Source organism: Telmatherina bonti (genome assembly GCF_933228915.1).
Source record: "Telmatherina bonti genome assembly, chromosome: 13".
Classification (NCBI taxonomy): Eukaryota; Metazoa; Chordata; class Actinopteri; order Atheriniformes; family Telmatherinidae; genus Telmatherina; species Telmatherina bonti.
Window position 1 is genome coordinate 27,743,846 of NC_136611.1, and position 142,611 is coordinate 27,886,456.

At 40.2% G+C, this 142,611-nt stretch overlaps 11 protein-coding genes across 12 annotated transcripts; 3 read left to right on the forward strand and 8 right to left on the reverse strand.

Annotated features, from left to right (window-relative positions):
• Nucleotides 1-4,679: 4,679 nt before the first annotated feature.
• Nucleotides 4,680-6,406, forward strand: c8h22orf15 (chromosome 8 C22orf15 homolog; the record flags this gene model as incomplete). Its single annotated transcript, XM_079251710.1, has 6 exons — nt 4,680-4,704; nt 4,775-4,861; nt 4,967-5,089; nt 5,710-5,784; nt 5,899-5,985; nt 6,399-6,406. The coding sequence occupies 6 exons, from the start codon at nt 4,680-4,682 to the stop codon at nt 6,404-6,406; spliced, it is 405 nt and encodes a 134-aa protein (XP_079107836.1).
• A 981-nt stretch (nt 6,407-7,387) lies between these two features.
• Nucleotides 7,388-14,258, forward strand: upb1 (ureidopropionase, beta). Its single transcript, XM_079251129.1, has 10 exons — nt 7,388-7,501; nt 10,106-10,277; nt 10,917-11,004; nt 11,101-11,195; nt 11,276-11,434; nt 11,521-11,690; nt 12,569-12,650; nt 12,736-12,778; nt 12,978-13,132; nt 13,399-14,258. The coding sequence occupies exons 1-10, from the start codon at nt 7,398-7,400 to the stop codon at nt 13,480-13,482; spliced, it is 1,152 nt and encodes a 383-aa protein (XP_079107255.1). The 5' UTR covers nt 7,388-7,397; the 3' UTR covers nt 13,483-14,258.
• A 2,223-nt stretch (nt 14,259-16,481) lies between these two features.
• gucd1 (guanylyl cyclase domain containing 1) lies at nt 16,482-21,767 on the reverse strand. The gene is made up of 6 exons (XM_079251391.1): nt 21,494-21,767; nt 21,263-21,347; nt 20,937-21,102; nt 20,747-20,838; nt 20,405-20,646; nt 16,482-17,507 (listed from the first exon to the last, which is right to left on the reverse strand). The coding sequence occupies exons 1-6, from the start codon at nt 21,498-21,500 to the stop codon at nt 17,416-17,418; spliced, it is 684 nt and encodes a 227-aa protein (XP_079107517.1). The 5' UTR covers nt 21,501-21,767; the 3' UTR covers nt 16,482-17,415.
• Nucleotides 21,768-22,867: 1,100 nt separating this feature from the next.
• On the reverse strand, nt 22,868-28,028 carry p2rx4b (purinergic receptor P2X, ligand-gated ion channel, 4b; the record flags this gene model as incomplete). Its single annotated transcript, XM_079251404.1, has 12 exons — nt 22,868-22,900; nt 23,060-23,164; nt 23,537-23,602; nt 23,683-23,776; nt 23,853-23,989; nt 24,067-24,208; nt 24,286-24,366; nt 24,461-24,557; nt 24,640-24,712; nt 27,462-27,533; nt 27,619-27,766; nt 27,886-28,028. The coding sequence occupies 12 exons, from the start codon at nt 28,026-28,028 to the stop codon at nt 22,868-22,870; spliced, it is 1,191 nt and encodes a 396-aa protein (XP_079107530.1).
• A 2,881-nt stretch (nt 28,029-30,909) lies between these two features.
• On the reverse strand, nt 30,910-34,403 carry zbtb26 (zinc finger and BTB domain containing 26; the record flags this gene model as incomplete). Its single annotated transcript, XM_079251711.1, has 2 exons — nt 34,322-34,403; nt 30,910-32,269 (listed from the first exon to the last, which is right to left on the reverse strand). Exon 2 carries the CDS (start codon nt 32,236-32,238, stop codon nt 30,910-30,912), a length of 1,329 nt encoding a protein of 442 aa, XP_079107837.1. The 5' UTR covers nt 32,239-32,269; nt 34,322-34,403.
• Nucleotides 34,404-35,669: 1,266 nt separating this feature from the next.
• On the reverse strand, nt 35,670-47,638 carry susd1 (sushi domain containing 1). Its single transcript, XM_079250987.1, has 18 exons — nt 47,561-47,638; nt 47,280-47,420; nt 46,668-46,823; nt 46,240-46,392; nt 45,880-46,059; nt 43,844-44,023; nt 41,958-42,137; nt 41,681-41,860; nt 41,304-41,483; nt 40,943-41,122; nt 40,380-40,544; nt 40,139-40,233; nt 39,869-40,055; nt 39,635-39,728; nt 36,384-36,639; nt 36,261-36,300; nt 36,028-36,121; nt 35,670-35,791 (listed from the first exon to the last, which is right to left on the reverse strand). The coding sequence occupies exons 1-18, from the start codon at nt 47,619-47,621 to the stop codon at nt 35,773-35,775; spliced, it is 2,541 nt and encodes an 846-aa protein (XP_079107113.1). The 5' UTR covers nt 47,622-47,638; the 3' UTR covers nt 35,670-35,772.
• Nucleotides 47,639-57,268: 9,630 nt separating this feature from the next.
• LOC306764200 (uncharacterized protein) lies at nt 57,269-59,850 on the reverse strand. Of its 2 annotated transcripts, none has more exons than XM_079251250.1 (5): nt 59,582-59,850; nt 59,331-59,494; nt 58,392-58,640; nt 58,080-58,289; nt 57,269-57,966 (listed from the first exon to the last, which is right to left on the reverse strand). In XM_079251250.1, exons 1-5 carry the CDS (start codon nt 59,824-59,826, stop codon nt 57,770-57,772), a joined length of 1,065 nt encoding a protein of 354 aa, XP_079107376.1. In that variant the 5' UTR covers nt 59,827-59,850; the 3' UTR covers nt 57,269-57,769. The 2 variants fall into 2 exon arrangements, with proteins under 2 accessions (XP_079107376.1, XP_079107375.1); XM_079251249.1 differs by having other exon boundaries at nt 58,080-58,292.
• Nucleotides 59,851-60,023: 173 nt separating this feature from the next.
• LOC306764788 (immediate early response 3-interacting protein 1) lies at nt 60,024-61,522 on the reverse strand. The gene is made up of 3 exons (XM_079252032.1): nt 61,387-61,522; nt 60,919-61,020; nt 60,024-60,601 (listed from the first exon to the last, which is right to left on the reverse strand). The coding sequence occupies exons 1-3, from the start codon at nt 61,475-61,477 to the stop codon at nt 60,546-60,548; spliced, it is 249 nt and encodes an 82-aa protein (XP_079108158.1). The 5' UTR covers nt 61,478-61,522; the 3' UTR covers nt 60,024-60,545.
• A 426-nt stretch (nt 61,523-61,948) lies between these two features.
• On the reverse strand, nt 61,949-73,723 carry LOC306764000 (mothers against decapentaplegic homolog 2). The gene is made up of 10 exons (XM_079250983.1): nt 73,414-73,723; nt 71,854-71,943; nt 71,431-71,624; nt 69,968-70,102; nt 69,729-69,803; nt 67,942-67,995; nt 65,699-65,911; nt 65,444-65,581; nt 64,537-64,681; nt 61,949-64,183 (listed from the first exon to the last, which is right to left on the reverse strand). The coding sequence occupies exons 1-10, from the start codon at nt 73,647-73,649 to the stop codon at nt 64,060-64,062; spliced, it is 1,404 nt and encodes a 467-aa protein (XP_079107109.1). The 5' UTR covers nt 73,650-73,723; the 3' UTR covers nt 61,949-64,059.
• Nucleotides 73,724-86,196: 12,473 nt separating this feature from the next.
• On the reverse strand, nt 86,197-91,588 carry rchy1 (ring finger and CHY zinc finger domain containing 1). The gene is made up of 9 exons (XM_079251960.1): nt 91,455-91,588; nt 90,874-90,993; nt 89,958-90,073; nt 89,611-89,689; nt 89,464-89,508; nt 89,313-89,371; nt 88,568-88,597; nt 87,610-87,730; nt 86,197-87,456 (listed from the first exon to the last, which is right to left on the reverse strand). Exons 1-9 carry the CDS (start codon nt 91,503-91,505, stop codon nt 87,259-87,261), a joined length of 819 nt encoding a protein of 272 aa, XP_079108086.1. The 5' UTR covers nt 91,506-91,588; the 3' UTR covers nt 86,197-87,258.
• A 2,113-nt stretch (nt 91,589-93,701) lies between these two features.
• LOC306764700 (cytotoxic granule associated RNA binding protein TIA1-like) lies at nt 93,702-103,536 on the forward strand. The gene is made up of 12 exons (XM_079251910.1): nt 93,702-93,893; nt 94,620-94,716; nt 94,933-95,031; nt 95,873-95,927; nt 96,071-96,158; nt 97,052-97,127; nt 97,350-97,458; nt 97,552-97,647; nt 99,516-99,600; nt 100,023-100,161; nt 100,614-100,765; nt 102,235-103,536. Exons 1-12 carry the CDS (start codon nt 93,868-93,870, stop codon nt 102,371-102,373), a joined length of 1,161 nt encoding a protein of 386 aa, XP_079108036.1. The 5' UTR covers nt 93,702-93,867; the 3' UTR covers nt 102,374-103,536.
• Nucleotides 103,537-142,611: the final 39,075 nt, after the last annotated feature.

Sequence of the window (142,611 nt, forward strand, 5' to 3'; positions counted from 1 at the left end):
TGCCTTCCAGATTAATTACATAGCTGGATAATTTTGTCCTAAGTTTTTTAGACCTGAAGACAACGACCTCTTGTCTGAGTTTAAAAGTAGAAAATTTACCCATCGAACCATCCATCATAACACCCCCCACACAAACTAACATATTGAAATATAATTTATTTGGAAGCAGTAGTGTGTGTGTGTGTGTGTGTGTGTGTCTTGCTTTTCCTCTGAGAGTGAGATGAACCTGCTCACAACCTCTGCAGTTGTGAGTTGATCCCCCTCCCGTCTCCCCCCTGCCTTTTCTTCTGATACACCCACAACCTGTATAGGCTTACATGACTCTGAGCACCAAGTTGACACGTCCAGCGCCCAGCGCTTATTAACTTGATGTGGAAATACGCGGTATTAGTCTGGAAAACTAACTTTATTTTTTTAGGGCACGTGTGCACCCCCAAATAGGTTGCACCTTGGGGGGGGGTCGCCCACATTGCCCATAGCAGAGGCTGTCCCTGCATTCAGGTCTTGATGTCTGTAAAACATCTTTGGATTCTAAGAAACTGATTGGTTCACTCTATAAGTGTTTAAGAACTGAGGACTGAGGATTGTTGAAGCTTTGTAGTTGGAATTCTTTCCCATTCATGCTTGATGTACAAATTCAATTGTTTACCAGTCTGAGATCTACATTGTTGTTGTTTGGGCTTCATAATGTGCCACACTTCAGTGAGAGACTGGTCTGGACTGCAGGCTAGCTGGTTTGGTACCTGCACTGTTTTACTTTGAAGCCACACTGTTTTGAACACATGTGGCCCTGGTTTTTAGAGCATGGTGATACTGCAAATGCTGGTATTGATCCCATACCAAGTACATCCAGGCCAAGTATGGCTGATACTGATACTGATAACACAGTGCAAGGTTTTTTGTCAAATAAAATGTTTTTTTAAATTAACAGAATGAATGACAGAACTGAGTGTATAACAACATAAAATGACAAAGAAACAATACAATAACTATTATTCCATTTTATGTATTGTTTCATGGAAAAAAAATAAACAGTGCATATTAGCTACACAAAAGCAAAACCTGCTATTGGTTGGATCTCACTGACACCCTCTGGTATTAATATCAATCTTATAATGCTGGTATCGATTTATAGCAATACTACCCTTGGTGTTATTATTATTATCAATATTAGATCAATCCTCCCAGCTCTACCGGCATTGTCTTGCTAAAATAAGCAGAAACGTTTCTGAAAAGAAGTTGATTTAATGCATCATTTGCATCTGCATAACTTGTATGTACCTTCATCTTCATCTTCATTTTCAGCCGCTTATCCGGCAGCAGCCTATGCAGGGAAGCCCAGACTTCCCTCTCCTCAGCCACATTTTCCAACTCTGCGGGGGGATCCCGAGGCGTTCCCAGGCCAGCCAAGAGATGTAATCCCTCCAGCGTGTCCTGGGTCTTCCCCGGGGTCTCCTCCCAGAGGGACGTGCCTGGAACACCTCACCAGGGAGGCGTCCAGGAGGCATCCTGACCAGATGCCCGAGCCACCTCAACTGGTTCCTCTCGATGCAGAGGAGCAGCGGCTCTACTCTGAGCCCCTCCCGGATGACCGAGCTCCTCACCCTATCTCTAAGGGAGAGCCCGGCCACCCTGCGGAGGAAACTCATTTCAGCCACCTGTATACGAGATCTCATTCTTTCGGTCACGACCCACAGCTCATGACCATAGGTGAGGGTAGGAACGTAGATCGACTGGTAAATCAAGAGCGTCGCCTTCTGGCTCAGCTCCTTCTTCACCACGACAGACCGGCGCAGAGCCCGTCTTTACTGCAGACGCCGCACCGATCCGTCTGTTGATCGTGCGCTCCATCCTTACCTTACTCGTGAACAAGACCCCGAGATATTTAAACTCCTCCACTTGAGGCAGGACCTGACTCCCGACCCGGAGAGGGCAATCCACCCTATTCCGGCTGAGGACCCTGGTCTCAGATTTGGAGGTGCTGATTTTCATCCCAGCCGCTTCACACTCGGCTGCGAATCGCTCAAGTGAAAGCTGAAGATCACGACCAGATGAAGCCAACAGGACCACGTCATCTGCAAAAAGCAGGGACCCAATCCTGAGGCCACCAAGTCGGATCCCCTCAACCCCTCGGCTGCGCCTAGAAATTCTGTCCATATAAGTTATGAACAGAATCTGTGATAAAGGGCAGCCTTGGCGGAGTCCAACCCTCACCGGAAACGGATACGACTTACTACCGGCAATGCGCACCAAGCTCTGACACCTGTCGTACAGGGACCGGACAGTTCGTACAAGGGGGTCTGCCAGATCTGACCGGCATCCTCCCCCACCATCTGACCTACCTCACCACCAGGTGGTGATCAGTTGACAGCTCCGCCCCCCTCCTCACCCGAGTGTCCAAGGCATGTGGCCGCAGGTCCGACGATACGACTATGAAATCGATCATCGAACTGCGGCCCAGGGAATCCTGATGCCAGGTGTACATATGGACACTCTTATGCTGGAACATGGTGTTCATTATGGACAATTCATGACGAGCACGGAAGTCCAATAACAAAACACCATTTGGGTTCAGAGGGGGGAGGACCATGCCTCCCAATCACTCCTCTCCAGGTCTTACTGTCATTGCCCATGTGAGCATTGAAGTCCCCCAGCAGAACAATGGAGTCCCCAGAAGGAGCACCCTCCAGCCCTCCCTCCAAGGACTCCAGAAAGGGTGGGTACTCTGAACTGCCGTTCGGTGCATAAGCACAGACAACAGTCAGGACCCGTTCCCCCCCCTACCCGAAGGCGGAGGGAAACTACCATTTCTCCACCGGGGTAAACCCCAACGTGCAGGCACCAAGCTGGGGCTGATGATGAGAATGCCCACACCTGCTCGGCGCCTCTCACCATGAGCAACTCCCGAGTGGAAGAAAGTCCAGCCCCTCTCGAGGGTACTGGTTCCAGAGCCCAACCCATGCGTCGAGGTGAGTACAACTATATCTAGTCGGAACCGCTCAACCTCGCGCACAAGCTCAGGCGCCTTCCCCGCCAGAGAGGTGACATTCCACGTCCCTAGAGCCAGCTTCTGCAGCCGGGGATCGGACCGCCAGGGTCCCCACCTCTTGCTGCCGCCCAGCTCACATTGTACCCGACCCCTACGGCTCCTCCCGCAGAAGGTGAGCCCATGGGAGGAGGGGCCCATGTAACCCTTTCGGGCTCAGCCCGACCGGGTCCCATGGGCAAAGGCCCGGCCACCAGACGCTCGCTCTCGTACCCCACCTCCAGGCCTGGCTCCAAAGGGGGGGTCCCGGTAACCCGCGTCTGGGCAAGGGAACATTTATGCCCAGGTTTGTCGTCATCATAGGGGTCCATGTAACTTTCAGCATTAATGGTGCCTCTGCAGTATAACTTACCCATGACATGGGCGCTGACACTTAGCAAACATAAAACAAAAAAACAAAAACAAAAATTAGGTGAGAGTTAATAAATACTTTATTACTGCAGCTGCAGGTTTCTTCAGTTTTATTATTCAAAAGTCTTACGTCAAGAAATATTTCTTCAGTCTTTTGACTTTCAAGATTGGTCATGCTGCCACTCCAGAAATAGAAATACCAGTTTTTCACTAATAAATGCCCCCTTTCCAAGATCCAGGTTGGATTTGAATCTAATGAGTTAATAGGTGACTTGCATGTTTGCATTTGAACTATTAAAGCAGAATAATATGTGCAAGCTTTGGTATCTTTTTGGTTCTTGATTGATTCAATAATAAACAGAAAAGCTTAATTCCCTCTCTGTAGTAAAATGACTGAAGTAAAAGTGGTTGACCTTTTTGCAGCATTTGAGGTATTTGCATGATTTGTAGTTCAGGATTAAAATGATTTTAACCCATTTTTTATACATTGCTAAGTTTTATATCCATACAGTACCTTTCTAATAGCGTAAATAGGAAGCAGCTAAACCTACTGTTACTAGCTCTCATCTGAAAGGACCTTCAGTTTTAACTATCTGGCAGGAGTTTCAGGCTTAATTAAAATGTCATTCATGCAGTAGACAAGCAGTTTTTGCAAATAGATCTGTGATAGACCTGTTTACTTGCTATATGTGTGATGGGTAACATCCATCCATCCATCCATCCATCCATCCATCCATCTATTTTCTTAACTGCTTGTTAACATTAAGGGTCCCGGGGAAGCTGGAGCCTATCCCAGCCCTAGGGTAGAGGCAGGGTACACCCTGGACAGGTTGCCAGTCCATCACACGGCGCGAAGGGTAACAATAAGAGCATTTTTATTTCAGTCTACTCTTGACATGACTGTTCAACAAGCATCTCTAAAGTGCAGTATGCCAGACTTTGTGTGTTTGTGTGTATGTGTGTGTGTGTATGTGTGTGTGTGTGTGTGTGTGTGTGTGTGTGTAGGTACTCCATGGATACAAACATCAGCAGGAATTTGTTCCCTCATTTACAAGACTTTAACATTGTGAAGGAGAAGAAAAGGGTGAATTCAAAGAGGTGTGTTTATGTGTATTCATGAAGGCCTGTTCACTGATCCCCACCACAACACTGAGCACTTTTATTTTTTCACTTAATCTCGAGTCCGAACTTCTACCAGCTCTCCCTGGACTCTTGGGGAATATAAAAGCGTTTTAAGTTGTTGTTCGTCAGACAAGCGAAAGAACTGGAACTGGAGCAGAAAATGTTTGTTACTATCCTGTTTGGAGGTGAGCGCGCTTTCAGGATATAATGTATTTATGCAAGATATTATTGGTAAGACAAGTGTTTTCCTGATAGACAGCCACATGGAAATGTTCAACCTCAACTGTAAGCTGATCAACTTCGTTCATCACTTAAAGGAAAGATGTGGCCTGGACTTCAAAGGTACTGAGCTGAAATGCCTCAAACAACCTAAACTCATTTTAAAAGCTCATTTCAGTCCTTTACAGACTGAAACTATGATTCCTAACAGAAGCTTTCGTCCTGCAGATCTTGTAGACCTGATGGACAGCAGAGGACAAGTGATGAACCTTGAGGCGAAGCAGCACAGCATGGCTCTGGCCAGCAGAGTGCTGGCTGAGAGGCAGTACTACGTTGCTCTACGAGTCCATCGTGAGTCTGCTTGCTCCATCAGCTCATCTTCACAGGAACAAATGTTCAGATCAGTGAAGTGATTTAAAGCTGAATCAGGTTATCAACATTATGCCAGAATGATCTGATTCCAAAGTAGATTAAGGTTCCACATATACTGCAAAGTAAACACATGCTGCAGTTTCACATCATTTCATTTAATTTCATTTATTTGTTAATTTACATGCTCATTAGTTTGGACATACAGCTTTGTCCACGCATATGTAAGATCAAATGTGAGTTGTACACATGTGTGAATCCGGTCTCCCAAAGAAGCTATTTAAAGCTTATGGAGGGAACCTGGTACATACAAAACAAAACAATCAACCACATTAAACATGTATAGTTCAGGTAATAGTTGTTAAAACTAAACATTGCAATGATGATATAAGAACATATTCCTATTGTAAAGCTTTGTGTGTCAGGATGCAAGAAAATGTATCCTCTGGTCCTTAGAGCTCTTAAAATTAGTTTTTTTTATTTCCAATTTAGTTCAGATAAAACCTGTTGCTACATATGTTTAAAAATGACCCTTTCAAGTTTTATGGAAAAAAAGATGATGTACTTTCTTTTATGGGTATTCATGACTTCATTTTTCTCAGGAGATGACACGTCTGGAGGCCGGAAATATGTCTCGCTCCTCAACAACTACAGCCAGAGTCACCCTGAGTTAACAGGTACACTGTGGTTCTCTGAGGCCTCCTGCTGGGTGAAACAAGCCTACCATTTTATTTTCCTTTTAAAAATCTAAACAAGAAAATTACATCAGCTTATCGCGTTTTTTGTTACAGAACTGCTGAAGAAACTGTCAAACCATGACAAGGAACCAGAAAAAAGGACCAAAGTACAGACGCAGAGGAGCAAAAACATCTCCTTAAGTAACATGAAAAAGCAAACTAAAATATTTCTTTAATAAAAAAACAACAACATATTTTTATAGTAGGCTACAGCTTATGCCTTCACAACAAAACAGATCATTTAACCATATTATTCAGTATAATCTAAATCAGAATTTGTACTCTAATGAACAAATGTTTGCTTTTTAAAAAAAATGGTTTTAGTCTCTTATTAAACATAAGAAATTGTGTTAATATTCTTCATTTCTGCATGTATAAACATAAACAAAATATTATCTTGTCTGATGTGGAATCATAAATGACATAAGTCCAACAATCTTAGAGAATTATATTAAACAATTAATGCCTTCTTCAGAAATCTTTATTATTTATTATTTGAAGCACAAGTTGCAAGTTTGAACTTTCACCCATCTGATCTTTTCTGTTCTTTTTAGAGGCATAAACAAAATTAATCAGGTTTCTGGCTGATTAAAACTGTATTAACTCTTTAGGTCCTACATCACTCAAGCAAATATATATTCTATAACAGGCCTGTCCATAGTCAGTCCTCGGGGGCCTCTATCCTGCAGGTTTTTTATGCATCTTCAACACATCTGACTCAAATTAAATCAATCTAACAGCCAATGAACGATGGTATCGATACCAAGTACATCAAGTATGGATGATACTGATATGATACCGATACTGAAATTTTAAGTAATTTCACAATAAATTATTTTATCTTTAATTTTTCAAAATGCAATACAAAATTTTTGTCAAAAGGTTTTTTTGATTAACAGACTAAGCAGTAGAACTGTATAACAACATAAAATGACAAAGAAACAATAAAAGGACTATTATTCCATTTTATTTCAGAAAGAAAAAACGTCAACAGTATAAATTAGCTAGGAAAAAAAAAAAAAGAAAAGCAAAACCTACAAGTCTAGGCTCTCATTCAGATTCTTTTATAAACCACAGGATTGTGGCCGCGTGGCCATGTTATAAAAGATGGAGACGTAGTCACAATGGAGCAAACATCTGAACTGGACCATTTAGGTCCATCATTACAGTCTGAGTTCAGTTTAAAGCTGACAACAGTGGTCAGCTGATTATACAAATAAATGACAAAAGTTCTGAACCTTAACATCAGTTTTAAAAAAAAAAAAAAAAAAGTTCTATGAGATTTTCCACATTTCTCCTACTTTGCTGTGTCGTTAAGCCTGAACTAACATTGTTTCGGTAAAAATGTAACATTTAGTGTATGTAGTGAACTGGATGGGCGGTGGGATTCTCCAGCCAATAACTAACTTCCGCAACCTGCAGCTGGGGCTCCTCTTTCGACCGGTCTGCACATTATATAACGCGTTAAACAGATAAAAGCTGCAGACCCTGAAAAGGACTGTCTGAGCTGTGTTGCCACTGCTGGAAGCTCCGAATCCGAGGAAGACGCAAACATGTCCGCATGTGAGTTTGAATCGTTGGAGAAAAGTCTGGAGTCGCACCTGCCAGAAGCCGAGCTGGCAGAGGTCAAACGCATCTTATTTGGGAGGGAAACGCAGTAAGTTGTTGGCATTAATTTATGCAAAATGCAATGAACCAGAGCACTGAAACTCTGTTTTATGTTGGTCTTCTGTGTCGTTTGTACCTGGTAAATTATTATTAAGCTGAATGGACTTCAGTCAGGCGCACCAGAGCTGCAAGGTGACAGGGTTCAGAGAAAGGATGAATGATTAATCCCTTAATCCAGTCTGAGTTCAAAAGAGACAGAACATTTTCTGACTCTTATTTAAGACACAATCAGATTTTATTCAAAGTTAAAATGCATTTAAATTTAAAATGTATTCAAATGTAACATTTTTTTCAGTCAAAGTGAAAATATTTCCAGAATTATTTGCAATTAATCAAACATTGAAACAATTAATGTACAGTGAGTTCTGCTGTGAGCTTTTCCTTCAGCACCAAATATGAAAGATAAATAAACACATACCAGGTCTTCAAATTATCACGTGTTATTTTTCCAATTATTCACACTGTGTCAACATTTGTGAGGAGAATTAATAGCCAGTTTTTTTTTAATTAAATGTACTTCATCATCAATAAGCATGAGTACCTCAATAAAAAATATCCATCAAATCTGCTGATCAATACTGGAAAGAAATTCACTTCAAAATTAGATTATACAGAAAATGCCAAAAAGACTACATCTCAGACTCTACTGGCACCACTGAACATGTTAAATGTTAAAGTTTAACATTCGTTCTAGCTTGTTGAAAGGGAACAAATGGAGGATATTTGGTTATAATGCACAAGGCCATGACACATGAAAACCAAAAAACCTATCAGCATAAACATCTCATTCCAAGTGTCAAGCACGGCTGTGGTGGGTTGATGATCTGTGTGTGTTACTGAAGCTGCAGGACCTCAACACTTTGCATCATTGGAACAACCACGAACATCAGCTGTTAAATCACAATCACTGACATAGTAGATTGTCTGCATGTATGATGAATTGAGTTAACTAGTGATGACTCAGTCAAGTTGTGATTTCTGGAAGTCAAAAAGGTCTTTAGTAAGAACTGGGGTTTACACCCTCTTGTGGTAAAAGGTGGCAACTACAACAACAATCAAATTAGTGACGATTAGAATAAAGCTACATTCAAAATATGTCATGTCAGAGAAGCAGTCTGGAGTCTTTCATTTACTGGCTTTCTACTTAAGTTAAAACCATATCTATGGCATCAATGGTCCAAAGTATTGCTTCCTCTTCTGTATTGTGAGGCTTTTTACATGGGGAAACTGTGCTTTCTAAGAAGAGAGTTGGACAAAACGCTTTTAGTAAAATAACTCTGCTATTTAAGTTGAGTTGTTTATTTTTTACCTTTATTTGAACAAAATCCTTGACAAAGTCTCACACAGTATAATACAATTATACATCTTTACATACATTTTGCATCTTTAAAAGAAGAGTAAGACACATGCTTTCATACCTGTCTCCAACAACACCAGAGAAAGTTGACAGATTTTCTCCACATAAGGAAGCCAACAGGCATTTTTTCAGTCACTGAAAAGAAAGCAAATTACCAAGTACAAGAACATGCAAACTCCACACAGAAATATGCCCAGGGATTTACTTGTGCTAACCATCACACCACTGTGCAGCCACACAATCTACACTATACCACATCACATAAACTATTCACAGATGCAAAGGAGCATAATGTGCCTGAAAGTATTTTGTCCGAAAAGCAGATAGTTAATTTACAGACACACAGCTGGATCTCAGTAAGTATCTGGTTTCAGAGAAAGAGGTTTGGACAGAGATGCATGGGGAATCAGCAGTGTTTGTAGAGTTTGGCAAATGTCACAACTAAAACTTAGACCATTAAACTTTAAGGCTAAAATATGTAGCATATCTAGCTAAAAAAATCCACACAAAATTATTTTATCCAAAATTATTATTTATTTATTTGAATGTTGAACTCTGCATACCAACGTTTAATAGAGTCACCTCTCTGACAACTAAAGCTTGGCGAAAGCAACATTGTTATTAGAGTGAGCCAAAACTCATTAAAGCTGAGCTAAAAGCACATCAGAAAACGACAAAGTCAAGTTACAGCAGCTAAAGGTGGTTCTTGATGTGTGGCTGTATGTAACACATGTTAAAAACAAAAAACAACGATATCGATGGAATTGATGGGGATGAATCTCTGTCTGGCTTTGCAGAATATGACGTCTGTGGAAGCCCAAGAGTGGAACTACTGGATTTTGATTTTACCTCTGGAATCGTGGAATGTTTACTAGAAACCAATGAACTGGAGCCATCAAAAAAGTTTACTGCTGTTGAGCGGGAACCTACCTGGTTTTCACATATTGCTTCCATGTTTTATTTAAATAAATGATTAAATGGTGTAATACAGTTACTATTAAACCACATATAAACATCAAAGATGTCTTTCCTTAATCACTAAACCTTGAAATTGCAAAAGGGTGTTATTCTATTTTCATGACTTAAAGTTGTGTAGTTTCAGCACAGCTTGACCCTTTATGTTCCGGTGGCTTTCTAAGGGCTGAAATACAGCGGGAGATAGTTTTGGAGTTAGTTAAGTTTAACTAAATTAGCTAATTTGATGTTATTGCTGATGAAGAATCATCTTGATTACAGGAAGTTGGACCTCCCAGTCTCAGCTGTGCAAGCTGCTTCTGAGCGTGACTTTGAACTAAAAGGATATAAGTTTGATGCTGTCCAGGAGCAACTGAGACCACCCCGAAGGATCCGAGTGGGGCTCATTCAGCACCGCATTGTTCTGCCTACTGATGCACCAATCCTGGAGCAGGTCAGGACCTGCACATACTATCACAGTCCATTCATTCATTATTCATTTAACATATAAAAAGAGAGTGATACGGGCAATGTGGAGTTCAGGGTTTTAAACAAACAGCTTTCAGTGTAAGAATTCGAGAAATTGTTGATCAGCCTGGTAACATTTTAAGTAAAAGGTGATCACTCTGCATGCTGAGCTACAGTCTCTTCACAACAGAATGTATTTATTTGTTTAACCCCTTAAGCAGGGGAGCTCTGCCCCAAGCTGTGTAATTTAAAATATAAAATCTTGTACAATCTGTTTAACTTTTCATATTTCAACACTACTGCATGTGACGGACACGATGGTCTATCAGTAGTTTTGAAATATGGTTTCAATGCAATGCTGTGGTATCAAGGAAGGTATCGATGCTTTTCTGATAAAATAATAATATGCATTAACTGTATCTGTTTAATATGCACCAGGGCTGCGAGAGACCTCTTTTATGGGACTTTAAAGCACAAACAAAAAACAAACATTTTTTTGCACAAGACTATGTCATCACCTTCAAAATGGCCTAGGAGTGTTCCCCGATGGTTAAGGGGTTAACTACAAATGTCACGATCAAAAAGACAAGAAAAGTCTTGCATGTGTAATTCCCTTTCTTCCCAGGTCAGCGCCATGCACAGCCGCATTGGTGAAATAGTTGAAGTCGCTGCCATGTGTGGCGTTAACGTCATCTGCTTTCAGGAGACCTGGAGTGAGTGCACCAACATGTCAGAGCCACAGACAGACACATTTATCGCACATTAGAGGTGAGCTTGTAGAAGAGTCATGTAGGTTTTTGTGTTCGCAGCCATGCCTTTTGCATTTTGTACCCGTGAGAAAGAACCGTGGACAGAGTTTGCCGAGTCTGCTGAGGAAGGAAACACCACACGTTTCTGCCAGGAGGTGAGATCCCACAGGTTCGCTGCTGTAAAAGTTATGTATTACAAAACACAAGCCTCATTAGTTTCTAATTCTACCATTAGCTTGCCAAAAAGTACAACATGGTCATTGTTTCCCCAATTCTGGAGAGAGACGAGCTGCACAGCACTCTGTGGAACACAGCTGTGGTGATCTCCAACTCTGGATATGTGCTGGGAAAAAGCAAGAAGAACCATATTCCCAGGGTCGGAGACTTTAATGAGGTTAGCTGGTCATCTAGAATATACACAGTAGCTGTCTGGAGTTAGGAAAACTGCTATGATTGTAACGTTTTCCTCTTTACCATCAGTCCACATATTATATGGAGGGCGACACAGGTCACACAGTATTCCAGACACAGTTTGGAAAGATTGCTGTGAATATCTGCTACGGTCGTCATCATCCTCTAAACTGGTTCATGTACAGTATGAATGGTGCTGAGATCATCTTCAACCCCTCGGCCACCGTGGGAGCTCTCAGGTAGGAGAAGGATGGAGAACATCTAGTTTAGATGATGATCCACATCCTTAGAAAACTAAGCTTCAAATAACTAAATGATAACAAATGAAAAAAATTCAGCTTTAATGGGAAAATATTTACAATCAGAGACCTTGTTAGTGCTGTTATAGACTCTAAGTTATTAATGATAATTCATCATTATAATAATAAAGAAAGAATAAAGATAGAAACTATGCAGAATGAATGAATGAATGAATATTTCCCTCTGGGATTAATAACATGTTTAAAGGCTAAAAAGTAAAACGATGACCATCAGATTTTTTGGAAACAAGAAAGAGGAAGAGCTGGAAAATGTAACAGGAGTGAATTATGTGGAAAATGGGCAGCGGCCTTCGACAGTCAGAAATCCAAATCAGCAGGAAAGGCTGGCAACCATCTGGCACTGAATGACTGAGACACGAGTCCTTAAATACAGAAGGTGATGATGATGATGATGATGATGATGATGATGATGATAACATAGTGCAAGTAGCTGACAAGCCTCAAGGCTGCTGGTCTGCTTCTGCCTGGGGGAAAGGACGGAGAGAAATTAAAACCACCACAACTAGAACAAACAAATAAATTAAACTGAAAAATTCAAATCCTGACATGGAAACCTGTATCATAACTTATTACATCATATCATTAAAAAAACTGATTCAAAAGGCAGAAGCTGCCGCGTAGTTCTGTACTTGCCAACACATTTAATGGCAATTTCCTAAAATAATGGTTTACAATAGAAAATACACACAGATACAAATATATATATATATATATATATATATATATATATATATATATATATATATATATATATATATATATATATATATATATAAATGAATTGTCTTTGTTTACAGTGAGCCCATGTGGCCGATAGAAGCTAGGAATGCAGCAATAGCTAACCACTGTTTCACTTGTGCCATCAACCGTGTTGGGACGGTGAGTACGCAGCAAATACACACATTTAATGTCTTGCTGATGAACGACAACATGACTTAACGGAGGGAAAACATGTTTTAAACAGGAACATTTCAAAAGCGAATTTACTTCAGGAGATGGAAAGAAAGGTAAGAGATGTTTTCCTGCAGTTCATAATCTGATCATTAATGTGGCTTTCATGGTAGTTTAACAGTAAAGTGGATGGAAGTGAATCTAATCTGTGTTTAGATCTACAACTAAAGATGGCCTACAGACCCTGTAAATAAGACGGTGTGTACTATAGTGTATATAATAGTACCAGCTACTGACAGCTCCTGACATTTGCAGCTCACCACGACTTCGGACATTTCTACGGCTCCAGTTATGTGGCTGCTCCAGACGGCAGCCGGACCCCGGGGCTCTCCAGGACACGGGATGGACTGCTGGTCGTAGAAATGGATCTCAACCTGAATAGACAAGTCAGCGACAAATGGAGTTTTAAGGTCATTTTATCAAATTTCTGATGCTGAAACTATGAAATGTTCAACACTTTGAAAATCCTAATAAATGCTTAATTGTGTGTGTGTGTTCAAATCAAACAGGAATATCTGATAAATGCTTTTACATTTTACCTCAGCAGCCACTGAGAAATTTATGTGACACAAGTTGAATAGTATGTTTAGTTCTTGCTCTGATTAGTTTTTCAGTATTTTAAATATAATTACTCTGAATATTAACTTAACGTGATCGCCATTCCTTTTTTCCACAGATGACTGGGAGATATGCAGAGTATGGAGAGAAGCTCACCAAGGCTGCTAGACATGACTTCAAACCCAAAATAGTGAAGGAGTAGAACCCATTCTGCAAACATAGTATTCTGGACATTCATTTAAATCCATTTCAGCAAAACAAACATTCAGTATCATACGACTCAATCCAAAACTCTGCCAGTCATTCATCTCTTAAGCCTGTAAGGCCCGACTCGTCAAAAAATGGAAAGAAAGGTCCATTTTGTTTTAATATGAGCTCTTTATTTGGTCCTTTAACAAAATGTAACAAAAATAAACTGTGGAGGGATATTTACCATTTATTACCATGTGACATGTCAACATTATTACAGCATAATCTTCTACTTCCTGGTATCTGATAGGGGGCAGAAGATAAGTATCAGATTGTGTTCCATGGGATTTTGAGCAAAATCATAAAAATGATGTAAAATATCTCAAAATTGTATGTATCATATATGTTTCGTTTGACTTCAAAGTGTTAAAGTAAATAGGTCAAACTAAGATGTTAGTGGTTTTGAATAGTATTCTTGCATCACAACAAGGGGATGCCTGTGATAAAAAAAAAAATCCTACATATTATTTATGAAACAGAGCGGACTCCTCTCAGCACATCGCTACAGCAGTTTTCTGTTTGCATGGACACATAAAGAAATGCTGATTCAAAATGAATGAATGCAAAAAGTACAATAAAGGTTTCACAGAGACGTCCATGGTAAATGTACAATGTTATGCATAAAAATAAACTGAATAAAGTATGTGCCTTTTACTAATATGTCCACCTCTCCCCTCCTCAAAGAGAAATGGCTAATCTTTTTAAGTGGGGAGTGATCATCAGCTGTGAAATCCGTAAGTGTCTCAACACGTGTAAATAAGTGTTGAGACTGTGGTTACTTCCTGTATCTCTGGAAGAAAAAGCTGGCAACCTGCAGTGTTACTAAGTTAATTTGGCCAAGTCAGAAGTTCATACATCCATTTTCTTAACCACTTAGTCCAAGTGGGGAGGCTGGTATGTTAAAATTCCTAAAAAAAAAAAAAAAAAAACTGCACAAAAAAACCATGTATGTGCAGAAACCACATTTTGTTTTTGCACTGATTGGCGAATTAGCAACTTAAATGAGTTTAAGTGCAACTAAGAATTAAATGGCACATATTTAACGATGAAGTATAAAGAACCAAGACACTGATAGTAAAACAACAAATGACAGATTCTGCTATTGTATTCTACAGTCATTTAGCAGATGCTTTTATCTAAAGCGACTCACGTATGAGAGTGAAAACAACACAAGCACGAAATCAAAGAAATATGTACGCTTAACCTTCACATCTTCCAGTTTGTGAGATTTTACTGCAGCAAAAACAGAATTACGTCACCTCAGAAGCAGTTTGGAACATAAACACTAAACAGAAAAAAGTCAAGATCAACCCTGATTTGAATGCAGTTGAAATATGAAAGACATTAAATCAGGCGGATTTACACAAAATGAGCTTCATAAGCTTTTTCTTTCCCCCAAATGTACTCCAGAGGCGGTGCATGCTGATCCGTCTCTGCAGTACATGTTGATCTCTTTCCTCTCCACCCCAACCGGTCGAGGTTGATGGCTTCTCTTCCTGAGCCGGGTTCTGCTTGAGATTTTCCTTCCCACTGTCGCTTCATGCATGCTCAGGATTGGGGATTGGATCAAAGTCAAGATTTGATGCAGTCTGTTGGTTTCTCTTAGCTAGGCTAGTTATTATAAACTGGCTTGAATTGATGTCTGTAAAATGCCTTGAGATGACATTGTTATGAAGTGGCTCCTTACAAATAAAGCTGAATTGAATTAAACTGAACTGAATTCAAACATAAAAACAAGATTATCAGGCACAATTTGCATCCATAGTGAAACTGTTATAAGAGAAACAACGCTTTAACTTGAAATAGAGGATCTCCAGCTCTGGTCCTCGCGAGCTTCTGTCCTGCAGTTTATATGTCTCCATGATGCCTAACTGGACTCTAATGAAACTGGTCTCCAGCAGCTTCTTGTCAGGTTCCGCACAAGTCTGGTAATGAGCCACTAATTTGCTCGACAGTGTTTGCTTGCAGACTTCCCGCTTGCACAATGGTGAGTTTTTAGATGATTTCCAGAAAACATCAATTTGACGTTCATCAACTGGTTGAAATTGGGAGCTCCCTCCCCCAGAAATGAAACGCACATTTCCTCTGATATCCACAACTACAAAGGTACATTATAACTTAAAGGTGCAGCACTAAGGTAGCTAATGTAGCCTGTTTTGCAGGATTATCTGTCAAGAGTTTGGAACATATGCAATTACTGCTTTTATACTATAACATGCATTATTTGAAACCTTCTTATATTAGCTAATAAAGATGCAAATATCGATAGTAGCCATACCAAGGCGAGTATCGGCATCTGAAGTAAAAGCATAAATATTTTATTTGAAGGCAAAAAGAAATGTGAATGAGAGTTGACTAATAGCAGGTTTAAGTTCTTTTTTGTTTTGTTTTTTTAAACTAATTTGCATTAATGTCTTTATTTTCCTCCCACATTTGTTTGTGATAAAAGTCATTAATAGTCATTTTATTTGGCCACTTGTTAGTTCTGACATCCATGTTGTTAAAAATCTTTTTTTTTTAAAAACCCCAAAAAAACCAAAAATAAATTTGCACAACAATTCATTATGCTTATAATAATGATCAATAATTGGAGGCAAAAAAATCATTAAATTTCATGCTTGATAAACTGATAATGGCAATACTTGGTATCATATCAATACCACAAAATTACATCATTACTTTTTTTGGACACGCTTTCCCATTAAATCCAGCAGGTAGGCGTGTCCAAACTTTTACTGGTAATGTGTGTGTTTTAGGCACAACCATGTAGAAACATTCATGTCATGAAAAATGTTTATTTATAATAAATGCTTCATTACTCATGTAGGAAAGGACAAAAATAAAGATTCAGCGTATGTTCAATTAATTTAATTACAAGTAATAAATGCTGTTCTATATTTATTAAAAAAAATAAGGATGGTGTTTTAAAATGTGCCGTTTCTGTCATCAGAAATCACAACCAGAGGGCGGCGACTGCTCGATGATGTAGACAAGCATCTTAATTTAAATATAATACAAGTCTGTCTGGTATGAAGAGTGTAGTGCAAAAACAAATTGAAAATAGCACATTTAAAAACAAAAAAAACAGAGACGAGGAGGAAACTACCTAGTGTTCATGATACAAACCATCCGACCAACACGTCCATCTGTCCAGCATGTTGCCATGGCAGCGGAACATAAGATGACAGAGATGGAGTTGTTTTTCCAGTGAGGCGAACGACACTGAACAACTGTTTGTTGTGACGTTGTTCGTGTTCTCCTGCCAGCAAACTGAGTTTCACAAACTACCACACTGAATTAGATGCATGTCACACTTGTGAGCTTTGATTACCTGAGACTCCCATCACCCCACTGCTTCCATGTTCACCGACTCCTCTGAATCGAGTGAGTTAGAAGGACTTCTAAAAGGCAAGTAGATGCGAGGCTGAAGGTGAGTGCCTTCACATCAACACTCAACACAACAAAGACACTGGAACCACCATGCATGAAGCTCCGCCCCGAATATGTGCACATTACTTCCTGATAATTCATACTCCGGGTCATTTGCAGCCTGAAGTCTCTCCAAAGTTGCACATGATCTTCAGTTCAGTTTAACCATCTGTGGACAAACAGTCATTTAAAAGACGATAAAACTCATTTGATCTGCTCATCTCAAAAAAAAAAAAAAAAGTCAGAAAAATATTGTGGATTTCTGAATCTTCCTGCCATCAAACGTTGAGTTACATCAGCATATGCTTGTTTATGCAGGTGGATGTGCTGCTGAACCCTGAAGAAAATACCCTGGGGTACAAGGGACAGCAGACCAGAGGAGGCGGCACGAGACCGAGGACCTGCAGCTGCACGAAGTTACTGTCATGATTAAATCCCAACTCATCTTCACCGTGCATCAACTCTCTCTGAAGATGAAGAGGATATCCTCATCCGTCCCGTAGCTTCGTCGAGCCTCTTCAAAGTTACTGATACTCGTGGAGCAAACTCCTGGAAAGCACACATACAGATGTAAGTTTCCCATGTGAGACACCGAAGCAAACAGGAGAAGCTGCTGCAGCAGGCTTCTACACCTGCATAATATGGTAAAGCACAATGATTTTCACAAGATGACTCAAAATGTTTTTTCTTTTTTGGTGAAATGGATGCTTTATAGCAGTTTTCTCAGGGCAGAAGCCATCCTGTGTGTCCGGGTAAATGTCATCGCTCTACCTATGTCACAAGTGAAGCGATTTCTTCCTGCAAAGCTGCTTCTCTGTTCAGCATGAATGAATTTTATTTTGAAAAATTTTTGGATATAAAGGGTCATAAATCTGTGGGAATGATGGCCAATCAGACTTCTTTTGGAAATTTACACTGAAAACAAGTTTCTGTAAGTATTATGCAGAAAAATATTGTACTTTACTTCAGTTCTGTGATGCATTATACTTTATTGTCCCCTTAGGGAAATTTTTCTTTGGCTCACTACTGTCTGTATTAATGCATTCACCACAGTACAATAACACAGTATCACTCAGTCAACACAACAACAACAGTAATTGAACAGAACTGATGTGTCTGACTCTGTAAAGGCCATGACATGACATTGTTGTGAAGTGATGCAATATACAAATAAAGCTGAACTAAATTTAATTGAACTAAAGCACAGAGAGTGAACACGGCTTTGTCTGGACACAGTTCACACACATAATCCCCAATACCTTGGCCTTTTACTAACCTATTACATACACCCCAAAGTAATAGAAATACATAAATACGTAACAATTTTTTAAAGTATCAACACCATGAATCTATTGAAAACTCTTCAGCACACAAAAGGGATTTAATAGTGGTTCACTTTCCAGCGCAGGACTGTATCGTCTGTCAGACAGTAAAAGTTTGTATTCTTGGAGGACATGCTATAGGTCAGTCATCATCCTCTGTTTCTCCTTTCTGGTCCTCCTTCTTCCCCATTTCTTTCATAGCAGTGTGACCCAGACTACTGAGCTCAGTTTTCAGCTGTAAAGTCAGGTTGCCATGACCATGCTGACATCCCATATCTCACTATGCTCTGCAATGCTGCCTGATTAAAACAGAAACAATCTTCTGGCTTGTACTGAACAAGCTCAGTCTATGAGTTTACAAGAAGTTGGTGAAGCTGTCAATGTGAATACCGAGGCACTCGTACAAACTGACCTGGCTAAAGTTTACATGGTGTAAAACCACAGGACGATTATCTCCCACTACTCTGAGATCCAGAGTAGTGGGAACTCCTTGGTTTCAGCCACCTTAAAATCAGAATCATCACATTGCTGCACAGTTTCTTTTTGTCTGAGAAACTTGTATCTTTGTGAGTAGGCTGAAATAGTCGCGTCATCAGAAGATTAATAGAAATTAGGTGGCTGCAAGAGCAGTTTTAGCCTCACTAATAAGGCAAAAATCATTAAGTGTAGAGCCATAGTTACAAGAAAGTATTTCGAGTGAAAAGACCATTTATGGTTGCCTGGATGGGAAAATATTCCTTTGCACAGTAGTATTACTGGTATGTTGAAATGCGGCCATTCCGTTCCAAAAGTCCCAGTACAGTAATGTTTTACTGAAATATCTCAATTGCTGTGAAAATAGCTTCACATTTCTCTCATGATTATTTTTCATTTTTTATCCAATTAAATCTCATCAAGTTCTGAATACATACAGTATTTGAAAATAAGTGACTGAAATATTTTTTAAATCAGGGTACAAGCCTGTAGATACAGATTACTTTAGTACTTTATTTAAATTAGTTGGCACTGGAGACTCTATCAGATGTCTGAAAGCCAGCTGGAAATGGACAGAACACGGGAGTGTAAATATGCAGCTTCAACATTTTGGTCCCAAAAAAAAAGACCATTCACACATCCTATAGAAATGTCTCAGATTTCTAGTTACTTTTATTATGATCAGAGAAGTTGACTGATTTTTAATGGTTTAAAATGAAAACTGCAGAGTTGAAACTTAACCCAGTAAGGATCTGACATTTCTGATCATCAATAAAATACGACATCAAACTAATGACATAAAAGCTTAACAGATGTGGCCACAATATGATTATTTCAGACATTAAACCATTATTAAATCTCCTGTTTACCGCTGACAACATTTTCGTTGGCACAAGCGGACAAGTCTAAATGTTTAAAAAGGAGCTGATTTCACACCCACATAACCGTCTGAAGCAACAAAGAGGATTTCAGGAACAGATCTAATGACGTTTTGGCAAAGCCCTAAATCACATTCAGTAAGCTGATAATTATCATCATATATAAACGAGACACAAATTTACATTTTCATATTTATATAAGTAATTTGATGATAAATTCAGCCGTTAATGAACCATGTTAATGATGATGCAATAGAAATAAAAGCAGCATTAAATAACAGATTCATGATGCTGTAAAGCTCAGAATCCACATTCCTGATTAAAGGCAGGAAAACTGAAGCGCTGCAGTTTTCAATATAAACCAATCAGCAAAACAAAAACAAAACAAACAGAAAAACCCTGAAAAATCAGTCAATTCTTCTACTCATAAGGCAACAAAGTGTTAATGTTTTACTGTATTCCACCTTTCACAAAAAAGTTCAAACTGAAGTCACACCTTTTTTTGTTTTTGCTTTAAAACACTAGCATGTAAAACATAAATAAATAAAAAGACAAACCCTATTTCTTGTGTCCATGTGTAAAGACAAGTCTGGTTAGTAGGTGGTCCTTCAATGTGTCACAGAAGAGATTTGTGTTTACACAAAACAAAGAATGTGACTGTGTCTGTCCCACACTCCCAAATCTGGTTTGACCAATCCACGATGGTTTAGTGTTAGAATCTGTATTTCCCTCAAACCGCGTTCAAACAAGCTGCTATTTTAAGATTACTTACGGTCTGAATAGGCGGGATTGTTGTAAAAGATGCAGCCCGTGGTCCTGTTGAAGCCACATACAACAACAAAGTGACCCTGGTACTCTGGCTTCCTGCAGAAACACTTCTGGCCTACGGGCAGGAAGCAGCAGTATTTGACAGGTGAGGAGCACAGTTCACATGTCAGGACAACAGCGTTGACGAGCACGATGGCAACATGTCCTTGCTCCAGATGAGAGTGGATTTCCTGAACTGTCACTGAACTGTGAACACAAAACACACACACACATTTTACATCTAAGAATGTATTCAGTATGTTCGGAAAAGCTTGCAAACATGAATGTTAGACGTAAAAAAACTCACCATTTCTTCACCGTAACACCTTTGCTTTCTGCCTTAAGGAAGAGTTCATTCACCCTGTCTTCTTCAGTGTCAAAATGCTTCTTATAAAAGGACTGTGAAACATATGAAAACACTGTAAACAAGATATCATGCAGAGTTACAGCAATCCAAGTCGAGCCAGGATATGGTTCTCTTGGACTCAACCAAGTACCTGATTTTTAAAGCCTTTATCTACTCCTAATGTCTGTGTGCAAAAGCAGTGTTTGACTCCTAGATGGCACATGAGGTAGGCCAGGTCAATGGTCCACACACTCTCTGTCAGCTTCAGCTCCCAGCATGCTCTTTGAAACTCTTCATCGCTCACCGGATGGAGGTACCTGAGAATTTAGACAGACCTTGGTTTATGAGCACTTTATTACACTGCGAGACAGTGTTAAAGTAACTATTATTCGTATGGTAATGTATATCTAAGAGTATTTAGGTCCTGGACGTGAATTGGATAAATTTAAGAGGTTATTCATCTTAATGTATACTTACTTTAGAACCATCCTGGAGCATGCCAACCCACAGTCCCAGTGGTACAATTGCCGAATGACAGGTACATTCAGCAGGACGGCATCCTCTGAGAAACCCAAAGTGTAACATTGTCATATTATAATCTAGAAGCACCATTAAAACATGAACTTCTGATGCGCCTGAACGCATCTCACACTGCGAGCCAATTTACATCGACTAGTTAGTAAGTTAACATCAGGCCGTGACACTTACCTGTCATTCTGCTTTATTCTTTTCTTGACGAGGGTCTGACTAACTCAAGACGAGTTGGGCAACCTTGTTTACCACTCTAAGGGAGAGGCTGGATTTCCTCATAGATGCTAAAGAGTTAGAAGAATTTAGCTGCCCAAATGTTAGCTTAGCTTCCAGGCTAACAGTAAACAATACTGTTTAGGTCCGCTGTTGTAAAGCGACGCCAGCTCTTTGTTGCACACCCCCACGAAGCATGCGGTTATTAATTCACTAAACAAATTAATTATAGAAAAAGACAATGAAAAACTCGCTTTTAGCAAGTTTAAATGATGGTACATCTGTCTTTTCCTTTACCTCTCAGTTGTTTTGTTAGCATTCGTGTGGTTAATTATAATGTTGATTGAAGCTGTGCTGCCCCCGTGCGGCGTGGCGACGCTCTTATTCACGGCGCAACAGCATGATGGATGTATTTCCACAATGCTCACAGACATCCTCTAAATCACTGTTTTTCAACTGTTTTTGAGCCAAGGCACACTTTTTTTCACTGAAAAATCACAGGGCACACAACAAACCATTTTTAAAAAAAAGTCCATTTAATTAATATAAAGTCCATCTAATCAAAACCCCTTCAAAAGAAACACAAGAAGGAATACAGTATTATTGTCTTTGACTGGGACCTGTTTGGATTAAGACAGAGCGGCTTTTTAGAACAATTTGGTTAAATTGGGTAATTTTTCAGGGCACATCTGATAATCTCTCACAGCACGCTAGTGATCCACAGCACAGTGGCTGAAAAACAGTGCTCTAAATCACTGTTTTTCAACTGTTTTTGAGCCAAAGTATGTTCTTTTATTGCAAAAATGACGAGGCACATCACAAACCGAAAATGTAATTTAAAAAAAAATTTGCAGCCAAGATTACCAAAATGTTTTTTTCCCAATAAGCACAAAGAAGCAGGTCTTTTATTACTTTATTTATTTAGTTTGAAACCTGGAGCTATTTGGACAAACACAGAGATGATATCCTGGCAGGAATGACAAACACACACACACACACACACACACACACACACACACACACACACACACACACACACACACACACACACAAATATCTTCCTAAATACCTTTCAGTCCTCTCTGTTTTTAGTTTAATAGCAGTCAGGAATAATATTTGCAGTTAATAAATTATTAAATGTTTTTTTTTAGACCAATTAAGTTAAATTTGACACCTGATGATTGCTCACATCACAAACGCCTGCCGCAGCATAGCGGTTGAAAGATACTGCTCTAAATCAACACATGGAAAAAGCTTTATAGGATAATTTAAAATGGGGTGGCATTTTAGCACATATTTTTCTGAAAAAACTGAAGTCCTCATGTTGACTCGAGCTTGCTACTGAGTTCCATAGGTGGTACCCATCGACACCTGGATTTACAAAAATAAAAAGAGAATGAGAGAGAGAGAAAGATGCAGAATAAATCAGTGTCACACAAATGTATATTTGCAGTTTAAATATAAAAGTACATGTTCAAGAAGTAGCTAAAATTATGCTAAGCAATATTTCAGCCAATTGTGAGTACTTACTGATTCAGTTTCAGCTTCCTCGGTCAAATATGATACTTTCTGCCTGCTGTAAAGATCTCTTTTCCCCATGCATGTTAACATGAACCAGTCTGTGACCATAGGGACCTTAGAAAAAAGTGTTTATATGTTAAATGTTGTGTATTATCTTTTTCTGGGTGCAGGACTTCACATGGTTTTACTTTCATAAAAAAAGATCAGAAAGAGACATAAAGAACATAAGTAAAACACACACACACACCCACATGAATGTTAATGTACACAGAATAAGCCTAGCGACTAATTTACATCTGTTGTTCCTTGGCAGGTGTCACACAACTACAGTAATATATATATATATATAAAATGGAAGCTAGTTGATGTAAATAAGTAAAGTGCAAAAGTTAAAGTGCATATTTGAAGTGCAGGAGGTTCAAGTGTAGTTTCTGAAATACAAGATAAAACACAATCACCAACCTAACATTCAAAATTTCTACTCACTAAACTCAGGAATGACAAAGCTGCTCCCAAGTTCACTATGGTTGGAACAATTCCAAATTTTCCTGCCTGCAATAACACAAAAGCACATTTAATTCAAAGTAAACACATTTTATTAATCACAACTTTTCAACCTAATCAAGCCTTACGGTTCCAAATACAATGACATCGAAGCGTATCCCGTATGCTTTGAATAACGTTCTTTCTTCTTGTCCGTCTGGTGTCTTGTAGTACTTTGCAAACCTGTAGAAAGATGTTTTTCCTTTCAGCTTCATCCATTACTTTTAAAAATCATTTCACAAATAAAAAATATACTTACCTGAAGTTGTAACCAAGAGCCAGATTATTGTTAGGGTGTTTGTTGTCCAGCCTCTGGAAACTGTACTTTGGGTAACACTTCCCAGCCCATAAGTCCAGGTCACAGCTCCAGTCAATTAAAATACCAATAATGCCACCCTTTAAAATATGAAGCACAGGAATATGAAAGTCAAATTTAGTATCTGACTTTATGACACAATGATCCTTATATTCACCTTCACAGCCATGTCTTGAAAGTCCTCTCCAGCCTCTGAAACAATGTGTTTGAAGCGAAATATGGGGCAGTCAGGGTCTGTTGCTTGATTGAACTCACATCTCCTCAGGTATGAGGAGTTAATATGAGGAAGTATGTTTCTTCTGGTTGAAGAAAGAAAAGCATTTGGTATACTGACAATGATTAAAACTGTACATGTACACTGATACGGCACACTGACTTGTGAAAGTTGAACTTTGGGTATGTAATGCTGTTTTTGATCAACACGGTAAAGTTTTCTGCTGCAGCCAGCAGTGGACGCCTGTGGAACATAAAAACAACATGTCAGTACTCTCCAAAAAACTAAATATTATTAAATATAAAGTAAGTACTATGTTGGTGCGTTTAAGCCTTACTTTGGCAGCTTTGTATCTATTTCAAGGGGACACCATGAGAGCACTTCACAGGTCTTGACAGTGGTGGAATAGTTCTCACACAGCCCAGTACGTATGCCTGAGTGGAACATTTTTATTATGCTTCATGAACATGTCATCTACAGTCGGTGTTCTGCAACATATCAGAGAATAAGGCTCACCATGACCTCGAGGATCATTATATCCCTCAATGCAGTCACAGTCATCCACACATGTATTTGAAGGACTTGGTAGCTGGAGGAGGAGGATTTCCTAGAGTCAATGTCTTCAATCATTTCAAAGTGCTATTCTACAAGGAATTTACTAGCATGCAGTATATATACACACTAATAAATCTGAATTTTAATTAAGAAAAGACATCATAACATCATTTACAATAAAATATTAATCATTAATATGCTGTACTTGGCCATTAATGTCAGTATAATTAATGAATTAATGATGGTATCATACAGGCTTTCTATAAGCATGACTGCTAGTATGGATGTCTCTTATCTCATCTGTCTAAGTATTAAATGTACAAAATCAACCCCTAGAGCAACAACTCAATATGAGCAATCAAAGCATTTATTTATTCATTTTCTTAACCGTTTAGTCCAATTCAGGGTCATGAGAAAGCTGGAGTATATTCCTGGAGAAAACCCACACAGGGAGAGCACAGAAAGGCCACTGTTTCGAACATCCCCCAGCCGAGGCTTGCTGTGAGGCCTCAGCACTAACCACGATGCCACTGTGCTACCAATCAATTACGAGAAATAATTACCAGTTGGTCAAGTAATAACACTGTTATAACATTTAATAATTTTTTCCAGAAAATGATCCACATCCCACTCCAAAATGTAATAATTTGCCTATTATTGCATTTCATATATTCCTGAAAGCTGTATCAAAATCCATCCATCTTATTTTGAGTTTTCACTAACAGACAGACAGACAGACAGACCGACACTCCTGAAAACATAACTTCCACCTTGCTGGAGATAATAGTTGAATTTCACTAAATGCAATGTTTAATAAAGCTCCACAAACCCATTATCCTAATAAATGAAATGAAACTGTGAGGAACTTGATCAGGATTTTCATTTATCTAAATCAGGTTGTCATGGTTCTGGTCTTCCTCGCTGACTCCTGCCTTATTTGGGCATGCTTCCTGCTAAGTGCAAAGTATTATCAATCAACTCCAATCCTCTTCATCAGCTCCACTCCCTTCTTAAACACCATGCAACCCTCAGTTCTCTGTCAGATTATCTGCAAGCCAGCCTTAACTCCTGTTTCTAGCCTGTTTTTGTAGCTGCTTATTACCTTTGGCCCCCCTGGATTGATCTGACCGGCTCTGGATCTGGATCTGACCCTGACCGTGCTTTCCGCCTCTGGCCCCTCTGGGATTGCTCAAACCTTGCTCAGGACCTAGATTTTTTTTTTTCCATTCCAGACACGTCTCCAGCTCACATGTGAGTGTATTTCAAGATGTACACAATTTTTCTTGAGCATATTTAATGACTCCGCTTTACTTCTAGACCAAACCACGTTGGCATCTGGTCCTCTCTGTTTGCCAGTTTTCCTGGCATTCCTTCATTCCTGGAGATTCAACTAATCACCATTAAATATATTCTTGCCAATTGTCACTGGACCTCGTCTTGAGTCCAACATTCACCATCCGTTACACAGGTGTGCTGAAGCAGCAGGCAGTGGGTCCTGAGCAGCTGATTTGATCTTTCATCTGTCCTCGGCTTTTCAACGTTTCCCAGCTTCTGTACACCTAAATGAAATTAGTGGGTCTTTGTGCAGAACTTGATGACAAGCTGTTGGAGCAGGATAACAACTAAAACCTCCAGGTCACCAGTTTGTCCTCCCTGTTCCAGAAAGCGCATGTAGTCCATTTTAAACCAGGTCCAAATCAAAAGTCAAACTATTTATCTCTTCATACTACAACTTTCTGCACTTTGATAAATAAAGATTTGCAAATCACAAACCATAAAGATTCTGGACTGTCTGTGGGATAAAATAGTTAATAAGTTCCCAGTAAAGTGGGTGGTTTTTCACCTGTGCCTCATAAAACACGGCCGATATGCCAAAACATTAAAATGATGCTTTTCCTCCTGGTGAGCAGCTCCAGGAAAGCTCTGAGTTTTTCTGCTTCACATTTAACACAACCACAACTGACCACAGCTCTTTCTCTGTCTTTGTTTAATATGCTCATTTCAATTATTTGATCTTTTTACTTGTTTTCAAACACTAAAACTTGATTATTGGTTTTATTGTTTGATGTGCAGCACAGTGAGCCTGGAGAAGCTGGACACAAATGCAGGATAGGTGTAAAGGTTTTTTTTTTAAATGAATATCACCAGCATAGCAAAGAACACAACGTACACAGAGATAGGGTGAAGGCCTGGTAAGGAAATGCCAAGACACAGGGACACTGACCAAACAGGGATTGAATACAGGGAAACAATGTTGCGATCACAGGTGATCGCCATATGGGCAGGAGAATCCTGGGAAATGTAGTGTTGGCCAGTGATCAGTAGGCCAGTGAAGCTGAGCGAACCAGAGAGGAGGAGCAGGCATGCTCCAAGTGGATTAGATTACATGCTTAACAAATATTAACAATCTTTTAAAAAAAAAAGCAATAAATATGAGTTAAATAAGCATTAAAGCAACAAATAAATTAAGTGAAAAAAGTCTTAGTTTGAGGAGACCAGTGAGAGTGATGCACATCCTGGGTTCTCCTATCCTTCCTTTTCTGTAAATCCAAGTGTATTCTGTGAAATAATATAGTTTTTTTTATTACCGTATGTTGCATTTCAGGCTCATTTTATTGTAAAATAAAATCCAGTAAACCAGATAACAGTGCTGCTCCCACACCACCAACCAGTTACAGCCACACACAGGGACAGCAGGTTAGCAGATGGGGGTACCGTGTCCCTTCATTTTCAGATAACCTTTTGGTTATGGGATATTCTGTCATGTTATACAAGTTACTTACTTCAGGGCAACGAGACTGAGTTTGTCTTGGAGTGATAATCACGTTGGTTAACACAAAAAATGAATGGTCACCCTGATAAAGAGAGGAGTGAGAGTAATTACCTCCAACATGGCACAAAGAACAACATGAAAAACAGATTAAATGCATTTTTAAATACCTCAGGAGGGAGGACAAATTCAGCCACATCCCAAAAATGAGGGTCCATATCAGATGTGTTGGTGAAGGCAAACCCTTTCACTTTGGTGCTGATGGTACTGATGACCGAATCGTTCTCTTGGTAGGCCTTCTGCACCACACACACATATCTACAACAGGTTTATATCACCATCATGGTTAATCTGTGCACCTTTGTTGCTTTTAATCTACATTTTACCAAGTTGCATCCCAGTACAGCCTCCTCGAATAATTTTATTTCATGACTTACCCCACCACATACAGCACCACCAGGAGCTGGGTGAATCTGAAGACGCATCCTACCCTTATGCTGGGAATCACCAGTGTCTTTGGTGTTTCATAGTCAAAAACATAGTGTAGAAAACTCTGGCAGCAGCCTACAGCCTTGCTCATCGCTGCACCGCGAACGTCTGAGCAATAATGATGACTGTAAATTGCTGCCTGTATTCAAATCAATGTATTCAAATCATACTCGCTTTGGACACATGCTGTTAAATGTAGCATTTTAAGAATGTTTAAATAAACCTTTTACAGTGATGTATTAATAAATCTTCTTTTACCTAACACTAACCATATTTCTAAGCAATATTAAGTTTCTACCAGAAAAGTGTCAAATGAATGAGCCATTTAAATAAATTCACTTGCAGCTCATGTTAATGCCAATGTGTGTTATAACAGATCATTTTAGCTAACAGTAGTGAAAACAAATTTATGCACTTTCTTAAGTATTTTTGGGAACTATTGGCTTTTATCTAATAGTTATTTTCAAAAAAAGACAGCAGGGGAGGATGAAATGGAGTAAAGAGGCGCTTTCTGCAGCTGGCAGGTTAGTTTTGGTGTAAATGTGTGTGAATAATCAAATACCTGATAAGATAAATAAAATGTACACATCTTGTGTTGCTAATTAAGGACAAGGCTTGCCCACTTATAACCTTAGTTTGTCCACATCAGGAAAAACCACATCTGACACTGTATTAAAAAAAAACAAAACAAATAAACTGCAGGTTTTCACCCTTTATCTTGTATACATTTCTTAGTTGACTATATGTATGTAATATAAATAATATTTGTTGTGCTCAAAGTCTTCTGGTTAAAAACCTTTCACTCACTCCAGTCCAGCAGGAACAGGGTTGTTGTACATTGCCAACAATTTATCATTCAAAAAGTGCAGTGCTTCTACTCTCATGTAGAGATACTCTGGATATAAACGGCCACACACACAATAGGACTTTTGTTTTAACAACTCTCCACAAATTTACATGCAATGTTCAGATACTCGCACGGAAAGCCCAGATTAAGAAGGCTGTATAACCAAACCTACACACCGACGCATCAGATGACACATCTGAGCTCCTTGTTGCTCTGCATGACACATAACAAGGTAAGGCTGGAATTTTCTAATGCACATATATAGTGAGAAAATCTGTGTTGCAATAAGAACAATACATCACCAACACCACAAAAGAACCTTTTTTTTTTTTTTTTTAAATCATTTATTTTCATAAACACACTGACTTCCATGAACACAGAGCACATACAATGATACTTTGGTCCAGTTGTACCTCTGGTATAAAGTTTATATAAAACAAACATTTCAGGTCACACAGACACGATGGCAATCCTTTTGTCCCAACAACAAAATGCCGTGTTTTCCATTATTTTGCCGATGCTCTTTCAAGTTTATTTTACTTATAAAGTCCATTATGTCAAATCTACACAGGTAAGAAAGGCTACAGCAGGCTGTATACACAATATACAAATGGAAATTTTTCATGAAGCAATGTTTATTTTTTTCATAGGATGGTACACAAAAACAAGATAGTTAAAAAAATAAAACTAATGATATCTAAAGGTGCAGTGTGTAAGAATAACTGAGACGTAGTGTTGAGGGGCATAGAAATTAGCAAAATTATGAGTGGATGGTGGCTGTCAGTGGCCAAACTTCTTCCAGACTTAAACATCTTTTCATCTGGATCCAAAGGCTTCAGGTGCAGCAACGACTGCACCACAGGTAGGTAACTATGTCAACATTATGAATGGGTACGGTTACATGATGTTTTTTAATTCAGAATTAAATATTTCTAACAATTTCTCCTACAAGTTTACATGGAAATAATAATTCAGAATGGAGGTTTACATGAAACACGTCCTTACGTAATTCCGCTTTAGAGCGGCGGGATGGAAAGGGGTTGTGATTGGACAGAGGGCATACGTGACGTATTGACTTCATCTGGAAATAAAGATAGCGTCGTGTTTCTCATCTTTTTAGTCGTAACCATAGACTGTATATAACTTAACCTGTAAAAACTACATAATAAGTACCAGCTTCGCCGCTAGTTTGATGAGAATATTGAAGTACCGGTTCGACATGACCACTTCACTTTTTTCAGCAACTGAGAAGGAAAATAAACTACCGAACACGGGAGACAAAACAACGCGCGTCATCGGGACAGGACAAGGTAATGAGCATGTGCAGAACGACCAGAATTAATTTAGAGCGGAATTAAGCTTTACACGACAGACGAATTAAACATTTCAGAATTAAAATACTAATAAACCAGCCACTTACTTTGGAATTAAGTTTAATTCTAAATAGACTAGCATTAGGAATTAAGTGTTTATGTGGTCATTTTTGATCAGTTTAAAGCAGAATTAACTTTTACTCAGAATTAAAACTCCCATGTAAACGTAGCAACTGTGTAGTAACTTCTTCTATAGTTCTTTTTAAAGTGTTACTTATCCCAAACGGCGCTCTAGCACCCATCAAACAAAGCTCAAAGGGCTCTTGCTTAACACACAGTAGTTTGTCCATTCAGAGACACCGTAGTAAGAACAGCGGCACAAATAGGGCTCTATGTATGCAGACACATGGCAAGCAGATATATAAGTGTCTCTTTCTACGAGAATAAAAATATTTGTTTTTTCAGTAAAGTGAATAGATATGAACAGAAACAGTTTTTAATGCTATATAATTTTATCTCTCTTGATCTTCCATTTTGTTACAGACTGCACCTTTAATCATCATATTTTGTGTTTCAGTGTTGAATTTTCAAGTATGATGAGAAGGCATCTACACTGTATTGTACAAAGTAAGAAAACAGTCCACAGTAATGAAGCTACAGTGAAGTGCACACCTGGAAAACTTTGCTTTGTATTCATATTCTTCAAGTTAAAGAGCCAATGTCTCCTATGTCATCTCACCTGACTCATCTGGCAAGCTCTCAGAACTGTTGTCCTTTCACACAAAGAATAATAACATTAAAAAAAAAACAGTTCAGGGATTACATATTCGTCCAAACTCAAACTCGAGCCCCCCTTCATGCAGGTTGCCTTCGTTCGCGTTGTCAAAGCTGTTCTTGCCGTGGATCTGTTTGAGGTGTTTGCGCAGCACCGGCTTGTGAGCAAACACCATTTCACAGTAGTTACAACGGTGCGGCTTATCCCCACTGTGCAGATTTAGATGATCCAACAATGAGCATTTTTGGGTAAAGGTCTTTCCGCAGATTTTACACTGAAAGGGCTTGATGCCGGCATGCACGCGCATGTGCCGGTGCAGGTTGCCTTTCTGCGTGAAAGTCTTGCCACAGAGCAGGCACATAAAGAGTTTGTGCATCTTAAGGTGGTTGGCGTAGTTCTCCAGCTGGCGGAAGACCCGGGCACATTTGGGGCACTGATGGTACCACTGCAGCGGTTTGTCATAGTTCCTCTGGTGTCCGATGTGCTTCTCTACCGGTGAGGACTGGGAAGGAGGGCTGAGTGGGTATCCGGCCAAACCAGGTGGAGCTGCCATCTCATTGCCCCGACTGTCCACAGTGGAATTGATGAGTGAGTGTTGGGGCTCGGGGGAGTGGAGTGCAGCAGGAGGGCTGGCAGAAAAGTGACCAGTGACAGAATTTTCTGCTACATCAGACACAGACTCCACCTTTACTATGGTGATGTCACTTTCCACCATCCCCTGTCTTGGATGTCTGTTCAAAATTTGGGTAGGGCTAATGGGCTGTATAATCACGTCATCGTCATCACTGTCATCACTATGGTGTCCTTCGAACTGACCCACAACCATCTCCTCTTCCTCCTCGTCTTCCTCTTCCACTTCCTGGGGGTCAGTGTGCCCCTGAGAGAACTCGTTCTCTCTCAGTACCTGGGAAGACAACCCACTGTCCCTCTTCTCTCTCCTAATGTCCAAATCCACCTCCAGTCGGCGTGAACCTGAGGGTTTGATGAACTTGCTGAGGGCCTGAGTGCACTGCTCCACAATGTGGCCCATTTGGAGGAAGCTGGCCACCGTAAGGTAATGGACCAGCTCTAGCTCTGGGAATTCCAGCTGGCCTGTGTAGCAGGACAGCAACAGCTGTCGGCCCACTTCTGCCTCCTGGATCATGGAGATCTGGACCTCTTTAGAGTCCTGCTGAAGGATGAACTGATCTCTCAAGAAAGACGAGCCAGCAGCTAACACCACCTTGTGACCAGGAACCTCCAGCTGGTTGATGCGCACAGTGACATCACAGAAGCGTCTCTGATGTCGAAGGAGGTTCATCTTCTGCAGCATGGAGTCTCCGAACGTGGCGAAGCGGAACTGCAAAATCACTTGGTTCTGTGCCATCGTAAACCACAGGACAGCAGCGCCACTGCACCTGGTTTGGACAAGTTCAGACACTGAATCAATTCTTCTGAGCAAAAACCTGCCCAGATGTGTAATGTTTTTTTCTTTACTGGGATATTGGTAGATAAGCATCCAAAACACACATGTAATCAATGAGTAATAACCACTACAAAAATCAGCTGTCAAAGAAATAAAAAAAAGTTTTCCCTTAAACTAAACTCTTCAATTTAATTCAACTTTATTTATATAGTGTCAAATCACGGCAATGCCATCTCAAGATGCTTTACAGACAAGAAAAAAAAACCATAAGGAAAGCCAATTCATAATAGCCAATATCAGGAAACCAACAGATTGAGTTGGAGGCTCCAACTCAATCTCCCATCCTGAGCAAGCACACTGGTGACAGTGGGAAGGGAAAAACTCCCTTTTAACAGGAAGGATAAAAGTAAATGAGAGAGAGATAAAGAGAGAGAGCGAGAAGCTCAGTGTATCGGGAAATGTCCCTCAGCAGCCTAAACCTATAGCAGCATAACTAAGGGATGCTAACCATCCCTAACTATAGGACATATCAAAAAGATAAGTCTTTAGCCTAGTCTTAAAGGTGGGGAGGGTGTCTGCTTCCCTAACACTATTTGGGAGCTTATTCCATAAGAGAGGGGCCTGATAGCCAAAGGCTTTGCCTCCCGCTCCGCACTTTGAGACTCTAGGAACCACAAGTAAGCCTGCAGTCTGTGAACGAAGTACTCTGCTTGGTATATAAGGAACAATGAGGTCTTTGATATATAGTGGTGCTTGGTTGTGGAGCGCTTTATATGTAAGAAGAAGGATTTTTCTATTCTAGATTCAACAGGCAGCCAATGAAGAGAGGCTAAAACTGGAGAAATATGATCTCTCCTGCTGGTTCTGGTCAGGACTCTGGCTGCAGAATTCTGGATCAGCTGAAGGCTTTTCAGGGCATATTTAGGACAGCCCAGTAATAGAGAGTAATCTAGTCTTGAAGTAACAAAAGCATGAACCAGTTTTTCTGCATCACTCTGAGACAGAATGTCTCTAATTTTGGCTATATTACGTAAATGAAAGAAGGCTGTTTTAGTAACCTGCTTAATATGTGGGCCAAAGGACAGGTCAGAGTCAAATATAACTCAAAGTTTTCTCACTGTAGCACTGGAAGCTAAAGTAAAGCCATCCAGGTTCATTACAAAACTGGAAAATTTAGCTTTGAGTTTTTCCAGATCTCATATTATAAACTAACATGCATGCAGAATTTTGATAAAAAGACCATTTGATAATAAATATTTAACATCATTTGACTCAGTCATCACAGTTTTAAACTTTCAATGAAACCTGGCGCATGCTGTTATGAAAAGAGCCAGACTAGATCAGATAATCTGGATATTTTAAGTAAATTTCTTTCATGAGATACTTTGCAAATTGCAGTCTATTATATGACAATACATAACGGGAAAATACTGTTCAGTCTTCAATTCGGCACTAATTTACTTCAACTAAAGGTTATTATTACTATTATTTTAACCAATCAGTTCCTGTTCAGTAACTAGTTTTCCTAATAATGACGTTATCGATCAGTAAATCACCCAAAATACATTTTAGTGTGTAAGAAAACTAACGACCCAAATGTGCATGATATCAAACTGTAAAATGCATTAAAAGATGCTTTCATAATGCTGCCAACCATGCATGGATGTGGAGATAAACGCTAAATAAATGTACAAGTGTTTGTGAATGTTTTTCGCTGTCCCCGACATGTCTAAGTTAGCTTAGCACCTCAGCTAATGCAGTCTAACTAGCTTTCTGATAAGCTAAACTGGTAAACCCAGCGTTTTTACTTAACTTATAACAAAAACTATCCCTGTTTACAGTCACCATGCATGCCAGCGTTGGGCGTAGCAACATAGCATCAGCCACACATCGCCTCCGTGTGTCGCCTCGGCCTACAGCTTCAGTCTCAGGCTAACACCTCTGCTTCCCTGGCTCTACAGCTGCGCTTCATAATCACGTTTTTATATCCTGTTTTACAGCTAAATCACCGCACTAACAAAGTGTTTATTAACGCCTTACATACCTGTTTTCTGCTTGATAACAATCCCGTGAACGATGATGGGCTTGTATCGCTGGAAGACTGGCCTGCTTGTCTCCCGGGACAAGACGAGTTGATCCGGATGCCTAATTAAAGGCCCAGTACGCGCTCGCATGCCGTCGGTTCATTCATTAAAATATAAATACAGAAATAAATAAACAGAGGCATGTAACGTTTAGTGAACTATAAAAACGTAAAGGAATGAAAAGTTAAACAAAATAAAATAAAATAAAATAAAATAAAATAAAATAAAATAAATTATAAAAATTTTGACAATGCTTTCTTCTGGTCTAAAATGCTGATTAACCTTTGATTACCCACTCTTATAATTACTGACTTTATCAATCCGGTTTATTAATCCAATTTTTTTTAACACCCCCCCCTCCCTCCCCCCGAAAAAAAAATAAAAAAATAAGATGGTGAACTTGTTCTTTCCTTATAATTTACATCAAACTAAAGTGACTTTTTTTTTTTTTGCTGAAAGTGTGTTAAGTCAAAAAAAGGTATAAGCATCTTCCCCATAGATGTTCAGGATCTTCTGGTTTGTTATGAAGCAATCAGATCACTCAGGTCATCAGGAATAGGTCTACTTTCTGTCCCCAGTCAGAACCAAAAATGGAGGCAGCATTCAGTTTTTATGCTCTTCACATGCAGGACAAACTCCCAGAAAACTCTTTAAATCAAGGTTAAAAACCTTTTTATTTGCTGCCTTTTAACAATGTAACTGTTAATTTGCTAACACTAATTTTTATTCAAAGCTTTTTTTTTTCTCTTTTAATTGAACCCTTTTCCTTTTCTTTTAAACATTTTTTCCTTTGTTTCATTTTATTCTCTCTGCAACCTGCTGCAATGTTTTGTGTAATGTAAGGCACTTTGAATTGTCTTCTTAATGAAATGTGCTATACAAATAAACTTGTCTTGTCTTAGACATACAAAGCAAAACAAATAAAGTTTAAATTCTTTATCATAGTGATGTTTGGTTGTGTATTAGAAGAGCTTCTATTCAGAGCAAGACAGAACCTAGAAATGACTGTGAGATAGACACTGAATTGGAAAATGGACCTCCTGTGATTCATTCTTGTTGATTTAAAAAAAAGTGTTTTTTAAAATCACTATTTTTGCATTATGATCTAAATAAAGCTAATTAAGTCTGGGAGCTAATCATGCTACCAGGGTGCCTGGAAAATGTAAAAGAATGATACAGACAACGATCAGTGAGTTCTTATCCCATATTTAGTAAAAAATGTAAAAGTTTATTAAAATTTGTATTTTGCATCTAAAAATAATTGAATAAGTATTTACAAAATGTACAGTTCCAAATGAAACTGTGTGAGCCTCCTAAGGCATGACTTGACTCCTGACTCCAGTGGCTAGTAACATGGTAACATGAGCTGGTATGACAATGAAAGTTCCTTGAATCATTGAAAGAAAGACAGTTATGTTTTCTTGACACACCTGGAAAAGAAGACAGAAGAAAATTAGTCATTACCTTGTGGATTACAGCCAGGCAATGAAGAAATAGAATAAAATTAAACATTGTCATGTTGTATCCCCAACTACTAAGGCTAAGCCAATCTTTAACCATTACTTATTGTAGCTAGATTTACACACACACACACACACACACACAAACACAGTACATAAATATGTTGGGTGATAAAATGTAGGCGATGAAATGAAGTGGTTCATACCAGGAAAAACTGTACCCCACCAACACAACCAAAGCAGCCACTCCTACTACGGCAGTAGCAGTCAGCGATGAAACTCGCAAAACATACGATGCACCTGCAAAGAGGAAAATTTGTAAGCCAAAACTTGCACAGTAAATATTTACCTCATCTTTTTCTGTTGCTCTTTAGTAAAACATCACAATGTTGTAACTGTGTATAATGTAACCCTTTGGAGTACACAGGAGGGTAGTTACCTGTTACTTTTGCCCATAGGACACAGCAACTTTTTGAGGCCTTGGAGAAAAAACATTCAGATAAAGTCTGTTGTAGGTTCTGTGGTATTGCTTTTTTTAAAAAAATATTGCATCACAACTCACCATTTTCCACTGAGTGACAGCTCGTAAGACAATGTAATAGTTTTTCCCACTCTCCAGTGGTGCATTATAGAAGCCGTCGTAAAAGAAACCATCTCCGACAGTGAAATTTGTTTCTGTCCCGAGGGTTAGGACATGAAGCTGGGCTGTTATGTACTCTCCTGCTGATGTTGTTTTGCTTGATGAGTCTAAGCTTGAAGGAAAGGAACAGTCGAACAGCATAACTCCCTCGACTGGAAGTACAAAGACTTGGTAAACGCTGCAAAATGAAGAACACAGAAAAAACGCATTTTAAATTACTTTCACCGTATCATTATCCTATCAGCTTGAAATCACTAGTAAGATCTGCTGCAAGAGCAGGATTCATGGTAAAATTTGTGCTTTTTCAGAAACAACCTGATCTCTTCTACAGAAGTCAAGCGTGGTATTGTCATTGATTGGACCAGGGAACACCAACTCTGGACTTCTGGACCTACAGTGTCACTCAACACGCCCCATACCTGCCTTTGCCCAATGGTTCCTGCGATAAGCTCCACCTCCACGCAACACCTTAACTGGACTAAGCAGTTAAGAAGATGGATGGATGGACCCCCCACCTGCCAATTATTCTATTAATTACGACTAGATAGATATTAACAGGCTTTCATGTTAAGAAGTAATAGTAATGTCACTATTCTGGTATAAATTTGGAAGTTTTACTAAATACTTCAGCCTTAAAAATGTGTTTTACAAATTCATAGAACTGTACATATATTTTTATTCATATACATTTCTATTGGGATTTGGACTGAAGCTGTGTCGCCATAACTAAACTTCTAATCAGTGAAGTCTACTGGTGAAAGACGCTTCAGTTTCTGAAGGAGCGTAAAGATTGGACTTGAAGAAAGTCATGTGATGAGTCTGATTAACTTTGTTCCAGAGTAATGGGAGCATCAGGATGAGAAGAGAGGCAGATGAAGAGATGCAGCTATCATGCCTAGTTCCTACTTGTACAAGAATGTTGGTGCAGTCTATGACCTGGGGTGTCTGCAGTTGGTCAGGTCTAGGTTCAGCAATGTTATGTAAAGACTGAGGTTGACTGACTACCTCAATATACTAAAAGAGTAAGTTATTGCATCAATGAATATTTTCTTCCCTGATAGCAGGGACATATTCCAAGACAACAATGCCGGGATGCATCAGGCTCATGTTGTGAAAGTGTGGCTCAATGAACACGAGACCTCATTTTCACATATGGTTTGGCCACCACAGAGTCCAGACCTGAACCTACTGAGTAGCTTTGGAATGGGACAGAGAAGGTTGTGACCAGTGGTCGGACTCTTCTATCATCAATACAAGTTCTTGGAAAAAATTCACAACTGATCATTAACCTTTTCGGTCAACATCCAATGTAAGACACAGCTATGGAAGAGTAGTCTTTCTTTCAGTTCAAAGGCTTTATGTATCACGACACAGTGATCATCTGGTTCTTGTAAGTTTAAATATGAAGTAAATAAAAACCTTAAAAGCGTTTGAAATATTCACTTGGTCCTTTTTTTCACCGATCAAAAACTAAAGTAAAAATGCAGAAGCAAAGAGTGAAAACGCTACGTAAACCTCATGATTTAGGAGCTCAGAGAACAGTGCTGTCCAAAGTCATTCCTGCAGGGTTCTTGTCCTGCAGGTTTTCAATGCATCCCTGCTCCAACACACCTGGTTGACCATTAAATGTATCATGGAGCCAATGAAGTTCTGCACAATGACTAATATGAGTCAGGTGTGTTGGAGTAGGGATACATGAAAAACCTGCAGGATTATGGCGGACGAGGACTGGAACTAGATCCACTATTATCAGCAGTAACAGAAACTGTTCTTTCTTCTGTATGATGTTCTCAATCTGTCACAGCAGGGATGGTTTATAAGAGGTGTTTGTGCTGAAATGCTGTGCTCGGGTTTAATGTTCCACTCCTCTTTTAAGCACTATGCAACCCTCAGTTCTCTGCCAGATTATCTGGGTCTGGCCTAGCCCAGCCCAGCCCAGCCCAGCCAGCCCAGCCAGCCCAGCCCAGCCAGCCCAGCCCAGCCCAGCCAGCCCAGCCCAGCCAGCCCAGCCCAGCCCAGCCCAGCCCAGCCCAGCCCAGCCCAGCCCAGCCCAGCCCAGCCCAGCCAGCCCAGCCCAGCCAGCCCAGCCAGCCCAGCCAGCCCAGCCCAGCCCAGCCAGCCCAGCCAGCCCAGCCAGCCCAGCCCAGCCCAGCCCAGCCAGCCCAGCCCAGCCAGCCCAGCCCAGCCCAGCCAGCCCAGCCCAGCCAGCCCAGCCCAGCCCAGCCCAGCCCAGCCCAGCCAGCCCAGCCCAGCCCAGCCAGCCCAGCCAGCCCAGCCAGCCCAGCCCAGCCCAGCCCAGCCCAGCCCAGCCCAGCCAGCCCAGCCAGCCCAGCCCAGCCCAGCCCAGCCCAGCCAGCCCAGCCCAGCCCAGCCCAGCCAGCCCAGCCAGCCCAGCCCAGCCAGCCCAGCCCAGCCCAGCCCAGCCCAGCCCAGCCAGCCCAGCCCAGCCAGCCCAGCCAGCCCAGCCCATCCCAGCCAGCCCAGTCCAGCCCAGTCCAGTCCAGCCCAGCCCAGCCAGCCCAGTCCAGTCCAGTCCAGTCCAGTCCAGCCCAGCCCAGCCCAGCCCAGCCCAGCCCAGCCCAGCCAGCCCAGTCCAGCCCAGTCCAGTCCAGTCCAGCCCAGCCCAGCCCAGCCCAGCCAGCCCAGTCCAGCCCAGTCCAGTCCAGTCCAGTCCAGCCCAGCCCAGCCCAGCCCAGCCCAGCCCAGCCCAGCCCAGCCCAGCCCAGTCCAGTCCAGTCCAGTCCAGCCCAGTCCAGCCCAGTCCAGTCCAGTCCAGCCCAGCCCAGCCCAGCCCAGCCCAGCCCAGCCCAGCCCAGCCCAGCCCAGCCCATGACTTCTTTTGTCTTCGTATTTTGACTTCTTTTTTTTAGATTTTAGATTGACAAGTGGAACTGGACACATTTATTCCTGGCCCTTCTCCTTAATGCACAGCAACCATATAGGCATCCACCCTCCCCTGTTTGGTGGCGTTCCTGGCGTTATCCCTTTCACAGCACCTGCCCTGTTTCCACTATTATTAAAACATATTCCTTCAATCTGTTTGTCACTGGCCCTTATTCGAGTCCAACATCCATCCTTGCGCTACAGCGCCCTGATAAATAACAGCATGGAGATGGAAGTGAGGCTCTTTCTCATACAACTACAGTATATCTTGCCTCTTCCATTGTTGTTACCTTATTGGGTCCAGCGTGTTGGGTGATCTGCGTAGCCTCAAAGTTGGTTTTGAAGTCTCAAATTCTTTGTAGTAGACAACTGGTGCTGGAGGCACTATTAAATGTATTCACACAATGCTCAGTATAAACAACATATAAAATGTAGTCATATGAGTACAAAAGGCTTCCAGACATCTTACATCCGTTGATGTAGTTACAGTAGTTAAAGCACAGTAGTTAAAGCTACGATGATACCTGGTAAACTGGTGTTGGTGATGATGGTAGCTGTGAATTTGGTCGACACTGCAGTGATAGAGATGCTGTAGTTTGTGAAAGGAAGCAGGTTGAGGCAGAGTTCAAGCTGATCGGCCTTGGAGCTTAGAAAGCGTCTCCCTTTGTCATGAAAGTCTCTCTGGTAGTCTCTGAATCCCGTGTAAGTCACCTGGAAGGATTGAATTAAATATACCGGTATGAGATGCAGAGTTTGTCCAGCAATGAGAGACGGCAGAGGACGTTCTGTCTTACCCTATATACTTCTGTATCTTCCTCGTACTTTTCTGCTTTCCATCGCAGACACTTCACATTATAGACTGACAGGTGATTTATAGGTGGCTTGATTTCTGAATGAGATTTTAATTAAATATGTCACAAAAAAAAAACATGTTCAAGAAGGTTGCCGATCACAAGCCAGCCACTCAGCTCCTGTAGGACACATTTAACTCTTTTATGTGTTTCTTTCACTTTTACCTTCTCTGTTCATACTCACCAATACATGTGAGAGAAGCTCTCTGCCACACCCCAGAGCTGTCACACACAGACACGTTGCTACCCCTCCAGCTGTGAAACCCTGCTGCACAGCGGTGGATCACAACACTTCTGTTGTGCCACACCACCTCCGAGTTGGCAAGGAAGGGAACGGGGCCGCATTTAGCTGGAAAAGTAGCAGTTGTGAGTGACTCTTCGACTTGAAATACCACCACTCTGCTTTCATGCAAAAGCCATCGTTTGTTGTCAGCACACAACCAAGAAAGACAGAAAAACTAGCAAGCAAAACATTATTAGAAAATGAAGGAAAAGACTTTCTTTTATGCACAAGCAACACACATCTAACACCCGTCTCCAAGTTCGTGATGATTCTCAGTGGCCATTGCATTTTGCTGTGGAGAAAAGTGAAATAACATGCAGCTTTTTAAGTTTGAACAAACAAACATGCAAAGTAACGTCAGAGCATGCATGACTGGAGAATTCAGTAACATGCTTACAGTTGCAAACAGGGACACTTCCACAGCCGAACAGATTCATGTGCACACATAGAGACTTTTACTCTACCTCTGCACTTTAAAGATACCTCCCCCCACTCTCCTGATAGTGAACATGTTGAAATATGATTTCCACCTTCCTGGTAAAATCCGTCCATACACTCATACAGCGCAGCACTGCCCTGTGTGCTGTTACCGTCCCACAGGAGTTTAGTGTTGGGGAGAGTTAGTGGAGGGCCGCAGCTTATTTCTGCATACAAACATTGATTAGTATAGACAGCTGCATCATGTTACATGTAAGAGTTACAACACATTTTTCAGTCAGCACTTACAGTCTTAACTAAACATGCAACAGTCATTCAGTACTGATATAACTTGGTATCAAAATTCTGCAATTAAAACTAAAATTTAATGATTATTTAACTTTACACCTTCACACCACCGATCAATTTCCTCCCACTGTCCGTTTTCTCCACACTCTGAGGAGTTTCTTAGACCTCTTGTGTAATATCCTTCCTCACACTGGTAATACACCACACTACCAATGTGTGATGTGCCATCCCACAACATTTTAGCATGTGGTTTAAACAGCGGCTCTCCACAACTGATTTCTACAACAAGAAGACAGGAGGTCACTGCAGAACACTGGCAGCTGCACGCATGTTGCAAACAAGACACTGGCACCATTCATTCACAGCTCTTGTAACATGATTTTAAAAGGTTTATGGGGTGTAAAAGCACTTTGAGTTGGAAGGTAACTCAATAAAGTAACTCATCACACTTACATAGAGATGAATATGATTATCACCTTGACAGGACAGAGAGGTTCCATCCCATTTTCCACTGGATGTACAAACTGATTCATTCCCTTTTCCAACATTGACATATCCACGGTCACACTTATAAGCAACATGAGATCCCACAGTGGAGGTTTTATCCCACAGCATGACTGTGTGGGGGATTGGTAAAGGTTCACCACAGTCAACTTCTACACAGATGGAGATGATTTGACAAAGCAAATGGGGACAAAGTTACATATATGTGAAGAGTTTCAGAAAAAAGAGGCACTTAATCGTTACGGTTACCTTTGCATAAAATGTCAGGTTTGGTCCAGTAGCCATTACTTGTGCACATTGACACATTGTTTCCATCACTCTGATAAAATCCTGTTGTACAAAAGTAGGTCACTGTGCTTCCAGGGGTGGAGCTGCCATTCCACACCTGTCCAGTGTGGAGCATAGCAGGAGGATCTCCACATAATATCTCTAATATAGGAAATAATTAGCAAGGAACAGATGTACATTACATGATTAATAGATACTTGTTCTCTTAGAGTTTTTTTAAGCAAACACTTTGGAGTTTTAAATGTTTTGTCCATTTGGTCATGTAATCACTCTTCACATCTTATCTATGAGCTGTCATCAGGTTTCAACTGTCACCTCTGTCCTCCGCCCTGCCTCACACACCAACCAAGATGACACCACCCAGGAAGCTGTTCTGGAGGCCTTCAGTGCAAACTGACCGCTGATTATATTATTTGTCACATTTACATAAATACTGTCCTGGGTGGCATTATTTACACTCTTGTATTTAATAAAATACACAATAATAAATGCATTTAGCAAAACCAAACTACAGCGGTGAAAATGTCAACTGTTATCTATTAGCAAAAAAAGAAAATGCCAAATGTAAAATACTAAAAGTATTGCAAACAAGAGAAATGTTTTCATTTTCAGTCACTTCCTTATACAGCCGTGTGCTGAATGTTTCACTGCTGGAATGTAGTTTTCTGACACCAGGTGATATTATCTCTTTGATAATCATCTGATTTTTAAAAAATATTCTTTCTTTTGTTGCACTAATATCTTCACTGCGGAGAAAACACAGCAGGACTCCAACAACATGGAACAGTTACCTTGTTTTTGTAACCGTTCAGTTTCATCACAAATTGTAAACCATAGTTTATTTGGCCACACACACAATAGGTAATAGTTTCTCAAACAGGCTTCAGAAATGTGGGATTAAAACGTTTCTTAGATACACGTTTATCTTTGCATATAGATGATGTTCTGCAGAAAAGTGGGTTTTTTTTATTTTTTTTTATCCCTTTTGAAGATTTCTGATGGAAACATAGATGCACTGACAACTTGCACATGACATGATTTGGTGCTACAGATTGCTTCATCTGTCTGAATTCTGTATTACTGTCATCCAGCATCGTCACAGAAGAAAAGCAAATTGTAGATACTGGCCAGCTTTATTTTATTTTGTCTTGATGTTTAATTGAGATCCTGGTATCATCTCTGTCCATTACCCACAAAACAGCTTTCTTTTCTTTTACACTGACATCAGTGAGCAGTTAAATTCAGGATTTCGCTCAGGCAAATACTGTTGGCATGTAAAAACACATTTAAATCTCGTAAAAATTAGTTGTAAAATATATTTGCATTTCATTTTAAGTGATTTTTAATTTTAATTGAAAATGTTTTGACCACATAAAATGAGTTAATTTGTACATATCTTGGAAAATATGAAAAACTGCAACAGCAGTTCTGTGTGTCCGCTGTATAAAAAGTCAGCTGGATTTTCCACCATACGCATGATTTTGGTAAAGATTCACTGACTTTTCACAGGACCTCAGGCTTATTCATGTAACAACTAATAAGTCGGAATAAGTGAAAACTTTTGTATCTTTCATGTGAAATAAGATTGTCTGTAAGTGCAACTGTGGAATAGCTTGCTGTTTGTCAGTCTTACTGTCTGTTTTTTTCTTAAAACTAATTCTAATTGGCCTTCAACTAAACCTGAGAAATCATCTCATTTACTCTTGTCTTATTTTATTATTTTGTTTTCCTGATTTTATGTGTTTTATGTTGTTATTTGACGTTTTGTACAGCACTTTGTGCAGCTTTAACGAGTGTTTATGAATAGAATGACTGGATTTTTAAAGATTACTTGCTGTGTGAATTACCTTGGCACGACAGAGTTGGAGATGTCCATTGACCGTTTTCATTACAGACGGACACATTATGTCCTCCTTTGTTATAAAAGCCCTCCAAACAGATATAGAGCACCGAGCTGCCAGGAGTTGACTTATTGTTCCACACCTGCTCAGTTAATTCAATTAAAGGAGGATTCCCACACATGATCTCTACAACAAAAACATGCAACACGAACATGTGATGTGAAGGACCATTGTGCTCAGCACAAAACATTCATGTGTGCAAAAACATTATGACAGAAGGATAATGACTGATAAGAACAAGCATTGAACGTCTTTTTCACAGTACAGCTGCAATACAGAAATATTAGAATATCCAGAATTAAACAGATAAGAGTCCAACATTCCTGCTTAACAGTATTACAGTGAAGATCTAATTGATCCATTTATTAATAATGTGCTAAAAAAAAAACCATGCAATATAGATTAGTACAGATTAACTTCACATTATCATTTCTTGACCTTATTTCCAGAGTATGTGGCGTCGCTGGAAGTCTGAGGTCTATGATGAGCTTTTGGTCATGTAAGGATAATCTGGTGTCTGGAGTTTATCATAAAGAAACTATTAAATCAAAGGCAGTATTTTTATACACACAAATAATATTTATACATGTTTAATTAATTAAAGAGCATTGATGATGAAGCGATAAAACATGTTGTGTGTGAGTTCCTGATGGAGCCTCAGCTGATTATTTAATAATACTGCCAGACTGAACATAATTTATGTTGTGGTTTACAGTCATTATGTACATTATGTTCTAATCTTAAACCACTTTTGCAAGATGACCAACTTTATTGTAATTAAAAATAATGAATAAATTAAGTAAGTGCCAGCAACACCTTCAGAAAACATTGAGACAGAAGCATATTTATAAAGGGGTTAAATTATTTTTCTTATATATCTGGATCATCATGAAGAGGAAAATCACACAGCTGAGGAGTAGAGATTTAGTTTACAACAAGAGTGTAATTCCTATTTCTCTGCAAAGCCAAAGCGAAGCAATCAGCACCATCATGTCCAAACAATTAATGTGTATTTGAAGGAAATAATGATGTAACTCAGTTGCTAACGTGCCTTATCGCAACTGTAGATGTGTTCAGGTATCAATATTTTAAAAACATTGGTCTGGAAAATACTAAAGACTGAAAACAAAGTAAAGTAAAGTAAAGTAAAGTAAAGTAAAGTAAAGTAAAGTAAAATAGCTCAGCTAAAACAATCAGCATAATCACATAATGACTGAAAATAAAGTTCAAAAAGTTAATCAATTTCTTTTATTTTCCTGGAAATTAGGTTGGTACTTTATCCACTAAATGCTTCCATAATGGTCACATAATGGCTAAATTTATGCTTAGACCATGCTAGGTTGCATAAAATGGATTTATTTAGAATCATTTCCACTTTGCTAAAAACAGCTGTTTTTTAAGGTGCTTTAGGAGAAAATACTTGTTAAAGTGGAAAATAAACATTTGAGACAAACATGAGCTTGTTAGTGTAAAACCATGAATTAGTTCAGCTTTAATCAAAGAACATTTAACCCTTTCATGCATGAAATAATAAAAAAAAAACAAAAGAACATTTTTTTAAATACAGTATTTTACTTCTACAGACATGCAATGATACTTTTTTGTTTATTAGTGATACTTAAAATTTATTATGATTTATTTTAATGTATTCTGTAAAATATTTATCAAATAATATATAATCATAATTATATTATGTAAATCTTCTATAAGATATTGCTGTATCATTTTCTTTTCCTATTTATTGCAAAGGCAAACTTGCATAATTATATTATGTTCAAATATATCATATATTTATTTATTCTCCAGTGAGTGGAAATGTACTGGATGACTCATTAACATCCACTGAAGGGGTATATTTACATAAATACCATCCTCCTTTATGAATATGCATGAGAAAAACCTTGTAAATAGGCGTCCACTACATGGCCACTATGCATGAAAGGGTTAAACATCACAAATACTACATCAGCTGAAACTTTTACCTTCACAAACCAGGCTGGGTCCTCTCCACAGTCCATCAGCTCCACACTCTGAGCTGTTTTCTCCCCTCCTCCACACAAAGCCTTCATCACAGACAAACGTGGCCTCACCACCATATGTGGTTCCTGTGACTGACATCAGCACTGTGTCCTCCGCTGAGGGAGGATGGCCACATTCAACCACTGGGTGGGACAAAAATGGGGAGCGAATTTTAGATCCATATTTTCCCTGTTTTCACACAGACTTTGGAAAAGATACAACATGAACTACAAGAATGTTTTCACTGTGAAAATGTCCAAATTTGAGTATTTCCTATCTGTCTTGGTGGAATCATAATCTACATCACATAATTTTCCATTCACCTTTGCAGAACGCACCATCTCTCTGTGGATGAAACGGCTCGTATCCGTTGTGGACTCGGTATCCCACCCGGCAGCTGCAGTCAAAGCTGCCGTCAAGATTCCTGCACTGACCCCCCTCCCCACATAATCCAGTGACCCTGCACTCATCAATATCTGCAAATGCAACATAAACACAAGATTTTCATCAGCTTTGTTTGGATAGTAACAAAAGTGATTAACTAAATCTGCTCTTCTTTATAAAATCCAGCTCTTTATGCATTATATTCATTCCAGCATTGTACAGGAGTATGACAGGATAATAACAACGTTACACACACGTAAAATGGCTTACTATTATCTGTGCTCTACAGTCTGGATGCTTTTGTCATTTTGTAAATCCTCCTCTTTATTTTACATAATAATACCAGATGTGTAACCATGAAACTCACCCTGACAGTGAGTTCCATCGTTTGGGATGAAGACAGACATATTGTTGGAAGGGTTGTATCCGCTCAAGCAGGTACAGTAGTAGCTGCCATATGTGTTGTGGCACGTGGTGTGCTGCCCACAGATCTTATTGGCTCCAATCTGGCATTCATCCTTATCTTGAAGAATCACGAAGAAGACACAGTGCAAGATCATTAATACTGCAGTAGCACATCTGTGAGGCTTTTGTCTGATGGAAGGATTAATGGTGGAAAGGAGCTCCAGTGTGAGGAAAGAGTGTGAAATCAGGGTGGTGAATACAGAGTTGTGAAAAAGCTTTTGCAACGTAAAGTTGTGAAATGATTCAGTATCACTTCATCTCTGTGAGAAAACTTTTCCATGGTAAACAAAATCTCCTAATCCTAGATTTAAACAGTAGCAAGTGCAGCTGAAAGCGTTTTTGCATTTGTTATTTAAATGTCACTTTAAACTCTGCATCTTATAGTGCAGGTGTCGTTTGCAAAACACATCTCCGAGTAGAAAAAAGAGAGAAGATTCAGATTGTTAATAATAAATAAAAGATTTATAATTATATTTTATAAATAAATACACACAAAAAAAGCTTTTCTTCCTACCCTGACAAAAGGTTCTTCCATTTCCAACAAAGCCATATCTGCAGTTACAAACTTTGCCAGAGCCGTCCGACTTGTCCTCGCATGTGGCATTCGGGTGGCAGGTTGCACAAACATCCAGAGTCTGGCATTCTGCCGGCACATCTGGAGGTTACAAGGAATATCCTTCCATCAGTCTTCTTAGACTGGTCTCCATCAGCCAGATGTATGTAGATGTGTGAACAACACATTATATTTAGTGATAATTAGATATGAATGATGAAGTGCAGGAGAGGAAGTCTCACCTGAAAGGACAAAGAGCAGAAAAAACACGAAGATTGTTCCTTTTCTTTCATCCATTCTCATCGAAAGTCTTCCCGAAGCTGTCCTCACTTCATCTGACTTTCTACCACCTCCTCCTCTTCCTCTTTTCTTCAAATAAAGTCTGTACTTCCTGATAACCAGCAGCGAGAGGCTGCTGAGAGTGGGTAAGCTGAGGTCACCCTGGGAAGGACTCCTTTTCTCAATGGTCTTCACGCAGCATGTGGCTTCATCTGTCACTGTGCAGTGACTACTGTGGATGATAGCTTCAGTGTTCTCTCTGGTAAAACTGCACCGTCATGCTGTAGTAGCTGATAACAGCTATATTTAGTGAAACAAACCTGATGGATGTTTGCTTCAGAATAAAACGGAGAAAAGCTGCAAAAGGATCTGGAATGACGTGTTTGATGATGGTGCTTTTGTTTCTTAATCTCTTTAAAATGCACTTTTTAACAATCCTGCTTTGTGTAACAGGTCATGTTCATGCATTTTTCTCACTTGCAGACAATTTCACATCAGTTTCAGTCCTTTTAGTCTAATGAAAGATTCTTCTGTACAGTTTTTCATGTGTTCAGTATTGGCTCCATTAAACCGTCATCACAATCTACAAATATATAACAAGTGTAAAATTACACAACATCCTTCCTTGTGTGTGCTTGTGTGTGGTGGTGGTGGTGGTGGGGATGGGGGGATGGTGGGGGGGGGGGGGGGGGTTGTGGGAGGGGGCGATAAGTATTATGAGCTCCTATCTCTCAATGCAGAACGGTCCTAAGTGAGGTTTTGCTGTCACTCAAACTCAAGCGCGACCCCCTGCCACCACCCCTCACCCACCCACTTCCATCACCACTATCAACACAGAGGACCTCCCAGTCCAAAGTCCAGTATGTCTTAGTGCAAGTCATCCGCTTCAGTTGGATCTTATTCTTAATGTTTTATTAATGATTTTCAGACAAAGTAGTCTTGTCTATGTAAAGAGATATGTCTGTCTTATCTTTAGCTTTTGTAATGATCACAGCGTTTACTGGCAAAATACTCAGTCAAGGAACAGACCACTTTACACACGGTAAGAGAAACTGATGGAGAAATAACTTTAAAAACAAGACCTTTTTTTTATTTTGGAAGAAACAAATTAATAACAAACAGCATCATGTTATTAAGTACACCCGTTCAATTGCAGGCAAACACAAACAGCTGATTGAGCAGTCACAAGGCTGCAACTCAGTGCATTTAGGCGTAAAACTGAGCACAATGGAAAAGAGATTTCAGTGAGTTGTAACGTAGCATGGTGGTTGGTCTGAGTTGGAAACTGCTGATCTGCTGAGGTTTTCACACACAACCATCTCTTGGGTTTAGAGAGAATGGTCTGATGAAGAGAAAATATCCAGCGAGGAGCAGATTTCTGGGTGGAAATGTCTTGTTGATCAGAGGTCAGAGGAGAAATTACAGGCTGATTTGAAGTGTTAAAAAGGCAACAGTAACGAAAAGCAACCTGTGGCTCCTGTCAAGGTTTGCAGAACCATCTCTGAATGCACAACCCACCCAACAGCATCAGCAGCAGAAAACCACACTGGGTGGCACTCCTGTCAGCTAACAACAGGAAACTGAGGCGAAAATTCACATAGATTCACCAAAACTGGACAACAGAAGATGAAAAACGTTGCTGCTCTGATGAGTCTCTGTTTCAGCTCCATATTCTGACGGTAGGAGCAGAATTTAATGTAAACATGAAAACATGGATCCAGCCATCCTTTCATCACCCGCTCAGGCTGGCAGTGTAAAAAGGTGTGAAATATTTTTTTTTGGACAATTTGGACTCTTTAGCACCGACTGAGTAAAGTTTATGACCACTGAGTACATAGTACATGATGACGTACCATGTCACAAAGCTCAAATCATCTCCAGCTGCTTTCTTCAACATGACGATGAGTTCCCTGTTCTCCAACGGCCTCCACAGTCACCAGATCTCAGTCCAACAGAGCAGCTTTGGGATGTGGTGGAACAGGAGACTCTCATCATGGATGTGCAGCAACTGTGTGATGCTCCGTGTCAATATGGAAGAAAAGTACTGAGGAATATTTGCAAAAAGAGTCAGCTGAAGAAAGAAAGGAGGTCAAATCCACCTCTACTAAGATGTAGTAATAACGTAACGGGTGAGTGTATATTTTAAATAAAAACTTGCATGACCATCACTTTGTTCTTCAGTCACAGGAAAATACAGCAAGTAAAAAGACCATGATTAGAAATGTGGTGCGACTTTAAATTATTCAGACTGAACACTTAGATTAAAAAAAAAAAAGTCTGGAGGTTTTCTCCAAAGATTAAAACTGTCCACTTAAATTTTCCTAATTTTCTACAGAAACATCAAATAAAACCCACTCAAGAATTTAAATGTGAAGTTTTTATGACTAAATGCTTTTTTTTTTGTTTACTAATTAAAAATAAGCTGTTAGTTTTATGATGATGGGACACAAGTAATGTATTTGGCTTGAAAAGTAAAAACCTGCAAACATGATGGGCAGCATCTACAGATTCCTCTCTAAATCATTAGTTGAGCGGCTGCAGCGCTCAGTCTGCAGTCAGTTAATGTTTGATATCCACTGCTGTCCATTGGCGTCACATGACAGATTTTGTCCTGCTGTCACCGAGCGCCACACGCAGAGCTCTGTGGGGTTTAAAGTCACAAGATAATACTGCTTCTCACCAAAGCAGACAATGTGCATCTCTGAAGCCTTACCAAATGGACAAGACTTCACACTTCAGAGCCTGCTTCAGAACTGCTCTCTGCTTCCCTATGTGCATCGCTGGGCTCGAACATTTATCACTGAAAACTGTAAATCAGTGGAACTGCGTAAAACCAGCGCCAGACTGTTTATAGTATTGCATGAATGCTTGAAAATCCTCGTCTCGGTCTTCCTTTTGTAAGAAAACTAAATTTTGTTTGTACTACTGGAATTCAGAAACTTAACAAGAACATCTCATCATTGTGTTTTGATGTTTTCAAATTTTCCTCTGACATGATGTGAGTACTGAAATAACCAAGTTAGACATAAATTGTCACTATTAAAGTTCACTTTATTTCACTTTAGCACCTGATCTTTCAAGACCTTCTGTGTAATTACTATTGAGTCTTTCATTCTGATCAACTTCTACTGGAACATGCAGGTTTTAGGACATATGATCAGTTTCTGAAACATAATCACCTGAGATTATTCATGTAAATCATATTGTGTAAATGTAAATCATATCAGAAACACACCTCACCTTACAGCATGCAAATGAAGGTTTGCAAGAGTTTGAGCCTTTCTGATCAATGTTACAAGAAAATCAACCCAAACAGGAAAATCAACAATGACATAAGCCTTGTAGTGTCTATAACAATGTAAAGCAAATTCTTTTTTACTAAAGGAATGCATTAATCATATAAGAAAAAAGAAAGCCCTATTTCAATTCAACGATGTCCACATCAGAAAATAATAGCAACTATGAAAACAATCATCTGGTCTTATAGTTACATAAAACAACTTATTAAGACTAGACTTGACATCATTTACTCCATTTCTCAAAATCTAAAATAATATGCATGAAGAGTAAAAAACACATAAAAAAAAATAGGTGTATTACTGGCTTTTTAAATCACCTTCATCTACAGTGACTTGAAGGAACTGGTTTCTATAATATATAATTTTCTCATGTAATTGTGGAGAGATTTTGGCCCACTCTAATAAGATTGTTTTGGTTTTTTGAAGTGCAAACATTCATTATGCACAGCTGTTTTCAGCAGCATTTTACTCAGGTCGGAGTCTGGATGGCTGGGTCACTGCAACGCCTCCATGATGGCTTCTTTTTCAACCATTCTGCTGTAGCTTTGCTGCTCATCCTGTTGCTTGACCCAGCTTCAGCCAAGCCTTAATGGTCAGATCATCTCACATTTGACTTTAAAGTACAAATAAGTCAACAGACCATGTGGCTATGACATAAACCCAAATTATCACCCCTCCACCACTGTGCTTTACTGTTGCAGAAAGATGTTCTTGTTGATGCGCTGTGCTTTATAACCAAACATCTCTACTCAGTGATGTATACCCACTTCTAAATCCCCTGTGATGCTGCTTTTACAATTACAAATGTCCCCACACACGTAGCTACGTTGTTCAGCAGCTCAGCTAAGGTTACGTTTGCTACACAGGTGCAGTTAACCATCAGCTGCATTAACTTTAGCCTGAACATAGACAAAAAAAAAAAAGCTATATGTATATATGTCTATGAGCCTGTCTGTAAGCCAGTACTGGTTTAGTCATTCCATAACTCTTCTCCCTGAAACCGAAGTGCAGAAATTATGTGACAATGAGCAATTACACTGATGGATTTTTTTAAGTGGACTAAATTGAGTCTTACATGTCACTTTTATGAAACAGCATTTTTCTGGGCTACCTTTTTTTTAAAAATTTTTAAACAAAGACAATAAATTGAGAGTATACCCACTTCTCGATGGATCACTACACCACTGTCTCTCCTGCAGTATTGTTTATCCAAATGAGATTGTTCCAGAAATCTTACAGTTTGTTCAGATGCAACTGTGTATATATTACTTTACAAAGCCGGACTGCCGTGCTCTTTTTAAAGAGACAATGTTTTGTCCCAGCAGACTTTCCAATTGAGCCATATGTATTGAGTCTCTAATGGTACTGATATTTAACACGTAAATGGAGACCTGTGAAGATTAAGATACAGTTTTTGAGGGTTTTCTGAGCATTGCCTTGTCTAACTATTTAATGACTGAGTAAATAGTGCACTTTTCCACTTTGTATATTTTGTAAATGACCTTATAATTCCTTCCAGACTGAGCCACAGCTGCTTCTCTAAGATCATTTCTGATGTCTCTTGTCTTTGACATCGTACCAAAACACACCTGAATGGTCCAGACCTGCAAAGTAAAAGGTTGGAGGTGCTCCATCTTGCTGAAGATCAGTTAATTGAGTGCAATTAATCTGACCAGATGATTTTTAAAAAAATGTATTCTACCCGGACCACCTTCGCATTGACGGAGGGTGGCTTTCATACATGACTATAAACTTTGTATTAATAAAAAAGGTTGTTTTACCTAAACACAAGTGGGTGATAACGGAACATATTTTGCAGGTAAATATGTTAAATTATTCTATCAAATACTTTCCAGAAAACCTTCTACTTTACTAACTATGAGTGAGCTTGCTGTTGACTTTCTGCAGGGTCATAAAAGGGTACAGAAACAGCAGCGTTTCTCTCTATAAAGAGGCTCATCCGCCTCAGGGGGAGGTGCTTCACGAGCTGAGGATTCCTCCTTATACTCCGACAGGGATCCACTGGAGGTGGACAACAGCCTCCCACACACCAGATCAGCAGCTTTGCCATCCATGACTGACAAGTCCGTCACAGTCTTCTCTCTTAGTGACATGTCCCCATCTTCATCATCATCAATCAACACAAACTCCTTCAGGTAAATCATCCCCACGCCATGGAGACTGTGGCTCTCCACTGACTCTTCCACAGTGTGGGCGTCAGCAAAGGTCAGAGTGGAAGTCTCTGTCAGGGTCTCATGTGGGTCTGTGGAGTTGTCCTCTGGCCCCGAGTAGACCAGGCTGCTTGAATCCATCATCCACGAGGCGTTTCTGCGAACCGTCTCGTCTCTCATGCTGTATTTTTGATCCTGCTTGCTGGAGATGATGTATGGAGAAGACGACATCTTGCCTGCACCATCTTGCTGGGCAAGCTGGTCCCTACTGGTGTAAGAGCTGTTTTCCAAAGCGTGACCATGTCCAGGATACATCTGAAAAGCCACCTTCTGGCAGTCATGGTAGAGCTGCACACTACTGCTCCCTTTTGGGGAGGAAAGGGGGATGCTGGCAGCGTGGTTTCTTCCTTCCTTCTTCATGTGCTTGTTGCTTTTCACACTGACATAAAACAGAAAGTGAAGATTATTTGTTGAACTTGGAAAATGTACACAAGGAAACTTCTAAAAGCACAATGTTTTCAAAATGCTTTTTCTTTTTAGGTCCAAAACAACCTATTAGTACATTAATATTAAGAATATGTTGCATAGTTTATTTCTATACAGGCGGTATACGGGTTGGACAAATTAAATGGAAAATTAGAATTTTAATGTTCATGATCACATATGAAAGCATACAATACTGAGCAAAAATCCTGAGCTCCCAATTTCTTTGCATTTTACTTGGAAGGATGCAGACTGGCTTGAAATATTTCACAGAAATCTTGAGCAATAGCTCTCCAAGGGTTTTCAGTTTGGACATTGGCTACTTTTTCCAATCCAGGCCTTGTACCTGATTATAAAGCCACCTAAATCGAGTTACAAATTATATCTCTTTTGGAAAAAAAAAAATTGTATGATTTTAATACACAAACCGGTCTTTTTTTCCCATATAACATACAACTTGATTAGATTGTGTATTTAGGCATCTTTCACCTGCAGGTTGTTCCAAAGACAAAACTTTTTCAATCATTTAGCCGTGCTCAGTTGTTCGGCTTTCTTAAACCAACATCTTTTCCACAGACACGGGATGCGTCTTCCTCCATGGTTGTCAAAGAAATGAGAAACTGGTCATTGCATCAATTCCAGTTAAATAATTTTTCAACTAAAAGATCACCACCCATGCAACAATCATCCAATAGGAGGCTTGAACCTATTAGCTTGGTTTAATTGACATTTTTTTTGCCACGCAGTGTGTAAGGATAAAAGGAGCACACCAGATTCACACCAAGTGAGGCATTTCTGGCTGATTGGAAACATTTTTACATATTTAAATATGTGGTTGATAAATCAAAGGATACCATCAGAACATGTACAAAGTGCATGTAAACACATTTTCTGGTTGCTTGATCAATATATTCTAAAAGTTATTTTCCCTCAAAAATTAGAAAGCATAGGACAACCTTCAGGAAACCTACTTATTCAGAATTTAAACAATTAAAAACTAATTCAAGATCATCTAAAAAATGCCGATGGATTCTTGATGATTCATTTTAATTCTACTTTTTAAAAAAAAGCGTTTTGCAATATCTTATTCAGATTATCCCATTGATGTTTTATTGCAAACAACATACAGACAAAGCAGATCATGATGCAAGATGAATATTATTCAAATATTTACAGCAGTAAGTGGGTCAGTAAGTGCAGTGGAGTTGCTTTTCAGCAGTGGTGGACCAGTGACAGACAACAAGCTGTCATTTAGTTCTTTTAGTCTTGGTCTTTCAAAATAAAAGAGGAAAAAAATGAATCTGCTACTTTAAAAAGAAGCAGAAAATAACTTGCATTCCCTGAGGATGAGCTTTTTGAAGATGAAAAAGGATGAATTCCTCTAAAGTGCTCTAACCAAGGAAAGAGTGTGCTTCATAAAACACACCCTCACTTTCCCTCCCCCCACTCAGAAATACTTAAGAATCACTCTTCACAGCCTAAATATCAACTGGATTAAAGGTATGTTGTGCTCGACGTTTAAACAACGGCAGCAGAAATGTGATGTCTGAAGTTATGTCTTCAAAAGCTTGAATTTAATTCAACTCATTTTTCCATATTTATGACAGAGAAATTGCATCAGGACAACAATATTTACACCTCATGCAGGACTAAAAGCCTTCTTGTAGAGGAGCTTTTCCAGTTTACAGCTCTGCATGCTTAATGTGCTGCACTCTGTACAGAAACTTCACAATGACCTTGTTACACTTGACTGAGTTGCATGCATGACAGAATTGGGACTCTATAAATGAATAATATAAATGTACATGTAAACATGCTCCACTCCTGCTTGTGATGGTTACCGAGCAACAACAAATTAAATATAGATTTGATTTAAAACATTGCAGTGTAAAATAGTACTTTCAACAAGGTTGGAGACTCTTCTGTCAGTAAACAACCAGACAGCAGCCTCTACTTAGACATGGGAAATAAACGAATAATAAATAAAAGAAAAAAAAGCTGTATGTATTTTTTACTATTATTTCTAGGATGCTTATTCTGGAAAAAAAAACCAAACAAAAACAAAACAGCCACCCAACCAGTTTCACTGCATTACACACACATTAAATCATTGTACTATTAGGTCGTCTATCGAGCACATAGTTGAGAAACAAGAACTAATATTTGGGGGGAAAACTCCATTTTAAAAGAAAATTTTTTAGATCATCTCTTTACCTGAAGCCTTGACAGTTGAACTTTTCCCCAAATGGCTGTAATGAAAATCACATGGCAAAGCTGACCCATGCAGCGTCCTTCCCTCCGATCTCTGGTGCAGCTGGAGAAACCGACGGTCTACAGTCTGCTGACTGTCTACAAAGATTCTTCACACACACCCTCCTCTCATCCTACAAACTACAGCTGCTTACAGTGTGAGCTGGGAGGCTCTCAGAGAACGATCCAATGACTGCAATCACACGACCATCAGGCTTGTTTTAGGGCAGCGGCTTTTAAATTATATTATTAAATTATTAAAGTCAAGCCAACCTTATATAAAGTAAATATAAGGTGCAATTTATTCATTTAGCCAAAGTAACAAAAAGAAAGTTAAACGGACTTGAGAGACCATCCAATCTGCAAGTACTCGAGTAAAAACACCAGGGTTTATGTATTACATTATAAGACCTGACAGAAAAGTCACAGAAAACCAGGTTTTTTTTAAAGACAGGTAAGTGATTATTTCAAAGCCCATTGTTTCTTCTTATGCAGCCAGCTATTGGTTGCTCCTGTCCTTTTCTATATCATACAGGAAGCAACCCCCTATTTTCTTTCTCAAAGATGGAAGCATTGCAGGGATGCACGAAAAGCCACTTCTCCCAGCACCACACACCGACTATGTTTCAATAAATAATACAAGAGGACAGACCCTCATACATGAAAGCTGCAAACGGGAATACTGAGGGGCGTGGGGGGGATCAAATATTAAAAAGTCTTTACTCACAGTTGGGGAGATGTGTGCATTGGCCTAATATGGTCAACTGGTAGACATGACATCTGGCAAAGTGCTCATGTTGGCTACATGATGATAGACCTATTAATAAAACTGTTCCAATCAGACACATCTACATGAATGCAAGCAGCCGTTTGGAGGACACAAGCTTGGCAAAAAACAACAAAAAACAGATTTAATGGAGCAAAGACAGAATTTAAAGACATTTTAGAGAGTAAATTATTGAGTTACTTGCTGGAAACCAAGAAAGTTTCAGATTTTTGGCACACATATGTGTATTTATGATGCTACATTTATGGAGCAACAGAGGCTCTGTTCATAGCCATATGCATGAAAATAACTAATGAAAAGATTTCTTGTTTATTTTCATAAAATCAGTATTAAAAACTGCTGAAACTCATGATTAGATTATTCCTGGTGTTTAGTTGGTGTTGACTTGTGACCCTGAACCGTTCATTAACTTGCAAGGGGCTTAGGCTGCTGGGAGACCTCCCATGTCACACTCAGACAAAAAAAAAAAATCTTATTATACATCTAAAGTGACCAGTCCAACTTGTTCCAATTACCCATCTTTAATCAGTAGTATGATAGTTCAGCTGATGAACACATGACTCTTGCAACATGTCCCAAGACTGAGCATCAACATCTTAACTAGTTATTAACAGAACTGGAAAAACAATAAACACACTTACAACAATTAATTGCATTGTATTTTATAATAAAACTGCACCACTATAGCAGACATGACCAACTGCTGAATGTTCTGCCCTGAAGCAAGAAGACAAAGAAGAGGTAGGACCAGTGGCAGACAAAGAGAAGGGCATATGGTCGATAAAAGCAGATTACCACAACGTCCTCCACTTCCAGAGCACAGGAACACACAAACAAACATGGCTTTATGTAAATGTTTAATGCTGTGTAATTGGAACAGATCTACATCACAAGAAGAAAACTAGACCCTCGCTAGAAGGTGGCACTCAAGTCAAAAAAGACTTGTCTTTTCTTATTATGGATTAATTTATTTTGGTTATAATGGAGATAATCCGTGGGGAACCTAAAGGGACCGGAGCTAATGAAGGAAATTAATCTTCATCTTCATGTCATATTGCAGGCTGAAACAATCTCCAATAGGAATGGAAACATACACTCCATCTAGTAAACTCTGATCTAGTATGGTGATCATTTTTCCAGAACAGAAGTTTTTAGATAGAACTGCAAAAATACCTTTTTTTGTTAAGACTTAGAAATCTGTCCCATAATGTGACAGATGTTGTGTCCTTGTTGCTCCATCTGGAAGTTCATGTTTTTCCCAGAAGACTGACCCAAGTTTTTGGTTTCCTCCCAAAACTTGAGTAATACTTTCCCCGACACCAGCAGGGGCTCCTTAAAATGGGCTGTGACGTTAACAGGGGCTGTGATGACCTCAGCTCCTGGTGGCAAATGAAATGAAAAGGTCTGACCAGTAATGTGGAAAACAATCGACTTGTCACATGTATGACATGATGCTCAAAACAAACATCCACCAATCAATTGATTTTCTTACCTTTGTGCTTTTCTATCTCAGCCAAGCAGACAGACAGCATCCAGAGAGGTGGCGCCTTCTGAGATCTAAAGCCAAATAACCTGGCTGGCAGAGAGCAGAGCCGGTGGGGGGAGTAGTCAGAGAAGGACCACACACACCGCAGACCGACAGTCATGGGAACTTGGAGTTCTACCTGCTTCACATTTTCTTGTCCCAGCCCATCTGGAAGGCCTGCTAGTAGAAAGAAATCCATGTGTGTGTGATAGATATCGAAATTTGATGATGTATTCAGAGAGTTAGGTCAAAATGGTTGCAAACTTTCAAAGCAATTACCACAACATGCATCTTCATTTTTGGGTAAGCATCTGCTGGCTTTGCAGGTTGTTTTTCTGGACAGTAGTGTTAAGATGCTTTCCCACACTGGGCATCCAGAAGGAGAAGTAGCAGACAGACGGACGTCCACCTCTACCCCTGCAGGAGTCTGCTGATACTGAAGGACTCTAACCTGCAGCATGAACGGACCCTTCTTCAGTTCATCAACTGGCTGAAGGCTTTTTATACTCTGACGCACACGGACTAGACCTGAAAACAGCAGGACAAAATCACTGCTAAACCATAAGCTTTAGCCTCAAATCAGAATATGATAGTTGGTTATATTTATGCATACAATGCATCTTCTCAGAGTACAACTACTGCATGCGTGACTTGTACAAACATTAAAGTTCTGTTTCCTGCTAAACTGAATTGAGCCATTGATATAAGTTTTAATTTGTAGACCAACAAGTTTACGATAGATCTTTCATCTTGAATGGGTATTCGGGTCATGGTCATCGCCCAGCTTTGACGTAATTAACCTTTGAGCCCCATAGTTTTATTTTCTTGGCATATTTGCAACCAGTTATTACCATTTAAATAAAAATTTATCTTATGGTGAACGAGATTATTGCGTTTAAAATATATATGGCATTCAAACTTAGATTCTGCCTATTTTTGTTTTACTTGATTGTTTTTCTTTTGGAAATGGACAAACTGATTGTGACTGATGCAAACAAAACAAAATAAACTATTTGTTTACATAAAATATATATATAGTTTTGTTTTGTTTATTTGTTATCATAAACGTCATGTTGCTAGTGCTATTGTCCAAGCTGGAAACATTAGGAGGGAAATGGCTTATTCATGTATGTTAGTATTATGAATAGCTTTTTCCAAGGCTGACACTTTTACCTACAAACGAGGAAATAACTTGCATAAACTGGTTGCATCGCTTACCTGCTGGTCTGAGCCTGAAATGTCGATCTGTTAACAACATGAGCAGCAGTTTGCAACAGAGCATCTCAGGGAAGCACAGGGGGATGTCTCTAAACTCTGTGTCTGGATAGTCCCAACCATACCCTGCAGCCCAGCAGAACCTCCTCATCAATGTGCTCTCCAACCTACAAGAACACGCCGAGAACTGAGCAACACACATTTCACAGACTTTTTAGTTCTTTTACAACTAAACAAAAGTGCACGATGCTCACCTGCAGTTCAGCACCGTGTAAACAAGCTCGTGCGTCGTTGTGGCGGTGTCTGCGTACAGGTGGCCTGCCTTCCGCGTCATTACTCTCGTCAAATATTTCACGTAAAGATACATGAAACTCGGTAGCTTGTCGACACTCAGCACATTTGTTTTCAACAACTTATAAGAACAATAAATGTAAAGATAAAATAAATAAGTAGAACATACAGAAAGCGACGCCACAATGCAACTTTGCGTATTTCCCATTGCTGTTCAAACTGTATATTTACAACCCGAGTTAAAAGCCAATACTAGTACGGCGAGCGCAAAGGGACAAACTTCATAACTTCGCCTCTTTCATACAGACAATCATCAGAGCTGGTCTTTAAACATTGTTCTCACACATTTCAGCAGCACCACCATGTACATAAGAGTTTATTCATTTATTTACATCTTTACCAAGTACAAATCACAAAGTTTTCCTGTCTTCCATTTTACAGTAATGTAACAAAATGTAGAAATGCGTTAAGCTAATTATTATAATCTTTTTTAGAAAGTTTGAACTATTAAACTTTCGACTTTAAGATCATTCAAAATTAAGTGAAAAATAATAGATTCTTCACGGCGACAGGATGTTGTCCTAAACAGGCCTTGGAAAATTTCAGTGAACTGGTGTGAAACATACAGGCAACATTCATATTCAGGGTGGTGGGTGACATTGAGAAGGCCCAAATCACCCCCTTGGTCCTATCTTCTTTCTTTTAGGATACCAGTAGTGTTAGCTGATTATTATACCACCAGTCAGGACCTTGGAGGCCGTTTGGATGGCTAAATGAATAATATTTATTTGATGTACATTACTCCCGCACAACAGAAAAGTAGAGCAAAGGGGAAGAACTTGGATTGGGACAAAGACAGATTTGTTAATTCAGAGGGGTTCCTGAGGTGATGGGTATCTTCTGGCAGCAGAATGGTTTCTTCCAACTTCATCCAAACAGGAGCAGCAGCACAATGCAGACTGAATTAACAGCTATCAGCGGCACTGCAGAGCAACACAATTGATATGATCAGAGCCAGTCACTTATAACAGGGGTGCCCAAGTCCAGTCCTCCAGATCTACCATCCTGCAACCTTTAGACGCAACCCCTGTCCAGCACAGCTGAGTCAAATAGCTGAATTCCTCTTCTGCATGTCATTCAGCTCTGCAGAGGCCTGCTAACGAGCCACTTATTTGATTCAGGTGTGTTGGAGAAGGGTTGCACCTAAAAACAGCAGGATGGTAGATCTCTAGGACCGGACTTGGGCACCCCTGACTTATAATATTTGTGCCTGTAAGCATGTGTAAAAATGCACATTCACCTCTCATTACTGTCCTCACAGACCGGATAAGGTTCATCAGCTGCACCTTGACACCTGGTTCATCGCCAAATCCTCCAACACTTTGGTCCACTCCCCAGCCAACTTTTAAAAACAAAACCACACAAATTAAATGAAACAATATATTTCTTAAATTTTATCTTTACCAAAATGAATCAACGTCTAATATGCTGTCCAGTCGTTAGGAAAATCGAAATGGCCTTTATACAGGCAGTGTTAAATGTAGTAGCTGTTGTATTACTAAGTTAATGTAACTAAGCTGTATACCTGCAAAAAGTACATTTGAGGGGCTTTTACAGCCATTTAAAATAACAGGAAAAAAATTCACTTTTTTTGGGTGAAAAAACAAGTTCGTTAGTTTTATTGCTGATAGCCAAACACATAGCTAATTTCCCATCGCAAACACTGAAGCATTACAGATAACATGAAGTTTGGAAAACAGGCACTTACTTTTACTTAAAAATCTTTCTTCGTGCAACACAGCCACGGCGTTTATACACAGAATGGCTGCTTGGATTAAAGAATATAAGGTAAATGCCATGTTGTCTATAAAAGCTAACAGCAGGTTAGCGCAAGCTGACGCTATTTACGTATGACGTAGCCTACGGTGGCCGAGGAAGATAAAAGACACAAGATTGATGGATTAACGATAGCAAGTTAATAATTTAAATAATAATAATAAATTTAAAATACCGCCGAACAGCACTTTTTCTTCCAGGTCATACGTTTTACTTACTATGGCTTAAAAAAAAAAAAAGATACACAGTCTTGTTCCGATTGATGGGCAGCAACAACTGCTCCTGTCCGATTATCATTTAGAAATCTCCAGACCAGCAAACTACTCATTTGCAAGGCATTCCTAAATACATACACCTCTTTATGCTGCTGCAAAAACATAAAACCCAAAAGACAGAATCATGAGAATAAAAATCTTTATTAGTGTTTTATGAAGTCTGCATAATATGCCACACGCCTGAGAAGCTTATGGTCAGGAAAAAAAGAAAAAAAAAAAGGAATAAAGAAAGGCAAAGAGCGAGAGAGAGAGAGAGAGAGAGAGAGAGAGAAGTTCTATCAATACCGCCCTCTACTGGTAAAAACAACTGCAACATCTATTGTACTGACTGCTTTTGCAAAAAGATAGCTGTTAAATACACACGTACTGTACTACTGTTATGCATACGAAATTCTGGTCCACATCAGTTTTTGTAAGTTTTTTTTTTCTTTGTTTCACATTCATATGTTGTAGGCCAAAGATAAAAACAATGTAACACTGGACCCTAACAAATGGGTCAGTTCCCCAAATCCAAACTTCACTAGGTGCACTTAAAGTACAACCTCTAGTGTCGTTTCTAAATGCATTTACAACATGAGGTGCGGGGGGTGGGGGGGCATGTTAAACTTGCAACAGCCAAGTAAGTAGAGATTAAGGTAGTAAATCTTGTACATACTGTACTTCAATGACTGAACAAATACAATACACACATTAACACAGAATGTACCAGTGTGCAGGCACGTTCACTCTCCTCCCATGCTGCTGTAACAGTTTCAGCTAGTTATTTCTGGCTGACTTTTACTTGCTTGATTAAGCACCAAAAAGCTACAAGAGGTCACATGTGTTTATAAAGAGGAAGCGATGAATAAAATGGGCATTAAAAAGTTCGACATGCCTCAGGAATAATTATAACCATTACGGGAAAGGAGATTTTAAGTTTCAGTCAAATCTAACTGTTATGTGTACTTTAAATGCACCATATTTCTTTGGAGAAAACAAAACAAAACAAAACAAAACAAAGGCTATTCATAAGCTACGCATCATGTTGGGCAGTGATTAATTGTCTTGGTTAAAAACAAAAACAACAACAAAAAAAAAAAGATATGCTGTTGGGAATTAGAGGTAAAATAGGAATGATCCATGCCCTCCATTTTACTGTTAAACCACTGCGGTATTGAAAATATTTTAATAAAAAGTGAATGACAGAAAATTTTAAGTATATTTATATATAAAAATACATGAGAATACAAAAAGTAGCAAAACAATGGGGATATAGGCTAAAAACAATGAATTAATTGATACCTTCAGTTTTCTCCTGGTGAGACGTTTAATGCTTCACCTCGAAGAGTCCAAAGACTCCCAGTGATGTCAGAAGAAAGAAAAGAAGAACAAAACCAAAATAAACAACAACAAAAACAAAACAAGGAATTCAGATAACCACCTATATTCTCTGGTCCCTGCCCAGTATGCCTTGCAAAGCCTGGTCAATATCTTTGTTACCAGGCGGTCCATTGGAGATGCAAATCAACTACGCTGAGGGCTGCCATATAAGGACAAAAATAAACTACAGCCAGACTGAGTTCTTTAGATGTGGAAACATTTCTTTTACTAACATTCCTATATGTCCATTTAAAGGGTATGTCTTACAACGACACACGTTATGAACTGAAAATAAAAAAGGGCCATTGTGGCAGTGAATTTAATCAAATTTCATAAACACACTGTGGCATTTCCTTCAGAGGAAAAACAGCCACCAAGGTCATCATTTCTTCACCAAGCCTCCTCCCCCTGACAAAAGATGGGGCCAAGTTTCCCAGAGAAAAGTAAACTTAGGTTCAGAACAATGGTTGTAGTGGGCTGGAACAGAAATCATTTTAGCATTTCAAGCTCATGTTACGTATACAAGCCATCTTCAACACTGAGAAACTATTCACAGATATTTTTGGTATTTCCTCTACTTCCCACACTAAAAACCAATATACATTTTATTTGTACCACAAATAGATCTAATATTAAGGATTTGGGGCAAAGCAATTTAACAAGGTGCATGACAAATGGGTAACAAAGTGCCAATCTCTTTTTTTTTTTGTTGTTGTTGTTTTCACTGAAAATCTGTATGTGTAGATATGAGTGCAACAGTGTGGGTGCGTTTGATCGTCTCTATATGTGGGTGTATAAAGTTAAAGTGGAATGTGGAACTGGGCCACAAATACTATGAAGTATGTTACAAAAAAACTGATTCAGCGGGGTTTCCATTTTTTTCTCCATTTAAGGACTCACATGATTAGAGTTTAATGATCTTTGAAATGGTTTTTTTTTTTTTTTTTTTACGGGGGCGTTTCCTCAGCTGTTCAGGACATACTGGAGCAACGTGCAGATGGGGAACCCATCTGGGTCAGAACCTTGTCAAGCCACTGCAGGGGACCATTCAAATGCAGCTCGATCCAGCATGGAGTGCTTGTGACAGTTTGTCGCCTGGAAAACAGAAACATGCCCTTTACAACATGTGACTTGTGATGATTAAGTTGTTTGGTTATGCTAAACATGCAATTTACCAGCCCTGAGAGGCATGTGGGGCACATTATTTGATGATTTTAAGTCTGTCCTTAAAACCCACTTCTTTGCGCTGGCATCTGGTCATACCTGAGCTTTTTCTTTGTGTATTTTGATTTTTTTACTTTTATTTTAGATTCTTATTTTGTGACCAGATTTTATTTGCTGCTGTAGAAATGTGCTATATAAATAAACTTGAACTTGAACATTATTTGCGTAAATATGCGTGCTTGTTTACAAGAAGCAGCTAACATTATTTCAGAGACAGTGCTCACCTATACTCGGCTCCCCAGCCTTTCACAAAGCTCATACGGATGGTGCACATCCTGGTGAGTTGGTAGACAGCCTCAAAGCCCTGGTTGACCGACTGGGCCAGCAGGGCAGCAAATTCCTGGTTGTTGAAGATTTTCAGATTACAGCCTGAGAGGATAAAGATGAATGTGTTAAAACTGACTACATATAAGACTGGGCAGCATGTCAAACTTCCCACTCTGAATATGAGACAATACATTTTAGGTTTGTCCTTCATAGCTGTGCCAGGATGTGAGCATTTGCTCCTTGCCACTCTTTATTTCCCTTTTTGCTTATGAGCAACACGAGTTGAAAACTTGATAATAGTTTTCTGTCAGTAAACCATCTAGTGTTTAATGGGCTGATAACTTGGACAAACTGCTGCCAGTTTCCTTTTCTGAATGACCAGAAAAGCCCAATCAGCTACTTTTCTGCCCTTACTTCTGCCGAGCAGCTCCAGCTGTGAACTGTGCGTGAAAAATGACTCTCAGAGCCATTTTCACATTGGAACACAATAAAAAATAATTAAGCAACAGAATTACATTTGTTAAATGTTAATAAAAACTTCTTTTAAAAGGCCAACAACCTGTTTGCCCATAAGCAAAGGACTTCAAGCTTCAAAGTGCATTCAAATGCACCTAACTTATACTTTTATTATCAATATTGTGAAATAAACAAATCAATAAATGAAGCACATCAACATCTTAAATATCAAATCAGAGCAACAGAGCATATTTTTTGTCTGCTCCATGCATTTTTTTGTTTTTTTGGTAACTGGAAATAAAAACCTATACATATGTGCCCAGAAGCTTCCCAGTCTATACTTTCTTTAACTCAGAGGGCGGCATCATGTAATCAACACCAGTCTCGCTGACGTCTTCTGCCTCTTACCTGGGGGGATTTTACACACCGTCGCCGGATGCCAGCCATACCGCTGGTTGCAGTTTGGACTCTGGACAAAGATGGCGCTATCACTCAAGCACTCAGCAAACACCTCCCCTCCAATGTAGTAAAGTCTAACTCCCCTTCCTGTGAACAGAATCCATTTGTTTTTCAAGGCCAGTAAACATGAGATTATACTTGAGTGAATTGTTGAAACAAACTAACAAGCTGTGCTAAGACTGATACTGTGAGGCTGCACCATACCTATATGCCTTCGGGTCATCTCCACAGTGGCATTCCTGTTTACGTTGGACAGCAGGCCCAGACAGAACCGCTCAGAATTAGATGGATCTGTGAATCCATCCACAGTCAGCGACGGCTGAGAAGCATGAAACGTTTCCCCCACACGTTGGTTCAGCTCATAGTAGGCTATAGAGCACCAAAAGGCCGGCTCGGAGTAAGTCACCGGCTGTAGGTCTACAGGAAAGAAGCACACCAGTAAGGTAAAACCATCAGGACATATTCAGCACCAGTTCTAATATAATAGACCATCCTCAGGTTTCGTCACTGATCATCTGATGTGCACGTCGCCGATGTTCGCAGGTGGTACAAAGCTAAACAAAACAGGCGTTCAGCTACCCGCTCTGCTGCTACAGCTAGCTTTTTGGCACATTAATGCTGTGTCCTTGGATGCTCAAGTCGACTTCCCAAAGATGGGAGTTCATTTTCCAGACTTCCTGCTGAGTCTAAATGAAGGGCTAAATGGTTTGCTGCCATCAAACCAGATACCTGGAAGTACGCTCAGTTGTCTAGTGACCTCTTTATTTGTGGTACGCAGCAAATTTTAAAAAAAAATAAAAAAAAATAAAAAATTTAATTTCTCACAATGTAAAGTTGACAGCGGCGAAGTTGGTTGGACATTTGACAAATTCAACCTTTTCTGTAGAGTAAATATAAGAAATGGTGTGGAGAGTTTCAGTTTTAATGAAAAGTTACAGACTTAAATTCCTTTGTGGAGTCTATAAACAGTCATGAAATAGAAGTGTTTTCTCATAGTATTTTGTAACATTAACTTGTAACTATAACATACAGACACCTGTAATTTCTACATGCCATTAATGTTATCTGCGTCTGCTGTTTTACATGTTTGACATAAAAAGGAACTGCTCTGTTTCGGGCACTCTCCACAGCTGGAGGTCTGACGCCCATACTATCACGAAATATCCACAAACCTCTAAAGATTTGTAAGCTTTTAATTCTGCCCCTGTGAAATTTACTTGGCAACTGTAAAAGTTGAGGTAAGCTAAATCGGGCAGCAATAAATAAAAAGTCGGCGGTTTTGGAGGTTTTTTAAACCAGGGTTTGGGAAAATTGCACTGGTCTTGTACAACAACAACAACTCTGTGATCTGACCACACTACAGTGCTGAACTGGTTTGGAAAGTATGAAGTCCACTCGCGTCATCCTTGATGTGAGACAGTTAACAGTAGTTTGACAAGTCGTTTGATAGCGGCAACTGACTTTTTGTCACCCAACATGACAATTTAACAAAAAATGGGCAGCAGTAGCTCAGCAGGAAGAGCAGTCGTCTTCCAGCTGGAAAGTTGGGAGATCGATCCAGGCTTCCCCTGACTATGTGCTAAAGTGTCCCTGGGCAAGACACTAAAACCCCAAGCTGCCCCCCGATGTGCCTGTCAGGATATGAGTGTGTAAGTCGCTTTGGATAGAAGAGTCTGCTAAATGACTGTAGAACAGAATAGAATAGAAAATGTGACGTCACCGAGAATGGTCTATATTCAACAAACCCACTAATTAAGTTCTAACAGCACCGCAATGCTAGTATTGCAAACACTTGGAGCTGTCCCGATGTTCATGTGTGTCAAGCTTGTTACATACTCCACGAGAAGCAAGAACTTTTTTTCTTGTTCTCGAGGCCTCGAGACGAAAATGACATCATTTTGTTCTCGCAGACGTGTTTGAAGACAGTTCTCGACACATCAGGTTGGCAGAACTTTTTTCTTGCGGGGCTCTGAGAAGTATCCTGTGATTAGTCGGACATTTGAGGTGGGCATCGTTAACTCGGAAAAGCATGACGCGGGCAGTTGCTGCTTCCGCAATTTGCCTGTTGCACGTAAAACGAATTGTTTTGATAAAACAGCTGATCGAGTTGGTGAGAAAGTACAAACATTTTTACAGCATGCAGCATTAAAACACTCAGACCCAGCTGCGTGCACAACCCGCCCTGCTGCAGACAAAGTTGCTTGTTAAATATGAATCAACTGGGTTCATTGCACATAAAAGCAGAAATCGCTGCCCACAGTGATCCCTCCCCGCTACAGACAAAGCTTCTCATGGAGAATAGATGGACCTGACGAAAAAAGAACTTTTTTTCTTGTTCTTGAAGCCTCGAGAGCAAGAACACAGTCCTTGCTTCTCGTGGAGGATGTAACAAGCTTTATTCTTATGCAAGTAATGCTTGCATTAGAAATGTAAAATACAACACTCACCCATGTTGTGATTGACAGGGGACAGAGTGCTGGGGGAAAGCTGTGCCGGAGAACCTAAAGAAGAAAACAGGAAGTTATAGACACGAATAAGTTTCTAGTAAATAGAGCACATGCCCAGCAGGTAGCTCATGATTTACTTTATTGTCATGTGTTGTAAGGAAAGACAAAATTAAATTATAAAACTGATTGCTTTTAGAGTGATGATGACTTTTCTTAATCTGATCTAATAAAGTCCTTGTCTGTTTGTTCAAGAACTTGCTTACTGGTGAATATTTCAGATTTGTCTGACTGTAACTTGTTGACCAGTCAAAAGTCAAAAGGATTATAAATAATCCACATCAAGCCACAGGGATTGAAATATCACAACTAAATAATGATGGACTAGACTGGAGAGCCAACATGCAGCCAGATCATTAAAGCAAAAGGACATCTAAACAACAGATGGTTTAATAGCAGACAGTTTCTTTGAAGAAGCACATCTGAACTCCAGATGTTGGACCATTAACTGCACATTTCTGTCCATGCTGTCAGCTGGGAAAATTCACCAATGTTCCCAGCAGACTGCCAACTGCCAACCAGCTTTTATATTTACCAATTTTCTCAATAATGAATTATTTAACAATGTAATTTCCTTTTGGGGATTAATTATTCATAATTAAAATTAATTTACATAACACCACAAGGAGCTACTTTCACAGCATGTCAACAATAAAAATTCCCAAAAGCTGAGTGTGAAGTAGCTGGGATTGTTACAGTAGTAGAGAAATGTGACTGTATTTGTATTTGGTGATCTAAACAGACATGGGTACCAACCAACTACTTCTCTCAGGCATTCCAGGTGTAAATCCTTCTCTAATAATCTGACAGTGGTTTAATATGCAAGTTTATGAGCAAGTAGTTAGAATAACAAGCTTGAATGACAGCAATTACACTGATACTGGCTGATGGGTGAATTGTTATTATAAACTGAATAAACAAAACTTGAAATAAGCTGTAACTTAATCGTAAATATCATGTTCGCTCACCACACTGAAATAGATTTTAGCCTTTTACATTAGAAATACGCTCAGACCCAGTCTTGTATATTAAATGTAAAATATTACTGCCGAGCTGAGTTTCTATCTGTAAATATACAGTATACAGTAATGTATACGGTCATAAAAAGTAAAGCAAACTGTTTACTTGGATTTTTCTTCTTTATGAAGAGCGACTTCATCAAGACATAAAAAACAAACAAAACAAAGAAAAAGGCATCATTTCTTAAACTATGTGATTCCTTTACTGACAATTCAGAGCTGGGGTATCCAGCTCCGGTCCTTGTGGTCCATGGTATTGCAGGTTCGCCAACACATCTGACTTAAATAATCAGTCATTGTGCTGAACTTCATTGACTGTTGAAGCCATTTAATGTAAGCTGGGTGTGTTGGATAAAGAATAGAAAAGGAGAACTTGAGAGTGTATGTAGATTGTTTTTAAATCCCATGTTAACAACTTTTTGTGTGTGAATGTTGATTTTACTGTTAATTTTTATGACTTGGTTTAATCTTGTAAAACACTTTGTGTGGTCTGTGGCATGAAAAGTGCTTAAGAAATAAAGTTGGATTTGATTTGATACATTGAAAACCTGCAGGACAACGGCCTTCCAGGATCAATTTTGGACACGTCTTAGGTCACCTCAAAAACAACAGGACAACATTGGTATATGAAACAGGTTTAAAGTGACAACCTGAGCGACACATGGGTTGGAGAGTAGGGCAAGAAAAGGAGTGAATGCTAGTCTATGGTACCTGTATCCATACTTTGATTCATCTGTTGATCGCTGGCCTCCCCATCCTCACTGATGTAGCCTGGTGGAGGTGTTTCTGTTGATACAATAAATGGTACAAAAACAGTAAGCTGACATATTTGCATAATGAATTATTACTGTGAAGCCTGACAAACAAAAAGCAGGACATTTCATTCAACCGAGAAGCTAATTCTCTCACTTCACCCACGTCCAACAAAAGTGAAATGTTGACATTCATACCTGGTATATAGTTGTTTGGTGGTTCAATTCCTGCTGGAAAGTTTGTGTTTTCAGGTATGGAATGAGTGTAGTCATCCAGAGGTGGCAGTTCTGGCAGGATGTCTGAATGTCTTGGCACAAGAACAGGAGGCAGCACTATAGCGTTGGGTGAAGGTGAAAAGATTAGTTAGATCTTCCACCAGTTCAAACCTTTTTCATTGAACATTTATTGGACATTACACATGGATGGAAATTCAGAAAATAAGTGCGTACTTTTAAGGAAGTTGTTAGAACAAAAAAATGAACTTAAATACACCACTTGTATGTTTCTTTTGTATTCAGGTTGCCAATTACATTCTTATCAAACTCTTTGCCTTCAAGATCATAAATGAACATACGTTCCAAACTCAAAAATCACAGAAAGAAAAAGTTCCATCAAAATAATCCACAATTATAAAGGAAAAAAAAATCTATATTATGCAAAGACATAAAAATGATTCCAGACTTATTAACTAGTCGATTAGTCCAAATGGTGTATGAGATCAAGAGCTTTTTAAAAGCAAGTTATGTGCCAATGAGCAGAGACATGACGCTGTTTACAGCGCTGTTAAAAGAACAATACGGCCCATTTCAACAATCAACAATCCTTTCGGGGATTAATAAAGTATTTTTCATTTAATTTAATTTAATTTCATTCATTTTAAAGTCGCGCCAGAGATTGAGAGAGACGCACAGCATGTCAGCTGGTCTGACCCATAGCGCAAATCAGTGTCACGGGGGGCCGTTGTAGCAGTTTTTGAAACTGCCGGTTTAGCTATGTACAATATTGCTAAAGGCTTTAGCGATAAACACCACAAAGCTCTTCCAGTTACAGCAGAGTACAGTGTCTATGGATTAGAATGAAGGGAGTTCCCTGCAAAGCTAGCTGCAGCTTCAGCCCAGGAGTAACCATCTCACATCTACTTCCTGAAATCAGTTTGGAGGCAGAAGCAGGAAAGTTTAGCAGCAGCTTTTACTCATTGTGGAGACAGCCAGAGCAGCATGGTTGCTAAACCATCATAGAAACGTTGCTTCATGGGAATATTGCGGTGAGCGTGACGTTCAGTTCACCTGGAATAGCAGCTGCCCAGTTCATGAAGCCAACCCAGGTTCAATACTCCCATCTCCCTTACCCAATATCTCGTCCATTTACTGAACTATAAAAGGACCCTAGAGCCCACAAAATGTAATAAATAAATAAATAATAAAGGTTTATGGAACACACACATTATACAGATAATCTTTCATACTTGTTTTACAATTTACATTTGGGGATAAAGTATTTTTTAATTTTGTTTGATTATGTCATGATGTCACAAATAATCAGTTGTTTGCCCTAACAAGACTACATCAACACTGACTCGAAACACCCAATCCGTCGACATCAAAAGAGGCATTTCATGGCGTTTTAGGTGAGTAATGTCCACTGGATAGATTCATCTTACCTGGGGTCTCCACCCTCTGGTAGTGGTAGGGGTTGATGCAAACGTCGTCTTTCTTGAGGTGGAAGGCATATTCACAGGCCTCAATGGCACGCAGCTCATGGTGGCTGTGAAGGTCCGGCCATCGCCACAATCTGCAGTAGATAACATGGGGAAGCCCCTTCCTGTGGGAGACTTGTAGGCGGCCATCCAGGGATCTGATTGAGCCGTAAACAGCAAAGTTGTTTGAGAAAAAGGCAAAAGAAACACAGGGGATGGGAGGGGTTTACACATAATATGGCCTGGAAGGGGAAATAACAGAAATGGATTCGAGTGGTGACGGAAAACAAAAGGTGCTCTTCATGTTTGTGATGTCTGACATTTTAAATGACAACTTTCCCACATCAAAGTTGTAAGCAACACCATACAATAGTTAAAGATAGTCACCTGGTTTGGTCAGGATAGCTGTATAGGCTTGATGTATCCCACTGTTCTATCGTATTTGGTGTACTCAGTCCCCATATTTCAGAGCAATTGCTGTGCACAGAGAAAACAACAAAACAAAAACAAAAAACAAATGATAAACATGGGACGTGGCTCATTCAGAAATATCAGTATGGGTGTGTGAACAATAAAAGGCCTCTTTTATTGGAGTCTTATGACAAAATAAAGACATCAAATTCACATACAGGTGTAGAAATGAAAGATGGGAACTTCAAATAAGAGAAGCCTTTTCAACAGAATTGAGGAAAAACAAGATACATGGAATCTGCTAACACACAATGAGTGAAACAAAGATCTTCCTCTGACAGTGTGGCACTGCATCCAACACTGAAAACAACTCAAAATGTTTCATTTTGGTCATTTATGTCAGAACCTATCTAGAGACATTCAAACAAAACACTGAAGACACTCAATGGCACATAAGAGCGTGTGTGTTGGGGGTAGGGGGGACAACCTTGGCAAAAAAAACTATTTCCAGACTTTCTTAAAACATACACAAGAAAGCTGAAAAAAGGAGTGGAATGAAAAGACATGAGAATTGTTGCTTCTGAATAACAGGACAGTGACTGATTCTGTGTATTACATGTGACATCTAAACTACAGTGTAGTACTGTATGATTATAGTGGGATCTCATTTGAAATACAAAGTTTCAATTGCCTGGTTCAAACCAGGGGGAAAAAAGCTAAACCTGCCAATTTTCAATTTTAGAGATTTAAATTTCATGATCAGCAGCCGTTTTTACCATAGAAAGCAATGCAAATACCAAAGTATCAACCTAAAGGTTAAATATCTGAAAATAGCATGTTTGGTGAAAGTTGGGTTTATAAGCCCACTAATCATTGTCAAAATGTGCCACTTTCTGTATGGTTAGAAGCAGTTTCATAGACAGGCAAAATTTGGAGTTTTTAGTCATGTGTCTTACTTCAGTGATCTTTTACAAATAGAGAAATTAAACAACTCATATCAAGCCAGCCATTTTATCTCTGTAAACCTAACAGTGTGGTCTACAACATCCCTCTGGCGATAACATCCAGCCCCCTATCTTTGGACACGCAAACATCTGACAAGGTACTCGACAGGCAGTACGTCAGCGAAGAATGAATTTTCTAACAACATTCCCACTGAACATGAGTGGATCATCAAGGCTGGCTGGCTGATAAAGAACATCTTCTCTTGACCTTAATGTTTCCTTTCCCAGGAAAAAGCTGCAGGCTCTTTTGTCATGTTCAGATAATTCTAAATAGACTAAATTATATTGTACCATTTTACATCTCTAAATAAAACTTTTCCCATTTTCATTTGTAGTCATATGTGGTATTTAGCATAGAAAACTATGAAAATTTTAATATGTAAAAGGTAAGAACACCACATCTACTAACAGCCCAAGCTTTCACAGTTTAATATTTGGTAGAGGTGTCAAATACACACACCAGCAGAAATGTAATAGCAAACTGTTTTCAAAACACATTTTTTTAACAATAATAAAAAGATGTGCAGCATACCTGGGGATGGTGACACACTTTGTGTTGCAGTTCTGTGTAGCGATAGCTTTTTCCAGTTCATCCAGGTGGCCTGTCTTCTTAAGTTTTTTCACTAAATTCTTCACAGCCTTTTCACACCATTTCTCCTCTTGCCCATTCTGCTCCCCATTGCTCGCAACGCCTGGTCCACTGGTTGACTTCTTCCAACCCAAAAGCCTCTTCACCACAGGAGGAGTGAATGGCAAGATGGATGACATCTTGACTGGACAAACCAGGTGTCTCCAGGGGACAAACAAATTCTCTCACACAGAGAGGGGATCTGGAGCTGTAGTTTGGGCCCTTGCTGTGAGCCCCCCCCCCCTCCCCCCCCCCCCCCCTCCAGTGACCGATAAGTCACAGAGTGGAAGCCAGTGCTAGCAGAGTATACTCAAAATATATGAACACCTTTAAAAAGAGAAAAAGCCACACACAAAGCACATAATTAGAAATAAAACATGGTATAGAAGACAACACAATTCAACTTTTAACAAAAAATAAAATGAGACAAAAGAAGTGTAAGGCTATGCTTATTTGTTGTTAACAAATGTAACTAAAGTCAAAAGATGAATATACACTTTAAAAACTGACAAACCAAATAAGTTTAAGGGACACACTGAATATTGAAAACTGTATGTAAATTTAAAATGCATAGTCACAAAATTGTTTTTTGTTAATTTCAAATTAAATACATTTGTCAAGAGTGTAATGACACTAAATAATATTTAAAAAACAAAACAAAACAAACAACTAGTCAAACCAAAACCACTTCTTTCAGCACACCAGCAAAACTCCAGGGTAAACTGACCTTTTAGGAGTATATTATGATGTTTGTGAGAAATTAGGTTTAAGCTTGGCTAAGCTTTCATACTGACATCAGCACAACTTTAACAGTACAGTCAATCATGGTCCAATTAGTTTAAAATAATCATAATAAAAAAGATGTCTTATCTTATTGACAACATGCCAGCATAAGACTATTGTCGAATAACACGATGTCAATGCTAAATGTTTACATTTTACAAGCCAACAAGTACTAGAATCGTAATGAACCTCAACATTGAGGATCATAAGAAGGATGAACAGTCATGTGGTCTACTCGTAAAAATCAATTCAACAACAGAAAATAAAATACTAGAACTATTTTACTGATGCACACTCTGCTAAACTGTGGATTTGCTAACTAGTGGGAATGTCCACTTGGTCTTAGCTGCCTGGCATCCGGTTAGCCAGCCTGCAAACTTACAGAATCAACGCAGTGTTTTCTTTCTGTTGCATTCCCTGCACTTAATAAATCACGACGAGCTGTCAATAATCATGGCGAATAACGCGATGAGAGCTAAAAAAATGAGTGAGAACAAACATAACATTTTGTGACAGGGCCCCCAGGGCGACCACCAATTGGCTTGGAAAGGCCGGTTGCTAGCTACCTGATGGGAGGGGGGGCCTGCTGGACTCAAATCACAACATTATATTCACTAGCATTAGCTTGCAAAATGCTGCTATATTACACACTGAAAACAAAACGTGAAACTGTAATCAGAGCACCTATGTTAATGTAGGCAATTTGGGTAAAATGTATAAATCTGGCTAAGATGGCAAACGTTAGCTGTACTGAGCTAGCTGCCAGCTTGTTATCAAAAATCCTTTTGTTGTGATCTGCGGGGAAAAAAAACCCTCCCGTGCGCAACAGTCCCGCTACTTTGGTACCTAAAGGCAGCTTTTCAGAAACACATTTATAAAAATCCAGCATTACAAACGGCCACTTTGTGGATTAAAAGGCCGTGTTGTTTAATTTTTACATAGTTTTCTGTCTGTCTATTACCAAAACACAGAGTTAGCATCTTGGTGTAACTCTTATAAACTGAGCGCTGGTTCCCGCTGGCTAACGGAGCTACATCATCTCAGCCTCAAAACAACATGCATCAAAGTAGAGAAAGCAGCTAAAGCCATTTCAATAGTTACCCCAATCTTACAGTCCAAATTCCACTTCTGAAAAGGAAAAGGAAAAACAAAGTTGTGCGCAGCTCACTTAATACCCTGTTTAAAAAAAAAAACCTGAAGGTTATTGTACAGCAGCTAATTTTGACAAAGCTTGTAGGCTCCTCTCAAGTTGCTACCACCGCTTCTGTAGCCTGTTAGCTTAGCTTAGCTAGACCGGAACAGCAAAACAAACTGATGGCTACGCAAGAGCGCTTAGTCCCTCCTATTCAGCATCTGATTGGAGGAAAAAATTTAGCTTGCAGAGTGAAAAAATTAACGAGTTCTACTGCTTTATTAGCAGGGTTTTCGTAGTAAAACAAAGTCCTTTGCGGTAAGGGAGTAAGATGAGTCGAATATGTGATTATTTAATTTAGTTAAATTTAGCTCACAAATCTTTGTGCTCTGTTTTATGTCCCATATGCTGTTACCTTCTTTGTTATTATACTAATACTGTTATATCAAGGTTTCTATTGCTTTTGTAACCTGATATACAATGTCAATTTTGTACTGTTGCTTCAATGGTTCAATAAAAAAAAAAAAAAATATATATATAAAAAAACACCTGCTTGGAGGATACTTTAAGGACGTATTCTGAACAGTGGCTGCTGTCCTTGATTATCTTTATCTATTTTACTATGTCTATCACGTGTCATTATTCGGGAAATGACAGCAAAATATATTTGTTGTGAGAGTATTCACAAAAAAAAAAAAAAAAAAAAAAAAAAAAGACTGTTATAATTATTTTACAAGAACAATGACTTTTTAAAGAATATATTAGTAGGTTAAAAGAAAAAAGAATAAAAGAAAAGATTTTTAAGTTTTAACTATATACGTAACCCCCCCCCCCCCCCCAACACTTTTCTGTAGTCCCGCCCCTCGGCTTCACACTCAGGTGTTCAATTAAGTTGCATTAGCGGCACCTGGCATCTTTATAAAATGCCACACTGGAGCTGTGGGGAATGAGCTTCCATTTTATTTTGTCTGTGGCGATGGGGAAATGGTTATTATTTTGTGTGGCGTTATTGGCAGGGTCCTTGCAAGGTGAGTGAAGTTAAGTTGCCTTTTTTTTTTATTTTTTAAATTGGTTTTGCTTTTTTTGTTGTAAATAATGCTTCCCACATCCCTTTCCCAATCCATTTGTTTCAGCTGAAAGCAGTCTTCTAAAATGCAACCTGGGCAGTAAACTGTGCAAAGATGGCTCAGAGTGTATTCGGTACAGTCATGTGTGCGATGGAGAAGAGGATTGTAAGGATGGTTCAGATGAAGAGGACTGTGAATCTGTATGCAGTGAAGGTACAAGGGTTTTGAGTTAGAGAAGCTGTTAGACTAAAATTTCTTATAATGGAAATGTATGATTCATTCAGCAATTGTCACCTTTTTATGACTGACTTAATCATCCTATAATTAACACTAACACTCTTCTGTGAAATGCCTCGAATAGATCAGTTCCAGTGTGCCCATGGTATGAAGTGTATTGATAAGGACCAGGTGTGTGATGGTGTACCTCAGTGCCAGGATAACTCTGATGAACAGCAGTGCCTGGAGCCAACTGAAGGTTGTTATCACCAGTGTGACGACTACAGCCGCTGCCTACCTGCAAGCTTTGTGTGTGATGGCGAGAGGGACTGTTTAGATGCCAGTGATGAAGCTCTTTGTGGTATGTTTAAATAGTCTGAAGTTTCAAACTTGGGTTAGATTTGAGGCACACAAACTTTATTTTATTATCAGATGACCAAGATGAAGAGACCTTTCCAGCTCCTGTGCCTACTGCCGCTGGTCCACCTCTTCCCATCAGGTGTACTTTGGGCTCCAAACCTTGCAAGGACAACTCTGATTGTGTTCACTACAATCATGTCTGTGATGGGGAGGAAGATTGCAAAGATGGCTCGGATGAGGAAGACTGCTTATCAACATGTGAAAGTGGTAACTGGGGAGAAAAGGGTGGTTAAAGTTTGACTGTTTTGAGGATGGACTTAAAACTTATTGGCATGTCATTAAATGCTGCATTGACTATTTCAAAACTTAAATTTTTGAAGTAAAAAAAAACCAAAAAAAAAAACCTAATGGTTAAAAAAAATCTATGAAATGTACCACTGACTAACTCTGAAATGGCCAACTGTATTACAATCTTTAATCACTATACTGAATCAAGTCTCAGCTCCACACTGAACTACAGTGTAAACTGGTCAGCATTGAGCTTAGACTGTCACAAGTTACACCTCCCCTGCTGATCTGCTTGTTCCTGTATAATCATGCCAGCTCATGTTCTGCAGGACAGTTCCAGTGTGCCCATGGGAAGAAGTGCATTGAGAGGACCCAGGTGTGTGACGGTGTGCCTCAGTGTCAAGACCGCTCGGATGAACTGGAATGTGCCAAGTACATGGAGGGCTGTGTTCACCAATGTGACGACAAAAGCCGCTGCATCCCCAGCAGTTTCCTATGTGATGGGGAGAAGGATTGTGCTGATGGCAGTGATGAAGCCACCTGTGGTATGTTAATATGCCCTGCCTGGATCCAACTAGTAATTACTTTTCTGTAATGGCTGCTGTGCTCTCAATCCCCACAGCTGACGAGGAATGCAGTGATGCAGAGTTCAGATGTACCAGTGGGCAGTGTCTCTCTTCAAACATGCGTTGTGATGGTCACCCAGACTGCTGGGACCGCTCTGATGAGGAGAGCTGCACCAAGGCACCAGTCTGCCCAACTACACATCGCTGCCCACAGAGTAAAGAGTGTCTGGTGCCTGAGTGGATCTGTGATGGAGACCAGGACTGTGAAGATGGCACGGATGAGAAGGTGACTGAACATGTGTATTGTATTTTTCTCATTGCAAATTGCTGAATGGAAACTGGGTAAAGTGCTAGACTAGAAGATTAAAATGATTTAGCCTTCTAGGACTGTCCTGTGGTTCCACTAGAGTGTGGTGACTTCCAGTGGCTGTGCAAATCAAACACTAAATGCATCCCTACCATCTGGAAGTGTGATGGCATGAAGGATTGTGACTATGGCAGTGATGAGACTGAATGTGAGTAATTATCATGAAAGTGGAGAATTGAACTGAATCTAAAATGTTCTCTAAATTGAATTATGTAGTCAATTTATTCACCATGACTCCAGACATAAATTTAATCCATGCTTCAGTATTGAACGCAGCCATGTGGAGTGGTAAGCCCACTATGTATGCCTGTGGTGGGATTGTATCAAATCTAACTGCAATGTACTTTTAGCTAACGAAGTTACACGTGATCTACTGATCTTCTCTCTGACAATGTATCTGCAACCAATGTGCTCACTAGGTGGGATGGTCACTTGCCTCCCTCACGAGTTCCAGTGTGGCAGCAAAGAATGCTTGGATCCAACATTGGTTTGCAATGGCATCACAAATTGTGCAGATGGCTCAGATGAGGGAGGCAGCTGCCATTTAAACTGTGCTGAAGTGGATATCAAGCGCTGCTCGGAGGGATGCTACAGCACACCAAAGGGCACAGTGAGTCCTGTTCTCAAATATGGTAGATAAGGTTGAAAAATGGCCATAAAATTCACTGAACAATCTCCTCCCCACCCCTGGTGCATGCAGAGCTGTCGTTGTGCAGCAGGCTACAGGCTCATGGAGGACAGGGTGACATGTGCTGATGTTAATGAGTGTGAAGGCCAGACACCTGTGTGCAGTCACCTCTGCATCAATACTGAGGGCTCATACCAGTGTGACTGCCATCCAGGCTATATAATGGAGGCAGGTGGACACCAGTGCAAGATCACAAGTAAAACTTTTTATTTTATGCCCTTACTCAAAGCATCTTCACACTGAACACAATGAAAGCCAGTAACTTTCTTAGGTGAAGCCTTCCTGTTGTCGTCCGTCCAAACGGATCTCTACCTGTATGGCTTGCGTAGTGGAAGCTTGGATGTCTTGTTGTCGTCAGCCAAAAAGCCCATTCTGTCTTTGGACTATGACTGGAGAGACCAGAAAGTCTTCTGGGTCAGTGTTGCTGCAGAGACCATCAGGTGGTCGTCACTGGATCAAAAGACCACTGGAACACTTATTAAAGGTTTGTGCAAAAAATAACTTGATTGCCAGTGATGCAAGGAAATGTTCATGGTGCTATCTAAATAACTTCCCCAGGTGTTAGGGCTGATTCTGTAGCTGTGGACTGGCTTGGGAGGAACCTGTATTGGATTGATGGGGTGGGTAGTGAAATTGTTGCTATCAAACTGGAAAAGACTCCTTTGAAATCACTGGACAGAAGTGTTATCCTTCGTGAAGACCTTGATCAACCCCGAACTCTGGCACTGCTACCACAGAAAGGGTTTGTATATAGGCTTCTTTTTTTTTTTTTTTTCTCTCTCCCCTCCAAAGAAGGCTAATCAAACTTTGTCCAGGTTGATGTTCTGGACTGACATTGGTGATGAAGTAAAAATTGAACGTGCTGGGATGGATGGCTCTCAGAGGAGAGTGGTTCTAAACTCCAGTTTGGGCTGGCCAGGTGGCCTTGCAATAGACACCATTTCTGACAGGATCTTCTGGACAGATGAGAGGCTGAGGGTGATTGGATCTACCACACTGGATGGTCATGATATTCAGGTAAAGTGTGAGCTCTGAGCACACTCTGGGCTTGACTCCATGCCACACACTGTCATGTTGCATTGTCTCAAAACATGCTGTGTAAATCACTCAGATTCTTCAGATGAAGGAGACAGCAAATCCGTTCTCGGTGGTGGTGTTCAATGATATGCTATACTGGTCTGATGCTAAGAAGCGAGTGGTGCAAGCGGCTAGTAAACTCAATGGTAAAAACCGTCAAGTTGTTCTGAAAAGACTCCAACAACCTTTTGCTGTGAAGGTAAGATGTTGCACTTGTAGAGTTTCATAACGATGCTCCTTAACCATAAGTTGGGTATAAATTTTTTACAATTGTAAAAGTGCAGAATTTGTTTCAGATCATCCACCCAATACTCCAAATGGACACTGAGAGCCCTTGCAAGAAAATGGACTGCTCCCACATGTGTGTGTTGGCTCCTGGACGCAAGGCTGCATGCAAGTGTCCTTCTGGCCTCCTACTGGCTGAGGATGGTCTGACCTGTTCCAAACTGGTCACTTCAACATTCCTGCTGTTCCTGTCTCCCTCAACTCTAACACAGGTAATGGCTCTACACTTTTCAACATGACTTGCATAAATGGTGGTTGAGGGGGAATTCTTTAATGCCATTCAATGCTAATGGCACGTCACACAAACATGCGTGTTAAACTCTATCTGGGTCCAAGTCTCTGGTAGGAAGGGCAGGCTCCTAGCTTAGGTGTATGAATGCCTCCTGTGAATATCTCAACCTCCATCTCTGCAGATCTACATGCAGTCCCAACTAGCAACAGAGCAAAAGGGGTGGCCAGACCACTTGGCTCTGCAGGTACCCAGTGTTGCCAAGTCCTCCATCATGGACTACAGCCTTCGTGAGCACACCCTGCTTTTGACAGATGGCACAGCTTCACTCAGCTCCTTCAAGCTCAAGGACTCAGTTCTGACCTCCGATGGCCAATTTCTCAAGCTGCTTGGTGACACAATCACTGCTATGGCCCTCGACTGGATAACCCTTAATGTTTACTGGAGCAGTGAACAACAGCCCCGCCTGCAGGTCACCTCTAAAACTGGTGCATACACAGCTGTTCTCATAAAAGATGGGATTGGTAAGGTGGGATACATTGCCCTCCACCCTTCCACTGGGAGGGTTTGCTTCACAAATGTGGGGGTAAAAGATGCAGTTGGCAAGACTACTATAGAATGTGCCAACATGGATGGTGCTGAGCAAAGAGTTGTGTGGAAGGATGCTGTTCAGCCAGTATCTCTGGTCTTCTCCAGTAATGGGAATACAATTTACTGGGCAGATACTGGTAAAACTTTTTTTTTTTCTTAAATTAGTCATTTAAAATGAAACTTAGTTTCAAATTCTCAAACCACCCCCCAGCAACAGGGAAGATTGGCAGTGTCCAAACTGATGGCTCTGGATATGTAGAGTTGGAAGCTGGTGAGGGCTTGAAAGCTGTGGCCCTGAGAGACAAGACACTGATCTGGATAATTGTTGATGGTAATGAGTCATTATTGGCCTTAAAAGATTATTGCACTGAACTGCATGCCACTTCTTTTGTTGGTATAGTTATGTACATCCATGTCGTCCTTCAGATATGACCAGGGTCTGGTACCAACATCAGCAGCAGAAAAAACTGTGGTTTGAGGTTGACTCTCAGATTTTTAGCTTGAAGACTTTCAGCAAGTCTAGTCAAGCAGGTGAGAACTACTCTTTATAGGTATGTTGGGACAAGGTGGGAGAACAAAAGGTGTATTGGAAGTAAATGCAGCAAATACTACAGACAATAGATGTACTTGGATGAACTTGCAGTGACTTGTAAAACTAATCCTGTTCATCAGGGTCAAACCAGTGTGCAGAAACTAATGGTGGCTGCCAGCACCTGTGCCTGCCCACCCCAGGAGGCCGGACATGCAAGTGTGCACATGACCACGTTGCAAAAGACACCAACTGCAGCCCAGAACAAAGCTGCCCTGCTGGAACCAAACCTTGTCTGGATCAAAAGTCTTGTCAACCTGTTGAGAAATTCTGCAATGGGCAAGTGGACTGCTCTGACCACTCAGATGAGAACTGTGAGTATGCAGAAACCTCATTCAAAACTGTATGCAATGCAAATGGTATAGTAACATCTTTACATTTCTTAAAGGTGTCAATCTCAAGCTATGGTCAGGAGCCAAGGTCTCTGCTCCTGCCAAACCTCGCAGCTTTTCTCCCACATCTCCTCAGCCTCTTTCTCCACCAACGGTGCCAGAGCCCTCTTTAAATGTCAGCAGTCAGCTCATGAACTTGGAAGCCCAGCAGTGCAGTCAGAAGCGCTGCAGTGGCAATGGGAACTGTGTGGACGTCAGTGGAGTCACTTCCTGTCTGTGTTCAGAGGGCTACAGTGGTGACTCCTGTCAGGACCCTCTCCCAAAAATCTCACAGGGTCCCGTTATCTATGGTGCATTGGGTCTCGGCGTGGGAGTTGTGGTTATCGCCATCATAGCAGTGGTGGTCAAAAAGAGCGCTGCTTCAAGGTTGTGCTGATTTCAGACTTGTCATATTTGAAAATTTATTGGTTTTAGATGATGCAAACAATTTAAATTGGACTTAAGTTGGATGTAGAGATTTAGCAGTAATGGTGGCTGGGCATGACTTAAGTAGCATTTGTTAGCACAATCTAAATTTGAAACTTTTGCAGTAGTAGCATGAAACAACTGAAAAATTAATTTCTTTCTACAGGACAACTAGCCCAGAAGCGGCTAAAGAAATGAGCATGACTGAACTGGAGAAGAAAGTGGAGACCACCCCAAGCACTGTGACAGAAGCAGACAAAGCAGAGGTGGTCCTCCACTAAATTAACTTTCTCTCCTCCCGTTTCCTGTACTTTTGGGATTGTCTGACTTCTTCTGTTCCTCTTCACAGGAAGCGGTATCCTCTGTGGACTGAGGCAGATATATGGACAATGTTTTAAATAAATGGTGTGCATTTTCAATTGTGGTGTGAAGTTGTGTTGGCATTTAGGGTTGAAGCAACAGTTTAGTTTTGGCTACACTAACTCACAGTTCTATGTGTTTTGTACTCTAGCAGATGCCGTGTGGCACTTAAAAGAAACGACATATAAAATGATACACGTTCTCTGGCTTAAACTAGAGTAAAATGAGCTTTAACTCAAAGATTAGACTATAATTTTTTTTTTTGATATAGCTAGATGTTACCCCAAGATTAAAAATGCAGTGATGGGTGTTTAGGCTATTTTTTAAAAGTAGGTTATTGAACCAAGAAGTCTGTCCCTGCTGTAACTGGTTGAAATTAAACTATCGCATTGTGTTCAAGCCTCTCGAGTCAGAGCCAGAAAAGCAGCAGAGGTGCTGAGAACCTGCAGGACCCTGGTTTAAGGTGGTTTCTAAATCTGCAGGTGGATCCAGTAGCTGACTGTGCAACCATGACTGCAGTAAAACTGATTCTGTAAGCACTTGATGCTTTTAAGGTGGTGTCCCAATGTGTTGGTACCCATTAAAGCTGGTGCATGAGATTCTGTCAACTCCATGGGGGGACAAGATGCCACAGCTATGGCAGTTGCCATTCATGTGGATATGACTTATAACAGAGGGTTAGTCCCATTTTCACTGACCTTTTGATCTTGCACTAAGCTGTATCATTTCTGCTCAACATCTTTGAAGCAACAGTGATTAAAATGCTGCTTGAAAAGACCTAAGACTTCAAATTGCTCCAACCCACTTTACTGAAATACAAATGCCATTTTAATGCAGAATTTTATCTGCTGTGGAGTTCTTCAGGATTTGGGCTTGGCCCCTTTTGTTCCAGTGAAAAGAACTCAATGTTTCAGTATAAGAACTTGGAACTAATGTTCCTATCTTGGAACTGTTTTGGGAATCATTCCTGTTCCAACTCGACTTCTCCCCATTACACAAAACTAGGTACAAAGACAGTTTGGTGTGGAAGAACCTGGCTGGCCTGCATAGGGTCCTGTCAACAGGATAGAACGTCTTTGCCGTGAATTGGCGAGCCAGGTCTTCAACATCGGTGTCGGACCTCACAAATGAGCTTGTGGAAGAATGGTCGAAATTTTCCCTAAACCGAGTGGAAAGTTTTCCTAGAGAAAACAACGCTGCTTTAACTTCAAAGGGTAGGCTGACATATTTAAACCCTGTGGATTAAGCATGTCTGCATGAGTCAATACTTTTGGCAATATAGTGTGAGAGAACTGGATCCTGTATCACAATGAGAATATTAAAGATGAGTAAATGTGTTCTTTCAGTTTATGTAGCTTTGGTTGGAAGCTGAACACATGACACTTTGCCTAGAATAGGTGAATTCTTGAGGTATTTAAAGTCTAAACCAAATCCTTCCTATTGTTTACACCACAGCCACAAAACACATATTTACTTTTGTTATGAAGCCACTTGTGTTCTTACTCTTTCATTATCGTCTAAGAATTTTTAGCACTCTAATTTCAGTTTATCTTTGGGTGTTAAATGATTCAGCTTTGGTTAGTGAAGAAGAGTTGGACTGTCTTTTGTACATTTTATGAAGGAAATTATGGATCGATGTCAGAACACACAGCCATATAAAAACCTGCCCTGCTCAGATGCTCTGTTATAAGTTCAGGACACAGAAGACGTGAACCAGTATTTACTTTTGGCACAAGAGGGACGTTTTCTGCAAAATCTGGGGTGTTCCTTCAGTGAGAAAACACAGTCAAGGTAGGTCTATACAGTGGAAAAGATTTTTTTAGGTCCTGCAAAACCTCAGCACTTTTATTTCTATTCAAAATGGTATTTTCAGGTAGTGCTGAAGAAATAAAATTCCCTTATTTAAAGGGGAGCTTTTAAAGTAAGATGATGCTATCAGGAGAGAAAAGAAGTTTTATTAATGGAGGAGGCCTTAGGACACAGACCCAGGACGAGAGATTTTTATCTCTGAACTGGCTTGGTAATACCTCAGTGTACCTCTGGAAAAGCTGGAGGAGGTAGCTGGGGGAGGGAGACTCTGCTCAACGGGTGCTCTTTCAATCCAGCCTTGCATAAGTTGAGAAGTATAGATGAACTGCATTTTTAATATAAATCTGCTTGTTTACAAAATGTCTAAATAGTAAAGCTGATTTTAGGGGGTAAAAAAAAAGCAGGTTTTAAAGAGTCACAGCCTGAAACAAAGCTGGTTTGACTGTTATTTTGTTCGTTTTTATCTGCCCATTGAGCAAATGTATTGTACATGTATTTAAAGCTATAATAGCTGTATATACACAACAAACTAACTACTCTGTTTCTGCAAATACAGGAAACACCACAATGGTTGTTCTGTGGTTCACATTTTGTTCCCTCTTCATGGTGACTTTAGTGACATCTAAGCCGGTAAATAACTTTACTGCTCTGCTGTTTCAGGTTCATTGTTAAGTCATCTAAATGAACGTGTGACTATCTGTTTCTGAAACAGCTCTGCCTAAATGTGGTTGAGGATTCATCCAAATCTTCAGAGTCCATGGAATCCAGCGAGTCAATGGAGGCGACTGCAGTTCATTCTGTACCCCAGTTACCAGCAGTTACAGACATGCCCAATACTGTGGAGCCTGGCTTGCTGAACACTGCACTCCTTCCCTCAGCAGATGCAGGACCTTCTCCAGCGACACTCAATACCTCTGCTTTGCCACACCAGGAAGACCCACAGACCTCAACGGACATTGATGCTCTACATTTCATGCCAGATGATGCCTTGGGTGTAGACATTTCTAAGGACATGCCTGATTCAGATGTTACAAGGGACTTCCTTGATCCCGATATGGTGCATGTTGTACCAGACACAGAAGGCTCACTGCATCAAGGACCTTTTGAAACAGATCTAGGTGCAAAACAAGCTAATGTGACCAGCTCAGACCAAGGGAGTGCCACTCCACCTCCAAAATTTTCTACAACTGCACCTATGAAAATCCCCACTGAAACCACTGAAGCTCCTGTTTGTTCCACAGTTCACTTCACAACCCCTAAACCACCGCCACTAAGAGGAGACAACAAATGAACCGAAGAGAAACTGCAGAGCCGTATGTTATTGGCTTATCTGGAAACATTTTCACTTGATTTAATTCCACTTTAAGGAATAATAAACAGACTACATTTGACTTTTTTTTTTTTTTTTTAACTTAGATTTTATTAATAATGTTTATGAATAATGGTCCTAGTATAAACACATTGAAAATACTTTAATGCCTGTAAAGATGAGTTGTACTAGAAAAGTTTACCAGTAGAATCAACACCTCAGCTGACAACATCCCAATTATCAAGCAGCTGGAAAGGACACGGTGCTTCCATGCTTCTTCTTTAATGAAATATTTAAAATAGAACAGAATAATGGTCATGTTTAATGGAGGGCTTAAATAACGTTGTTACAGCCGTCATACCACGACGGAAGCGACTTGAACAGAATGTATGGCAGATGAAACACACATTGGTTCTACTGTTCCCTGCACGAATAGATTCAGACAAGACAGTTAAAAGTTATTCATGGTTCATCATGAAAAGGTAACAAATCTTTTTGTGATTTTTTTTCTTTTTTTACTTGAAAACAAAAGAATCTTTCAAATTCTGCAAATGTCTTTTTTTCAATTAAGGGTCTTCAGTCAATATTTAAATACATGTATTGCGACTTCAGAAAAGGGGCTTCCATAACTCACATGTGTGATCTACAGAGGAAAGTCCTACATTTAGAAATGATAATGAATACTAAGGTTTCAAAAGATACAAAATGCAAATATTTAGGTCACTGAGGATTTATGCAATTATGCCCCCCCCTTGCTCTCCCTCCAAAAAAAAAGAAAAATCCACAAAACACGTCTGCTCGTATCACTGACATCTTTTTTATTATAAACCTGGCACATGTCCCGAAGCCATCAGATAAGCATCATAATGTCCGAACTAATTACAGCTGCCATAAAGTTAATAATTTTAAGCTATTGTTGTACTGGAAAAAACAGAACTTTGATCTTTACCTAATGTCACCGTCTCATGCAGGTAGAACAGACTGTCAATATAAACTATCAATATGGAAGTGCTGTGATTGACTGGCCAGTAGTCCACCGTTACATCTCTCTGAGCACATGCTGGGATAGATTTCTGTCCAGAAATGCAAAAAAAAAAAACCAAAAAAAAAAACTTGGCATGGATCTCTATTATGTACTAGATTTGGAGCATTGGCTCAGTCTAGTGTTGGACTTCACCAGTTAAACATACGAATCATTACAGTATATGTCCTTCACATTGTTGTGAACAGGTAGAACTAATGTGGCATGGGCGACTCATGCTGATTTTGTTGCTCAGGCTCTGTGTCTGTGTCAGCATTATTCTCTATCTCCTGGGGCTCCTGCTGGATCAGTCCTCCCTCCTGTGCTGTGTTGTAAGAGCCACAACCAGTGCACTTCATTCCCAACACATGGAAAGGCACAGTGCAATGTGTTTGGCAGTCGTTACATATAATCTGTAGTGACAAATAAAACAAATGTTTTGTGTACAGTATATAGACTTCTAATAGAAAGTTTAGACAAAACAATCACAAATCTCACATTTTGATGTGAGTGAAAAGCAGAAATTGTTTATGCCATGCATTTTTACTGGTTTATTGAGATCTTACTTTGACAGAAGCACCCTGGTATTCAGAGGGCATTGGTGACTGAGCAATCTCTTTGTCCATCTGATCCCAGTGGTCCTCCATGTTCCAAGCAGAATGCATACAGAGAGGGCAGCGATATGCTCTGAAACAGGAAAAAAAGGGCCGTAGGCTTCATTCTGGAGTCTCAACACTGTAGTAACTTTGAACTGTAAGTTCTAGTCTACACATAACTCAGTAATCATACTTCTCTATCCTAGGTCTTTTACAGATAGATCATCTACCTAGAAACATATCAATAATACTATTCATAGATAAATGCTGAAGTTTCACAAAAGGTTTTAAAAGGCATGTTCTGTCCCTGAACTAAACAAAACTGATTAAATTATTATTTTCAGTCGGATATAAACGTATCATGCTTTTACATGTTGAACTGTATGAGACTTAAAAAAAAAAAAGATTCACTAGCTGTATTAGATACATTTGAACATGGTTATTATTATCAATGTGAACTTTTAAATTCAATTCAATCAATAATATCACTCCATAGGTGGTCAGTCAACATTTATCAGTGCAGTTGCTGCAACATGCGGAGCATTTATGCAAACCAGCTACGGCCTGTTTACATGGCAATCACTGCATTTTGTCAAGCAACACTGCATTGATGCAAAGCCCTATTAAATAAAGTTCAAACGAACATGTAAAAGAGAAAATCACTTTCAGTCAGGCTGGCTTAGACATATTGCCATTCTTTTAGCATATCCATATGCAACTGTGAAAAGCTTCTAAGAAAACTGGTTGTCTGTGTGGCGAGCACAGAGAAAGGAATTCTGGAGGAAACAAGTAAGATTTACAGACATCAGAATACTTATTTAGTATATCTAGAAGGGCTAAATGTAGAAAGATGACTGTAGTGCAGCAATTTAAGTACAACTAGACTAAGTTTCAACAAATCTAAGAATATCAAAAAGCTGAGACATACCCTCCTCTGACCATGTTGTCAAAGCAGGTCCTGCGGAGAACATGACAAAATTGTTATTTTGAAGCAGATCTTCAACTACTGAAGGTAAACCTTGAGAGAGCAGGGTATAGTTACAGCAACAAACTGCACAATGACAATGGTTTTAGAGTAATTCTGAACATATGAAGTGGATTCTGGCAGAGATGTGTGTATTTTTCTTAGTCCCATCATTGTGAGACCTCAAACTGAAGAGGAACTTCCTCAATATGATAATTTTTTTATGCCCAATGAAGTTACTTACAATTAGCCAAACTAGCTGCAAGGTATTCTTATGTGTCTCCTTTTCAATAAAATCGCTTATTTGTCAGCAATAAATAATGATAATTTCTTTGGTAAACTCTGGTGTACACTGCTCACTTACAACACACAACTTAAACTCTTTCACACTTTGAAAATTTGCATGTATTTTGTATTTTTTCACTCGTTTATATTTATATCTTCTCTTTGCCTTACATTTTGTGAAAATTATTTTATTTAAAAATCAAAGGCTCAATTAAAATTATTTTTTGCTGTAGCATTCTACATGTTGTGTTTGGACCGTTTTGAATTAAACCTCAGGTTTAAATGATTTACAAGTGGCTGCTTTCTGTTTCAAATCTCACTCTAATTTTCTGGAAACAGGCCTGAACTTTACACAGTTCATCTCAATAATAAAAATAACCTCAAACAAATGGAATTACTGATAGATTAGAAAAGGAAGTAATACTTGTGCAAGAGATGGCCACAAGGCAGAACATGAGCGCCATCTCTAGATGTGTGAATGTCCTGGGGGAAACAGAAAGAAATAAAGTACGTCAAGTTTGAAATGAAAATATTACATTAAAATCCAACATCCCTCTCCTTTATTGTGTTTTTACCTCCATACACACTGGGCAGTTCTGCCTTGACACATTTTCAACACACTGAAACAACAAACAAACACGATAAATTACAGCGAAGAGAATAAGTCTGCTACTTCAACACTTGTGCGAATAAATCTGGGAAACATGGACAGTAATCATTACCTTGTGGTTTCCTCGCAAATCCTGGGCTAAACACAAGTTGCATTTTTCACAATGAAAGTACTTCTCCCTGGGCCCAATCCTGGAGAGGTCAAAACATGCAGGAAAGGAAAGATATCACAATGGTAAGAAAATCTTGTCAGCTAATATGGATTTACAATTAAAAAGAGCAACTTCAATAATGAATTCCCCTAGAGACTTTTCTTAGAGTTCAATATAACTGCTGCTGTCTTTTACAATAAATGGCTAAACATGAATTCTACCAAGCTATTTACATGTGTTTATAATGTATAACTTAGAAGGGAATAGAAATGTAATGATATATATATATAGCCTGACATGTTTCTTACCTGCATATCCCACAAGGCTGGCAGTGGTATTGCTTCTTATCCTTGTCAAACAGGTGGCAAATGTCACAATAGTACTCCCCAAACTGCACATGGCATTGCTGACAGGTCTGCTGCGCCTACACAGAGAAAGATCAAACATTAACCATTTGTCAAAATAAAATGCACTGACAAATCAGCAGACGGTGTGTTGTAACCATGTTGGCATCTGGAGCATGCTATAAATAACATTAAGCACACTAACAGTGTCCTGCCCTTGTCATAAAAATATATACTTTTTAATTAACAATATCCCTTTGAATTATTTTGTCATTGTGTGCTTATTTTAATGTGGAAAATATTGATAACTCCACAACTGACACAGTAAGTAGGCCTATGTTAACAGTAAGCTCTTTAGCTGAATGATGGGTTTATATGTTTTTACAAATGACAACTGGACGGTTATAGTTTCCTTTTTTTGTTTCAGTCACCAAAGTGACGTTCTGCTTATTGCAGTTTAGTTTTCATTGTATTCAACATTGCATAAGCATAGAGCTGTCATGCAAATAAAAAGAAAGTATAGTTTTATTGTAAAAACATTGAAGTCATTACAACGTGATACGTTTCACGTTTTTATAATAAACTATCATGTTGCAACCTGATATGGTCCCATTTTTGGGTGACAGCTCAATGCTTCTGTACAATGTCAAATGTTTATCTTTATCTAGATAGTTTTTGTCTTCTTCTAGCTCTGTTTTAATGGCAGTGGACAAACTTTCTTGTCTAATCTGGTGAGGAACAGTTTCTTCCTGCTCCACGGTGGATGTGGCCTGGGAGGGCAGCCTGCCCCGGAAGTGTGGAGCTCTGCAGCCAGACTGGCTTGTCTAAAAAGAGCTATAAAAAGAAACTAAATAGTTCCTGATATCTTTTTGTCCTTTACCTCCTGCAGGGTTTGACACTCAGAGCACTGCACTTCTCTGACTTTGAAGCGATCCATTTGGTGGTTCTCCTCTTCATCATGGCAGAGTCGACACACATACAGTTTACCACAGCAAGGTGCCTGCAGCACGTAGAAACGGAGGCAAAGTCCATCATAAACACACCATGTATGATACTAAAATATTTGGTGCATTTTTTTTAAATCACAATTATTTATGTTTAAACTTTGTATTGGGAGTAAAATATAACATTTCAGCTACGTTTGATCGCGTTGGTAATATAATAGCTAGCTGCCAAATGTGTATAACTGACATGGTGAGAGGGAAGCTAACTTAGAAAACATATCATGAGAAAACTAATTTTGCAGTTATGAATCATAAACATATCACATAAAAACTGATACTACCATCTAAATGTTTTGTCAATCTCGAATCCGACAACACTTAGTAACCGAGCAGCTAGCTTAGAGCTGCTGCTAGCGGAGCTTGTCACAGTGGCAAAATAGGTATATTTAACAGCCAAATGCTTTTCTTATACTTGTAAGATAACATATATAGTAAATATTTCAAGAAGTTCACTCACTTTCAATAAACAGCTGCGCACATAATGCTCACAACCAATGGGTACAGCCATGTTTCGCCGCCTACATTTGCACTTCTTCCTGGCTGTAGCACTGTAGGCTGGAGCTAACCTGTCAGCGCAGACGCCATCTTCAGGAGGGCATCCATGCGCTCTGCGCACATTCAGTCTCCTGGGGGCGGTGTATGCTAAATATGCTCAAAGAAATAAAAGGAACACTAAAGTAACACATTGTAGATCTGAATGAATGCAATATTTTTTATTAAATACTTTGTTCTTTCCATAATTTAATGTGCTGGCAACAAGATCACACAAAAATGATCAATGAAAATCAAATGTATCAACCCATGGAGGTCTGGATTTGGAGTTGTACTCAGAATTAAAGTGGTGAAATGTCCTCTAAACAAGTCAAAATTAGGCTCTGTGTGTGTGGCCTCCACGTGTCTGTATGACCTCCCTACAACACTTGGGCATGCTCCTGATGGGGCAGTGGATGTTCTCCTGAGGGATTTTCTCCCAGACCTGAACTAAAACATTCTCCAACTCCTGGACAGTCTGTGGTGCAACTTGGCGTTGGTGGATGGAGCGAGACATGATGTCCCAGATGTGCTCAACTGGATTCAGGTCTGGGGAACGGGCGGGCCAGTCCATAACATCAATGCCTTTGTGCTTCGTGACACACTCCAGCCACATGAGGTCTAGCAATGTCTTGCATTAGGAGGAACCCAGGGCCAACTGCACATGGTCCCACAAGGGGTCTGAGGATCTCTGTACCTAATGACAGTAAGGCTACCTCTGGCGAGCACATAGATGGCTGTGTGGCCCCCCAAAGAAATGCCACCCCACACCATTACTGACCTACTGCCAAACCGGTCATGCTGGAGGATGTTCCAGGCAGCAGAACATTCTCCAGGCTGTCTCCAGACTCTGTCACATGTGCTCAGTGTGAACCCGCTTTCATCAGTGAAGAGCAGAGGATGCCAGTGGTGAATTTGCCAATCTTGGTGTTCTCTGGCAAATGCCAAATGTCCTGCACGGTGTTGGGCTGTAAGCACAACCCCTACCTGTCGGGCCCTCATACCCTTGTCATGGAGTCTGTTTCTGGCTGTTTGAGCAGACACATGCACATTTGTCGCCTGCTGGAGCTCATTTTGCAGGGCTCTGGCAGTGCTCCTCCTGTTCCTCCTTGCACAAAGAAGGAGGTAGCGGTCCTGCTGCTGGGTTTTTGCCCTCCCACGGCCTCCATGTCTCCTGATGTACTGGCCTGTCTTCTGGTAGCGCCTCCATGCTCTGGACACTACACTGACAGACACAACAAACCTTCTTGCCACAGCTTGCATTGATGTGCCATCCTGGATGAGCTGCACCACCTGAGCCCCTTGTGTGGGTTGTAGACTCCATCTCATGCTACCACTAGAGTAAAAACACCACCAGGATTAAAAAGCGACCAAAACATCAGCCAGGAAGCATCATAACTGAGAAGTGGTCGGTGGTCACCACCTGCAGAACCACTCCTTTATTGGGTGTGTCTTGCCTATTGCCTATAATTTCCACCTGATGTCTATTCCATTTGCACAACAGCATGTGAAATTGATTGTCAATCAGTGTTGCTTCCTAAGTGGACAGTTAAATTTCACAGAAGTGTGGTTGACTTGGAGTTACATTGTATTGTTTGAGTGTTCCCTTTATTTATTTTTAGCAGTGTGTATAAGTGTCTTACATAGTTCCTCCAGAAATGTCTAATCATCACACTACGGATTTGACAATATGATAAATTGTCCTGCAACTAAGAACGACGGGCGCCGCTGGTGTAGTGGTATCATGCAAGATTCCCATTCTTGCGACCCGGGTTCGATTCCCGGGCGGCGCACAAGTTTTACTTCCTTGAGTACATACTGAGTTGACACTTTATGCACTTTCATAATGCAATCATAGTAATCACATACAATTTTCAAAGAACTGTAATGTACAAGCATAGTGTCCACTCAACTTTTTGTACTTCATCACCAAGCAAAGGCTTAACAATCACTATCATATAAATATTATTTTTAACATTGTTTGTTTTTTCTTTTTTCTAAGATGAACACATATCTATGTGCGCAACGTTGACCAAGCAGATGCGGAAGCACATCTTTGTGTGAGCGAAGGAGCGCCTGGTTTTGGGTTTATTTCAGCGCGCAGTCAGTTTGACGCTGCTGCTGACGCCGCTCCTCCGCCATCTTCAACTTCCTATTGTTTGCATCAGACTCAGTCTGTCTGCCGTGTGTGTGTGTTTGTGAGACGGGAATCTGCCCCGAATTTATATAATTTATTAGAAAACACAAGATTTACGTTTGAGGTTGCTCAAGTTCAGTACAAACTATTTGTATGTCATTGGAATAAAGACATTACGGGACGCGACCACTAAAACTTGACGATGGAGGACGATCAACCCAGAACCTTGTGAGTAATATTGGCCCCGTCTATGTCCTGGAATGCGCCGGCTTCGTCTAGTTACTGCAGCCCAGAAATGTTTCCACGTTGTTGTTCAAGTAAAAGCTGATTTACCTGGTTATATGAGATCACAGCCTTACTTACGTTTAATTTCTATTTTATATAAGAAACGGTGACACATTTAAAGAGCTTTTAAAACAAAACCTTTTGGAAAATATAAAGGTAGCTTGGCTTATCTTTATAAATGTACCGAACGGTGAAAACGAAACTCGTAGCTAGCTTGTGTCAGCCACCACTAGCTAAAGATGTAATCCATAGCACATAACCTCATTTAATTTTCCTGAACTCAGTTGTGGTGTTTAATTAATAATGGACAATCATTTTATGGAATATAACAGAAGCGGTATCATTTTGTGAAGCGCCGCTTGCCACCTACATTTAGCTAGAGGCCTGTAAAAACCGGCTAGCGATGTATTTTGCTAGCTGGCAGACGAGCCACGTCGACGCTCGCAGTGACTGCTCGGGACACATCTAATGCAGGGCTGACCGTCATGAAGTTGCTTGTGTAAAACGGAGATAATGTTCTGGCAGTGCTTTATTCCCCTTTCACATCTATATTGATGTAGATGTCAGGATTTGTTGTGGTCGTTGCTAGCCCGGTGTGTTAGCCTTTGTTTGCATGCTACTTCCTGTTTGACAAAGACTCACTTCACCATGTCCCTTCTTGGATCGCAGGTATGTGGGGAATCTGTCCAGGGATGTCACCGAGCCTCTCATTCTGCAGGTTTTCACGCAGATAGGACCCTGCAAAAGCTGTAAAATGATAGTTGATGTGAGTATTTATTATAATTTGCATATGTAGCTAGATACGAGAAACTGTGATGCTGCGCTAGGATCTAGGTACAGGCCTGAAGAAATGTGCCCTTTATTTTCCACCATTATGAATAGGTCATGATAGGCCTGACACTTTAATCAACAGTAGATAACTTTTAGTCAACTTTAGTGATTTTCCTGTTGTTTAATACCAGTCTTGTATTCCCATTGACAGACAGCTGGAAATGATCCCTACTGCTTTGTGGAGTTCTATGAACACAGGCATGCTGCTGCCTCATTAGCAGCAATGAATGGAAGGAAAATAATGGGTAAGGTAAGCTATCGTGTCTACAGGGTGAGTGGGGACGGGTGGGATCTGGATGGGAATTTTAAGGTTGTGTACTTTATAAAAACAAACCAATAAAAAACAAGTGCTCCACTTACACCTATGTTCTGTTCAGTGAATAAAATAATCTGAATAGTGAGGGGAAGCATCTAGATCTAGGGACAAAATTATTTAAAATCGTTGCAGCTACCAGGTAAAACAAATTTTGTTTTGGCTTCTTAAGCCAAAGTGTTTGGTGAATTATCGTTGCTGCTATCAGTGTTTCTTGAATGTTGAATGTTAAAAGCAGTGAGATTTAACATAACATGATGAAGAATATAACTCTCAGAAGAAGCATAGTAAAGTAAATGTGTCTACGCCAAAGTAACAGACCTCTAAAATTAGAATCTGCAGCATTTATTAGACCACAAGGTCAGATAAAATGATGTGGAAATACTGTTGGATGGTTGATATATGGCTTCACTTTGATGACATAAAACAAGTGCTTAAATTAGTCTGGTCCTCAATTGCAATACCACTGTTTTTAGGACAAATATGTATATCATTATGTTCTTATGTCTATTAATCACTCATAGTAGTAGTATTCTAATATATTGATCCTTCAATAGCTTATTTTTTTATTTTCAAAGGATATATCAAATATCTGAGAGCTAAAGATTTTATTTACTCATGTTTACTTTTTAATATTCAAAAGAAGATGGGAGTTTTAGAGTACAGTAATTTAGAAATATAACCAAGTTTGAACACTTGGAATAATTCACCCATATAGTGGAGCTTTTGCTTAATGATACAAACGTACCCCACCTGGCTTGTCCTTTCTTTGTCTCAGGAGGTCAAAGTGAACTGGGCCACAACACCAACTAGCCAGAAAAAAGACACAAGTAGTAAGTACTTATTAAGAAGCACACTTGCTTTACTTGTTTAATGTAATATTTTTTCTGATTTGAAATAACAATCTTATAAAGTAAATAATTTCAAATTTATTATTTAAACAAATGATGGATCTTGACAATGCTTTCCCCAATAGATCACTTTCATGTCTTTGTTGGAGACCTCAGTCCAGAAATAACCACAGAAGACGTCAAAGCTGCATTCGGTCCATTTGGCAGGATATCGTAAGTTTCAAATAAACAGTTATTGTCATTTTATTTGCACTTATTAAAACTGGGACAGCCTGTATACTGATACCTGGAAGAAATGTGAGGCTATGCTTGTTACACCAGCAAACATGCTTGCAATGAAAGAAACTGAGTACAATGTACTTTTATCGAATGCTTGTTGAGGAATTTATATTTGCAGGGCAATGTTTATTTTTCTTTTCCCAATCAGTTCTGCCCAACGTTCAAAGGGTCAACTTTCCCAAATGCACTGTTTTTTAATCTGTGTAACAGGACAGATTATTTAAAAGGTTTTTGACATGAGAAGAAGCAAACTTTTTTTTTTTTTTTTTAGCTATAGACTCTATAAAAGATAGACATAGACACCAAGGTTTAAACATGAAGCTGATGTTCGTCTGGCTTCACTGCATCATCTCTGTTGGCTATTAGGTGTTTGTTCCAAAACATCATTGGCTTCAACCATTTTTTAACCTGAATTATTTTTAAATTCTCATGAAATACTAAATTAACATATTTTTCACAGAGGAAATCATGACAGCATTGTTTATTTCCAACCTGTATTGGTGGTCTGTTTGCAAATATTCTTCGAATGAATGAAGATAAGATCTCAGTTAAAATCCCATTTTAAGCATGACTCTCCAACTTCACTTTTCTTGTAGAAACATGATTACGTTGAGATTATGATGGCCAAGATGGTAACGGTGTAATGCAGAGCACAAAGCTATGTTGTAGCGGTCCACAAACTAGTGGGTGTTACAATGTCTTTTGAAATGTTAAGTTCAGATAAAGAGAACTGAAAGAGTTGATGGAAGAAAGATGAACCGTTATCCTTAGTCAACTTGTTTAGCTGGATGTTTCTGATCTGCTGAATGTGATGTTTTCGTCCACAGAGATGCTCGTGTTGTGAAAGATATGGCTACAGGGAAATCTAAAGGCTATGGCTTTGTGTCTTTCTTCAACAAATGGGTAAACAAGCATCCGTTTGATACTGACGTTAATGATTTGGATTGTTAAAACATTATCCTCTTTATGAAACATCCTCTAACGTCTTGTTTTAGAAAACAAGCACATTGTCTTGTCTATTTTGTAGTTTTTGTCCCTTTTTGTGCACAGCTTTTGTTGGGTTCCAGCTTTATGTAAATAAACCAGATCCTCTCTCTCTCTCTCTCTTTTTTTTTTTTTTATCAGGATGCAGAGAATGCCATTCAGCACATGGGGGGTCAGTGGTTGGGAGGCAGACAGATTCGAACTAACTGGGCCACAAGAAAGCCCCCTGCCCCAAAGAGCACCTATGAAAGTGGGTTGTCTCTATGTACATATTTTGTTTGCTTAGCATGTTGAATTAATGCGCTAACAGTATAATTGTCTTTTTTTTTTTTCTCTCTACCAGGTAACTCCAAGCACCTATCCTTTGATGAAGTCATGAGTCAGTCCAGCCCCAGTAACTGCACCGTGTATTGTGGTGGAGTCAGCTCAGGGCTTACAGGTAGCTAATAACTCCCAGGACCACCATTTTAATTGTCTGAAGTTTAACATTAAATCCCTAAATTAGGTTGAATATACTTAACCTTTTTTTCTCTTTCCATTTTCAACAATTAGCATTCTGTATGTGTTGTGACGTTAATCTAGGAATTTGCATCACACGGTTTAACAACATATTGCATCGCCACAGATTGACTCTGTGATATTTTGCAGGAATATATGTGTTAGCTGGGTTACAGATTATTATTGAGCAAGTCGTTCCAAATTTTTAGTTTTAAATCATTTATTTTCATGCCAATTTAAATAATGTTATCTGGTAAACGTAATGATACAGCAAAAAAGTAAGAGACAAAGTCTAATGCTGATGTGCATTCAATGTTAAGATAATTCTCTTTATTGTTTTGATATGAAGACTGCTTTTATTTATGTATTTAGTGACAAGAAAAGCACCAAACATGCTAGTAGAAAGGTATGGTCTCACTGGCCCACATGCACAGCAACTGCTTTGAAATGTTTGCTGATTAGTTGATTTTTTTTTTTTTTTTTTTTTTCAGGACAACTTATGTCTGGAAGATTTTTATGAGGTGGAAAATCTGTCAAAATGTATGCAATTGTCTCTTTATATATTCGTAAATAACAATAAATTCTATAATAAGCTCTTTTGCTTATGGTAGGGGGGGGGCTATGTTTCAATTTGAGCCTACCCCACTGCTTCCAGACATTACATCTGTGTCCCAAAACAAAAAGAGTGGAAAAAACACAACATAGAGAATGGGCCACAAGAAAGCGAGAAGCCATTTGAAACTACTGTAGACTCTTGGTGTTTTTCCATTATAAATGCTGCTGTAGTGATTACAAGGGAAAATGCGTAGCATACCCTGTACAGTATTTGTTGCACCTCCCACTCCCCCACAGTAGGCAGCAACACATAAAGGATACTGATACTTTTATCACACAAAACTGTTTTAAGCTCTCCTGCAATTTACAGCATAAATCAGTGATGAATAATTGTGCTCAAGGTCTGTTTTTAACTAGTATGGATTTGCATATTTTTCTCATTCTTGACTGAAAGTTAGGCTCTTTCTCTGTTATTATGATCACCCCCAAAAGATATTACAACTTTTTAAATGTGGTATCAAGACCCCCAAAGTCCTTCTCTGGTTTGCAGTCTGGTTTGCTGGTCAGTGTGTCTTAATCCTGGTCCTCATGGCCCGCTGTCCTTTATGTGTTATAGGGAGCCCTACTTTAACACACCTGACTCAAATCAATGGCTCTTTATCATTTTTTCATAGAACTTGACAAGCAGCTAAGTTAATCAGCATCGGTTGTGCTGGAGTTAGTAAGAACTAAAACATGCAGGGCAGTGGGCCCTGAAGACCAGGATTAAGAAACACTGTCTTAGGTCAAGTTCACACTGGTGACTGTGTGTGTGTACATTTCTGCATTGTTTCACTGCAGCTGCATGTGTGTTCACCATTACATTGGTTTTGCTAAAAGCTGCTGTTCAGGTATGTTCTGCACAGCAATTTGGTTTTGGTTTACTGTGAAATGTTGCTTGAAGTTCATGAGCTCAGGATGACCAAGAAATGTGTAAATAGCATCAAAACTAATGATTTTTATGATGCACATTAATTGCAGAGTACACAGCTGGTGGGAAGTTGGCTCATGTCTCTACAACACAATTTTTAGCTAGGCTTAGGTTATAAGCCTTATCTACTAAGGGTCATAAGGTCATTCTTAAAGTCCTGTAGGCTTTTCAGCTAAATCCCGTTGGGCCTATGAACCTTAATGTGTCCAGGAATGTGTCTTACCCAGTGAGGGTTTTCTAATGTGGGGAGTTATACATTTTTCTTGCTTTTTGCTTTGTTTCAGAGCAACTGATGAGACAGACTTTCTCCCCATTTGGACAAATCATGGAAATCAGAGTTTTTCCAGACAAAGGCTATTCATTTGTGAGGTTTGTGCAAGTTTTCCTTTCCTCCTCTCTTTCTGCTTTCCCCTTTCTTTGTTCAGGCAAGGTCATTGCTTGATGCTGACTCGAGACGCTCACACTTGCACAGATGTTTTGTAATTTTTGGTACCTTACATGAGAGAAACTACAATGTTGCATGACAAGGGTTGAGAAATACCTCAGCTTGTGTGTTAAGCTGCACGTTTGTCATCCAAGAACAGGTTTTTCAGGTTTTAGCTGGAACTATCTGCGTCAGGCTATGTTCATGTTTCTGTCTTCCAGTGTAGAAAATTCAGTTAACTTCATTACTTGGTGAAGTTAAAGAGTAATGTTTGGTATTTTTATATTGATATAACTTACCAATCAGAGTTTGCCATCTGAATTCAAGCTTTCTTTACTCTCTTTTCACCCTGCATGTGTGTATCCAGGTTTAATTCCCATGAGTCAGCAGCCCATGCCATTGTGTCAGTGAATGGCTCTTCGATAGAGGGCCACATAGTGAAATGCTACTGGGGTAAAGAGACCCCGGACATGATGAGCTCTATGCAGCAGATGTCTATGCCCCAGGTAAGGGTGCAGGATAGAAAAAGCAGTATGTGCTTAATGACTTCTTTGGAGTTCTTCTATAGAGAAAAATGTGGTTCTTCGTTTTTGGTTTGGGCTTTTTAGAAATATTTTTCTCCATTTGACGTGCTAGCATTGATGAACATTGTTGTCTTGGATAAAAATGTGTTTAAAATATTTCGTATTAGTAAATTCCCAGTAGGAAATGGCCACCAAAACATTTCCTCATACATTAAGTGTAGAAAAGACTGTATATTTGTGTGTATTTTTTTTTTTTAAAGTTGTATGACTCATTATGATGTTGTATAGTTAGTGTGCAGGGATTTTTAGCATGTTTTTCAGAAACCTTTATTTTATTTATTTTGGATATCAAAGAGAAATGTTACTATCAAATGTTCAGAAGCAAGACCATGTGTGTGAACCTAAAACCATATTTCTTGTGTTGAACCTTACAGCAGAACAAGATCGGCTTTGCTGCTGCCCAGCCCTATGGCCAGTGGGGCCAGTGGTATGGCAACGGGCCCCAAATCAGCCAGTATGTCCCAAATGGGTGGCAAGTTCCTACCTACGGTGTTTATGGCCAGGCCTGGAACCAGCAGGGCTTCAAGTAAGTAGCACAGTGTGCACAGGGCTCCCCTTCATCACCACCTCCTACTCCACCACCACCATCACCAGGGTCCCCTCTTCAAGACTGGGCAGCAAGAGCCAGCTTTGTCCACATCTCAAGAGAAAGCGAGAGCAGTAACCCACCCCCAGCCCTCCCCCAGCCAACCTGCTCCCTCTTCCCCTCGCCAGATCCTCACCATCCTCATCTTCAGAAGATTGAAGCCGCACACACACAATTTAGCTTAGATTTAGCTGTTAACAAGTTTTCAGTGCATCATAACTGCGAACTGTGAACAGCACGTCCTGACACCTGGAGGTGTTCGATAGAAAATGTTTCTCTTGTATTGTAGCCCACAATAGTTAAAGGCAATAAATGTATGAAAAACTTTATTAAACTTAGGGGAAAAAAAGCTAAATTCACAATTTCAACAAGTCTAAGAATAACCGAATGGGCACAACTGGTAGTAAATGAACAGTGCAGAGTTTTCACCTTTTGTCCACACCTGGGGGAGTTTGCTCATGAATGACACTCCCCTGTTGTGTAACTTTGTCCACTGTGAGTCAGGAGTGTGTGCCTGGCTGTTATTTTGTATGTTCCAACATGTTGATGCATTTTACATTATTCTCTTTTAGATTTCATTGATTTGTAATAATTTGAGCTGTACATGAATATTAGGATGTGTCAAGTATCACAATGGTTTTCAGTTTTTGTTTTTAGATGCCCAATGTGCAGTAATGTGTGCAATCAAGTAATAAAGGAAAAACCTTAATTTGCTGACAGTCTAATATTACTGGTAAACAACTGTATAGTTTCTACACGAAGGTATGATGTGATAATTACTGAAAACGGTGTGTTCAATTTTTTTCCCAAATCTATAGTAAATGGACAGTTCCTAGGACAGAAGCTAGTCCTGTCTGAGTTGATGTTTGAGAAGAGAACTTTATTTCTTGAATGACAAAAAAGCTTTAAAGCATCTTGTAATTTAGGTGAGCGTTTTCTGTCTTTGTTATATTATCTGGCCAAATATAGAAGTGTGGGTGAAGGAAATGAAGATGTCTAGGTAAACTGTGGCTTGATTGTCTGTGGGCTGGTCACAACGGCTTTATGTTAATGAGTACCAGTAGTTGGGAGGGAATAGAAAGGAATATTTAGCTTGCTGCGCTTTGCCTGTTTGCTTTTTGTTTGCTTGTCCACCCATCTGTAATCAAATGACACCTTCTTTAATCCCTTAGAAAAAGCCCCTCTACTTTCTGGTTTCCATTTATTTGACTTTTTTTTTTTTTTTTTTAACCCAAACTTCTTCACTCACAACTTGACATAACTAAATTGTTTGCCTTTCTGTTCTCACTCTAGCCTCTTCAGATTCTAGTCAATCTAATACGCCTCTTTTGGCTCCCTTTCGCCTTGTCTCTTCTAACCTGCTGGCATTTTGTCTTTTTCTCTCTCCCTCTTTACCTCATCTTTTGCAGTCACTTACCGGCCAGTGCTGGGTGGACTGGCATGAGCGCCATCAGTAACGGTGGGGTTATGGAGCCTACACAGGGATTGAATGGGAGTATGCTAGCCAACCAGCCCGGTATGGGAGCCGCAGGATACCCCACACACTGAAAAGTGGGCAGGGTGGGAGATCTGTCAACAGTCTCTTATTGGTTGCGCGCTGCCCTGCGGGGGCTGTTTTAACACCTCCATTTGTGGCAGGACTAAGACTTTTTACAGGATGTGGAACCTAAAGAAAAGGTTGACATCTGTGAAATGTAAATGGAATTTCATGAAGAGTTGAGGTAACTGGAGCCAGGGATCAGTGATTTGACCCACACGGGTATTTACACACCTTTGCGGAAGGCGAGACTGGCCACAATCCAGGGCTCTTACCATTTTTAAGTTAACTGTAAATGAGAATAAACTGTAAAGGAGATTTTTTTTTTTTTTTTTTTGGGGGGGGGGGTTTACAGTTTGCTTCCATTTTCACATCAGTTCTCTCTGACAGCCACAGAGGAACTTTCTTTTTTATGTTGATATTGGAGCAGCACTAAGCTGTGAACTCGTTATTTGAGGAATGGAAATCTGTTAAATATTTTTCTAATTTTCTCTTGGATTAAAATCAAGTGCAGGGATTGTTGCCACTGCTGTTTCTCTGTAAGGGCAGATAAATATTGCACAGTTTTTTCCTGTCTTGTACTTAATAGACAAATTTGACTACCAAGAGTTTCCTTTTTTGCATTCCATTTCTCCTTCATATCTGACAGCCTCAAATCGTCTCATCGCATTTGTAAATAACCTTTCATCCATTTGAAACGATGTAAGTAAAATGCTACTGTTAACTGTGGGTGCTTACTTTCGGTTTGGTTTTGATCATTTTACAGTTAACTCCCAACATTGTACGTAGCAGAGTGGCACTATCCAACGTGACAGTGGCACAGTGAACACAATTCTTCCATGCAGGGATAAGAAAGCATTGCCATGCAGTGCATACTTAAATTTAACACAGTTCAAATGTTAGAAGTTGAACACGTATGTTTGAAAACTGATGGTTTTTTTTTTTTTTTTTTTTTTTTTTTAAATACCTATTGAAACGCCAGTATTTTATAACAAAAATCTGAGTGGATTCAACCTTTTCACTTGCTCTTTTTGCCAGAGAAATGCGGAGGCCTACATCATAACTGTTGCCTTATAGAGCTGGTTTCTTTTAGCTGACAAGATCCTCATTTTAATTAGGCAGTGCCTACAGATGTTTTCAACCCCTTTTGTTTAGAAAGGTGTTAGCCCTGAGAAACGACTGCTACTGTAATCAATGTTTTCTTGCTTTGTCCGATTAAAATGCTGATGCACATATACTTTACTGTGTTTGTCTTTTTCATGGAGCTGCTTTCATCGGTAAACTAAAATCAGGTTGAAATTAAAAATGTCTCGGATCCCCCTTTCAATGATTTATTACTAGGTAACACAAATGGTTTTGAAATGAGATGCTCAACTTTAAGAAGCCCCTGAACATACACTGAATGTAAAATTCACCTCCATGTCTGCCAAACTGAAAGAACATATTAAAGTACCTGGTTTAAACTGGACTCCCACCTGTCCTCAGCAGTCAAATTTATTGCGACTTATTTTAGGGGCTGTCCTTGTTCTCAACGGGGGATTGGGTTATTTGTTTTTCAAAGGCAACAAAAAAATCAAGTGAAGCAGAGCTGCGTTCAACATGTGTCCCTTAAGATCTTATTGATCTTCCCTCATCTATTTACTTCAGAACACAGGTGTCAAACTCCAGTCCTGGAGGGCCGCTATCCTGCAGGTTTTTGTTGTCTCCATGCTCCGACCCGCCTGACTGAAACTCAAAAATTGGTTGACAAGAAGCTGCTGGATCTATTTGATTTGAATCAGCTGTGTTGGTAGAGGGAAACAACAAAAACCTACCGGATAGCGGCCCTCCAGGACTGGAGTTTGACACCCCTGCTTTAGAATGAAATTGTGTGATTTGACCTGACATGCTGGCAGTCTGACATCAATAAGTTGTCATCACGCCACTCTACTTGCTGGGTCTGTGACTGATTGCCCTGCTGTGTAAATGTCCTGCTTTAGGCTGCATCACAGCAATGTGAGAGACTTGTAACTTTGTAAAGGAAAACAGTTTATTTAGCATGTTATAAGTTAACTGATTCAACAAACTGTTAAATCGTGAGGTAGACCTACGTTTCTACAAAAAAAAAAAAAAAAGTTTATTAGTTTATGTATCTATCTAAGCTTAAGACGTAGTACAGACAAAATTACATTTTTTTCTTGTCACCTGTTGTTTAAAACCTTAAAACTGGAAGAGGCCTCTACCTGCTGTTTCATATAACTCTCATAATCATAATAAAAGTAAAAACTGCAAAATATTTAACATTTACTGTTCCTTCAGTCTCCTCTTACCACCTGGTTGCTGGTACTGTTTTCTTTTTTATTACATCAGAGATAATTTTGGTGACTGGTTATTTGAGTTGCTGTTGCCTTTCTTATACCAGTCTGCTCATTCTCCTCTGACCTCTGACACCAACAGCACATTTTCATCCAACCAACTGCTGCTAAATGAACATTTGTTCAGTTTAGGACCTTCCTCTGTAAACCCTGGGGATGCTAGTGTGTGAAAGATGCCTTGCATCAACAACCATGACATGTTCAAAGTCACTTAAATCTTTCTCCTTTATTCTGATCCTAAATTGGAACTTTATAAAATCAACTAGACCATGTGTAAACGCAGCAAGTTGCTGTCATGTGATTGGCTCATTAGCTATATGTGTGAAGAAGAAGTATAAATTAAGTATACAGTAAGTGTATTTTCAAGGTAAAATCACCTAAAAGCTGTGCACTTTCTGGTTATTTTGTCACCATTCAGCATTTAGACATTCTTTTTTTTTTTTCTATCTGAAGAGGTAAAAACCAAAGCAAACAAAATGAAACTAAAAAAAAGTTCTTGATTTTTATTTTTCGAGTAAAATCTCTGCCTGTCGTGCAGGTTTTAAAGAATAAAGGTCAGTGTCCCCCTCTGTCAGTCTTTTAATGTTCACACTGATATCATGACTTTTCAAGAGAGCAACTTTTCCTTTGGAAAAAGACATTGCAGCAACTTTGTAGACCTGTAACCAGGGTCGTACAACGCAGCAAAGTGTCTTTTATTTCCTTAGTTGTCAGCAGTACTACTAACCTGATGGAATTTGACTGATTGATACAAAGATAGATCTTTACAGGGTGTATCCTTCTTCTTGTACCTTTTGATGTGACCATGAAAAGGGCACGGAGATGAAGTAGGAATGGAAAATGGATAGATTGCATAAAATGTTGCTGATTGCAAGCACGTGCACTAGATGGCGCCATCCACCTATATGTTGGACATGTTAAGTCTGCTACATGTGACATCTGCAAGTCAGCACTGTGTCCATCAAACCATCACTCAGTCTGTCAGCAGTACCTCGTCACAATGGAGAGTAGCTAAGAGCTAATAGCTAATACATATATATATATATATATATATATATATATATATATATATATATATATATATATATATATATATATATATATATATATATATATATATATATATATATATGACACATGGCAACACTGTTAAGAATTTGACAATTAAAAAGTTAGGTGAGGATTTATTTATATATATATATATATATATATATATATATATATATATATATATATATATATATATATATATATATATATATATATATATATATATATATATAACTATGAAGCATTCTCTTTTAAAGGCTGTAGTGTTGAGTTGTTTACAGTCCTTCAGAGTGATAATTGAATATTTCTGCATGTATATGTGGTGTCATGTCAGGCAGCAGTGCCTGCTTTCCACAGTCTAACTTACTTTAAGGTCTAGGTGGTGAAAAAAAGACAGAGGGGAAGAAAGAAACAGGCAGCAAGAGCTGACAGGCTGATAAATGGTTTGTCTCTTCCCAGCTGCTCAGCTGGGCTCTTAGACTGGGCTCTAATGGAAGCAGAGTCTGTTAGAGATGGAGGGGGAGAGAGATGTCAGGAGATGACTGAGTGAGCAGATTACAGCTGAAATCAATCAAAGATGTGTTCACTCTCTCTTTTTTTCAGGACTTCTTCTCACCTTTTTCTTTCTTCTTTCAGTGCTTCCAAAAATGACAAGATTATCATAGTTTTTCCTAAAATATATGACATGTAAAGAAAAAAAAAAAAATGTGTGTTAGGGAAGGGACAGAAAAAAAAGTGGGCAGAAATGCTCATCAACAACTCTTCTGAAAAACACAGATTTATCTGATCTGTTTTTATAAAAGTACAAATGCATGTTCAGTGTTTTATTTTTATTTTTATAATAATAATAATAATCTGCGATGGACTGGCGAGCTGTCCAGGGTGTACCCTGCCTATTGCCCTGAGACAGCTGGGATAGGCTCCAGCTTCCCCGCAACCCTGAATTGGATTAAGCAGTTAGGAAAATGAATGAATGAATGAATGAATAATAATAATAATAATAATAATAATAATAATAATAATAATAATAATAATAAATAAAAAAATAAAAAAATAAATGTTATTGTTGTTGTGAAATCCTCACCTAACTTTTTAATTGTCAAATTCTTAACAGTGTTGCACAGTGTGTCATACATTTTTCTTTTTTTTATTTATTTATTACAAAAGTCATAGACCTGGGCAGGACTTTTTCTTTTCTTTGGAGCCCCTGAAGAATCAGCCTTTGGACTCCTTTACTGCTGCCCAGCTTTTTCTAGGAGTTGAATGTCGCAACATTTTCTTTGTCTCACATCCATATGTGAAAAAAGGTTCAGTACATCCTGACTCAAGCAGTCACTGAATTTAGCTTCTGTCTGTGACAATCAAAAGTTCTTCCATGAATATCGTAATCTTGTATTTTGTAAATGAACCTTATGATATGAAGCTCATTCAGTTATGTTCCTGTAAGTTGAGAAATATTTCAGCAGTCAAGCCTGATGCATCAAACACTTTTCTGGTTGGGAGCATCTTTTCATTTACATTGTTGTAATCCCAGCAGTATGTCGCTCATCTTCAGCTGGTCTAGAGTGCAGAGACTGGTTCATTAACAACACAGAACAGCAGCATTTTGGGTGCTCAAAGCTTTTTCCTATGCTGCCAAGATTAGCGCCTCTGTGCTGTCCTCCAGTCCAGCCCTCCCTATCCATTGGTAAGACTTCTTTTCCACCATTTCAGCTGTCTGGTGGTGGTTCAACCCACACAGGTCTTTTTTCCTCCCATGGTGCTTCTTCCAAATCCTTCTCCCCCAATCAGTTTCTGAGACACCCACTAAGTCCTTTATCCCTTAGAGCATCTACCTGATGTTTATTTTGGGGCTTGGGTGATTCATAGATAGTGACCTTGATGCTCTAGTCATCTGCCTCCTTCTTTGTGCTTTGTGTATGGCCTATGTACATTGGATTTGGGGTGGAACCTTCCATGCATGGTGAGAAGCTTTCATGCCTTAATGTCTGTGGTCTGAACCTTTACCTTTTGTCAAACACATTACCCAGAAGGGCACAGCTGTTCTCTACTTCTTTCCATTGAGCTGACTTCACAGGACTTGCCTTACTCATTGCAGACATTTGAGTGTTGCTGCTTGCCTTGTGGCCTCTTAATGACTGCCTGATCTATCTATCTATCTATCTATCTATCTATCTATCTATCTATCTATCTATCTATCTATCTATCTATCTATCTATCTATCTATCTATCTATCTATCTATCTATCTATCTATCTATCTATCTATCTATCTATCTATCTATCTATCTATCTATCTATCACTTTAATACACACTTTAACTTTCCTTTAAGTAGCTTTGAAATTGTTAAAACCATCTTATTCCTCGCTCAGCTTGTTTCAGCTGTTCATTAAATCTACATGATGCTCATGTGGAGAGATACATTCAAACTGACAGCTTTTTAGAGAGCACCAGCATCTCCCTTTTAAAACCAGTTCATGTTGTCCCCTTAAGTCTTATTTTCCCTAACAGGAAAAAAATCTGTGTTATTATTATTATTATTATTAATTGATAGATGCATATTAACTTATTTTGAGACCTATGCAGTCAATAATTCTTTCTTAAAGTCATTTTACTGCTTCAGGCTTTGCTGTGTTTAAGGAAATACGTAAGTGTCTTTCTTATTTATTAAAAATCAATTCTGTGCTGGTAAAGGCAGGTGCACTGCTTGTCTTCCCGCCTCTCATGACATTTATTTCTTTTGAATCACTGGATCACTGTGTGCTAATATTTCTGGTGGCTGATGGAGTGCTGTACAAAGTGTGCTGGAGCAGGAAGAAGAGAGCTCAGGAAAATGTTGATGGCTTGAGGGACATGGAGTACCCAATGAATTGTTTGAGTGAACAGGGTCTGTGTGTTTGTCTGTGTTTCCATGCAAGTGACAGCTTGCTGCAGTGGCTGACAGCAAATAAACATGTTCCAGTAATTAACCTTGACAGGCCCAATGTGGTGCCAACACCAGAAACCTGCTAATGACACAATTAATCCATAATTAAGGCATTCTGTCACACTCCACTCACACACATTCTGTCACTGAACGTTGGGTGTGTGTATGCGTGTTGGAACGACTGGTTCATGCTTGTGCATCAAAAAGAGTTTGAACACAGAAGCAGCTCTGTTTCTTCTGAGGCTTATTGACTAAAAGGCTGCTGTCTCAGTGATGAAATTACATGGATGTTATCAAAGTGGCGCCAATCAAAAGCTTAGAAATGTAATTAATGGCAGCAACGTTTTGCTAATGAAGAGCACTGAAACACAAGTGCTGTCTTTGTAGAAGAGGAGGAGTGGAGTGTTTGCTGAAGATGATGAAGCCAATGTGCAAGATTTAAAGAATCTGCTGTATCATGTTGTCTGGAAGTTTCTGCCAGCGCCTGCATAATTGCACATGAGGAGAAGGATTGCCCTGACAACTGCACCCGACAACGTAACTACGACCCTGACAGGTGTTGGGTGAACTGGTAACCATGTTGTAATACCTGGAGAAGCTTTGACCCAGTCATCTGTACATGTTGTCATTACGGTTTGGTCATTGTAGCTTTCAGCATGAGACATGTGACGGTATTACAGCAAAATAAACTTCATGCTTCCATCTATTCATCTCACTGTACAAGTATTGTACAGTTAATGAATATGGCAGATTAACTAAGGTACATGCTAACAGCATATATGATCATGTTCCAGCTTTCTGCAGAGAACTGGGTCAGGCTATAGGTGTTGATTCTCAGGGTATTCCTCAGAGCCCAGATGACATTTTCTCTCCCATCTGAAACGCTTCTTCACAGGAGTGTCATGATTTGGGTTTTTCCCTTTGCTTTGTTTTCAGGGTTCCTGTTTTATTTTGTAGTTTTCCTGTTTAGTTCCCTCGGTTCTTGTTTAGCTTCATTGATTTCCTGTTATTGAGTTCACCTGGTTTCATTTTGTTAATTACTTCACCTGTTTGGCTTTCCTGGGTATTTATACTACTCAGGTTCACTCCTTGTTGCTGGATCATTGTGTACCTCTGTTAGTTTGTCTTTTCTTAGTTTCCGGGGTTAAAAATAAATCAGTCTAGAACCTGTATCCCTGTTCCGTTTTCTCTGCGTTTGGGTCCACTCCCTCAACATCTCCACTGCCTGCCGTGACAGAATGATCCAGCCAACCGAGGACCCAGCAGAGATGGTTACTCTGTTTGAGTTTTTTCGTCGGGAGGCGGCCAAACACCTCCCGACCAACGAGCCTCACTGGACCTCTTCCAAGAGAAACCGGCGCAGACAGCACCGACGACGGGTTGGCCCAGTGGAGAGCCCTGGCCAGTCCCCTTTTCTGGGAACTAGACTGGCGCTCCACACATCCGGACCACTACCACCGCCAGTTCCGAGGCCCACGTCTCCGGCGCTGCAGGCTCCCACGCCAGCGCCCAGAACCCGTCCGGCGCTGCAGGCTCCCACGCCAGCGCCCAGAACCCGTCCGGCGCTGCAGGATCCCACGCCAGCGTCCGGGTCCACGTCTCCGGCGCTGCAGGCTCCCACGCCAGCGCCCAGGTCCACGTCTCCGGCGCTGCAGGCTCCCACGCCAGCGCCCAGGTCCACGTCTCCGGCGCTGCAGGCTCCCACGCCAGCGCCCAGAACCCGTCCCCGGCGCTGCAGGCTCCCACGCCAGCGCCCAGAACCCGTCCGGCGCTGCAGGATCCCACGCCAGCGCCCAGAACCCGTCCGGCGCTGCAGGCTCCCACGCCAGCGCCCAGAACCCGTCCGGCGCTGCAGGATCCCACGCCAGCGTCCGGGTCCACGTCTCCGGCGCTGCAGGCTCCCACGCCAGCGCCCAGAGCTCGTCCACCTCCCTTGCTCCATGTTCCCGAGGGGTCCCAGGACGGGACGCTCCTCCCTTGCTCCATGTTCCCGAGGGGGTCCCGGGACGGGACGTTCCTTCTCCCCCGTCTCCAGTGTCCGGCGAGGAGGTCGCTCCTTCTCCCCCGTCTCCAGTGTCCGGCGAGGAGGTCGCTCCTTCTCCCCCGTCTCCAGTGTCCGGCGAGGAGGTCGCTCCTTCTCCCCCGTCTCCAGTGTCCGGCGAGGAGGTCGCTCCTTCTCCCCCGTCTCCAGTGTCCGGCGAGGAGGTCGCTCCTTCTCCCCCGTCTCCAGTGTCCGGCGAGGAGGTCGCTCCTTCTCCCCCGCCTCCAGTGTCCGGCGAGGAGGTCGCTCCTTCTCCCCCGCCTCCAGTGTCCGGCGAGGAGGTCGCTCCTTCTCCCCCGTCTCCAGTGTCCGGCGAGGAGGTCGCTCCTTCTCCTCCGCCTCCAGTGTCCAACGTGAGGGATCCAGAGCCGAGGCCGCCCCCGTCGTCTGGGCCTCCCGGCCGTCCTCCAGAGCCGAGGCTGCCCCCAGACTGTTTCCTGAGCTGGGCCGTTTGGACTCTTCCCCTGGACTTGTGCCCCTGGACTTTGTTTTTTCTCTTGGTCCCTCCTCCGGGCCCCCTCCTCCCACCCGTCTCTGGACTCTGAACTTTTTGGGCCGTCCGGTGGCCGGCCCTTGTGGGGAGGGTACTGTCATGATTTGGGTTTTTCCCTTTGCTTTGTTTTCAGGGTTCCTGTTTTATTTTGTAGTTTTCCTGTTTAGTTCCCTCGGTTCTTGTTTAGCTTCATTGATTTCCTGTTGAGTTCACCTGGTTTCATTTTGTTAATTACTTCACCTGTTTGGCTTTCCTGGGTATTTATACTACTCAGGTTCACTCCTTGTTGCTGGATCATTGTGTACCTCTGTTAGTTTGTCTTTTCTTAGTTTCCGGGGTTAAAAATAAATCAGTCTAGAACCTGCATCCCTGTTCCGTCTTCTCTGCGTTTGGGTCCACTCCCTCAACATCTCCACTGCCTGCCGTGACAAGGAGGTCGGTAGGGAGCTTCCAGCTGTTGAAAGAGTGTTCACACCTGGTGAGTCATTAAGGTCACTCACCTGACCATTGTGTGGGTCATTTAAGTCTCTCTCACCTGCGAGTTGTTGACCTGCCTAATCAAATAGGTTTGGTCACAAGATCCAGCGTGTGAATGTTTGTTAAACCACCTGAGGGGGAAAGTCGAAGCTGCATCGTTGGTGATACCTGAGACCTGACAAGATATTTGTAAAGTCCAGAAAGATAAAGGCACAGATGGTTAAGCATTGGTCAGAGATCTGAGAAAAATATTTTCATTTTCCCATATGTAAATACTACAGGAGGTAAACATGGACTGTTTCTTATACAAAATACATGCTAGACCAACATGTCTGTATTTACTGCTGTCAGATGACAAGGGTAGTTTGAAAGTCTTTCAGATCTTTAAAGGGTTGGATGGCCGACATGTTGTTGAAGGAAAACTTGGAATAACTGTTCCTAAGAAATTACATTTCATGATGCTCAGATCTTCATTTATTATAACTTACAAGATTACAAGATTTTACAAGATTAATTTAGCACTTTCCTGCCCCAAACTCTCTTTTGCAAGGATGTTTGGGCACATTTTCATCTGTAAAAAAAAACAAAACGAGTCTTTGCTGAGTCACACTGAACTCAGTGCTGTGGTCTTTGTGTAAATAAAATATAGTGTAATGCTTTATCACCTAGTATCAAAGCCTATCCAGCTCAGTCCATTCGACCGGGTTTTGCCTTGTTTTTTAGCAGGTAAATGAAACACACCACTAGTTGCGCTCCTCTTGAAAAACTTCAAAAAGGGTCATTTCACCAATTTAACTGGCACCTCATTAGGCTGTTTCTCCCAAGTGGAAATATGTAACATTAACATTCAACCATACTGTAAGTTGTGACTTTTCTACTGATGTTCAGAACTATACATACATTCGTGTAAAAGTGACAGAAAGAGCTGAGAGATACACACAATACATCCCGTCTCCATGAGACTGGATAACACATCAAGCAGCATAATAGAGTTATAGTTTTCTCCCAACATGTTAAATCACCCCAGTAGTTTATATTAACCCATAAGAACACAGAGTGACACGTATGATACTTACAGTTTCTGAGACATTTGGCATCATTTTATGATTCAAACTTTGCTCAGAATCCTGTGGAACACAGTCTGATTTTTAATGACCACCAGAAAGCAGAAGATTACACTTTAAAAATGTTCACATATGACATGGTAAATCCATCCATTTTCTTGACCGCTTAGTTCAATTCAAGGTTGCGAGGAAGCTGGAGCCTATCCCAGCGATAATTAGGAAAGAGGCAGGGAAGACCCTGGACAGGTCACCAGTCCATTGTAGAGCCAACATGGAAAGCCATGCTCACAGTTACTCCTAGGGACAACTTAGACTAATGTGACATTGATAGGTTAGTCTAAGTGGGAAGAAGCCAGGGTACCCGGAAAGAACCCACATATACACAGCGAGAACATGCAAACTCCCCCCAGCCAAGGCTAGAACAGCGACCCTCTTACCGTGAGGTCATGGTGCTAACCCCTACGGCATCGTGCAACCTAAATGGTGAATATCTCTAAAATCTTTTAGTACTTTTTCCTTTCATATTTTGTTAAAGGGATGACTAAAGACTCATATTCAAAGAATTGGATCTATGTGGTCATTTTTTTCATGGTCTGGGTTTGTAAGACCCAAAGACAGCAGGCTGGTGGACAAGCCCCTCAAAACCCATTGTTGCACAAAGAGTCATAATAAACTGAAGAAAGTAACAAATTCAATTCAATTAAAATTTTATTTATATAGCACATTTACTGCAACCTCCATGGACCAAAGTGCTGAGCAAAATTAAAATCAAGTTAAAAGTATGCGTACCAAAGATATCAACAAAAAATATCTTTGGTTTAAAGGAAAATACTCTTGTCAGTTGTTGTCAATTGACATGTTTTGCAATAGCAACTGAGATGAAACCAATACGCTACTTTTACAGGCTTGTAAAACTGTCTTGTGACAAAGAAAGCCATAGAGCACAATACCTGTTGTGTTGTCTGAATGCCTTGATAATGCCTCCAACTCAATCTGTTGGTTTCCTTCTGTAGGCTATTATGAATTGGCTTTCATTATGTTTTTTTCTGTCTTTAAAGCATCTTGAGATGGCATTGCCATGATTTGATGCTATATAAATAAAGTTGAATTGAATTGAATTGAATTGGTGGCCACTGTGAACCTACTTAGGTTTGGACGGTCAGTCCTGCTTCAGCCATTATCATGCCATGGACATTGACCGTTGTTCGCATCTCGTCTGCAATGATGGTGCGACATAGCTTTGCTCTCCCTCCTGAATCTTTTCCTCTTCCTCATTGGCTAGCTCCTCTTCTGATTTGAACTCCTCTTCCTCGTTGGCCTGCTCCTCTCCCTTCTCTGACTCAAATTCTTCTTCCTCGGACTCTACCTTCATCCATTGTGTGTGTTTGGTATCTTCAGCAAACGGTGCACTCTGAACTCTGACTGTGGCAAGCATTTTACATCACATGAGCTTTCATTTGAGAACTGAGAAATTCAGAGTTTATTGCAACTTGCGTTTTAGCACGGCAAAATGTGTTTAGATTTATGAGAATGGAGGAATATGTTTTGTGAACTTGTGTCTTCACGTGAAAGGTATTTATGATGTTGGCAAATGACGGCTAGATTTATTAAAAAAGAAAGACTGTAATAACACTCTGTCCGATTAACATTTAAATTTCCAAGCATTTCAATGAGTGCCTGACAAAGGGTTAAAAATACATGACAAGCTAGCAAACACACTGTGGTATGTTAAACAAAAGGGTGTTGATAAATGCTCAGACAGAGAGCTTCAGCCACAACTCAAACTCTTTTAAGCCCCTTTACCTTGTTCACTTTGTTGAGATGCTGAGAAAACAATGGCTTTACAGCTGAGTATCCTAGATAAAACCACAGAGGAGTGAAGTTTGAACAACCTTGTTTTTAATTCATTTGCTAACACAATCTGTCATCATCAAATTCAAATATGCTGATGACAGATTAGAGGGTGTGAAATGAGCCCTACGCCGCTGTTCATGTCTGTTAATGTGCCTGCAGCTCTTCCTTGCGGGAAAGTCATATGTAATGAATGTGGCTCACAAAAGTCCGATTCCCGTCACAAATTGTTTGGGAATGACAAATTTCTGTTTGCCTCCTTTTTTTTTTTTTTTTTTTTTTTTTTTTTAACTAGAGAGGAATCAGACCAGCTGAAAATATATTCCTTGTGCTTTGGATGAATCAACCCACTAAACACTATTTGCACCAAGAAGGAAAAAAATGATTGGTTAAACAGAGTGACCACTGAAATCTAATTTTCCTCTCTCTCTTTTTTTTTCTTTTTAAATAAATGCCAACACCGGCTTGACATTTGAGCTAACCAGTCTATCAACAACTGACACAAGACAAACTTTATCATGCCAAGTCACTCTCTGAGCTCGGCTACCCTGTATATAACTTTGACAGCTTTATTATGCACTTTGTATACAGCTGAAGCAGTAAGTCACATTCATGGCATTTGTAAATAGACTTGCAGGTGATTTTGTGGCTGTCAGAGTGTTCGCTAGACAGTCATGACTGATTTATAGTCAGTGCACCAAACACAACATGAATAATCCAGAAGGCAAATAAAGATGAAACTGAGCACCCAGGTATGTTTCTGCCTCCAGTGTAAACACACACACACACCCTTTCAGAAAAACATCACACCATGCACTGTACTGTAACATGTAGATGATCAGATATACGGTGTTTGTATTTGGATTTGTTTGCGTTTTTGCACATGCGAATAGTTCGTCCACATACATGCTAGTATTTGTGTGTCTGTCAGAGTGTGTTAAGCTCAGCCCTGACAGGTGTGTGTCGCCTCATCATTCAAGCTGTCAGCATCGTCGACATGCAGGAGGAGACGAGACGCCAATGAAGGACACTGGTTGGCTGTTGCCCAGGCAGCGCCACTTCCTGTGCACACAGAGTTTAGTCAGATTCTTGGAGAAGTCCTAGATAGGACAAAAGCAGCCTGCGGCTAACTCCCCCTCCCCATTACCACTGTCTGTAATATTACACCCCCCCAGGAAAAAAAAAAAAAATCCATCTGACTTGACTCATCGCTCATCACCAGCACAGAGAGAGTATGAGAGAGCGCCCCGGATCAAAGACTAGATGTCAGATCCCCCTCCCCTCCCATGAATTCATCCAAAAAGCCAGAGTGAGGGCTGCATGTATGTGTCTGTGTGTGTGCGTGTGTGTGTGTGTGTGTGTTGGAGGAGAGGAGCTTGCCAAGCTCCTCAACTTGAGGCGTGTGTTTATGTACTTTGTCACTCATGAAAATGAGAAGTGTAAATCCAAATGTCAGTGCCGAAGAGATTTCTGACAGCGCCGAGCATCACGTTCCAGATTTCTCGCCTTTTTCTCGACAATTTTTGGCCCTCTGGACGCACTGCTGACAGCATCATGGCTGACAGAGACGGGTAAAGATCTGAGCACAGATAGAAAAAGTGAGAAGGGGGCGATGGTGGTGGGTGATACTTCTTGAATGCACATAGACAAGCGCTCCGACTGGAACTTTATAACAGCCAAGGTCAGTTATGCCTGTGAATTTCCATGCGTGTATGTGAGCGTGGAGACGCTCTCGGGGCACAAATTGGAATAAGGCCTCTGCAGTATTTGGGTGTCAGAGTAATGGAGACTGGGATGTGTGTGGATTGTGTGTGTCTGTGTGTGTGTGTGTGTGCCTGTCGCCAGTGTTCAGCGGCCCTGCCACTCAGCAGAACATACACAGGGTTGACAGCTCCCGCTTAAACGTGTCACTCGACATTACCCATAAAGCACCACTAGAGACAGACAGAGGGGGGTGGGAGTTGTGGATGTGTTAGAGTAAAAAAAGTGCTACCAAGGAAACAGCAACACACTGACAATCCCCCCCTCGCCCCAATCTTTAATCTGTTTTCTCAACCTTTAATCATTGCTGTGACTCAGATCTGCTTTGTTCAATGCACTGGATCTCAACTTTAAGGTTGCAAGCACTCAAGGGCCTGTACTGTGGCCTCAAGCAAAATAAGAAACCATTGCTATAATTCCCCAAAGAAAATAAGTAGCAGATGCTGTCACTTAAGATTTTACTGGAAAATCACAATTAATATGATTTTGACAGGAATGCTGTTTATGCTGTATTTATGATAATTCCACATCAAATCAAAGCTGCTAATAACCACAGCTGCCATTTAAATAAATGAAAGACAGGGTCATTTACAGGCCAGCTTTTTATTAATATTTCAAGTGTGTACTCAGACTGGTTCATGTGCCCAGAAGTTACCATAAATCGATGGATATGTTTGTGTTCACATTCATGTTAAAATCCTATTCCTGTTCCGTAACGAACAGATCTGATGGTTCACAATCTGCATCTGATTTTCATGTAAACTAAACTGTCCACTGAAACATCACACCAGTGGTAGATACCATGTAGCACATTTAGAATGCATCTCTTGAATAAAATAGTGTAATTCTGGAAAACATTTTCCAAGCTTCAAATGATTAGATTGAGAAGGACAAGTAAAGAAAAGTGCAGAGTTTTAGTTGTTTAGTGGCTATTTGACACCTGCTGGTTGATGACCAGACTGAGCTGTTAGATATAAGCAAATGCTGCATTGCTTTGGACATTAGTGTCCTCTTGTGTTACATGTCTGATAGATTTTCAGATCGATGGTAATAGACAATCAGATATGCACATCCATTTAACACTGATAAAAATCAGAAATGATTAATGTAAAAAAATCTGTTTTTAATAATTTTGGCAAGGTAATGTTAGCATAGCCAGAGAACAAAAAACATAAGCCTGTACAGTGCTTCCAACCTCTCCTGTAAACACCTGACTAAATGATGAGGATAAAGATCGTAGGGATTATCCCAAATTTGGAATAATTTAATATAAAGATACCTTTTGGTTTTGTTTTTCCTTATGCCTTTTCTTTTGCTCTGACACAGGTAAGAGCTCATTAGCTTTTGTGAACACACGTAAAACTGAAAAACGTGACAGGCAATGCTTCTGTTCTAACAAGGCAAGGCAAGTTAATTTCAACATAGCATATTTCAACAACAGGATGATTCAAAATGCTTCACAGAGACAATAAAACATTATAAAATAAGAATCATAATTTAAAATTAAAACAAAAAAGCAAGGAAAAGGGAATAACAATAAATAAAGAAACACGCAGATTTGGACTTGAAATCAACTCAAAATAACTTTGAATAAAAACTACTGAAATTCAGCTGAGAACAGGAGGGTCTTTAAGCTCGATTTAAATAAACTGAGTGTTTCAGCTGATCCGAGACTTTCTGGCAATAAGGGCAACATTTCTGGCAATTTATTTCTGTCTTCTTGTTGCTGTAGATTGATTGTTGTTGGCAAGCATCGAGTCTTCCTCAAGTTTCCCAAACAACGTTTGACCAGCATATAGGATCAACTTTACGAGCCCTTTAGTTGGTTTTTCACAGACTGCATGTCTGTTTGTGTCCATAGATGACCCCAAATCTTCCAGTCTGTTGTTACTGAGAGATCTGCAGACTGATACTTACTTGTGGTTAGCAGATTGATCCATACATCAATAATGTCAATACCAATGTTCGTATTGATATCAATCAATACTAGTATGTCAATGTCAGTGCTTTCACGTAGCATTTGAAAACTGTCAGTATCTTCGTAAATATGGTTTACCTCAGTGACAAGGCACCTACATGCCCTAAAATAAACTTCTCTTGACAAGATAACACCAAATATGGATTTCTAAATTTGACACGAGTGATATTAGTAATTTCTTTCCAAACAATACACAGTAGCTGTTCATACATTAAAAAAATGAATGCATGAATTACACAGATAATCTCTTTTTATTAATGTGAAGCAATTCTAGCCCTTTATTCACTTGGAATCAAATCGATACCCAATCTTGCAGTATTGCACAACCCTGCTGACATACCTGAGAGTAAAAATAACAGCTTTGGGGTTTACTGTCATTGCATTGTTACACCTATATTAGATGGTGAGAGAAAACTCTCCAAAATCTTGCTGAATAGACAACAAATAGGCTGAAGGGGACATGTGGGAGAGTCACATCATACCCCACTATGGAAACATAAGAGTTTGCAATACTCAACTTCACCTTGCTTAACCTATTAATCATACTTTCTTTTTAATTTGGAGCATTTTGAGTTGAGTAATTTCATGTACTAGACTGTGGATAAAGGTGTTTTTAGCCATGCATATGCTTTGTATGATAAGCTAACAGATACAGTAGGTGTTTGGCAGTGTAAAGCTGTCAGATCAAGCTGGATTATGGGAGTTAAGGGCTGCATGTCAAAACATATCTTTCATTCTGCCCATGGGCGCCAAAACAATAACCCCCCCTCCAATCCTTCAAAAATCCAGCCGCCGCCATTCTCCTCATGTCTTTCAGTCCCTATCCTTAGGCACAATCAACTCTCTCAGCTCCATTTCCTGCCAATGCATGCTGTCATGATTAACACACGTTCATGCAAACACGTTTATGAGCTCTCACAGGCAACAAAAGGTGAAATCAACAAGACCTGCATGCAGACATAAAGTAGCATCAAGTGTTACAACTTCACGTGGCATCTTTTTTGTGTGTGTCATCAGTCAACATGCGGACAGAGTATCAGTTAAGATAATCGCTCTTGGTTCTGAAGTGTTTGTATGTAGGGATGTGTTGTGTAAGTTTGCGTATGCTACACACAGCACAGTTTTCCATACAAAGCAGCAACATTTTGTCATTTAAATTTTACTGAGTAAATGTAAATATTGTTTGTTTATTTTTATCCAGGTTTGTGTATCAGTATATTGTGTAATTTCAGTCCATCATGTATAGTTTGCCCTTTTCTTAGCTGCACTTATTTTACTATTATGTTACATTTCCTGATTCTTCATTTGAATTTAGCATGCTCATATTGGTCTATCTTTGTGAGTCCTTATTCATTCATCATCCTGACCACTTAGTACGATGAAGGGTTGCAGGGAAGCTGGAGCCTATCCCAGCAATCTCTGGGCAAAAGGCAGGGTACACCCTGGACAGCTCGCCAGTCCATCGCAGGGTCACACAGAGACAATAAGCCACTCACGCTCACACTCACTCTTATGGGCAATTTAGACTAACCAATTAACCTAACATGGACAGTGGGAGGAAGCTGGCCAACAAGTCCATGTAATAATGAAGTCAAAGGAACAGATTTATTTTAGCATTGCTTCATGTGATAATTGAAAAGAAGACATGATGCATTTGTAGTGAAATGGCACCAACCCATTTCCCCCCTGTTACATTTTCTCCAATATCCAAGCAGAAACACTGGCAGACACTTACAGAGCAGGGTATAGAAGTGATTTAATCTGTTTCTCATATTTCCCTACTTCATATTTGCTGTTCTTTCTCAGGTTTAGCTTGGAAACTCTCTCTAGACCCTTGGGCACAAAACACTGCAGATGACACTGGGCGCCAGATTTCCTCCACTCTAGATGAGGCTACTTTGCATATTCCTTGTACCTCGCTGATCTTCTGTTCTGGCTCTTGTGACAGTCATTATACAAATCAGTATTCTATCCAAGGGTGCTTGTTTCTAAGAGTGAAGGTTTGATCCGTGATCTCATAAATCACAGAGACTGGGAGTTGTGGAGTGGAATGGGAGGGAATGTATAAGCTCATTTGTATTTTTGCATTGCTTTAAAAGAGAAAATTTGTCCAGTGATAATCAATAAGTAGAAGATGTAACACTATAAATTGGTCACTGGGGCAAATTTCATAAAAATGTATTTAATATACAGAACAAATGTCCCATTTCTATTGGTCTTTAATTTGACAAAGAAAAAAAGGAGATATTTTAAAGTCACATTTCAACTTCCAACATGACAGACATATAGAGAAGGAGAAGACTAGCTGCAGAAGATAAAAATGATGGACAGCATGTTAAGTGGATATTTTCAACCAGTGTAACTGTATCATGACGGGGAGGATTATAATATGACACAGAGCTGCTTGGTAGGTTTAAAACCACTGACTGACATATGTCGTGGTGGTATTTGTTACAGGCTTTACCAATGGAAGTCAGATAAGTCAGTCAGGCTGAGTGGGACAACATGTAATTCACTGACAGCCAGGAATTTGACACGAGTCCTCCATTGCAGTGCAGAAGTCGTAATAGGTATTATGGTTGGTGGGGCCAGACTGGTTAACCCAGTCCCCACCCATCCCAGGTTTCAAGTGATAAAACCTAAGCACAGTTTGTGACTATGAGCTACTACTTCAAGTGCTTGATAGGATAGTGCATTGATAGGATGCAGGAGCTTAAAGCTCAGAAATATCCTAAATTAGACTTTCATGCATCAAACACTATCAGCTGCACAGCATTTCAGCATGGCGATCCCACACGCTCAGCACAGGTGCATCAGAGAACATCTCCATCATGCAGTACACCAAGAGTCTGTGACTCCCAAAATGAATTGGACTGATGAAATGATGACTGTTATGAACTTTTATCTAAGTGGTTGCGTTGTCCAACACTGGCAATGACATCAAGTTCAGCATTGAGTCATGTATGGAAACAAACCTTGCTTGTATCTATCAGAATCATCCCCACAAACATCAAACAGTTCAGATTCTTTCATTTTAACTGGCTGCATAAAGAAACTGTTTAATAAAACAGGAAAAAACCATTCTTAACAGAGACAACATACAACATAAAAAATTGAATTGTAGTTGAAAAAGTCTCCATTTCTCTTATACAATAAACTAAAGCATAATCCCTTTGTTTATACAGAGAGACAGCTTATATAATGATGTTTCATGTCTACCAACATTCTTGTCATGTGATGACACCCCTATGAAGAGCTAATGGTGGATGAAGGAAGTCCACTGAATTTCATGTTAGAGAAGATTAGTTTCAGAACAAACCCTCTGAATGGGTTCATTATAGTCATGATTTCTCACTTTTCAGCTTTGCTGTCAGTTTTTCTCATGGACTTCATTTCATTGATTGACATGAATCCATTTTTACATTTAAGACCTGCAACACATTTAACAAAAAGTTTTAACTTTGAATAAGGACGAATAAAAGCTCATAAAGAAAAAAAAAAGGTAGTTTCAAACAAATGATGTCAGAGCTGTACTCTCAGCTGCATGTGCTTGGCAAAATATCACTGAATACATGTGGATGGTGTATTTCTACCGTGATTAGCTACGAAAGTAGCATCAAATAAAAGCTGATATTGTAGGATGAAATTTAGGCAGATCATTTATGTAGTTTGTTAAAAACTGAGAAATTTCTGAAAACATTATGAAGACGCTATGAATGAATAGCTGGTGTAACTTCATGGTATACAAAGGATATGGGAAACATTTTTCAAGCATAAAAATGCAGAGTCACGTTTACAACAAATACCTCTTAAGACTTTATTATACAACAAGAAGAAGTCTTACGTCAAACGTTGCTCAGAGGAGTTTTGGCTTTTCTGAACGTCTAAGCATTTGTGTTTGTGCTCAGACAAATTGGTGCTCTCAATCTCTTATTGGAAGAAATTGACACTGCTTGGAAAGGACCAAAGATAAAAATGATGACTCTTAACCTGTGGTAGGCAAGTTTGTTCCTGAAGAGCTGCAGGCCTGCAGGTTTTGGATGTTCCCCTGTTAATTGATTAATTCATTCATTCATTTAGGCAATACTTGAAAATACAAGTCCACACCAATCAGGCAAAATTCATCATTCATTCATTATCCTAAGTGCTTAGTCAGCTGAAGGGTCACAGTGGAAGCTGGAGTCTTTCCTAGCAGTCTTTAGGTGAAAGACAAGGTACACCCTGGAGAGCTCACCAGTCCATTGCAGGGCGCACATAGACTCATGCTCACATTCACTCCTATGGGCAATTTAGACTAACCAATTAACCTAACATGTATGTCTTTGGATGGGGGGAGGAAGCTGGAGTACCTGGAAAGAGCCTACACATACATGGGCAGAACATGCAAACACCACACAGAAAAGACCACTGACCAAGCATCCCCCCAGCTGAGGATTGAACCAACAACCTTCTTGCTGTGAGGCCACAGTACTAACCACTATGCTACCGTGCCCCATGTTTCCCTGTTTTAACATGATTTTATGTGAATCAAGTGTGTTGGAGAAGGGAAACATCTAAAACTTGTGGGACTGAACCTGCCTGTCCTCCTACCAAGGCTGGATCCAAAAAGTCAGGCTCTGTGATGATTATAGGGTTGTTTTAGTGCGACTGGTGACAGCTTTAATGCATACGTCTGTATAACATGCTAACATTTAGATGTTAAAACAATATATACTGTTGTCATGCCAACGCCTTTACCAGTAACTTTCATATTTTGTCAACATAACACAAAACCACATCCTGTGCACAATAAAAAGGCATCGTTGAGGAAGAAGAGGGTCCAGCTACTGTACTGGACCCAGATCAGTACAGTGTTCAGTGAAGAACACATTAAGTGTCTTAAAAGTAATAGTGACGACCTTGTAGTGTTACACATGTTCAGATGAATTTACATGGACAATGGACCAAATAAAAACTCTTCATCACCATCGGTACTGCAGCATAGTCACATGATGGTTGGAACTGTTGCAAAAACATTCAAAGAATGACCTGAAATAAAAACCTTCATTGCTTTTTATCCTCAGTAGCAGAAAAGTTCAGAGGAGGAAGGGTATCTTTACTAAGTGATAATTTCTCTACTGTCTCACTTTTTTTTTTATGTGTTGCAGGCCTAAAACTCCATAACTGATTAATTTCAACAGATGAAATGAAGCTCTTTATACTAAACATAAAAATCTTTGGTTCACACTCCTTGAAATGAAATGAAAGTCCAAGTACATGAGAGGATTGTTGGGTTTTGGAAGGATTTCCCACCTCATTCCAATTTTTTTTAGATAAAAGTTGTTCTGGGGATGCCGTGTGTTGTTTTGCGTTGAACAGGTAGACAGATGTACTTATTGCATGCTCTGTTACGAGACTGGTGCTGAATAGAGAGGTACAACTTGGTAAAAAAGAAGACAGTTGCATTTAGATGCAGATTTGAATCACTCTGTTATGTTTAGGTGTTTGTAAATGGAGGAAGGACCATTTGTTTCTGTTAATGTTTTCTGCTGAATGTACTGTACATGCTCCTGTACAGACAATAGACTTGTGGCTGTGGATTTACTGTAGAACTAAAACATACCAAAAACAGATTATATTGTAATGAATACAAATAAAATAACTAGCAAATATAACCAAAAGGTAAATACATAAATCCCAGGCACTTATTTTACATGATCAATATAAAAATGAAAGTTTGTTTGGTAAACATTTGCTGCATTTGTTTACCCTTTCAGGAATAAGTTATCATTTATCATCAGAACAGTGAACGCTCTTTCATCAAGTCCAGTATCATGACTGTTTTGTGGCTTTATCTGCGTACACACAAAGGCTGAAGTGTGTGTGTTCTGTTGAAACAGAAAATGCAGATATATCAGGATGCTTGTACGTCATGATGGTGGTTGTATCTCTGGCATGCTGTGTTTGGGTGTAAAGTGCAGTCAAGTGTTTGATCTCATCTGAACCAGACACAACACAACTCTCACCGCACACACACACACACACACACACACACACACACACACACACACACACACACACACGCACATAGATACACAACTCCTGAAGTCAACTGATCTGATAGTCATGAGTGTCATATGAAATCTGCAGCATACGTGTGGTCTCTCATAGTGTACGCGCACCATTCTGTTCTCACCATCTCTCCTGTTTGCATCTTTTCCCTTGCCTGTTTTGCCTTCTCAATCTGTCCTCCTCTTCCTCATCATCATCTCTGCCTGGCGTTAATGTGGGATGATTGAGAAGGACTGTATGAGCAAGCTGACAGAGCTCATCTCTGGCACATGATGCATGGCTTCCCTGGGCCTCCCCGCTGCCCCATTACACCCTGATTAATTGGCCCTGCTTAAGTCAATAACTCACCCGTTAAAAAACAAAAAGCTCCAGTGGAGAGGAGGAGGAGGAGCCGAAGAGAGGTAATGAAAGGAACAAAAGTAAGCAAACAAAAGTGTGCAAAAGCAAAAGAGAAAGGGTAAAGGACAGAGGAGGAAAGACATGAAGATATGAATAGAATATAAATATATGAAAATGCTTTAAGTACATTCCTTCATAAGCTTGCAAAACAAATACTTCTCCATCTTACTTGCAATTATAACACATTTTAAAGTAATACATCTGTTTAGTAGTAGTAGTACGTAAATTTTGAAGCTCAAACGATTGCAGCAGACGTATTCTCATTTTGTAATCTACTTTCAGTGCTTTCCTTTTATTCCAGCAGTGATGAAAAATGCCATTTAATCACTTTACTGTTGACTCACATTTACACCACACTTGTGGTGTTATGTCTGACTTCATGCGTGCCTTCTGCAATTTCCACATCACCAGGTGTGGTGTCGAACCAGCCGCTGTCAGTCGTCAGTGTAGGCGACAAATCTGATCGCTGTTTGATTTGGAGGAGGCTAAAATTTGATCTCAGGTTTCCTCTTTGATCATTACTAAGATACAGCAATGCTGCTATTGATGGAGACAGTTATACAGATGCACAAGATTATTAATGTTTATCTCAGAGGAATCAGGCCAGAGGAAATTTGAAAAGAAAAAAGAGAAAAGATAGCACATTTCATCACTGTCAAAGTAGCTTGTTTCCAAGGATACTTTCCAGAAAACTGAATGTATCTTTCCACGGTCATAGTCCACCATTTTTCTCAGGGTATTTAACAGTTGGAGCTTTTTTCTGCTCCTAGTTTTCCCACAGCAATAAACCTACAGCTTTGAAAAGGAGGAGATCAATTCAAAGTCTGAGGAAAGAGAATTTAGAGGGTTTGCATGGAAAGTTCTGAAAATATGTTGAAAGACTGAGACAAACGGTCTAAACGGTCCTACTGCAATGCATTACACTAACCAGTCAGCCGTGTCTGCTTCTGCATCTGACAAACTTATAGCTTCTGCCCACAAATAGATCAGTGGAGTTTGGAAACCTTGGGTCCAAGAATAACATCACGCTAGCAACAAACATGGTTTTGTTTTCACCTGGTATTTATAAAAACTTTCACCAGGGAAAACTTTATTCTCTGACACCGTATGCTTGCTGTTGGCAATGTGTCCGTGTATGAAACGTGGCTGCCACAAGCTCTTAGCATTTGTTTGGCACATCAGCGGCTTATGTTGAAGCGAGGTAATGGGTCGTGTGCGCTAGTAACTATATTGACTTGACAGCTGTGAAACGTGAAATTAGAGGTAAACACAATGGTGGATTGTTTTGGAGAGCCTCTCGGACCTCGTTCGCCACTAAGAGCAACTTTATGATTTTTGTGTTTTCTGAGCTTTCTACCTTGTTACTGTGTTGAATCCCCATCAGACATGTGAACGGCACCGTTTTTTATCACCTAAACGCATGTTTGAGTTTGAGTTTGCGTTCCAGCATGCTCTCCGTTCGGTTTCCATGGCGACGAATAACGTGTCGTTTTAGAGAGTTTTTTCTACTTGGAAATCCTTGTGACGTCCCGGGGGATAAGGTTCGGTGATTGGTTATCCTCTACTGGTTAACAAGTGCATGTACAAATACATCAGGCGGGTGGAAAACGTGGGATAAAGTTATTTCCAACGATGGCTGGTGAGTTTACCAAAGAGAGACATCCTGCTGCATTCGTTGCTGTGGGTTGCTGTTTTCCACTTTTTCAGGGTCTAATTCAGGTTCCAACATGTAGGGCTGTATGCTATGTGTTGACATTGTATTTTGTTTTTTATTGAGTTCATATTAGCCTAATCCTTCTGTTTATGAGATGTTACAATGACGGCAAAAGCAGGTGCGGTGCGCGCTCCCAATGTAGTGCAGTGGCAGGAGGCGGGGCTTAATGCGGAAGAGTCTCAATCCACTCGTTTTGCCCACAGGCTGATCTGACAGCCTATGGAGAGGGTCGGTCTGAAGTAAATAAAGCCATTTGTGACAATAACTCGATCAATCCCAGCCCTTCTGGTCTAAATTAGCCTGAAATGCACATAATAGTTCCACTTTAACAGTTAGGATACTGGTAAACAGTTAGCATACCAGCAGACTGGTAAACTGTTGTTTCCAAAAGATTGCCCAGAAATACAACTGATATGACTGGCAGAATGGTTTTTACACTATCTGGTAGAAGCTACACTCATGTAGACTCATTTTCTCCCAGTTCTTACCTCTTTTTTTTTTCTTGGTTATTTTCTGCTCCCTCTCGCGGGGCATTGTGTAGATGGTTCTCAATATCAATGGAAAATGGCAAGTTGAATGATCAATGGTTGTCTTTGCTTTATTCGTCTTCCCTCTCCAACAACACACGACGACTCACAGCTAAAATGCGAACATGTTTCTTCCCTTTCGGCTACCTTATTCAAACATGGCGATGTAACATGGCAACCTTTTGTTAACTCATAATAACTCATTATAGACTACAAGAACACTTTCACGTGGGATGCGATTGTGGTTAGACTTTGGTAAAATACGTATTTATGAAAGCAATTCTTAAATTTTGCTGATAAAAAGCCACATTAGTTACACACTGTACCTTTACAGCGTGTTCAGACCAAACGCTCAAAACGCTGAACGCTCGATGCTGGTCACCAAACTGCCACTTTTGTGTCCGACGCCCAAAACGCTCCTAACGCTTCTGCCGCTTGTCTGGAGCGAGCGGCAAATGCTGCGGAAAAGAGTGGGGGAAAGCTTTTCTTCCGGTCAGTCTGAATGGTGGCGGATTCAGTAGAGCGATGGCATAGTTTTATTTAATAAATAAAGCTAGAGATTGTTGTTGTTGGGCAGTGATAGTCACTGTTAATGCACACAGCAAAGAGCCGCCACCCCCCCAAACAAAGCGTTGCTAGGCAACGTATCCTGCTACGTTGCCAAATCAGTAACATTCAGCCTTTTAGCAAGGAATCATTATCCTAAATATTGCACGGAGTAATGGCATCTCTGCCCCGTGTCTGGGTTCACATCAGAATTCCTCCAACAGCTGCGAGCTGATCGCTCTGATTGGTTGACGCCCCGCGTCAAGCGGCCAAAGTTCAGCTTTGCCCATCTTTGGCTTTTGATGCGCGTTCCGCGTGGAACACGCATTGAGCTTAAAAAACTTCTTAAATTTTTGGTGTGTTCCGCACTGTCTGTGCGAAACGTCGACGCCCAAAACGCTCAAAACGCGACGCGAGAAAGCTCGACACCCCCTTGCCGCGCCTCCATGTAGACTTTACATGGAAATCTGCCGCTCTTGACGCTCAAAACGCGTTTGGTCTGAACACACCGTAAAAGTGTAGTCAGCTGAATACATGTAAAAAATGATATTAAAAAAAAAAGATCTTTCTCCAAGCACAAATTTTCCTGTCACTACTGTTAAAGCACATAAACATCTCAGGTAATAAAAAGGAAAAAAAGAATATTGTATTTAGCCGAGCCTACTGCTTCCACAACAAGCATGCCAACTCGCATCACAGCTCCCTGCGACACTAGAACTGAATCACTATTAACCAAATTAATTTCACATGTGCTTTCTCTGCCATAACGAGTCACAGTGTCTGCTGTTCAAACACTGGAGCTATATCTGAATCGCTGTGTGGATGCTAGCTTATGCTGCTATCCAGCTGCAGACCATAGATCACAGCTCTGGAAAGCAGATTACACCTAATCACCACAGACACTTAAAGCACTGTTCTGATCAAATAACAGCTCGGCTGTAATGTCAACACGCACACGCTCAGATATGCACTTGCTGAGCGATGGATGTGAAAGCAGAGCCTCTGTTATCTTTGTTATGGTTTGGAGAGCTGACATGTTTGACAGCTGTGAATGTAAGTAGCACTGTTATGACATGTCTGAGCGACCATGAAAACGACCAAATACTGCAGGGCCTCAGCTCGGGCGGCTCTTCACACCGGCCCTGACATGACAGAGATAAGAATAAATAAACATAATGATCGGAACTGATCTCCTCCATTGTCTGTGCACTGAAGAGCCTTTTGTTTGTGGGCATCTCTGGATTTATAGGTTTGAATAGAATGTGTGTGGGCGTTTGTGTGTGTTTCTATTACAGGTATAAAACAGACAAAGTGCCAAAACTCTGGAAAAACAACAAAGCCTGAGCAAATTAGTTGCTCATCATTCCATCACCTTTCCATCTCCCACTGTACAGCCATCACCATCTTTTAATCACCACATCTCCAGCAGATAAAACAGCCAGTCTGGCTCCTTCCTGCTCAGCACACAGATACGGCCTACATCGCACACACACTCACGCTCTCTCTCTCTCTCCCTCACACACACACATGGGCCGAGTGAAGCTGTCACAGCACACATATGAGCCTCGCCTGGCCTCTGAGGAAACATGGCCCAGCTCCAGTCATAAATAATAATGGGATTGGCTACATGACATGTTGAGTGATGGGGCCCCTCTCAGAACTCATTTACATGGCTTTGTGTAGCAATCATCGGCCCCCTAATGTAGCGCTAAGCAAATGAGCCTTTCGGAATATTGTGCAATTTATCGCAAGTCAACTGGCACCAGGCGGGTGCTCTATAAATCACACTCTAACACATGCCCCCAGTGACAGCTAAATCAACATGGAGTAATTGCTTTGAAATGTGGAGGAAGCGAGCAGGCAGGCTGGACAAAGCAGTGTGCTTGGAGGTGGCGGTGGTGAGGTGTTGTGTTGTTAACCTCACTGTGACTCTGGAAATGTATCATACAGATGTTTTGGAGAATTATAGGAACCTTGTGGGGGAACGAATCTGTGCAGATTCAAGAGTTGACTCTTCTGACTGACCAGCAGAGGGAGTGACAGCTGACTGGGGAGTGCTTAACGCTGACACACACACACACACACACACACACACACACACACACACACACACACACACACACACACACACACACACACACACACACACAGACATGCATGCAAGCCTGCTCCAGCGAGACACTAGTAAGCATGGAGACTAGTCAGTGCATGGTTGTCAGCTGCTGTGAATAAGTAACTAAATTGAAAGTGTGTGTGTGCGCGCCTGTGTGGAAGAGTCTGTTTTAGGCTGTCAGCACTAGTTTGTGAATGTGTGTGTTGGTGTGTGTGTGAGAGAGTGAGCAAACACAATCCTGTCCATCAGTGTCCATTACCCTGACAGCAAGTGAGATTAATGACCACAGGGTCAAAGAGAGGAACACCACCCTGCCCCATGTCAAAGCACACACACACACACACACTCACACACATACACACACTGTGAAAGATATAAAAAGAGGCAAATGATCCCCAACACAGATTGAAATGCACATTTATTAACACACACAACTCATGAGAATGGACCATAAACACTGAAAAACACATGCTACAGCAGCTTTTTAAAAAAGTCTTTTTATTGTAAATTCCCCCTGATATCGATTATAAATACCCTCTAATTTATCTAACCATCTAACTAAAGTGTTCTTTCGCCATTCAGTCAACCTTTATCTAAGGTTTTAACCAGAGCAGCCAAACGCCCTCAGACTGAATTGGTGCTCAGTATCTTTGAGTCGCTGCCACCAGAATCTGGACAAACATCTTCAAGACATCCTTCATCTCTCCAGCAGTAACTCTTCCATTTAGGACTAAATAAATTGCATTGTGTTTTTTGTAAGAATGGTTTTTAATGTGTCTTTATTTGTTGCTTTTTAAAAATGTTTTTGAAGTGATAAAGCCGCATTAAAGAAAAAAAATCTGTTTTTATTATGGAACAGATAATAAAATTTCTACAGTAATAAAATCTGTAACTTTCAGGATGATCTAAAAGAATCGATTCAATACGGTGTTCACACTGTGTTCCAGTTTTATATGGAACCTCTGTGGTTGCATTAAGTAGCGGAGTGGACTTCTGGATATCTGAGAGGCTTGGTGGATGACTATGTTACTCAGAGGTTGTCAAAACCATTTAACAAAACACATTTACAATCTCTGCCTACTACTGCTTTTACAGTATATGGTGCAGTACGCTGCAGCATGTTTCAAGCAGACATGGCTCATCCTGCTTCTTTTTTTCCAGCTACAGACAATGTCCCACCAATATTGGCAGGATCAGAAGTTTATCTTTGCAGTGTATGTATGAAAAGATGACAAACAGATGCATCATACAGTAAATATTGCTCAGATTTAGCAGATATTTTTATCCAAAGTGACTTCTAAGTGAGAAGTACAGCATGGTTATTAGATTAAATGAAGAATGTTGTGAAGAGTGATGAGTAAGTGTGCAAAGCGCAACTTGTGTCAATATAGAAAAACAGACTGACGTGTAAATCCATATGTGGGATTTATTAATGTGGTGATGTAATTATTAACCACCCAATATGCAATCTGTTAGCACGCAAAGGATATATCAGTGACTTCTGTTGCAAGATGTCTGCCAAACTTTCAAATGATGTCTTATAAGAAGGAAGTGTGTTGGTGTGTGTGCTGCTGCAGACATCCACAGGTAATGATTCTCTCACCATTTGGTTAATTTGCAGTGTTTCCTTTGAAGCTAAAGATTCAGCTTTGTTAGCTGAAAAATAAGTTATCAATCTACTTTTACTCTACTTTAAGCACTCACATGATTTCTTTCAGTTTCTGCTGTGAATGTTGCCACGGTCACCACGCAGGAGATCAAGTTGCAAACTTTTCTGTTTGCTTCTCGGTAAGCCTTTGTCATCAGAAGTCACTTTGAACTAAACACCTCAACATCTCTGTTATTAATGATGGAGGCCACTCAGTGATCTTAATTCCATTTGCATAATGAGCCTGAGCTGATAAGCCACTCATCAGAGCTAATGGAGTGGCTTTCATTAATTAAAACATCTCATTTCCGCGGCAGCCTTCATTACTACCCCAGATGGTTGCCATTACACTGCTGTTTGTCAGTCAAAGACTTGACACCACCACATAAAGGGCTTGTTAATATTACTCACAGTGCAGGGCAGTGTGTGGGGGTTAGTACACGTGTGAATCACTTATTGGACATATATTTCCCTCCAGCAAAGTTTGATTAGATCATATGTGAAGTTGCAGGATGCCCTGTTGACTGAGACCACCCTCAGCACCGTGTGTGAACAGATCCTCATTCTGATTAAGGTCCATCTCATTTTTGGAGTGTTGCATAGAATAATATTTATTCAATAATTAGCCAACCTTTACCAGACTAATGTACCAACTATAATGACATAATTATATATATATATATATATATAACTACAGATGTTCTCTTGGCTCTCGTTTTCCTTCAATCATTTAGTTGCTGTTGAACTTTCATACATGGAATAGTTGATTTAGAGTCTGCTGTGAATACATGAACTGCACCTCAGTCAACTTGATCTGTTGGAGAATATTTACTCATGCCTATTTTCAAACTATGTTGTTGAAGACATAACTGGAGTGCTATATTTATTAAGGACAACACAAAATAGCATGAGCCATTCATCCCAAGGCTAAAAACTGTGTTTGTTCTACGTTCTTCTTAATTGAAGCGGGATATTGGGTACCTGTCAATCAAAAGGACACTCCCCTAAATATGCAAAACTTCTCAATTAAATGACTTTTAAACGGACGAATTAGAAAAAAATTCACTCCCCCCCACAGTTGTCAAGTAGGTACACCTGACCTATTAAACCTAAAATGGATTTTTGAACCAGGCTGTAAACATGTTTATTTCTGCTGTGAAGTTGGCCTTTTTAACATGGGAGTCTATGGGGATTTGCTCTGTTTTGCAGCCAGCCCCTAGCGGATGAAGGTGGAACTGCAGTTTTATGCACTTCCGCATAGGCTTCACATTTTACCGCCGAAGGCTCTTTCCATCTTTCATATACGGTCTATGATCAAGATACAGTATGTAGTTGTATTAAAGTATTATATTAGATGCAGTTTAGAGTGGTAGTACTTAAACTACTTTTGTGTCTGTAGAATTGGATTAGTCCTGAAGTCTGCTGTGTCCAGGTACATTTAGCATGCAACATCCATCCATCCATCCATCCATCCATCCATCCATCCATCCATTTTCTTCCACTTATCTGAGGCCTAGACTTCCCTTTCCCCAACTTCTCCCACTTCACCTGGGAATATCCAGATGAGTGGGCTGAGAGACACAATCCCTCCAGTGTGTCTCAGGTCTTCCTCAGAGTCTTGTCCCATTGGGACGTGCCTAGAATGTCTCAACAGGCAGCCCAGGAGGCACAACTGGAAACAACTCACTCAGCTGCACACTGTGGTTTATGCAAATTGAAAGGTACTTTGGTCAACAAAGTGAATTAAGACTATACACACAACAAACCTACAAAATTTGTTTGTCAGCATTTAGCTAATTAAAGCCTTCAAAGTTCCATTAAAAAACAACGAAGCAAATTAAGTTGTCTAGTTTGACAGATATCAGTAAAACACAGCAACATTTAAAAATGGCTTTCCACTCCCACACATGAGAACACTATTAAAATATAACAATAAAAAATATATATGTTGTGCAAAGGATTGGCAGCTTTACAAACAACCATACTATCACATCTTATTTAGGCCTGAACTGAATAAGTAGATACATATTACCGGTGAAATGAGTTGACATTAAAATTATGAAATATCTTGTGTTCATGCTGAACGCAATAAACAAAAAGTCAAGGTGAATGTAAGAATCATTGTTTTGACTAGTTTTTAATCTTCATTTTACTTGATTAAATCTAGGAACTGTAGGTATAATTGTTGCAGTTACCTACAAAAAGTCATATACTTCATAGTAGGTTAATATTAGTAGCACGTTTTCATATGTTTTTTATCAGATAAATACAAAGAAATTCATGTAACACACATATTTGCCTGTGATGCGGATCTGCATGTGACCGGCCAGTTTTGCTTCCAGCAAGACCATTATATACATGAAAGGTTGTCTTTCTCTCTCAAATTATTTTGAAGCTTCCTCAGTCATCTTACTTCAACGTCTCCTGGCAGGAAAAAGTATTAAATACAGTGTTGACAGTCAGAGTTGCAGAGATCAAACTATATAAGTCCACTTAACCACCAGGATGAAAGTTTTCCTCTTGGAGAAAGGCAGCTGATGATGGCTTGGTAGTCTCTACTTACAAGCTGGTTACCCTGCGACTCTTCAAAGAATGATAATTTCTGTCCTGTAGAACACAGAAACAGAGAGAAGGGGAGGGGAAAACGATGTGCAGGTCAGTGTATGTGTGTCAGCATGTGTGTGTGTGTGATTGAGAGAGAAAGTGGGCCGAGGGGCAAGCTAGATTGGGACAACATTATCTTCTCAGCGTCACCTGGTAATTGTGCCTCGTTCTGTTCAATCTAACTGTCCATTCCACTTAGTCTCTCTCTGGCCACACACACAAGTGTGCGCACACACTAATAAGATCCTTGTAATACAATGCGTTTGACAGTGGAGTTCCACACACACACAGCACAAACAGATTGTCTAAAATGAAGTCTGAATACAAGATGGGATAGATATGAAATACACGTAGAAATCATAATAGACACAAACAATGCAGATCTGCATGTTGCTCTCATACTGAGCAGAGTAGATGTGACTCCATTGCCTATCCTCCACACACTCACTACCATGCCCTAAACTGATGCAACTGCTTGCTAGCTCACTGCTCCGAGGTCGAGGGACTCCAATTAGCTGGCACTGGCTCTCTGCTCATGTCGCCCCCCCCCTCCCACCTCCCCCCTCTTCCACTGCCCAGCTCTGCTGTCAGGGCTAATCGAGCCTCTACCACCTCCCACCGCTGCAGACAGGCCTTGTCACTGCCGCTCGGCAAAGGTCAGAGCCTGGCAATTAAAGCTACCCACTGGGGGGTGTGGAAGGCGAGGTGGCGGGGAGGGGTAGAGTACGGGGACAGAAGCAGTGCTGTACCAACCTCTCATCATGATAACCAACAGGATTAGCTGTGGGGTGCTGAGGGCCTAACAGGAGAGCTCACGTGTGCGCAGATGAACACTGGATGCTGCCAAATAATGCACGCCGGGGCAACTTTTTACATACACCCCTGAGGTCAGAGGTCAACTGAAAAAAAAAAAAAAAGCACACATGCAAACAGAAGCAAACACTGACACACACACACACACATTTCTTATGGTCTCCACTGCGCAATCAAAACATTTTCTTGCTCATGAATGTGACACAGCAGACCCTGCCTCATTCGTGTGTTTAACAGTCAGTCAGCCGCTGTCCTTGCGCTCTTCACCTCTCCTCCTCCCTCCCTCTCACTCCCCTCTCTCCTCAGCGCTCCTTCACTCCCAGCTAGACTAATCTGTGCCATCGGCCCCTCCTCTGCCATCCATCAGAGCCCTCACATTGTTTTGACGTCTAGTTAATTCTGGCCCCGATGATTTATCAAACTCTTATTACGGCCCGCTGAAAGCCTCATTTATTGTCCTGATGTATGGTAATGATAGCCCCGCGCCACTGCCTGCCCTGAATCTTAACCAACGCACTTTTGTCCTCTCTCCTCGTCTCATCCCTTCTCTCCGGATCTGTCTTTTCTCTCTGCGTGTATATATCTTTACTATGCTGTTGTCTTCTCCCTGGTGACTTTGTTTCATTGTCTCTAAGAGGGAGCTCTAAAGGCTCCCTCTTTGTGCATCTGTCTCTCTGTTTCTTCTATCTTTGGCTACTGCTTGTGCTTCTGAGCCATTCCATCAATGCCTCCTTTAATCCCCTGCGATACTGAGAAGTCGGTCATCTCCCGTTCCGTCTCATTCCACCTGTCTGTCCTGTTTTGAAATGAAAAGCCTTGATGTAGCCCGGGACAATGGTGGAACGCAGCCAAACACTAAATATCACTGTCACGGGCCTTTTCTCTACCTGATATGGATGCCCCGCATGAGTTGATACGCACACATCGGACCTGATAGTCACTGAAAAAAAGTCAATAGACATTTTACTCCTGCAGCAGATCATCAAATATCGCCGATCTAGAATTACCCCTGCGGCCCTGACATAAAAACAAAACACTCCTACTGAATAATTCAGACTGCGGCAGGATCTTAGGGGCATTAGTCATCGATGGAGTGCAATAAAAGCTGGTGAGAAATCAATGGAGCGAGACTATACCTATTGTCCACAAAGCAAGATCCATTCCTAATGTGTCTGCTGTCGTTTAAGGTGAAAGCTCGATATTTTGGCGTGCTGCTGGCTGATGTCTCTCTATCTTTAATGCCCCAGCTACAGGTTTACATGCAAAATGCAGAAAACTGAAAAAAGTGGATATTTTTTTACCTCATAAGCAGACAAGAGATTGTCTGGTCAGTGTGTTCCTTATCTGCAGTTACTCTTTCAGACGTACACCAGACAACAGGACAGTCTCCACAAGGGATGTGTTTTATTACTGGAAATAGACCACAGCGATGCTGCTTGGGTGAAGTGTGTGGGATGAGAAAACTGATGCGAAATGTGTGCTGCAGGAATGTGTATTGTTACAACACAAATGCATAAAGAGAAGTTTTGTCTTTGTGATATCCATAGCACTTTTTGAGGTGGGAACACCCTGTCAAATCTGGAAATGTTGGTCTTATTCATATGATTGTCTGTGGCCTGACTTTTCCATTTCCAGTTTAACAGCAGCTGCATACTGGTTTACAAAAATTGCGGCGAGAAGTCCCGAGTGTTCTGTCCCACTTGGGAAAAGCACAACGGATAAAAACAGTCATAACTCTAGCATATTTACAGAGATCTTTATCAATGTCCTCAACAAATCAAGAAAACAACCACAGCAAAAGAGAAAAAAGTGGAAGTGGAAAACAACACGGGCAGAACAGAAAACAGCAGATGTTATGAACGCGCATCATGAATTCTCTGGAGTATTCCTCGCTGTGCTCATACATGTGCTCAGAAATACATTTCCCTGTACTGCATAGAAGTGCACGAAACAATCACTAAAATCTAGGGGTCAACGTGGAGATAAAATCTAAAATGCTGTTGACACACCGTTGTCAAATGTATGGAAAGTACCAAACAATCCTAAAAGAAACAACTGGGGTCTTACCAATCACGATTTGACAATGAATAATTTTTTACTGCATGGCCTGAAAAGTACACCCACTTGTGGCTGTGTCCAGGCTTTTAATTCCCCTTTTTCCTGTGTTTTATCAACAAACTCCTCTACACTGTCAATAAACCTAATCAGTTCTCAGAGCAGCAACATTCATTCATTCATTTATTTTCCAAACCGCTTATTCCAATTCAGGGTCGCAGGGAAGCTGGAGCCTATCCCAGCCGGCTTTGGGTGACAGGCAGGGTACACCCTGGACAGCTCGCCAGTCCATCGCAGCAGAGCAGCAACAGTATCACCACAATTTTCTTTTGTATGCTTCATCGCCTGCTTGTGTGTTATGCTGTTAATGTAGGCTTTCTCCTATGTAGGACTTAACAGTACTTTTAGATAAAAATGGCTCTATCTAAGGGAAAACAAACAAACAACAAAACTAAATAAGATGATCCATTTGAAAAAAACAAGCAGACACTTTCAGAAATGTTGTTTTTAAAACATCATCGTTTGTCTTCTTTTGTTGTTAGAATTACAGACTGTGACGTCACTTGATAAAGGCTGTACAGAATTAGGGGCTTCTGGTGTTTGTTCAGAAAATGTCTGGGAAAGAGTGTAAACGTGAAAATGGTTGAAATGCTCTGTTGAATGAGAGTAACCTCAGTGTCAAGAAGGACTGCATGTCCAGAATGAACAGATGCTTGTGGTCTCATTTCACTTGTTCTTTGTCAAGTACAGTCTGGTCTTTTAGCAGCTGAAGTCTGAGGAAAAGAAGGGAAATTCAGTCTGCCTTCATCCTGAAGAGTAGTTGATGGAGCAGAGACTTCCATTTCTTCAGCTTCTTCATCTTCATCACATCTGTGTGTTGAGATGTTCTCGTGTCGCTCCATGCTAAGCTACATGAAAGACACTGATTTATACTGCAGTGTCAGATCATTGCAATTATGTCTTCATGTGCTTTGGTGTTTCATATTTTAAAATAGAGCACAAAGGATCAGTTAACTTATACAACAGGTAGTGCACACATTTTACACAGATACTATATAAATTTACCCAAGTTTTAATGTTACATTATAGAAACATTACTGTCTTCCAAAGACAGAAATTAATGTTAAAGAATATTTTTCTGAATGTTTCCTTCAGCTCTTCAGACTTGCCTATAATCTATAGCACTGACATGTATCTTGTATCATCTCCTTACATTCTGATAATTATAAATATTATAAAAAGCACTGCAGGACTGTGAATCTCTTCATATTTTACTGAAGTTTTAAACTCAAATAAGAGCGGCTGGGTGAAATGGACTTATAAAGCACATCTTTCAGCTGTGGATTAATATGTACTTTTGGGTTTTAGTGAGTTTTTATGACAAATGTTGAATCACTCATTCATTCATTATCCTAACTGCTTAGTCCAATGAAGGGTCACGGGGGAAGCTGGATCCTATCCAAGCAGGCTTCGGGCGAAAGGCAGGGTACACCCTGGACAGCTCGCCAATGCATCGCAGGGCAAGATTGAATCAATCAAATATATATTAAAAAACCTGTCATGAAAAAATGTTCACTGGTGTGTTCTGATGTTTTTCCACATCTGAGGAATAATCTGTATGAGACTAAAGAATGAATACATCTTAAAAACAATGTGAACACACCGTTAAAGAGCCCATCATCTCATGGATCATGTGATGATACATCAGGACATGAAGCCTCCATATGTTATGTGTGATGATGTCGGGGCTTCCTACATGTTTGTGCTTTGCCAGCTTTTAGGGTGTAAATGGAAACATTTCTTAAACTGGAGTCAGAAGTTGATGATTTACAAATACTCATGAAAAGAGACAAATACAAAGCAAGGTGCCTTCTAATCCCAGCCTCTCCTCCATCTCCTTCTCTGCAGGCCCCCCACATCCACCCCCTGCACCGACACTCAGGGGGGCTTTAAATAGTTTATAGGCTTGTAACATTACCTTAATGTCTCCAAGCATCTCATTCAAACAGAGGCTAATGAACAGTGAAGGCGGGCTGTGTACTTTGGTCTGCACCAACACAAAACACATGTGGCTTCTCTAGCTGATGCAGGTGTGTGTGTGTGTTCAACAGTGTGCGCCTCTCTAGATTGTAGTTGTGTATACAGGCTGTATTAGTGCAATTGTGTGTTTGTGGTGTTATGTGTGTTATGTGTGATGTTAAAAAAAAATAAAGGAACCCTGGTGATGTTAATGGCTCCTGACGAACTGAATAGAGGAACTCACAGGGAAATTGAGATCATATCGACTTTTATAAACATGCCAACAACCCACAATGCACAAAACACACTTGCAGAAACACACACACACACACACACACACACACACACACACACACACACAACACATATTTTGTTGAATCTTTTGTTAACCTTCTCCTTCTCCTCTCTTGCAGCTGAAGGACATGAAATGAGTGAGGTCAGGTATTAGTGTTATCTGATGACCGTATGTGTGTGTGTGTGTGTGTGTGTGTGTGTGTGTGTTTGTGTTGAAGTCAGGCCATCTATCAGCCAGCTGTCTGCCAGGACCCTCCATTAGACTGTGCACCTGAGAGGTTGCTGTGCTGGTTGTCTACACACAGCGCCTCATGCCCATACATCACCCATGTGTGCCCCCCCCCTTCCACACACACACACACACACACACACACACACACACACACACACACACACACACACACACACACACAAAGACATACACACACCTATGGACTATAGATGAGTGGCGTCCATCCTTTGCTTTACATGTCCCACAAAGTGTGTCTCAGCACACTGAAACACACATTCATCCACACCAGCCTAGTTAGAATGGACTGCAGTTTCCGCGCGACTTCATTATAGAACATGTATAATGCCATTAAGGCAACAGGGGGTCACCTTTAGTGTCTTGAATAGTCCAGCATACATTTCCTCTTCACACATAAAATCCAATCATCTCTCTTTTTTTTTTGTCTGTGCGCCTCCTCCTTCTCTAATTCATCCTTCAGCCCGTTGCGCTCCTCCGCTTGACCTAATTAGAGGAAGGACACCTGATCTTTTACCTTTCAAATAATGCTACTCGCAGACTACTTCATCAACATCAGCTCCCCGGTTCGCTCCATCTTTTTCAGCCTCTGTCACTTTTTTTCAGACTTAATATCTTTTCCTCAACTTCTCTCCTTCGCTCTACTCTCCTCCTCCATTCATCTCACACCCTGCAATCCACTCCTTCCCTCACCTTGCCGTCCTCCTCTTCCTCCTTCATCGCAGCTCCACTCTTCAGTCTCTCCTCTCCTCTCCTCGGCTCCTTATTGCTCTATCAATCTCTGTGACAGAAGATCAATATCACCTCTGCTGCTGCTTTTCTTCGCTCTCTTTTCCACCCCTGTCCTCTCACTTTTGTGTTCATCTCCTGCCCAGCAGTAAGATCCTTTTATGGTGGGAAATGTGGCTCTCCATTAGCTCCCTCCTTCACTGTGCGGCTGTTGACCACTTCCATGAAGGTTTTACTGCCTGCTCTCTATTTGTTGCTATTAAAAGGGTAAACACCAGCTGGTGCCATATTGTCTAGTTTCCTTTTTCCTTTCAAAATTTTGTTACTATTTCAATTATTCTGTATATCTTATTGGGTGTTTTTATACCTCACATGGGTCAGAGTTTTGTTGGCATAAATTTTAGATGGACAATGAGAGCTTAGATTGGAATAATCTCTCATTCTGTCTTTTAGAATAAAAGAATTCAACTTAATTATCAGGTGTTTAAGGTTTTAGGCTTTCTCAAAGGATAAACACATTTTTCCTCATATATACGTTACATTGCACCAGAGTCTACATTTTATTACTTTTAGCCACTATTATCATCAATACAGCCAGTACCTGTGTTCTGTTAATCACATTTGCAGATAAGGAAGGCATACAGCCAAACAATAAGCTTATATTTATCCAGTTTCATTCATTAACTTGCCCTGCGATGGACTGGCGAGCTGTCCAGGGTGTACCCTGCCTGTCGCCCAAAGCCGGCTGGGATAGGCTCCAGCTTCCCCGCGACCCTGAATTGGAATAAGCGGTTCAGAAAATGATGATGATGATTCATTAACTTATTTATCTTCCAAACCAATTGGTCCAGTTTAGGGTCGTGGGAAAACTGGAACCTATCCCCACAATTAGCATCTGAGAGGAGGGGTACACCCTGGACAGGTTACCAGTCCATTGCAGATTTTCTTCTCCAACAAACCGATTTTCAAACACAAATCGTAAATTTTGATTTCACTTAATACAAATCTGTCAAACTGGGTTATTTCGCTGCGCAAATGTTTTATCCAGTCATTACGTCTTAATAGTTTGCTTCCAAGACCCCTTTCTTGTAGTGATTTAAATATCTAATAGAAAATAGTTTTACTGTAACTAGTAATCACTAGCGAAGGAGCTTGGTTTTTTAGAGATCATGAGATGATTAAAGTGACCTCAAAATGAGTCAATGATTTAATTTAATTGGTGAGTTTTGTAATCGGTCAGAATCTGGAACATAAAGTGATGTGTGTGTTAGTCTGCTTCCTAGTAATGGCTTTTCTAATCTCTAAAGAAAGACTCCTTTGCTTTATATTAGATTTTACTAGTAATTATCTCAAGAAAACTATCCTTGTTATGATGAGATAAACATCAACATCCAAAATTTCCATGCATGTTCTTACAGTGATGGCCACACAACGAAAAAGAGAGGTTGAAGCAGTGGCAGAACATATTCCTCTGATTCCTTTGAGATACTCTTGTGCCTTTTTGTGATGTCTTATTTTCAGCTGTGCTCTCGTGGTTAGAGTTGGGAGTTTGAAAAATCACAGATTTGGCCAACATGTTTGGAGTTTACATCTTACAGCAAACATATTTTACTACAAGTTTATCATAAATGAATGCTGACTGTCCTGTGATGGACTGGCGAAGTGTTCAGGGTGTACTCTGCCTTTCGCCCAAAGACTGCTGAGAAAGGCTCCGGCTTCCCCACGACCCTTAATTGGATAAAGCAGTTAGGATAATGAATGAATGAATGAATGAATGCTGACTGGCAGAAACCCACAGCTGTGGGATTCATTACTGTCTTACAACTACAACCTTAGATAGTGACAATATTTTGTGTTGATCAAGTAGACAAATGTCTGCTTTCTATTAGAATGAAATTCATGCGTTAGTACTCTAACTGGGTTTTGTTTATTCATTGTGAAATCTTGTGGGAAACTGGTGTTACAGCTACCAGTATGGTGGAAACATAGAGCTGTCACCCTGATAAAAAAAAAGTTTTGAACGTGTTATCGCTTTACGTGATAGTTTTATTGTGAAAACATGAGCCTTATCACTTATAATTTAATAGTTTTATTTGAATATGTGAAACACAAAGTACTGTATGAAGATGTTGCTGCAACCAAAATACATTTTATGGTAATTATTCTTCTTCAGCATAAACATTTCTGTTGTTTCTGTCAATGATTAGCTGTTCTACTCTGATTTATTGTTGTACAAACAGGGATGTGGGACAGTTTTGAGAAACAAATGTCACCAACCTGTGAGCAGTAAGATGGTATGCACGTGTCGGATTGAGTGCGTTGCTTTTTGTGAACATATACCAGTGGTTACACCAACACTTTGCTGTAAAACTAAAACTAAAATGATCAAAGCTGAATACATAGTTATACTGGGAGAATTAAATAGCCGACAGGAAAACAGAGTTTATCATAGTTTCCTTTAAGCTTCACCATCACAGTCTCTCCTATGAAGTAAAA

Excerpts from the sequence above, each read along its gene's own strand:
- upb1 (XM_079251129.1), top strand. The coding sequence starts at position 7,398 with ATGTCCGCATGTGAGTTTGAATCGTTGGAGAAAAGTCTGGAGTCGCAC. Across the intron at positions 11,196-11,275 it reads CCACACGTTTCTGCCAGGAG|CTTGCCAAAAAGTACAACAT; the intron begins GTGAGATCCCAC and ends TTCTACCATTAG. Across the intron at positions 12,651-12,735 it reads CCATCAACCGTGTTGGGACG|GAACATTTCAAAAGCGAATT; the intron begins GTGAGTACGCAG and ends TGTTTTAAACAG.
- gucd1 (XM_079251391.1), bottom strand. Across the intron at positions 21,103-21,262 it reads TGCTCCAGGATGGTTCTAAA|GTACCTCCATCCGGTGAGCG; the intron begins GTAAGTATACAT and ends CTAAATTCTCAG. Across the intron at positions 20,647-20,746 it reads GGTGTTACGGTGAAGAAATG|TTCAGTGACAGTTCAGGAAA; the intron begins GTGAGTTTTTTT and ends TTGTGTTCACAG.
- susd1 (XM_079250987.1), bottom strand. The coding sequence starts at position 47,621 with ATGAGAATGGATGAAAGAAAAGGAACAATCTTCGTGTTTTTTCTGCTC. Across the intron at positions 41,123-41,303 it reads AATTGATCGGTGGTGTGAAG|AAATAAGCTGCGGCCCTCCA; the intron begins GTGTAAAGTTAA and ends GTTTGTATGCAG. Across the intron at positions 36,301-36,383 it reads CTGTCACTCAGTGGAAAATG|GCCTCAAAAAGTTGCTGTGT; the intron begins GTGAGTTGTGAT and ends TTTTTCTCCAAG.
- LOC306764200 (XM_079251249.1), bottom strand. The coding sequence starts at position 59,826 with ATGGGAAATACGCAAAGTTGCATTGTGGCGTCGCTTTCTGTATGTTCT. Across the intron at positions 58,641-59,330 it reads TTTCAGGCTCAGACCAGCAG|GTCTAGTCCGTGTGCGTCAG; the intron begins GTAAGCGATGCA and ends TGCTGTTTTCAG. Across the intron at positions 57,967-58,079 it reads TGAGATAGAAAAGCACAAAG|GAGCTGAGGTCATCACAGCC; the intron begins GTAAGAAAATCA and ends ATTTGCCACCAG.
- LOC306764788 (XM_079252032.1), bottom strand. The coding sequence starts at position 61,477 with ATGGCATTTACCTTATATTCTTTAATCCAAGCAGCCATTCTGTGTATA. Across the intron at positions 61,021-61,386 it reads AGAAAGATTTTTAAGTAAAA|TTGGCTGGGGAGTGGACCAA; the intron begins GTAAGTGCCTGT and ends TGTTTTTAAAAG. Across the intron at positions 60,602-60,918 it reads TGTGAGGACAGTAATGAGAG|TGCCGCTGATAGCTGTTAAT; the intron begins GTGAATGTGCAT and ends GTTGCTCTGCAG.
- LOC306764000 (XM_079250983.1), bottom strand. The coding sequence starts at position 73,649 with ATGTCATCCATCTTGCCATTCACTCCTCCTGTGGTGAAGAGGCTTTTG. Across the intron at positions 67,996-69,728 it reads GAATCAAAGTATGGATACAG|GTTCTCCGGCACAGCTTTCC; the intron begins GTACCATAGACT and ends TTTCTTCTTTAG. Across the intron at positions 65,582-65,698 it reads GATGACCCGAAGGCATATAG|GAAGGGGAGTTAGACTTTAC; the intron begins GTATGGTGCAGC and ends TTCTGTTCACAG.
- rchy1 (XM_079251960.1), bottom strand. The coding sequence starts at position 91,505 with ATGGCTGTACCCATTGGTTGTGAGCATTATGTGCGCAGCTGTTTATTG. Across the intron at positions 90,994-91,454 it reads TGCGCAGCTGTTTATTGAAA|GCACCTTGCTGTGGTAAACT; the intron begins GTGAGTGAACTT and ends TACGTGCTGCAG. Across the intron at positions 89,372-89,463 it reads ACTGCCCAGTGTGTATGGAG|GACATTCACACATCTAGAGA; the intron begins GTAAAAACACAA and ends TGTTTCCCCCAG.
- LOC306764700 (XM_079251910.1), top strand. The coding sequence starts at position 93,868 with ATGGAGGACGATCAACCCAGAACCTT. Across the intron at positions 97,459-97,551 it reads CCCAAAGAGCACCTATGAAA|GTAACTCCAAGCACCTATCC; the intron begins GTGGGTTGTCTC and ends TCTCTCTACCAG. Across the intron at positions 100,766-102,234 it reads TGGAACCAGCAGGGCTTCAA|TCACTTACCGGCCAGTGCTG; the intron begins GTAAGTAGCACA and ends CATCTTTTGCAG.